This window comes from Pelodiscus sinensis, chromosome 6 (genome assembly GCF_049634645.1).
Source record: "Pelodiscus sinensis isolate JC-2024 chromosome 6, ASM4963464v1, whole genome shotgun sequence".
Lineage (NCBI taxonomy): Eukaryota > Metazoa > Chordata > Testudines > Trionychidae > Pelodiscus > Pelodiscus sinensis.
Window position 1 is genome coordinate 54,339,765 of NC_134716.1, and position 128,160 is coordinate 54,467,924.

The 128,160-nt window shown below is 40.0% G+C and overlaps 1 protein-coding gene across 2 annotated transcripts; it reads right to left on the reverse strand.

Moving 5' to 3' along the window:
- Nucleotides 1–1,887: 1,887 nt before the first annotated feature.
- On the reverse strand, nt 1,888–97,942 carry PRDM6 (PR/SET domain 6). Of its 2 annotated transcripts, XM_075931937.1 has the most exons (8): nt 97,704–97,942; nt 96,416–96,941; nt 82,788–83,095; nt 33,845–33,972; nt 30,307–30,431; nt 26,596–26,938; nt 16,961–17,137; nt 1,888–6,883 (listed from the first exon to the last, which is right to left on the reverse strand). In XM_075931937.1, exons 2-8 carry the CDS (start codon nt 96,930–96,932, stop codon nt 6,769–6,771), a joined length of 1,713 nt encoding a protein of 570 aa, XP_075788052.1. In that variant the 5' UTR covers nt 96,933–96,941; nt 97,704–97,942; the 3' UTR covers nt 1,888–6,768. The 2 variants fall into 2 exon arrangements, with proteins under 2 accessions (XP_075788052.1, XP_075788054.1); XM_075931939.1 differs by lacking the exons at nt 1,888–6,883; nt 16,961–17,137 and adding an exon at nt 22,950–23,824.
- Nucleotides 97,943–128,160: the final 30,218 nt, after the last annotated feature.

The window sequence follows — 128,160 nt, forward strand, 5'->3', positions numbered from 1 at the left end:
CTTACCTAGAAGGGTAAAAGGCCTAGTTCCCAATTAACTAGAAGTGGATTACTGCAGGTCAGTCAGGATCAGCTAAAAAGTGTTCTCTCAGGCAGATTAAGATCAGTTGAGACAGGGCTACCATGGATCAGCTGATTCCATTTCAGGTTTGCCTGACACCTTTTAAAACCCTCCCCTGTTTTAAGCTAAGGAGAAGGCTGACTGCCCAGACACAACAGATGGGGGTGCTTTATCTGAGGCCCATCTCACCATGGGGGAGAGGTGCAGAGGCAGGCAAGGGAAAGAAGGGGCCTTACCACAATTCATAGAACCAGACAATGAGCAGGTTTATTTTGACTAACATAAGCCTTAAATAGGATTCAGTGGTCATTGATTCCAAATTATGAATTGTGCTACAGAGAATCTGTTTACACAGTTTAACACCTTGCCAATTCACTATAGTTCTTGTTATACACAGTGGAGAATGCAATCTACCTAATTGTACATCATTCATAAAGCCTAGCAATTTTTTTCAGTAGTCCCTAATGAACTGGTTACAGTGGGTAAGGCATAATTCCCCTAAGTGGTGCAACTAAAGTCTCAATGTTGTTACCTTTTTATTATTTGTTGCAATTATTCTGTTAATTCTGGTTCCTTTACTATTGGCCCTAGAGTTGATTTTTCAGTACACAGCTAAGCCATGTTGGGAGTGGAGTGTGTGTGTCAAAGTTACTCCTCGGTTAAACTTCACTATCTGAAGCTCTCAGATTAACACCAAAAACAAATTCACCAAAGGACTTTTTTTTTTAAATTGAGAGCTGGCCATTAAGAGACTTGAGACTCACCACCATTAAATAACTCACAACAAAGAGAATGAGGTGGACCCAGGAATCAACCTTAAATGTCTTACCAAGCTATCATTAGATCACCAGCCCAAAGGACTCCCTCCCAACTTCCCTTTCAAACATTTGTGTCTCATTAGCTCCTGACAGATTACAGTGTTTGGGGGGATAGAATCTCATGCAGCATGACTCAATATAATTTCTTGTTTTAAAGAAGTTTCCTGGCATATATAGAAGTTTGTATTGGAAGATTGACTATCCATGCTACTTGCAAATCAGCAGGCAGCCTGCTGGCCAATTACCTGAATATTTTCTCAAGTACAGTAGTTTTGCACAATTATTCTACCGTGGTGACTCTGGTGCTTACATAAAAGGTCATATAACATGAAAAATAACAAAAAGTGACATTTTTCTCATACTCAAGTGGTATTTTTTCAAGTGGAACAAAGGGGACTTAGTGAAATAATCATTACTCTTTGACATATATGACTTCAGTGAAATCATGTTACAAAAGGCAGAAAAGGTCCATTGCATCAGAACATGGTTAGTACCTTAGAAATATTTTAGAAGACATATCACACATATCAGATAAATGTGGAGGACTGAAATTCTGTTTCAGGCCACTAGATGGTGATCCTTGTAAGTCGGGGCTCAGGTAAATACACAGTGAAGGTTAAAGCTCTGAGAGATTTAAAAAATCATGCAATTTGAATAAGAAAAGTAGATTAAAATGCAAAATTATTTGTATTACAAAATAGGAAAACAGCTACACAATATTGTAGGGAAGCAGTTCTCACTTTTTCATACTTGGACCTCAGGTTACAACATAAAATCAGTTTGAGGATCCCTTTCCTTTCACACCTAGCTATAATAAAAGGGAAGAAAAAGAGGCCATTACAGCTCAGTCCAGTTTGCAGTATCCAGTAGGAGAACCCATGCAGTAGTATCATAAAAATGATTGCACAAAGAATATTGCAAAGCATAATTATGAACAAAAAGGAAGATATAGGCCTTAATAATAGAAATGTTTTATTAATCAAATATATTTACATTTCTTTGTCTTGTCTTTAAATGTGTGCCTTTTTCATTTAAACACAATGGTAATCTTTACAGTTTATATCACAAGAATACAGCTACATGCATGACTTAATTGGTCCTTTGCAGTAAAAAAAAAAAAAAAAAAAGACGCAATTTTATGAAGTTTAAAAAATGCAAGCAAGCTGTTTACCATTCTAAGTACAGTGTCATTATTATTCTTATTACAACAGAGAACCCTTCCAGCATACTGTACACTTACTGCATGACTATTTGCCCTTTTGTAGATTGGATTGATGATGTCTAACTTTTAAAAAATGAGACAAATCAGAGGAAAAAGACAGCACAATCTCAAAATGTTTTATTTTATGGCAACATACACACGGTATTTGGATGCAACAAAAAAGAGCACTAATGATAAATTTAAAGTAAGTCATAGCAATAAATAACTTGTAAAAGTAGTGAGGACTCACTGCTTTTTTATTTTCAAATAGTTATTGTTTAGAAACCACATCTGTTTGGCACACCATACATCCTAATGGCACCATACAATGGATATATAACAATTTAAAATAAGAGAGAAGTATACCAAACATCAGAGCCTTTTAGGTTTCAGTATCTAATGTGCTGTAATTGTTACATGGTTCAAAGCTCTGTTTTTTCCCTCCGAAAAGGAAATTATGCATTTTGATATCTAAAAAGTTCATGTTATTTGTCAACTGCGATTTCTTAAGAGTGCCTGAAGATTTTCTGAGAGGTGTGTGTGTGTGTGTGTGTGTGTGTGTGTGTGTGTGTGTGTGTGTAGATGTGAGAGAGAGAGAGAGAGAGAGACTTCACTCTGTGTATGTGAACATTAGAAATACATACAATTTTAAATGAATCATAAAAGATTTTGGATTCGGCAGTATTCAAAGAGTACTTGTCCATATTTATCAAACTTCAAATTGGAAATCTCAACAATTTCAGAAATCCAGAAATGATAGGCACAGAATTACTATTGTTTGAGGTAATCATACCTTACTAACTGTTTTAATTCACTGCATTCGAGCATGTAAGAATATATTCTTAATGGACCCAAAAGCGTAATTACTCCATCAATACCCGAAAAGAAACTCACTCAAGATTCAGTAAGAGTAGAAAGCAACTAGATTGTATTTCGTTCAATTCAGGATGCGTTTTGCTTGTCAATACTCTCAAGGGTGATTTTACATTTACTATATTGTAATAGAATACACTCTATTTGCACAGAGAGCAAAACATTCACTCTGAAAACACATGAAATCAAATTTTTTTGCACTGAATTGCATTTGTATGCTGCCAATTATATTATGAAAGTGTCTTTAGTAAAGCGACAATGCAACAATTAAAAATGTGCTTGCAAATCAGCCACAACATAGTGAATACAGTAAGCAAATTTTAAAAAATGTCCTTTGGAATTACAAAATTATTCCTGCAAAAATATGCTTTTCACTGGTATGTTTAAAAACAAATCCCAGCAAATGCCTAAATGAAAGAAGTTAGTCTTCAAATCTTTTGGGCCATATTCAGGAAAAGCACTTTAGCACAATTTTAAACTCATGGTTAAGGCCATCACTTTATAGCAATGGAGTTATGCACATCTTTAAGCTGTTTAAGTGCTTTTCTGCACAGGCCCTTATAACTACTGCAAAGCATGTCCTGATCCTATGTGGTACTGAGTGGTCTGAACTAGAACTTATTTCAAATTGTAGAAAAATGAGTGAATACTTCGATAACACAAAGACATAGTTTGCTGATACAACACATAGCTCCCATTTGCCTGTCAATTTAGCAGATCTCATTTCTTACCTAACTTTGATGAAAAAACTACTAATCTCTGCATTCATAATTTACAAAAGCCAGGAGAATTTTACTCTGAAGATTTAATAGGACTGTTGCATTATATTGGGATTGTATCATATGATTTACTAAGCTAGAGTAATGTGTGCACATCGTGGTATCACAGAGCTGAGCTAAAAGGTTTAGAAATTATCCTGATCTCCATCTCTCTTACATAGAGATGATGGGCCCAATCCAAACACTCCCAAATGTTAAGATAATACAGATTTGGTTCTGTACTTTGCTGCTTAAGCCAATCACTCATTTGAATAAAACCTAATTTCTGAAATGCCTAATTTCTGACCTCTAAATTGTAATATTTGATACCTACTTATCTGTGTTACTTTGCTTTTATCCCATAGAAAAATCAAATGAATACTATATTAGAACTGCAAAAAAGGTAAAGGATAAATCCGAATAAGCATCCATAAAGTTGGAATTTTACTCACGTTTATCCAAATATCTTTGGTATAGAAACAGGACTGGAAAACTCATGTGGAACATGCCTTTTTACTAAATTTCTGCTACTTTCTGATTTTATAATTGAGTACCTACAAACAACTTGGGAAATAGGACCAGACAAACAGAATGAATCTATTTTTCTTCATAAAATTTCACACAACAAAATTGCAATTTTGCATTCATGACATCTCTCTTCCCTGTACCCCCAGCTCTCCTCTCAATCATTTTCTTAAAATTGCAGTGTTCACAATGAAATGGAGAACATTTAAAATTAAATGTGAAAATTGAGCTTTTATTAAAATTCTGAAATTAAAACATGTCAAGGTTGACCCTTCAAAAAGGACTATTTTTAGTGAAAATTTGCCCAGAAAATTTAGACTTTTTTGTTAAATTGAACACATCTAAAGAATTGTTGAGGTTTTCAAATGACGCTGTGAATATTTTAGACAACCCTTACTGCAAGGCCGCACCAATATGGCTGAAATGGTAAAAAATAATATAAAAGCTAACACACACACAGTACACAGTATCTTGTCTGTGAACTTTTATGGTGTGTATACTATTGCCAGCAATAAGACAGGAAGAACACATGGCTACAAATGACCAGTCATCTCTTAAAATACAATCATAATTGCAAGAGTTTTAACAAAAACAAAATGTTAGCACCAAAAGATAGGTCAGACCTAGGAGTGGGCTGTGTTTCTATCAACTTATTGCCCGTCATTTGCCAATACCACCTCCTTTTTTTCCTAAATTCTCCTTCCTTCAGCACTGGAATCCTGCATTCCTATGTGTACAAGCACTGAAGTACCATTTTCCTAGTGGTATTCCAATGTGCAGCTAGCTGCTAAAGAAAGCTTGTGTACTGTAAAATCATGGACTTAGCAGGTATATTGACATTGACATCAGTGAGACCAGGATTCACCCTTTGTATTTATAAATAATGGTAGGAAGTTACTCTGCGCTCATCTTTTTTACCGTCTTAGAATAACACATAGAAACATCAACAGAGCCGTGTGGAAAGAAAGGTGAGAAGTCCTGCTTGGTGGTATTTGATTTAAAAAGGCAATGTTTTGCTCAATCTGTTTTTTGAATAGAAGCCCTTAAACTGATGAAGATGCGCTGCCTAATATTTGAGGAGACGATATGACGGTTGCACCAGTGCCTACCAGCTCAGGAGACTGGCCCTTTCTTTGAAGGTGAATAAGATGCAACAAATACCCCCCCATCCACAAAGGACTTAATCACACAAGCATTTACTTTAAAAAAATATGAACTGGGTTCAAAAGGGATATAGTTTTAATCCCAAGTGCTTTAAGGATTAATGATAAAAGCCTGGACTTACTGAATTGACGGCAAAATTTTCATTGCCTCCAATGGGGCGAGATTTCACCTAATGTGTGCAACTGCCAATAAAAGCACATCGCATTAGCAGTGGCAGTTCAGAAAGTACATAGCCTAAAGGAGTTTAGCCTTTTCCATGTTCATATACATTCAGTACTTGATATTATTGCCTATATATATCTTTATGATGACATCTTTTCTTCAGCATTAATGGGAATTAAGCTCTTGGCTTAAATGAAAATTAGGTAGAGCTCTCTAAAGTAACTGCAGTGACACTTGAATACATGCAGGACACCTGAATTCAGGTTTTGTTACAATTTTGAAACTGGTTGAATTGAAAGTTTCAAGTGACCTGGGATTGCTTTCAAACGAACCTGAGCTGATAAGGTACAAATATCTGTGCATTCAAATAAAACCTAATATCTTTTGGTTTGCTTCTCACTGTACGACTTTCAAACAGAGAGTTTATTAACATTAGAGTTTGAGTGAAAACACTTTCTCCTTCTAAACAGTGATATTGTGTTTCAAAGCTCTAGTGTCACATTATTTTCCGTAGTGGTAGTCTTACACAACTGTATATCTATAGATATGCAAAATATTTCTGGTTTGTTTTTTCCTGGAACTTTTGTGACAGGACAAAACTGTCTAACTGTACATGGAAAAGTATGCAAAAAATGTAAGGTCTGGAACCATGAAAATAAAATGACCTTTGGTCTGAGAAATGGGGCACTGATTCAGATATGGTTCTAGATCACTTTCCATTGCACCATTCAGACACAAGAATTTCTGTTATAGCCATGTCAAAACCCACCCACCCCACCAAATATAAGGACTATTTCTGGGTCCTTTGAGTCATGCTCCAAAAAAAGGTGCAACAATAAAGTCCATGTGCATTCGCAGTCATAACTATAGGCAGAAGAACCCGTGAGATTCCTTGCTTTGGTATTAAATAACAATTATAAAGGCTTTTAGAAATAAAGCAATACATGGTGGGACTTGAAATGTTAGCCATCCCAGGTTATTTGTCCATTGAAATAAGTCTCATCCCTAGTCATAAATAAATAATCTCCTTCCTGGTCTTACTTCCATGCCAGGATCAATATCTCTTAACATCTTACTTATTTTATTACTGCTTTTGGTTTTCTGGGACTGATTGAAAGTTGTTCAGAGGAAATCTTTGGTTTTGCTTAAGTGTCCGTGACATTTAATCATGACTTTCCTTGCAGTTTAATTCCAACCAGTCAATCAGTTAATCCACTTCAATTGATTCTGTGCTCTCTGTTATTGGCTTGCACTCATTGGGCATCCTCTGGTGTCGACTCAGCTGGGTGGCTTGTGTGAAGCTCCTCTCACACCTCTCGCACCTGGTGAAGGCAAGAGAGAAAATTGAGACCGGGGAGCTGCTCTTCAGGGGAGGTGGGGAGTGATGGGCTTTGTCGCATTCTGCCTAATCAGAACAGACACTCAAAAGTGGCTTCAGATTTTACCGGCTCAAGAGGTTTAATTGGTGGCTACTTCCAAGGCCTTGATGCCTATGATCGGACAAGGCCTGTCTGATTCAGAACAGAGGAATCTGTCAATAGACAGGGGGAAGGTGATTTCTCCAGAGAGGCCTGTCCTGCTGTAGCTCTGATCACTGTCAGTTCAAATAGATAAAGAACAAAAAGAGATTTTTAGGAGTGAGCCATCAAAGCAGCAGCTTGGCTGCAGTTTTCTGCTCTGTAGCCCCTGAGGAGAAATTGATGACAAATAGAATTTCACCTTCTGCTAATTTAAAAATCAGAAATTCACCTATTGGAAGAAGAGAAGCTGTAGGGCAGTAATTGCTTAGTGTAATAACAAGAGAAAAATGCCGTATTTATCTTTTACTATATAGTTGGCTTTACTTTAAACAGTCTGGTAGGGTTAGTACTTGTTAATCAATTGTCTGAAAACATCCACAGCATTTGCTACAGTGGTGGTGGAGGGGGGGAGGGGGGAGAGGAAGAACTCCTAAAATCAGAAGAATGTGTTTCTTTATCTTTTAAGTCTTTTCCCTAGCCTCTCTCCCTCTTTGGCAAAATAGTGAGAGAATTAAGATATGAAAGGAAAAGGTTCAGATTTCTCGTTCAGAATAAATCATCTGGCCCTCTACTAAAAGAGAATCCACTCTGTATCTAATATCAACTTCTTCACAGATTGTGTCCTCTTAATGAGCATTCTGAATGCGAGATAAGATTGCACAGTGAGCTAAGAATACATCAGATTTTTGATTGTAAGGCTCTCACTCAGAAAGCCACCGTTAGTGTAATGGAGTTGTGTGACGTTTTATCTTCATTACTATAATGAATTAATTCCCCTTCTTCAAAAAGTGAGGAAAACAATGATCTGTTACCTTGTATCCATCTTTCTCTCCTCAGTAACATAAATCAGTGGTTCTCAACCAGAGGTACACATACCCCTGGGGCTAAGCAGAGGTCTTCATTGGGTACATAAACTTATCTAGCAATTTGCCTAGTTTTACAACACCCAACATAGAAAGCACTAGCAAAGTAAAATTTCATTCAGGGAATTACACGTTTATACTGCTTTAAATACTATATGCTGAAATGTGCACACAATAGTTATATTCCAGTTCATTTATTTTATAATTATATGGTAAAAATGAGAACATAATCCATTTTCAGTAATAGTGCGCTATGACACTTTTGTATTTTTATGTCTGAATTTGTAAGTGAGCAATTTTTAAGTGAGGTGAAACTTGGAGGTAGACAAGACAAATCAGACTCCTGAAAGCAGTACAGTAGTCTGGAAAGAACCAATATAAATTACTGAAGATGATTTATCACAGGATTTGCCACTTACAAAATGAGTAAGAAGGTACACACATGCATAATTATGGTATGTTCTATGTGCAAGTAATTTTTAGAAAAAAAATTGTTTAGAAATCCAGGACACAGATATTACTCATTCATTCATCTGAGCTACTGTACCAGCCTACAACATCAACAGTCATACATTGTGTTTCTTTGATTGTCTTTCTGGGAATATTTTTAGCAGCCTGTTCTACTGTTAAAAACTGCACTGTGATCTTGACAAATGTAAAATGTCAGCGTTAATGTATCAGACCTATCAGCTCAATGAAAATAACTCAGAAGTATTGATTGTCTAATGATTTTTGGTGTATTCATTAACGTCTATGTGCAGATCATCCTCTCTCCAGAGCTTCTGAAATGCTGATGACACATTAGTGTATTGCTGATTGTTTATTAGAAAACTGATTAGTTACTGGATTAGTATGTCAAAATATACTATCTTTCATTGCTTGACAAACTTGCAAATTATATTCTTATATATAAAAATCATGAAGGAAGTGCACTCACTTTTGGTGCATGCATCTGATGAAATGGATTTTAGCCCACAAAAGCTTATGCCCGCATACATTTGTTAATCTTTAAGGTGCCACACAGGGGAGCTGAGAGCCTCCACGGGCCCCAGGGCAAGGTGTGTGGAGAAGCCAGCTGTGCACTTCCAGAAGAGGTGGGGCCTCAGTTGTAGGGGCGGGACCAGGGGAAGCCAGCCCTTAGAGAACCATCTAGAGCACACAGCGCAGCACTCTGGTGGCAATTCTACTATTTGGTGTCAAGAGGACACCAAATGAAATTAATGGGTAGCAGGTTTAAAACTAATAAAAGAAAGTTCTTTTTCACACAGCGTGTAGTCAACCTGTGGAACTCCTTGCTAGAGGAGTCTGTGAAGGCTAGGATTATAGCAGAGTTTAAAGAGAAGCTAGATAACTTTCTGGAGGTTAGGTCCATAAAAGGCTATTAGCCAGGCGATAGAAGTGGTGTCCCTGGCCTCTGTTGTCAGAGGCTGGAGAGGGACGGCAGAAGACAAATTGCTTGATCATTGTCTTCGGTCCACCCTCTCTGGGGCGCCTGGTGCTGGCCACTGTCAGCAGACAGGATACTGGGCTAGATGGACCTTTGGTCTAACCTAGTATGGCCGTTCTTATGTAATTTAAAGAACCTGGAGCTCTGTCTGCTGCCACTGCTGCTGCAGCAGTAGCTGAGAGCCCTGGGCTCCTTTAAATCACTGGGCCCCAGGGCAACTTCCCTCTTTTCCTCATTGGTGGGCCTGATGCCACAGGACTCATTATTTTTGCTGAAACAGACTGAAATGTATTCAAGTGCTTTGCTGGTTTGAGGCTAGATAACTCAGCATACTGGAGGCAAGGGTGCCATTTACCAGGAGGTAGGGATCAGTACCACCCCGCTAAAATCTGAACCCCTGGATTTCATACTTAAGGTCTTCTTAAAGCACATGCCTTAGCTCTAGAGGCAGCTCCTAACTGCAACAGAGTTTGTGCTGCCCCCAGTTTTGCTTTTGGGGCAGGGAGTTTGTTTAAAGACAGAGGGAGGCAGGGTGATTAAGATAGCAAAAGGCTTGTCATTCAAATAGTTGAAGGATCATTAGATCATCATGAAAACATTGCTGGGTACTCCACTTAAAAGATGGGGGGGGGGGGGGGGAGAGAGAGATCTGCATTTGAACCACTGCTGTTATCCTTTTTTTTGAGAACATTTATGAGAAGTTTAAAGAGTGAGGTGGCAATTTTGCAGATGATACAAAATTACTCAAAATTGTTAAGTCCAAAGCTGACTGCAAAGAGTTACCAAAGGGATCTCACAAAACTGGGTGTCTGAGCAACACAAGGTGGAATTCAGTGCTGATAAATGGAAAGTAATGCACATGGAATAAAATCATCCCAACTATACATACAAAAATGATGGGGTCTAAAATAGCTGTTACCATTCAAGAAAGAGATTTTGGAATCATTTGTGGATAGTTCCCTGAAAACATCTGCTCAATGTACAGTGGCAGTCTTAAAAGCCAACAGAATATTGGGAATCATTAGGAAAGGAATAGGTAATAAGACAAAATATCATATTGCCTCTATATAAAATCATGGTATGCCCACATCTTGAATACTGCATGAAGATCTGTAAAAAGATATATTAGATTTGGAAAAGGGTAGAGAAAGGGCAACAGAAATGATTAGGGGTAAGCTTCCATATAAGGAGAAATTAACAAGGCTAGGACTTTTCAGCTTGGAAAAGAAATGACTAAAGGGTGAGGGGATATGTTAGAGGTCTAGAAAATCATGAATGGTGTAAAAAAATAGAATAAGGAAATATTATTTATTCCTTCAGTAACATAACACAGGAAGCTCACCCAATGAAATTTTTAGGCAGCAAATTTAAAATAAACAAAACAATTTTTTTTTTATGGTCAACTTATAGAACTCTTTGCCAGGCGATGGTGGAAAGGACCACACTATAACAGGGTTCCAATAAGAACAAAATAAGTTCAAGGAGGATAGATCCATCATTGGCTCCTTGATAGAATGGGTTGGGATGGTGTCCTTAACTTCTGTTTGCCAGGAGCATGCTCAGTAAGGGATCATCTAGACTATGCCAAAGTGCCAAAAGAGGATATGCAAATTCCGTGGGAATTTGCATATCTTCTTCCGATCTCACTTTCGAAAGCGGAACTTTCAAAAGTTAAAGTAGTTTGGACACGGCTTTTTCAGCGAAACCCTCCTCCCCTTTTCCGTAAAGACGCGTAAACCTCATTTTATTTCCACTTTTGAAAGTAAGATCAGAGGGAGATATGCAAATATCCTCTTTTGGCACTTCGGCGTAGTCTAGATGAGTCTTAACACTGCAGAATCCACTGCCCTCAGTTTGCCACCTCATGCTCTCACTCTCCCCCATCACGACATGCACAGATCTGAAATGGCACTCCTGGCTGGAGGCTCAAGCTGTAAGTAAATATCCAGATACGAACAGATTTATTACATAATTGTGGCTGTAACTATGAGTACAAGTTGAACCTCTCTAGTCTGGCACACACTACTGTGGCAACATCCGTGGTGCAGCATGATTTTAGTTAGCCGGATGTCCACTTATCATGAGTGTGGCCAAGTTTCCCGCAGTTCCATAAAGTTTGTTTACAGCCACCAGACCTGGCTCTCACTGTTCTGTGCTGTTATTTAGTTCTAATTTAACCCTAAATGTCTTTTAAGAGCACAGTAAGCAGTGCAAGTGTTGGTAATGCTGCTAGACAACACTGACTTCCAATGGCCTGGCAAATTCTCTGGTTCGGCACCATTCAGGTCCCCAGAGTGCCAGACTAGAGAAGTTCAACCTATAATTAGTTTCCTGCTATAAAAGCGGATGCAGTAGCAATAGATATCCTGTACAACTACTAATAATTATTTATAAAATGCATTTCATTTACCCCTGACCAGAAGGCCAACAAAACAGCTGTGTTATAAAGTTCCACATAAGCTCTTTGAGAACCTTTATGGGACTTAAATGGTCCTTAGGCCCTATAGGTATGTCTACACTTGCACCCTAGTTCGGACTAGGGATGCAAATGGAGCATACCAAAATTGCTAAGAAGCGGGGTTTTAAATATCCCGTGCTTAATTAGCATATTTGCGGCTGGCCGCCATTTTGGATTCTGGGTATTGCGAAATAAATTGCCCCTTGTAGATGCGTTATTCCGAGAGAAAATCCTTCTCTCGGAATAACTGTTAATCCTCATTGCACGAGAAATAACAGTTATTCCGAGAGAAGGGTTTTCTCTCGGAATAACGCGTCTACACGGGGCAACTGATTTCGCAATATCCCGAATCCAAAATGGCAGCCAGCCGCAAATATGCTAATTAAGCACAGGATGTTTAAATCCCATGCTTCATTAGCAATTTTGGTATGCTCTATTTGCATCCCTAGTCTGAATTAGGGAGCAAGTATAGACATATTCCTATCCAGGGGACTGACTTAGGGTGATTGAAAACTGTGCCCCCAAGTTGGAAGCCATTACTGAAAACTGGATCCCCATTTTTTTCGTAACTTGGAGGGATCATTGTTTTGAATAAAATTAGACAGTTGGTATTCTATAATCAATGCCATATGATGGCATAAGTATGAAACTTTTGCTTTCTCCACAGCACATCTCTCTCTTTTACTACTTTGATTAAGGAGGAAGAAAGAAAGAAATGGGGAAGTGTACATACTTTCACCTTGCTCAGTAGTTGGGTAGTTTTTTTAAGGGTCTCAAACAGCACTGAAATTATGGTGTTTTTTCAGGAAATACTGTTTGGCCACTGTTCTCCTAGTTTGCTGCACAGTACCCTGCTAGTCACAGTTACTGTTTGTCACAGATGCATCATCATGTTCCTTTAATTTAGCTTTAGCTAATGACTGAATTGGAAGAGACTGTGGGAATATGAACATAAAATACTGACTTGGAAAATCATTTTTTGTTTTTTTCCTACCTTTTGATTTGATTGAGAATTTTGTTCCAAATTAAGAGCCATTGTGGAGACTTTACTGAGATGAAAATATATAAAACATTGCAATGAGGAGGCTAAATCATAGCTTGTGATGATATGAAAAAACGTCCCTTCCAACTGGACCTGATGTCCAGACAACATAGAGAGGGCTTTGATTACACATAACCTCACTTATTTTTTTTTTTTTACTCAATAGGGAAATTGAAATAGAAATTGCTCTTTCCATCTCCACACACAAACACACTTAGACCTTGCAGCAAATGAACCTTCTCCCACTCTGAACCACTCACAGACTACCTCTTTAATAACACATTAAAATCCCTTCAAAATTTTGTTTACAATTATTTGTGTTTTTCCACATGCAGAAAAAGTGCTTTAAGTTGTGTGTCTACTCTGTGTGCACCTATCCTGAGCACAGTAGGTCAATATTGCATAAATGGCCAGTTAAATGTTAATTGGTCCTTTATATGAGCAATTAGCATGCATGTTACTTGTGTGCCTATTTCAGCAGAGAAATGGCACGTTATTTTTAAAATCACACACATGATATTTTTAAACGGTTTAGTTCAATTTTGAATCAAAAATGTTTTGTAACTTGGTCCTAAAAGTTAAATAAAAATCTGGGACACCAGCAACTTTCTGAACACACTTCAGTTATCTCTTTTGTTAATTGCAAGAATATTTCCAAAGCCTATTTAGCTGGAACATGTTAGATTCTGTTTACACTGCCATGATTGCTTGTTTTTTAAGGGTATGGTGAGTTTATACCCACAGACTCTTTAGTTTTGCACTTGTTAAGTCAGCATACATTTAAATCCCCTTTATAACCATACATTTTTAAAAGTACTTTGCAAAGCAAAACCTGAAAAAATTGTCTTTGAACCATTTACTGCTCCGTGATATTTTAAAATGGCTCCAGTGTTTAGAGTATTTTTGAAGATTCTTCTGCCCCCTCCTTTTTTTTTTGTTTGTTTTTATTTTAGTATCAATCCCTCAATTCCTTCTTCTGTTATAAAATTTGACAGCAACTTGGGAGGATGTGAATGATGGATATACCCAAAAGCAATAATAAAAATCTTGAAGTATTTATGTGTATTGTTTAATTAATATTCATGCTTGAATTTTAATTATTTTGTAATGTATGCAATTTTTATGTAAAATCATTGGGGCTTTCCTTTATCAACTGTCATACACAAATAGTTACTTTATAATATATAGTAGCTATAGAACTGTAACAAAGTATAAGGGGAAAACCTAACTGTAAAGTATAAGGGGAAAACTGTAACAAAGTATAAGGGGAAAACCTAACAAACCCTGTAGATCTGAATTTTTAATGCCAGAATCCTCAATGCCTATAAAAAAAATGAAGTCTATGTGGTTTTGTAGAGCTAATGTCTCAGATTCTCACATTTGTAAATCTGTTCCTGGCTGGAAGGTTCTCTTAGCCCTTTTAATCAGTAGATCACAAAACGCTTGATAATCTTTTTCATTTATTTATCCCCATAACGCCTGTATGAGGTAGATGACTTGCAGCTCTGCCTTGCCCGTCAGTGGAGGAGGGGAAAACTGATTTCTAAATAATTTAATGCCTACCCTCTTGCATGCTGGCCCGCATGAGTGTGGGGCTCTGCCCTTGTGGAGAAACTTGTAGGATCAGTGCATAAGAATATGGATCCCTTCCTGTGACATCTGCAGACAGGGAGAGTTGGAGCTCCAGTTTGGCTCCATATGAAACCACTATCCAGGGTCTTCCAAAGCTCTTGTAAAGACCATCAGCAAATCCCCTCTTCCCCCAAAGCAATTAGAACTGAAGTTTCTTACGTTAAGCTTGTGAAAAAACCTAAAAACACTTATACAATGTTGTCCTTATCCATTGTAAGGAAGCAGTAAAGGATGCGTGCACGTGTGCATGTACACATAACATTTATTTATTTAGCTGTTCTGCAGTCCACCTTTACGAAATGGCAGATCCATGTTGTCAAGTACATGTCTATCTTAACATGAGCCGCAAAAGAAACAAAAAACCAAAACAACACCCCAGAATATTTGTTAATTACATAGTACCTTCTTTCAAGAACGAGATTTTGTTGGGGTCACAAAGAACATTACGAAAAGTAAAAAAAATCACCAGATCAAAGGGGGAAAATTAATGATTTTAAATGGGACAAAACAGCAGCTCTATTGGAAACATGCCAAAAACAGGATGTTAAGAAAAAAAATTAAGTGGAGTCAACAAGGTTACACATAAGTAACACCTTAACATTAAAAGAAATCTATTTTCCACTTTGACCTGGAAACCTCTTCAATTAATTACTAAAATCTATTTACACAGCAACTAGATAAAAATCAATCTGAATGCTAGCACTATATTTTGGGCTTTCTTTCTATGGGCTCTGTTCACACAAAAATACTATCTCTATGGGTGTCATTGTCAAGGCTACAGGATTCCATGACTTGACATTTACTTGCTATTCCTGGTTTCCAAAATCTACTGTATACTATGTGTCCAGAATTCTAGTTCTGTCCTCCCATTCCCCAGCACAAACATGCATACTTCTCTTGTGGCCCTATATGAGACTGGGCAATTCTGATGGGATCTTGCTATGAGGGATTCAGTGACAGTAGCTCTTTTACATTAGACAGGCATAAAATAGAAGGGGGAAATAATGTTGAGTGAGGGCACATAGTGAACTGGGAAAGACACATTCTCCCTTCAACTACTTATTTCCACAGAAGACCAGGTATTTTACAGAAAAGAATGTCGTCGTCCCCCCCCCCCCCCCCCCCCCGGGGTATTGGTTTCAGGCAGAAAATTACATGAATCCACCTTTCTCAATTCAGCCAAGCTAGAAGGCTCTCACAAAAGAAAATGTGCATTAGTAAAAAGTAAGTAGTTGGTCAGAGCAGAGTCCTTTATTGGAATGAAGTAGAACCTGCCTTCATCAGCTGTGCACCAGCCTCTCAAACAGTGACAAAAAACTTTTCTGTGGTTTCTCTGATTGTTTTGTTTTATTTGAAGTGAATAACTAGGTGAGGTAGAGAAGTGACTTCTGTACTACCTCTAAAGTGCAGAAGCCTGAGGATCTTGTTAAATTCCCTCTTTTTTCTGAATTTATGCCTTATAAAGCAGAAGTCCATGAAATGTCGATAATAACAGTCTCACTGCAAACATCTACACTGAAACCTGCACTACGGGTATTACTACATGTATAACTCCACAGCTGCAGAACTGCAGTGACACTTCTGACCGATAACCACTTGTCCTAAGAATGAACTTGCAAGTAAATATGGGCCCAAGTCACAAAAATTCAAATTTAGATTTCCAACCCTACCAAGTTTGATGTATTTGAATTTCAGATTTTGGGATGGCTCATTATAGAGACCATGATATTCAAAAAAAGTGAAACAAGGTTTGTTTCCAAACACTCAAGGAATGTTTGAATTCAAAATATTTGTATCAAGGATTTTGTTGAAACATACTCAAAGTTTCCAGCACAGTTTTAACTAAAAATTTAAAACTGCCTTGACCAACAGCTGATTTTGTCTGATCACTTGGATGGCTTGGATTTGCAAATTATTTTTCCATGAGTTTACTAGAGTCATGTCATGGAAGACACGTATCATTTTCCCCAGTCCAATGATTCTAAATCTAAAAATACATGTTTCTCTGTATGTGATTAATAATTACAAGGTAAGAGATATATGAGCTTCTTCAGTGCATTGACAAAACAGTGATGAACCATATTATGCCTGTTATAGCACAGCCTTGACCCATCCTCTTCAGTTCAACAGACATTTTCAACTAACGTTCTCTAAGTGAGACACAATTGTTAAACTTCTATTTAAATTAAAACAATCAAGTTCTAATTGGATAACAGGCATTTGCTTTGAACCACAGATGCACTAGATTATCTATATACATGCTTGGTTTGATTCTGATTTCAGTCACATTGCTAATGAGTCTGTCTGGAATCTTGCCCTTGGCTTTCAAAAGAACCTCTCCCATGGGTGGGCATAGAGTGGCTGTTGTGGCCGGACAGCTGCTATGCCTTCCCTCTCTGCTTGTTGTTGATCAACATTGGTAGCTTCAGTTACTTACTTAAAGGGTTTTTCCCCTGTATGCGTTCGGATATGATTGTTGAGTGTTGTAGCACCAGCAAAGGCACGACCGCAATAGCCGCACTTGAAAGGTCTGTCACTGGAATGGGTAACTACGTGGTTCCTTAATTCTGAAGGTTGGGAGAAGGATTGAGAGCAGTGGCCACACTGATAGGGTCTGCAAAAAAACAGAAATACCACATGATCACTACTTTCTGCATCAGTGAGTAGAACACAACTTGGGTGGCTCAAGCAAACTTTTTAAAATTAATTTCTTAGTTTGCAAAGAGGAGTCTGGGTGTGAGTCTTTGGATCCATAGTAGGAGACATTCAATCTCCTCACTGGCCTGTGAACCACTATGCAAATTTGGATGTCAGAGTCCATGTACCAGAGATACTACAAGGCCACTCTAAAGCCTCCAATATAGCCATAAAGTATCCTTCAGGTATACACAGAATTGGATTAGATTGTATGTCTGACTTTTTAGTTTCCTCAAACTAAGGGTGCAATACTGGATTCCCTATGCAATAACTCCCTCTGACTTGGGATTTGAGCCCTATCTTAGCTTACTCAGAAAAGTCCTATTCTTCTCTAGCATTAGTGCAGTTTTAGCTAAACATTTTACCTGTACTTGCACTGGTAAAGCCCAGATTGGTTTCTATGGCCATTTGAAAATAAATTATTTCTAATCTCTTGCACTCCAAAAAACCCAGCTCTTTAAAGAGGAACTTTTACAATGCGACAAATTTGGAAAACAGTAACAAGAAGCTTTTGCATTTTCTATTCTCTTTATGTATTCTTGCTACTATTGAAGACATTTCCATTTAATTAATTGGTTTCTCCATCCTTGCATGGATTTTCTTTTTTTGTGATCCCAAAAAGAAATCATAATTCTGTTTTTGTGACATCTTAATTTATTGCAGTGACACTGATTGTGATGCCACAAGTAAAGAATTATAACAAGATTATTACAAAATCAAGTAGAAAGAAGCATCTGGAGACGGAAGGATGAGACAGAACAGTAGTTTGAGTACAAATACCATTACTAACTTGTTAAATGGCAAAAACTGCTGTGAGAAATCAATTTCTGTTTTGGCAAAATAGATTTAATTTCCTTCCCTGCACAAATCCCTCTTTAAATAAAAATGATTTCATAAAATACTTCAATATTTAGAATGTTTTTCATCAGTTATGACATTTAAAGTAAATCAGTGATGGGGTCATGTTCCATTTATCAATTTTTTTTTAAGAAAATTAAGAATATCTTGAGGGATATTAATGATTTTTAGAGAGAGCAGCAATTCAGGGCACAACTCTTGCTGTCTGAATTTTTAGAGCCAATGGCCAACACAATCTTAATTGCTCTCTTTTTAACAAATGTATATGTTCAAATGACCAGGAACCAAAACTAAAGGGAAGGAGACAGTGGCGACCAAGCATGTACAACAATTCAATTAAGTGCAAAATAAAGTGTACCCTCTCATTTGTCAAGTGAGCTGCTTAATTGTGGCTGCTTGCATCACTGATCACAGATACTATTATTGTATAGTGCTTCAGAGTATTGAGCACTGATTGTAGAATTTTTTTGCTTGATTAATAGTCTGGTATTGGTCAATAACTCAATACTATACAATTTTAATTATTTACGTTTGAAAATCTATCTAACTGCTTTCAAACAAGTTTGAAATACACACACACACACACACACACACACACACACACACACACACACACACACACACAAGTTGTGGAAAGGTTACCTGGTCTGGATGATTATACTAACATTGTTCCCCCTATTCCATTTACAAATTATGTAAGTGCACGTGGAACAATATATTTTAAATAAAACACTGATAACCACTTTATATCTATTACCACTGCTGGAAGACAAGAGAAATATGTTCTTCAGCTTTATTGCTTCTTTAAATGCATTGTTAACAGATAAGGAAATTATCTATCAAACAGACATGAAAATTCAGGCTTTTTTAAAAGCTTATACATTTTAAGCAAAAAGAAAATATTAAGATATGTTATATCCGTGAACAATTGATTTTCTAAAAGTGAAAGGACCATTAACATTTATTAGCCTCTGGTCATCTATTTTAACAGCTCCCACAATAAACAATAAGCCATGAAATAAAACCAATTAATCTTTTATTTTTTAACAACAATCATTATGATTCATTTCACATTGTGAAAATCACACCTTTTTTGTATTTAAATAATTAACATTTTTTGTATGTAAAAAATAGTAAATCAGTAATGAGCAAACACTAAGAAGCCAAATAAAATGTTTGCATTAGCCTCCACATTGGTTCAAACTAGATTTTTTGTCCATTATGACAATTTACATTTTATATTATTCATATATCATTACACTGCATGAAACATAACGTGATGAACTTTGTCTTTCATTTTGTTACCTTTCACTCACATTTTTCAGGAAAAGCTACAAAAGATGTTATTTCCCAAAATGAATTGACCCCTGTTTTCTGCATAAATGATGCATATTTCCAGTCAGTTTAACCAAGAAAAGGATTAATTAAGAGCTAAATATATGCATCATAAGTTAAGAAAAGCCTATTTTATAAAGAAGACAAATTTATGCACACATAAATGAACGATCTGACAATTTGTAAATATCTACTTTATTTGAATTTGAAGCCATTCCCAATATGCAGAAACGTATGACTTTTTGAGTACTGTTATAATATTTTATGGTATTTTCCAAGAAGAGAGTATAAAAACCATTTTTACTCTACTTAACAGAAAAAAAATCAATATATTGCTTTTAAAAAAAGAAAGCAGGGCAAAAGTAGTGAAAGTGAGGGACAATTGGTTTGGTGACTACATGGACACCTCCAGAGCAGGGTTGTCCTTGATGTAATGGTTATCCTCGTTTCATCATTTGCTCCATCCTGAAAAGAGTATTAAGATGGTGGCTCCCTTATTCTCAGGATCATGGAGATAATAATAGGACTAATGAAATGAAAACAAAACTGTTGACTTCATAGACTCCATTTTCAAAAAGAGGCATCTAGGTTGAAGCTGAAACATGGCTCCAACCCCATTCACAATCCCTCATTCAAAAACACAATTCTGCATATTGGGGACTGCTTACAGTAAGTGGATACTTACAAAGTTCTTTCATTAATGTATAAATGTAAGCATGTAATAGTGCCACTGACTTCAAATAAACTGCCCATGAGCTTTAAGTTACCCTTATGGGTAAGAGATTAACTGACCTGGGGTGGATGCTCCAGCAAGCAAATATGCAGACAAATTTGAATTTTTCTGCACTTTTACTTTTATGCATGAATGGGAACATATGAAGAATACCTTCCTCCACATAGATATATGTTTGCATGTATATAAATTGTAATATGCATGTTTTATAGGTGAAATGTATCCACCTGCATATGAAAATATAGTCCCAAGAAACTTTTTTCTTGTAAAAATCTTTCCTAGAATTTTCTTCCCACCACTGTGTGCTAGAAGTACTAACATAGTAACAGTAATTATTTTACATCTCTATATTGTAGCACTTCAGAAAGGCTCTCATAGTGCTTTAGAAACATTAATTAAGCCTAACAAATACATCCAAGAGTTAGGTATTATTATGCCAATTTTAAGGAAGGTTAAACTTAAAACACAGAAATGAACATAGGGTGGCACAGGGTATCCCTGAGAATCAACAAAAAGAACACAGCAGTCCTATCTCCCAGTCCTCTCTCTTTACACATTAGGCCATGTGCCTTCCTGCTTTTCCATTTTCTTTTCCCCAAAACTCAAAGAAGGCACATCACCTTACCTAAGAGGCAAATTATGCCAACAGACAAAATTATATGGCTCTCATTGGCCTCATGTATTAGACATCCATTTAGTAACCTAGCTTTGATAACATTACACCTCTAGAGGTAGATTCTACAGAGTTACATCATCAGCTTTTAGGGACCCTTGATGTCTCTCCTTTAGAAACCAATCTGATAACCCTTACTCATCTAACTGTCCGGGTGGTCAAACACTGGAATAAATTGCCCAGGGAGGTTGTGGAATCCCCATCTCTGGAGAAATTTAAGAGTAGGTTAGATAAATGTCTATCAGGGATGGTCTAGACAGTATTTGGTCCTGCCATGAGGGCAAGGGACTGGACTCGACCTCTCGAGGTCCCTTCCAGTCCTAGTATTCTATGATTCTATGATCTGAGGGTCTCCCCTGGGTACATGAATGTTAAAACTATGGACTTGGACATTTAAAATATAATACTGAAAGTAATTTCTTTAAGTATGGATAAATCTCTGGCATCTAAGGTTTTACAAAATTCTCAAACTACATTTTCCAAGGTCACAGACATAGTTAAGAACGTTGGTTTTTTAAATGTAATTTAAACCTGTCTCTTGTGTAAATTCTGTTGAAACCACTATTGATTGCTGTTTTCTTTTCTAATCACTAAAATTTGCTTCTCTTTGGTAGTCCATTCTCTATGGATGATCAGCACAAAGTCATATGCCACCTGCACATAACTGAATTTTATTCAAAGTATGTATGTTTATCCAAATAATTGTGTAACATTTTGGGGAGTTTGCACTAGAATATGACCATTTATTTACTGTTTTCTCATTTGAAGAAATCCCCAAACAAAAAAATACATAGGTTTGAAACATTTTTTAGTCTTGTTTTAGAAAAAGATTTCTCTCTCTTGTGCCCACAAATTCCGTATTGCAACATGCCATCTGGATCCAAAAGGGCAGAACTCCTGGACTAATTCAACTCATATGAACACGTGTTCTATTTTTTTACACCGTCTCCGTCATAAATTGGAGGAAATATTTGAATGACAGAGTGTCTGATCAGAGTCCTGAAAAAAAATCTCAATTATTTTCTACTGAAATTCTCAATTTTTTTCTCTTTTATGATGAGCTGGTCTTTGATGGGCTTTTTCACACAGTTTCATTGACTATCTTCATGTATTTCCCAGCGCTCCAGTGTAATCTTTTGAGGAGGAGTTGCTTGTAACAGTGAGTATCTGAATACCAGTAAACCTTTCATTGAAATACTGTCAAATCAGCCAAGCCAAATGGTGAATCAGTGTCATTGCTTCCTCAGCTAGAGAAGTGCTATCCAATGGGAGAATACCTGACACACAGCTGCAGATGCATTTCTCACTGTCAGAAGGCTAAGTGTAGGGCCTTGATGCTAGTGAAAAAAACAAAAGATATATTGCATGATGTCAGAATGCCAGGGAGAGGGACACTGCAGCTTTCCCCATTAAACAAGCAGTTTGGCGCCAAAGTTTTATGAGAAGATGGAAGACTCCGATTCAGGCATCACTGGTGCTTTTATGTTACCTGAGTCAATGAAAGTAAGGCATGTTGTTCTGACACACACATCAGTGGTTTTGAAGCAGAACTGCAGTCGTGGGCTGTAGTCTTAGTACCCTCCTCATAACTGAATGGCTATGGCATTTGAATGGAATCTGCTGTTTTGTATGGTTAATGAGGGGGGAAATGCGTACCAAGGAGTCTGGGATGCACTCCAGCTGCCATTCTGAGTAGCCCAAAATGACTGTTTGAGAGAAGTGAAGAAGATGTTGTCATAGTCCCTGCACAGGGGCAGAATGAGTGAGGGAATGCCCAATCGTGGCTGCTTTGTTTTAACTCATCAGTTGCCTTGGGCCCTATCACATGGAATTTGTGAAGTTACCATGAGTATTTATAAAGCACTGAGTGTGGTACACAGACTCCTAACTGAACTGAACTGAGAGGACATGATTGTGCAAAGTGACATTTAAGATCTAACCTGCATATTGAAGTACTCTCAGGGCTCGGATGCATTTTGTTATATTTATTAACTATAGGTCCACTCCTGAAACATTTACTCACAGAGTCGCCCTCTTGCCATCAACAAGACTACAAACATGAGTAAGAATGGCTTGGTACAAGTAAGGATCAAAGAATCAAGCATTTTGTGGCTTTTGGGGCTATCATTTCATAAATATTTGGGGAGAGATTAAAGAACAAAATAGCTCACGTATTTCTAAACTTCTGAAGCAATATGGAAGTGGTACCACATTGTGCATCTTTTGCTACTAACAACTGTAAGTGCTGGAAGCCTGCAGATCTTTTTGAAAGGAGTATGCAAGAACAAATGTTCAATTCAGCATGATATTTGCTTTAATTGCACAATATTCCATAGTCACTCTATAAACAGAAACAGACATTGTTCACAGTATTCATTTTTTGTTTGGTTGCTATAGATTTTTTTAAAAACTAATTAATTGATTAGGGCAACAGTACCAACAGCCAAAGAGACACATCCTACAAAGAAAAATGTACTGCAAGAAAAATACCAATTCTGGTAGCGCCATGGTGCCTAGAGAAAAGCATCAATTAAATTGACAACTTAACCTTAAAAAAATAATCCAGACATTCATTGTTGAAATTTAACAGCAAAACTAAGGGTACATTAATATTCTTCAAGGAAACAAAGAGCATGAGGGCCAGATAACATCAGAATCCATCCACTAAGGGCACACTTGCACGTATCATGTCTACCCTCCAATCATCAGCTTAAATACCTGACAATCAACAAGAGTAAATATCACACATACACATTGAATATGAAAGTGGGCCACAAGAAACACCTGGGAAGTGCAGGCATCCTCCCTCCATTAACACTATTACATACTGTACATGACAATCAAAGAGAGAAAAAAGAAAGATGTAAATAAAAACTGGTCATTCTGAGAACTGTTGCTGACTTTTAAAAAATAAATGAAAATATTAGTCTGAAAATGATTCACTGTGATTGAAGGCTTTCGCTTACCCCTTTCTGGAGCCCCCCAAATGGGATTGTTGGGAGTTTCTGCAGCAGAAAAACAGAAGAGAAAAGGGATTTCTGACTTCTGGTTCAAGGAATACTGGGTCAAATTGCCTCTGTCTGGGCAAGAGTTTAAGGAAAACTTCAGAGGCTTGGATGGTCCCTGGGTCCAATCTGGATGGATTGAGATCTTACCTCCCCACCCCATCAAGTGACTCCAGAGAAACTCTACATTATTTAACAAACAGAAAAAAAATACCAGTAGGAAAGGAAAGGAAAGGAAATAAAAGGGGCAAATAAGCTTTCATTAAAATCTTAATTAATTTCAACTTCAAAGAAAATTCAGGGAGAACTTGGGATTCTCCTCATCTTGGGTTCACTTGTATCCAGTATATATTCATTCATTTAAGTTTTGCCTCCTGAACAGTGTTCTGTTCACAGAGGCTGATTGAAAAACATTTTATTTTCTGTCCTTTGTCACTCTTATCTTATCCGCCACTCTCATTCAGATATCTTCTGAGATAAAGAGATTTTAAGTCATTTCCTTCTTTGAATTTCTCAAATCCCAAATAGTTTGCATTTCTTAAATTTCACACTAATGAAGTGGGGATCATATCTACATTCAAGGATCCTTTCCCAGTTTTGACCACCTATAGTTGATCATTTGCTTGAAAAACAAACACAATGCCAGACTAGATAGTCTCATGGCCTCTGCTAGAGAAGGCAGCCAGCTACTTCCCTCACATCAAAGATGCAGAGGCTGGTGTGTTTACAAATGTCTGACAACAAACATGTAGCTGTTTATCAGAGAGAGTGGTGGGATAGATAGGGGAAAGAAAATCCAAACCTTAAGAGCTGCATACAGTTATCAAAGACTGACAGGAAAACAAGCCTTTGCAATTTACACCTTGATTTCTTGTTGCCAGGAAATCCTGTACATTACTTTAAGAAATAAGAGGTGTTCCTAGAAATCAGCAAAGATGCCTCTTTTCCAGTTCTTATGTTGCTAGCTTTATACTTGTCTAATACCATTTATATTGGGAGTAAAAGGCTGGATATGACATAAGTTTAAATACTAGTATTTTCTAGTTAAGGATATGAAAACCCAGAAAAAACTGGAATCAAGATCTCTGACTCACAGTACTAACTCCTATATTTTCAAAATATTGCCAACAAATACAGTTGGGAATTATGTAGTTAAAATCCCAAACAATATTTTATGAAACTATGGGAAAATATTTTTCTCTGGCAGTTTTGGTTACGGCACATGTTGTGGGAACTCAGGAGGCATTTGAAAGTTGGCTGCTAACAGAAAATTACATAATGTATAGTATGAAAAAATAGCAATAAAAGCTATTTGTCAATACAATTATATATTTTTAACACAACAGTACTTTGTTTTTACTGGAGCCAGCATGCATTTTAGAAATCGCTAAAGGGCACAGAAACTTGAAAATATTTTGCTGCATCCAAAATTTTAGCAACTCTCAAAATTCAATTCCAGATTAAGTTCTGGACTCTAGTACTACAATACACACTTTAAAATTAATCTATTTTCATCCTGCAGCAGTGGATATATGCGTATTACCGGGGCAGATGACTGTTTTGCGGGGCCCCGGACAGCGTAACTCCGCGGGGCCCCCCCTTTGGCACGATGCATGCACCGTGACGCCATGCGCATGCACGGTGGCGCCACGGCACATGCGCGGGGCTTTTTTAAGCACGGGGCCCAGGGCGGCCGCCCCATTCGCCCTGCCCTATATCCACCCCTGCTTATTACACAAACATACACATTACATATATGTGTCTATACACATACATTAATGTTATGACTAGCTACCTACTTCTATTGGATTTTGGTCAAATGTAACTTGCTTTTGAGTGCTGTATTTAAAATAATTTTCCAGGAGATTCAACTGTTTTACTCAAGCAAGCTTTACAGCTGAAGGAGACACAAAATACAGGCAGTCTTTTTTTGTTGAATTAATTTGATTTTTGTCTTTTGTGCTGCCAGCTATCAAGATTGTCAAATAAACCAGCTTTGATTCATAAATAATAGTTCCATTATATCTACTATGCCACTGGTCAGAGTACCTGAAATTTTAATTCACTTGTTCAGCTAAATTTCATCCTCAGTTCATGGCCATAAAATTCTCTATTGACAAACTTTCAAACCAACTTTGACTCTGAGGTATCTAGTCAACATTTTTCTTCTGTGTGGATATTAGTTTATTGAATAAGTGGCATCTGTTTTCCTCCACATCACTAGTGGAGTAGGTATTTCCTTTTGACAGCTTTCCACGATTTATGGGTTTGCATGCTCCGAAGAAAAATAGTACTAAGCAAAAAATTCCAATTCATTACCTCTTAGTACTTAATTAAGTTCATACACATTGCACACTATAGGTGAACCCTGAAATGACTATGACAGCTACTGAACAGCAAGTTATATTATCTTTGGAAGACAAAGAGACTTTTGATTATCTTGACCTCATTTTTTCCATTCATAATATTAATAAAATTTCCTTCTGTTTTGTTCACTCTAACTGTCTAACAGATGTACCAAGGCAGTCTGAAACCAAGAGCATATTCTTGGCTATTTCCTTTTATCTGTGCATTTAGGTACCAAATGTTTTTTACAAATTGTGAAGTCAAGCAATGGCCTCTATCAGCTTACTTCACACAGCTTCAGGTGAATTATGTGGTACAGGCTCCTCCTAATAACGGATACGTTTTGGAAATTATAACAGTCTGACAAAAGCAAAGCAGTGTATCTGGCTACCAAAAGATACAGAAATAAAGAGCCTGTGTTTTACCTGTCAGGGTTCTGCGTACACACATGCATCTGTAAGAGGATCCGCTGGGTGAAAGTCTTAAAGCATTGCCCACATTTCCAAAGATGCCAGTCACTGAACTCAGAATTTAGTTGGCTCGTTGAAGTTGGGCTTGCAAGAACTCGTTGGTTTTTGACACTGATTTGGTTAAATCCTGACTCGATGGGCCCAGACTTATCCAGAAGAGAAAAATTTCTGCTACATGGAGTCTGTGGAAATACTATGGATCGCTGTGGAGTGGCAGGGGGTAGTTTGCTACTTTTGTTAAATGGCTGTAGGGTGTCTTGTCTGGACATGGCCTCCATTACAGTCGATGGGACATTCACTGGGAGAAAACAAAAAGAAGTAAATAAGATCTGCTTTACTGTTTCTTAAAACTAATACAATTTGGGTAGAAAACCCAAAATATTCAAAATCAATTTTCTGCTAACTCCATTCAAACACGTTAACGTTATTATACATATTAAAAGGGCTGGAATGAGAATGCACTCTGAATGGGGAAGCTGGTTCTGACATGAAGGAAGGCATTTGAGGAAAAAGCTGAGAATTTGAAAAGGTCCAGAGAAGAGTGACAAGAGTGTTTAGAAGTGTGATACAATAGGATTCACAACTAAGAGAAAATTCTGCTGGTCTTTCACTATATCAAATCCCTCTGTGTTGCAAAAACCAGACAATTACTAGATAAATTACACACACAGACAGAGCTGGTTCAAAACCCTTCCTCTTCAATCCCCAAAACACAGACCCCTGACACTTGAGTTAAAGCAGAATCCTAGTTGTTACAACTATAGTTCCTTTATCCTATAAATGGGTAGTCACTAAAGGGCAATATTACACCCTCATTTATACATATAATATAAAGCCAGAGTCTTCGTTGTGTCTGCTTGCATGATTAAGGCTGGTAGGATTTAGTGTATCATGAGACATTGCAAAATATATACCTAAATATCTTTGTATTTCAGTTCCCCTCTGATAAAATTGGATTACTAATACATCCCTACCTCACAAAGGTGTTGAAAAGCTAGATTAATTATGGATTGTGAGACGCACACATATTTTGATGAAGAACACAATTTAATACACAAGAAAATAAAATTCTGCATTCAGTGCAACATTTGGATGTAAATGAGTAAATGAGACATAGGGAATCACATATGATCAGTGCATCTACACTGCACCCTTATCTCAAAATAAGCTACGCAATTTGCAAAATTGCTTATTTCTAAATTTGGCACTGTCTACACAGCACCAAATTTCAAAATAAAGTGCTATTCCAAAATGCCTCTTATCCCTCATGGAACGAGCATTACAGGGATGCTGGAATAGCGCACCCATTACTTTGAAATCTATTTTGAAATAACGGGTATGCTCAAAAGATAAGGAATAGCTATTTCAGGATATTTTTGGTAACCCAAAATAGGTCTGCAGCTTAGACATAGCCACAGAAGAAATATTTGAAATCTGCCTCATTTCTTGAGCACTGTCCATCTTGTGCATTGAATGAGGCAAGAGTTCTGTGAAAAAAATAGTATGTGATTAAGTACTGAAAAACTGTACTATAATTCACAGTGTCACATGGATGTCTTAAATTCTGGTGTTTCATAGCTTTTGAATGCTTGGATTTGCAACCATACTATTCTTTCAAGGTTGCACTTGAGAATCTCCCTCTCTCTCACACATACATACACACATATAGATTTACTTTTTGAATACGAGTATATCTTGTTGAGACACAGTACCAGTTTCAAATGATCTGTACAATGAATGACTGTGACTAATGTCTGAATAGTTACTAAAACTAAAACTACTGAAATAAAAAATTCAGTGCAAACCCATGTTATTATGGTACTATAAATAATAAAGTTCCTTTACTCATAAAATAGGCTCTCAGATTGTACAGTGAATAGCATCATAGATAGGCCTAGACACAAATAAGCTAAATTACATGGATTATTATATTTGTTTTGATTGATGAAACATTGATGATTTTGTAGAGTTCCACCCCAGAAGGATGTGCACTGCAGTACATGTTTTAACACATATACACTAAGGTGTATGTACACATACGCTCTTAGGTGTATGGCACAACATATGCAGAAGAGCCTGTCAAATATAAACTTTTCTTTTCATAACACTCCTCCAAGTTTCTGGCACACAAGGAAGATTTAGTTTTTTTATTTGTAAGCTTAAAACCTCCATCAAGAGATTCAAATAATGAAATTAAATAGCGAAGTTAAATTGTCACAGTTTATAGGGGATGAAATTCATCATTGTGCAGAGGACCAGCACAAAGTCTATTATGGTGTTTAGGTTATACATAGGGTTGGGGCTATCCTACTAACAGAGATGATTATTTTCCCCTCTTGTTAGTCTCCCTAACTTATGGGTGAAAGTCCTTGGTTTCCCTTGTAGTGATAATATTTAAAGTTTTAACTGTGATGGGGTTTTGTTCTCTGTATCATTTTTTAATTGTTTTGTAATGTACAACTCATAAAAATGCAAATTATATTTCTGTATTATCCACTGGAGATGATGATTTTTTTAGTGCTAAACATTATGGCCAGTAATGTAATGTCTTTAAAACGCCTCTCAAGTGTAACAGATTTGAAAACTCCAAATGAATAAGGATGTTTATTTTTGATAGTTTAATCCCTGGTATCTTGCTGTTTTATTGCTGCCTGGTTCAGATGCTAAGAGACACAACTTCATCTCAGTTTAGCTCTTACAATATCCAAGTATTTGTGAAGCATAGAGTTGATTATGTGCTGGCAACGACGGGGTCATTTTAACCCAATCAAGGTCATTCAGACTTTTATTACTGGCTTCTTCCACCACACAGACACTTGTGACTATCAAAATGGAAGAGTCCCCTGATTCAAGCTGAAAGAAGGGAGTCCTACACACACACACACGTGTACACACACACACACACACACACACACACACACACACACACACACCAACCCTATGAGATGCTGAGCACAGAAGACAAGTACACATAGCACCTTGCATAATTGTGTCTGTGATATAAATTATAGGCTTTACACAAAAATTCATAATGGGCCAAAATGGCACTGGAGAGGAATGACTAGAGATGGGAATAGCTGTGACAGGAGGGGGGGTTTCATCATCATATCAGGTGATTTGCAATTAGCCTTTATATAAAGGAATTAGCATTTTCTCTCACCACAAGGACTCCAACTCTGTAAACAGCCAGTTTAGGCCGCCATCAATACACCCCACAATAATATAATGAAGCAGCATTGAGAGTGGCAGGAAAGATCACATTATGTTATCTTTTTGGCAAGAAATAAAATTCTATGATAGAACTGTCAACTAGAGAGAGGGTTGGGGAAATAAATTAAGAATAAACTGGCAATAAATCCCTAATAAGAAGTGATTTCAACGTTGCTATGCCATGGCGGATGCCTTGAAATTTAGGTCTTATCCTGCCCACTTGTCAGTACGTAAGCTTTATTCATATAAGTTGTTCCACTGAAGTTGTATATTTTAAGGGTTTTCAGAATCATTTAAGAGTTTTCAGACTCCAGGCCTTTTTCTGTAATCATCAAGCTTTCCTTAAATAAATATCCAAGGGTCACTTCATACTTCTTAAGAAACACAAGGAACAAAACTGAGATATTAACTGTGAAATATGAATTGTGGACATAGAGTTAGAAATACAATACTTACAGTTTTCATCCTGTGCAATACACTGTAAAGGGATTCCGAAGAAAGATGTGTAGCTGTCATTGTACCACACCAGCAGTTCAGTGCCTCTGGGGATATCTATACAGGCCCTGTAGAATATATTTGACCTATTCATAACAAACAGAAAAATAGCCCAGTTTAGAAACATGTAGTACTCCTTTTACCATATGCTCTATTCTGATGGAATTTCATGGTTTTGGAAGAATTTCTGCAAGTTATCCCAAAAGAATAGCTCATTGATTAAGTAACCCTGAATCCATCTCGTCAATGTAGAACTCCAATAAGTGCTTGTAACACAGGATAACAAACAGCTTAAAGCTACTTTGTAATGATAGTAGGAGTACAGGATCTTCCGAAAAAGGGTTTTATTTTCGATAGATCCCTGTTTAAATGGCCTTTTTTCTTTCTTTTCGGGAAAAAACCCTGCGGCTGCCATTATGGAAATGAAGCACGGGAAATTTAAATCCCGGCTTCATTTGCAATTTTGAAGTGTCTAATTTACATCCCTTTTTTGAGAAAAGGGATGTAGTTTAGACATACCTTTGGTGAAAATGACTCGAGTAATTCCAATGAAGTTAGAGTTACACAAATGTAAAAAACTGTGAGATCAGAATACAGCATCTAGAAGAGGAGCTAAAAATCCCTTGGGTTTGTTGAAGCTTTTCGCTTAAGCCTAGAACAGTAAAATACCCTTATATTAAATCGATTGAAATTCAATACATACAAGAAGAGCATTCCACTCTGCCTGAACAATTACACACCAAAATGATATAGGCAAGGTACCAAGAAATGACCATTTTAAAAACAGCTTGCGTAAGACAGAAAAATATCTAGAGACTTTTTTAAAAAGTTAGACCTTAACTGGTTTTCTCAGAGAAGAACTGCTAGAAATATTAGCCTGAAGTTCAAGATAAAAGTGTTTAGACTTGGTAGGCCTTAAATTTAGCCTTTCTGTAAAGAATTTGCCATAGCTGTGCAATTTATTCCTTGTATAACACTGCAGACATAACGAGAATCCTTCGCCACATTTTTCATGGCAGTGAGATATGCACTTGTCAACATATTTTGTCACCGCAAAGTGGCTCTTGGCAACAGGATCATAAAGATCAATAAAAAAGTGCAGATTCTCAATATTTTACTAGCAGCTGCAAAAATTTCATTTATCTTGTTATTTTCCTCGCTTACTGCCACCCTGTCTCAGGAGGGCACTGCTAGCTAAGCAGAATGTTTTTCCCAACATTCTATGAATATCTGACAAAAACTCTTGCCTTCGTGTCTCTGTCTTGCTCTCTTACTCTGCTCCTCTCTCTCTTCCTCCCAAAATTGTACATGTTATTAATTCTTTCCACTGTTACATAAAAATCAAAATTGGAGCCATGCTATAAATCACCAGCATCTCCTAACTTGAGAAAAATCGAGTGTACTTTGTACTTCACCCTTGTAACATTTCATCTCTCAGTTTGGCTTCCCTTAACATAAACACAGCAGCCCAGCAAATGAACGTGCTAAAACCAAATGACACACTCTGCCGCTGAAAGAGCTGAACTGTTTTTGAGCAATGGGTGGTCTGTGAAGCTAGGAATATGCCGAAAAAAAATGTGTAAGTGTACACCGTTCCTTACAAGCATACGGAGCTTCCAAAACTCGCAGAAATCTCTGCATGCTGAAGTACATCAAAGGGATTTTTCCCTTTTCGGATAATATTTCCTTTGCTGACATGTATTTAGTATTGTGGTTGGATGACTCATAAAGATAGCTTCATGGCGTCCCAACGCAGTTGAAGCAGAACACATGCCAACAAACATTATTGTCAGCCTCAAAATAAAAACAAAACGTTCAGCTAAGGGTCAATCAATCAAGAGCGCTTTGAAGAAAATTCCATTTAGATATTACAAATCATAACAGAACGAATTTAAACCAGCTGACTTTCTGTGAGGAGGACGTCCATGTACAATAAAAATTAGACCAGTTTTTCAGTGTCCAACTTTTCTATTTTCTTACACTTGGATTCAGTCACTAGTGATGGATGCCAGTTTTTTAAATTGTGTTTTTGTAGTTCATTTTACAAAGATCTGAAGTAATCAAAAACAGATCAACAGAGGGAACTCTAAGTAAAAGCTCCATCATGAAAGTAGAGTTGTAAAATATACTTAATATTGACAGATGTGTAACGACTTTCTCATGCCCATATTTCATTTAAGTTTTTCATCTATATGTATACCCACACACACACACACACACACACACACACACACACACACACACACACACACACACACACACACACATACTCTACACCTACTTTCCATACACAAACAGTTGTCACAGTGGTTCAGAATGTGTATGGACTACCAACCAAAAGTCCTCTTTGCAAACACAATCATAGTTTAAACAGACAATGAACCACCAGAATTATAACAAAAATATAAATATTTAATACTATAATAAAAGTTTGCAATATGATAAAGCATTGTCATATAGACTTCTTTGAACTGTTACTTCATTTTGACAAGGAGCCAGAAACAAAGTTGAAAAATGCTATTGGGCCATTTGATCATTGTTAAAATGGCTCCCTAGAAGAAAATAATCAAACTGGGTGTATTTTTCATTTTTGTTTGCATTCACATTTATTAAAATATTTAAAATATTAAAAATAAGTTTAAGAATGGTCATTAAAAAACCCAAAATAAATAGCCAACAGCAGGAGTGTTCAGCTTAGTTCCCAAACATTCTTTGATGTACTTGCTAGCATTTAATAAAGCCAAACAGTTCTTTCTGATTCTGAAGGGGAAAGATTTGTTATGGCTGAATTAATATATTCATATATAATTCATGTAATCATACATGTACATTTCTAGGGGTTTTTTGGGGAGGGCAGTGCGGAGGTTGTAGAGGAAGAAATGGAAGCCATTTCTTTACATATTCTTTTTCACATTCTCTCTCTTTTTTTTTTTAACCTCCACTAGCTATTAACATCTTTGGCACAGGCCAGGAGACCATCTTGGCTGCCAGGTGCATTTAGAAGAGGCATATTTGGGTCATAAATGGCCCCAAACAGTCGTCATTGTTCAAAATTCTGCTGTTTTCTATTTAAATGAGGCCCTCTCCTTGTCCTTCTCCCCTATCATAATGATCTATTATTAGGGGTACAGGACAAAGCCACCAAGCAAACTACTCTTTCCAGAGCAGTCTACTAAGACTACTCAAAGGATGTGCAGATTGCTTTGTGCAATGTGATCTGCATGCATGTTCCTCGTTTAATGTAACAAGAGTTTAAATCTTCAGGAACATCAGTGAGATCAGAATCAACCATGCAGCATGTGCTCTAAATGACGTTCCCTTCCCCCAGTTTTTGACAACCAAACATAAGAGCCTTTAAATACATACACTAGTTTGTACTGCACAAAATGAAGCCATTCAAGAAGGCTCAATAATTGTTTGTGACCTGGTGATAATTACACTTCTGACTTTTCATTTCAAGTATTTTTTCTTGTGGCAAATAAATCAAGGCATACTATACCTGTACTGAACTACTGTTAGGTTCTGCTCCCCACAGTGCCTTGCACATCGGATATACCTCATCCAACTTGACTTACTGGGTTCCCCACCATCAATAAAGTGCTGTAGTGTCCCATCTTGGTCATATATCTGAAGAAGAGGTCAGAAGGCCAAGTAGTTAGAAAGAATCATCAGCAATCATTTTCACTGCTTTGCCAGTGTCTCTGTGTGCCTGTTCCAGAAATTTATTGCCAGGAGATGTGTCACTGCTTATTGATGTCCTTAGAAATACCAATGGAATAGCAGAGAAATATTTTTGGTGATGCAAGTTTATCATGTTTTTCTTATCAAGCCAATCTTTTTTATATTAAACATATTTGTGGTGTCTCAAAGATGTGACCATATTTCCCAAAGAATATTTAACCTATTTTGACAGGCCAGCCTTAAATAATGAACTGCCAGATAAACAAGAAAATCTGGATGCAAAGGCTTCTTTGAAATGGCTGGAACAGCTGAGCAAGGGTGAGTAATCCCTAAACAAGGATCACTTCTTTCACATTTCAGATAGAGCAAAAGCTTGTACTTCAGGATAGATGGGCACAGAGGATAATACAGAATATACTGAATAATTGGGGAGTTCTAAGATTCAAAATATTAAAATTAATAGAAGTGGAAACTGAAAGAGTAATTTAAAAAAAATCCCCCTGAAGAGTCCTTTAAAAATGCAACTTGTGAGGTAGCAAATAAGTAACCAGTCTTGAAGGATTTATGTTTTTTTAAATGTGACATTGCTGCAAAGGACAGGAAAACCAATCTGAGGTTTAGAAAAAAAAGTCTCTCTTCCCCCTTCTTACTGGGTCCTTCTAGAACCAAACATCAAAACTCTTGGGAGGCTTGATAATTTTAGGTTTGCTTTTAGTTTGCTGTTATTTTTCATATACAGCTGCACTCATGAGTTCTGACTGGGATTGGAACCAAAAGACCTAAACTAAAGTGATGCACCCAGTTTGCACGGCCTTTCTAATCAAATTTTGCATATCACGTGGATAGTTTCATTAAGTTTCAGATCAACACTCAAAAAGTTGGGTGCTTATCCAAACCAAAGCTGAGCTCCGGACCTGTCAAGATTGCCCACTTACTAATTCTTGTCCCTCTAAGAACACTTTGTTTCATGACATCATTGCAGAAAAACATCTAAGCCTACTAAAAATAGCCTGCCCTTTTAAAAACTAGTTCAGCTAATAAAACAGGAGAAACACATATATTAAACTGAATTGAAGATTTTAAAAGAAAGCACATTATCAATTCCATAAACTCAATTTTATGTTGGGAGGATTGATCCAGAAATGATATTAAATAAATCCAAGTAAATATGTCTCAATCATCATTAAAAAAAACCTTTAACTCATACACATATTAAATGCACCAAACAGGGCCAGCCTAGCAGTATCAAAGTACCCTACCATGTGGGAGACATGGCCTTGTTTCTTTGCTTCTGGTTGGGAAAGGCTGGGAGTTCCTCAGAGGCGATGTAATCACGGGGGCTAGGTATACACTAGAGGACAAAGTTGAACTAAGATATGAAACTCTAGCTATGTGAATAGTGTAGCGGGAGTCAATATACCTTAGTTTGAATTTCCATGGCATCCCTACTGCGGGACTTCTCTTATTCTTCATGACCCAGTGGAGTACCAGCATCAACAGGGGCATGACCAGTAGTTGATTTAGAGGGTCTAGTAAGAATTGAACACCGGGAGATCAATCTCTGCAGTGTTGCTCTCCTGGTAAGTGGAAACAAAGCTTAGGAGATGATGAAGGGGAAAGTGAGTCTTCTATAGTAACCCCTGTAAGTTAGTCATGAGTGGCTTTAACCTCCTGAAGATGGAACTATGCCGGATGTTTCTTGACTGGATGGTCAGCTAACCCAAGAGCTAAGAATTACTGGAATAATTAGGTGAACATAGCAGGGATCCTTGGGGTTTTAAGGGTGTCTTATTGGAAAAAAGACCTATGTCTAAAAAGGACAAGTAAACGTTCATGATGGTTTTCATTTGTTGTTTTTTCCAAGTATGGTACCTAGTTATTAATTAACATAAACATGAACTGACATCCCTTTTCATATAAATTCATGCTAATTTATTGTGCAAATATAGGCAAATACGCTACAATGAATAAAACGTATGTAATGGAGAGGAAAATTTGTACAGGAAATATGCCCACAAAGAGAGTGAGAGAAGGAAAAGTTAATGACTAACAGTATTTGGCTGGAACCATCTTGGCAAAATCTGCCTAAACATTTTTTTACACAATGTTTATTATTTATTTACTAAAAGCATTTATATGGTACCTGGCATAGCAACAGGGCTTACAATGAGGCAAAAAATCTCATTCATAGGCTAATATCCTCCTCTATGCCATGAATTCTAAAAGATAGAGATGAAAGGATGAGACCAGCAGACCAGGTGAGAGGGGAAATGGACCCATCATTTATAGATAAATTGTAATAAATAGCATTTCCTGCATACCTCTGACTGTTTTATCTGTTCACTTATCCATACCTTCTGGGATTACTTTTAATAGAGTCCAGAAGAAGCTGCCATGGTGAAAATATTCTGTCCTTAAGTCTTAAGTATTCTTTCCTTAATTCCATCTAGAGAACCCAACTGCCTCTCTCAGGAGTGGAATCCAATCAATTCATTGTCTCCTTTCTCCTTTGTTAGTTTTACATTAACATTTCCTCTCTTTAGTTAGTTATAATTTATTATAAGTAGTACACTGATACAATTCAGATACAGACAAGAGGTTACTGTATGTGAGTTATTTATATGGTATGACTTTTGTTCCTTTTTTATTTATCTCTATGCAATAGGATATTGCTATTTTACAGATACTGAGATTATATACTCACATTTGAGTGCAAAACTGTATGATGATTTTGCAATTATATTCCCTTAGTTTCAGAATATTAATGTCCCAGCTTTCTTGTCCAGAGCCCAGATATAGGTCAAAGTGAGTACCAGAAAACAATGGAGATATATGAAAGGCAGATGACCAACCTCTATCCAGTAACGCCATCAATACTGCCACATAAACTAGATGTGTTCAGAGCAGGATATAATAGAGACCACAGCTTGGTAGTTGGTACGCTGAGACTGGTGCTTCTCATCCCTCATATAATTGTTTCATCCACCCTGTTCATTTTTCCTCCATTTTTTTTTATCAAATGCTAATGTTGTCAACTTTTTCAGGGCAGGTTTTGTCTTTTAATTGCATGTATATACACCCTATGTAAGGGGGTCCTGATCTTTGATTGCAGCCTTTGAGGCCTATCATAATACAATAATCAATAACGATTAAAATAATAAAATAATAGTCTTTGCAAACCAGATAATATAGCATATAAGTGATCCTTGACAAAGCAATGAAAAACTGTTACTAAACAAAACAAAAAGCTACAGTATCCAAGCAGTTGAATAAGTTTCAGAATATGTATGGGCATGTGCATGAATTTAAATGTAATTGCTTTTGGGGAGCATGTTAAACACACACATATTATACACATTAAACCATATTAGCCGACACGTATGTTATATGCATAGAAATAAAAAAGCATTAGACTCACCATTTCAACAATAATACATGCATCATGGAGCCATCTGAAAAAAAAGGTTACCGATCTTTTGTAACTGTTATTCTTTGAGTAGAAACGTAAAATCCCAGTTAATCAGTTAACAGTTAAACCTTAGGTTTAACCAGTTAACTGATTAAGTAGTATCCTGTTTTTGGCCCTCCCCCCCCGCCCCCACTTGGGGCTCCCAGCACTTTTTGCCGGCCCCAGCAGTCCCAAGTGAGGGGGGGAAGGGGGTTCTGCTCCCAGCTCCCCTGTGCAGGGTCCAGCTCCTGACATCTACAGGGCTACTCCTGGTTCCAGTTAACCAGGTACCTGTTCACATCCCTATCTTCAAGATGTACTGCTCTTGTCCTCTCTATTCTAGGGGTGCAAATGCCCATGTGCATGGTCATCGGTGATTTTGGCCTTAGCAATAGGCAAGCTAGCCCTAATGAGTAGACGTCCATCATAGCGGGCTACAAGATTATCATAATCAAGACCATCTCCCAGGACAAGGTAGCTCTGCGGGGTGTGCTGACTGAACCATGCCCTTGCTTTGCATGCATGTCAGTTTAGGAATGCCAGGAGGGAAAAAACTACCAGGATGGAAATGGGCAGAATCTCGCAACCCTGTGCATGGGCAATGGTAAACAAAATGTCTCATGGCCCACACATAGAACTCCAATGGTCCGCATACTGTTCATGGGCTGCAGGCTGCCCACCACTGCCCTATGCCCTGTCAGTTCCTTCTTGACAGCTACTGTCAAAGTGCTCTGGTAGAGAACAGGAGAGCAGATAATGGATTGGACATGAGCTACACATCTCAAAGAGTAACAGTTATGAAAGGCAGGTAACCGTTTTTCCTTCTTTCAGTGCTTGCTCATGTCTATTCCATTCTAGTTGACTCTCAAACAGAATCCCTAGAAGCGGGTTCAGCATTCACAGACTTGCAGAATGGAGCACTGCTCTGCTGAAGCCAGCATCATTTTTAGCTTACCGGGCAGTGCACACTGTGAAGGGAATGTGTGGATGGTTGACCAGGTTGTGGCCTGACAGATTTCTTGGATCAGCTCTTGGGCAATGAAGGCTGCCAAGGATGCCTGCACCCTAGTCAAGAGAGCCATCACTATGGGCAATGGGGGTACTTTCGCTAACTCATAACTGGAACAGATGCAGGCCATGATCCATGATGATATTCTTTGGGCAAACCCTGGGCAACCTTTCATCCTGTCTGCAATTACAATGAACAACTGCATCAACTTACAGAATGGCTTTACTCTAGCTATGTAGACGGCCAGTGCCTGTCTGATGTCCAGGGTATGCGATCTGCATTCTTCATCCACTACGTGAGACTTTGGACAAAGGACTGGCAAGTATAACATCTTGACCTGTGTGGAACTGGGAGATGACCTTGAGAAGAATGGCCAGCTTAGCTCCAATGCATCCAAGACCAGGGTATAGCCCTGAGCCACTAAGTCTATGACCCCGTGATCTGATCTAACCCCGACCAGGCCAAACAGTAAGGGAAAAGACAGTCAAGGAAAGAGTGGAAAGGATCTGGCAAAATGGGTGCTTCTAGCCCCCTTGGTGCTTTGCTCAGCCAGGCTGCACAGGAGAATGGGATGACAAAGGTCAGCAGCAGCTAAATCCATTGTCCCATTTCCTCTCAGGGCCTTGGACAAGGCTGCCAGTGTCATAGTGGTGGAGGAGTCTGGAATGACTACCTGGGCACCCGAGGAGTGTGCATCCTCAGAGAGCAAAGAGTCATCCACATCTCCTTGAGGCCTGTGTCTCATCTGGTTGGATAAAAGGCCAACACCATCAAGTGGGAGATCCTGACTAGATGCCTGCATTTCCTGGGAGAGGTCTGCAATCTGGAGGAACTGTGCCTCATAACCATTACTGACATAACCACTCAGGCAGCCAAATCAGCCACATCCAAGATATTTGGAGGGAATACTGTGCCACCATGGTACCCTCCTCTACAAGGATTGCAAATGGCCTGGGCCACGGAGTCCTTGAGCTTGTGAAGGACAAGTTAAAATTATAGAGGCCCAAGAGGCCCTGGTGGGTTGCCACCCAAAACTTAAGCCTGAATATGCAATACAATTTGTGACCAAAAAAGTCCAGCCTCTTAGCCTTTATTTTTAGGATGGAACTGATGGGGCTTTTTCATTGTCTGCAGACATGACCAACTTTCCCAGATGAGGGTGTCTATATAAATACTCAAACCCTTTTGCAGGTATAAAGTACTTTCTCTCTGCCCTCTGGAACATGGGTGGGGTAGAGGATGGGGTTTGTCAGATGGACATGGTAATGTTCAGGATCCCCTTGTGCACTGGCAGTGCAACATGGACTGGGGTGGATGCCCAAGAGTATACTAAACAATGTGTCCATCTACTCCTCCATCTCCTCTGCCTTGAGGCCCATGTTCAAAGCCACCCTGCTGGGACCCTAACTCACTGAACACCGATCTACTAACTAACAGACACAGAACTATTTACAACTGGGAGCACAAGGCTGAGACAAGAGAAGAAACTGCTCGCTGCTTATGAAGAAAGGGTCAGAGATGTTCCGACTGACCACCATGGATGGTAAGAAGGAACGAAGAGCATAGGGCCAGTGGCTCCTGATATACTGTGGCATAAGCAGGGCAGCCCAGGGGGCATCACAGTCAGTCCTCTGGATACCACTAAGACAAAAATCTCCAACGACCGGACACGTGGTTGCTTGCTCACCTAGAATGGAATCGGCATGAGCAAGCAGTCAAAGAAGAATAAATGTATCCACAAACACTTGGTACCTGGGATCGCAGAGCTCCTTCAACCCTGGAACCACAGCAGGGAGAGAAGAGAACCCCTCCAGCCAGAGGAGTTGTGTTCCCCCCCACACACACCGCAGCCCCCGGATCTGGAGGAACTCTTGATCTTTCCCTGATGCAGCCCCAAGACCAAAGGATCTCTCTCCCCGGTTGGGGCTGAAGGAGCTCTGTGTCCTTGCTTGGCCCACTTTGTGCATGCCACAAAGAATGTGTGTCACCTATTAAATTTAAATGAGACCTGGCACCTCCCACTTGGATCAGAGCCACCAGCCCCAAAACAAGCTGATGTCCTAGGCACTGCCACAAAAATAACAACAATTAATAGTAATAAAATGAATAACAATATGCCATACAAGACATGGCTAAAGCATTCAGAAAAATTGGAATCATTTGCACCCTGATGCTACTAGCTGTGCCATAACATGGCAAGTATTGGCAAAATATACCTCCTGTGCTGTTGGATGTACAAGGTCCTGAACAGCCACCATAAGTGTAATGGCAGGTTAGAATTTCAATGGAGCATTTCTGCACACAGAGAAGAGAGCAGCAGAAGAGCAGTTAAATACAACTTCACATGAGAGACAGTGAAGGGAAAAAATGGTTAGTTCAGTCAAGTTCTTTCCTCTCTATCTGTTGCTTAGCTTTGTTCTCTTTCCATGGCTTAATGAAAGTTTGTGTCTTTTGAAAGTCTGCCTGCATTTTATTTTTCCACTTAGCCCAATAAAAAGTATTAGTGTACCACTTAATTGACCTCTTGTTTTCCTTGCTTGCAAAAAGAGGAAAGACTGGCCCTCACAGTGGAATTTTTTTAAGAGAAAGCTTATATGGTTTTGCATTCGCATTCTAAAAGTGACTATTAAAATTACAGTATACTTTTATGTTGGAAGACATCACAGAGATGATAAAAACACCAAACTGCAAATTAATTCTTAAATTGGTAGGGGATTTTTTACTTACTGCAGTTCAATACTGTCTATACTGCTATGACCAGGCCATAGTGCTGCTCAGAGTGCATGTCCCCGCACTTTGGGACAGTGCTCCAGCAGTGATTTAAAGGGCTGTGGGCTCCATGCGCTGCTCACTGGGTCCTATGGTAATTACTCCCTTTACACCTCTCCCCTTTCCTCCCCCCCCCCCCCCGCCCCCACTGGCAGGCCTACATATGACACATACAGTAAACTTCCAATAATCCAGCACCTTTAGGGGCCTGGGGTGGAGTGGGGGGGATGCGACCCTTGGCGCTGCAGGACAAACTTGGCAGCACCCCATCTGCTCTGCCCCAGACTTCCTCAAGTCAGCCACTGCTGAAACTGACCAGCAGCTGACTCCGGGAAGCCCGGGGCACAGCACGCTCTGCCTCAGGCTTCCCTGAGTCATCCACTGGTCAGTTTTAGCAGCGGCTGAATTGGTGAAGCTGGGGGCAGAGCAGCTCCAATTGTCCGGCTGCCCGGAGCACTTCCAGGTTCCAGATGGTGCTGGACCATCAGGAGTGCCAGACCATTGGATGCCAGACCACTGGAGTTTTACTGTACAAGGTCATGGGATTTATAATATTTAGAAAGGATGAGATTTTCAAAAGATTGCTCTCAATATTAGATACAGGATGCTGCCTGTAGGAGTTTCTTTGGTAAGGAACCTTCCAATTATGGAATTCTGAGCCCTCCCAAAGGAGCTAAAATACCCTGGTCTTCAGGACATATTGTAATGCTCATATTTTTATTTAGATTTTTGGAGAAGAGAACTGTGTGTAAGAAGGGCTGAGATTTGTGGTACTCGGACATGATATCACAGATCAGTTATTTGTTTTGGGAAAGTCGCTGTTTGTGTCACTGTATTTTTTAAATTATGGTAACTAGAGTGCTGGATGGGCATTTTTATGCCCTCTCGTGTTAAAACCTTAATCAGTAGATAATAACTAAATAATGATGCTTCAAATGGCAAACATATTGAGAGAAAAATACAAACCAAAACCCAAGGACACTAGGACAAATATGGAACAAAAAACGTTTAGAACAGCTCTAGACGCTTCTCAACATTTTAATATTTTTAGAATTTTAAATATTCACTATTTATACAATAATTAGCAATGATCCTAGACATAAGGATCATGCTAGCATTCCCAATGGTTTGATCTCTTTGATAACTCAAGCACACTCTTTATTTGAAGAGAATAGGCTATAATTAAGTAAAGTAACTAACAATTTGTATGGCAGAGAGTTTTGGAGCCCCATATTGATCCTATTGATTTCAAGGGAGTTGACTTCTAATGTAGTTAAAGTTAAGCACATGCTAAAATGCTTTGATAGATCAGGATTACAGCATCTGGTCTCTACAATGCAAATTACTTGAAATCTCTGGACTTACTTAGGCTGCACATAACATGTGAATAATAATGATTATTCATTTTTGTTAAGTACTTGAGATATATAAATGGAAATGTTCTATGTGTATTAGTGTATTAGCATATTAGTTACATCCGTCAGGGGCTGTAACTAAGCAATGTGGTTCAGTGTCTTGTGGTACAGTAGCTTAGCTAGTGCTACAGAATAAAATGCCTTGTGTCTGACACTTAATATGTTATTAGTTATTTAGCACTTCTGATCCGTATCCAGAACAAAAATAAGGTACACCGTGTGTGAGTAGCTAACTCAGTTGCTTAGTAAATATGAATATTTTGACATGAACTTACTGAATGAGGAAGCATCAGTAAAATAATTATAAAATTTAGCCAGTGTTGCTCTCTCCTTTGATTTATTAACCTGGTAACCCATTTATCCTATTTAGTGAACATTTGAAAGTCATATCCTTATTCATCTATGCAAAACAAAACATGAAAAAGACCAATGCCAAATCACAAATATGGGAAATTCCCCAAGCAAAAAACTTCATTTAAAAATTGTTTAAATTTGCTAGGTGCTACCAAAACCCAGCATTTAAAAGCAAAGCAATACTTAGATAAAGACATAATTTATAAACCACTAGTAGCTACATAATAAACAAGCAAGCACAAAATTATGATTACATCACAGTACAATAACCTTAAATTTGATGCAGAATAAGTATTATTACATCAGTAATATCAAAATACAAACATAAAACTATTTTGAAAAATAATTTAAAATTGTCATGTATAGATGAATTACATCCAGAACTAATTTTACCAAACACTGATAATGTTACTCAAGGTTTCTCTTCAGCTATATAAACATTCTTTCCAAGAAATGTCTGTTATAAGTGCTTTTCCAAAATTCAACTCCCCGTTGATAAACAGATTAACCTGATATTTTGCATTTTAAAGTATGCCTTTAAAAGTCTATCTAAGGACAGATATATCAAGATAACAAATATATCTTTTTAAAAAAACAAAGATCCTTGATTTTGTGTTAAAGTGATTGGATTGTGATGAAATATTCATTCATTAATAGGTGATGATAAAAATAAACATATCACACCTATTTGGATGGTAAGATACTATAGGTGATGTGATTGTCATTGTTGTCACTTAAAGTCAAGTTTTCTTTTAAAACATCTTTTGTTTTGCAAATTTTTATATTATACACACTTTTCTGCTGTAGTCAATGGTTTCAAAAAAAAATTTAGATGCACTTAAAATATCCTTAATTACTATTAGCAGAAAAAGAACCTCCAACTACGTGAGCAGTGAGGAAACAGACGGAGGCCTCTTTGGGGAAAAAAATTAAAATGAAACATTCTTGAACGTTTGTTGGAGATCCTCCCCAGCAGCCTCTGCACATCTTTGAAAATGTAGAGAAATCAATCTTGATATTCAATGATCTATAACTGCCCAGGCTATCCTAAACACTTCTCTATAGTTAGTCATCTCTGGGATGGACTGTACATCATGCAATATCTGCTTAATGTTTCTTCTCTTTTATCTAGCAGGCATCCTCTAGCCATTTTTAAAAAAGAAAACACTTGCCAACTAATATTAAAAGCTATTTGGACTTAATGTATCTCAAAGGATTATAGCACATGAAAATATAAATATGGTTTGGAACTGTCTATGTTAGGTGAAAGGCTTCATCTCTCACTTAGACCCCAATCCAGCAAATGCACACATGTAGTCTCATTGGCCTCAGTGGGACTACTTGTGTAAAGGGAAGCATCTGTGTGAGGGCCTGCAGAACAGAGGTCTAATTCTGGAAAGCTGATGAGTTCATAAAACTATTGATTTTAAATAAAAGTCTCAACATTCGATTTTGACACTGAAACCTGGAAGTCCCCATTGTAAAAGAGACTTCCACATAACAATTAGGTCTAGTATTACTCAACAATATGGTCCTACATGGTGAAGTTACAGACTTAAAACCAAATCTATGTTTTATTGGTACTCTATAAACTAGAAGTTCTCCAGCACAGAGATAAGGGCATGAAGGCAAAGTAACTTTTATGGCTGTAATACACAATGTACATCAGTTCACAAAGGCAAATCTCATGAAATGCGCTCTCTCACACACACATGCACACATACGCACACGTGCACATGTAAATTAAAGCTGATGGAGTTCCTACAAAACATTTTATGGCCTCCTCATTGTATGCTTTTGTATCTGCTTAATGGCTCCAGTGATACAATAAAGTAAATGTTGGTGTTTAGTGCACCAGTGGTTCCAATGCAGAGGATTTTGCTTGGTTTCAGTATTTGAAGATTCATCTTGTGCCCCATTCCTCATTCCTGTGGATGCAGTCACAAGGGCATGTTGAGAGCAGCTACAGTTCAGTGTGCTGAAGAAACATCACCACAGACTATGCTGAGGCAGTTTTCCTACCTCTTCTCCACTATCTCATTTACCTGGGACACGGCGTGCAATAATCGACCATTTTGCCAGACTGGGCTCAGTGTGTAAAGACATTAGCCTCATGAACAGCAATGAGCAAAAAAGAAGAATGTTCCAAGAAGGAAGAGATAATGGGGGGGAAAAGAGGGAAACAAATAATCAAAGATGTGAGAGAATCCTAAGAGAAGAACCTGACACGAAGCCCAGCTGGGTGCAGCAGAGACTCCAGCAGGTGTGCTCAAGGAGGGGTTCCATATGTGAACTCCTTAATGAAGAAGGCACAGGCTCTCAGTCCCATTAAGTGCCTGAAATTGCAAACCATTCCTCATGTGAATAGTCCCACTGAAATTATTGGCATATTCATATGGGAAGAAACTGCAATTCCTAAAATGGTACCCTACGGTACCTAGCTGACCTTTGTTATCTCATTGCTTATGAACACATGGCCATGTCCTTTGGTATGTAACAGTAGATTTTGTCATCCATGACATTTAATGTCTGTATTCACTTTACCAAATAATCCCAGCATCATCTGTCATTAAAAAAGAAGTCAGCTAATTCTGTAACGCCATGTTTTTGCTCATTTGTTTGACATTCTTTTAGTTCATGTTCACACAGAGAATCCCATTGGGCAAAAAAGTTAAAGTAGTAAAGATAGTTGAGCACAAGTAACATTTCAGATTAGTGCTTTAGACTAGTGTTTCCCAATCGTTTTGAAACCAGGGACTGCCTTGCTGATTTCCTAATCTGTGGGAGCTCAAAGCCACCCACACCCATCCCTTGCCCAGAGGCCTGGCAATTCTTCAGTATAGCTTGTGGTCTTACTCATACTCAATATGAAGGTTTAGCCATGGGGACTCCCAGCTAAGGTCTTCAAGTTCCTGCATATAATGCTTTATCTTGATCTGAGCAGCTAGGGGCATGCAGGACTGTAATCTTGATGGCCAACACCTCCATATTCAAGATGAGAGGGCTCACAAGACACAACATACACCTCCTTGGACTGCACTTTGGCAGTTTAATGCTTTAAAAATATTCCAAGAAAAAATGAAATTAAAAATAAATAAAAGTAACAATTTTTGAAAGCTTATTCTGTAAAAAATAGTGATTCTTAAATAAAAGCCCATACTGGAAACAACTTATTTTTTAAGCAACGGTAGGTAGGGATATAGGGTATCATGTTCCACTGAGATCATCATTCCTGATGATCCAGCAGAGAATAAGGAAAGTCCGAAAAGGAAAAACAGTCTTGTGTTCAAAGCCCTGCACAAAGACTCAAAAGGTTGGGGTTCAGTTCCTCAATATATGCCACAGAGTTACTCTGTGACCTTGAGGAAGTTACTTAAATTCTCGGTCTTGAATTCCCAACTGTTTAAAATAAAAAGGATAGTATTTTCTTCCATCCTTTGTCTTCTCTTTGTAGATAAGTTCATAAAAGGCAGGGACTACCTCTTACTACTGTACATGTTAGTAAAGCACCAATTTCAATGAAGCCATAATCAGAGTTGCTTGCAGGCTCTGCTACAACAACAACTGTTTAAATGCTTTTTGAAGTCCACCTTTCTGAAAGAGCTGTTCCTGGTTGTCATGAGCAAAGGAGTTAATTTTTAAAAAAATACTTAACTTCTTTGTGCAAGTTTTAAATAATGAAGTACATTGTTATTTTTAGTTTTGAATATTTTGGAATGCCTGGAATGCCAAGTTCCCAAGATGATGATTAAAAGGTCAAGTAATAAAATATGTGATAAACTATGCCTGAGATTCCTCATAAAACAAATGAGTAATGGCTGTAAAAACTGTGTTGCTGTACTTTAATACTGAAACATATATGTGTTGTATCAGTTCTTTACTGTCATTATAGAAAGTAAATCAGCATGATGATGTTTAATTTGCAGCTAATCTTATGTCAAAGCTGAAGTCAGAATCAGAAAAAAACAATTGAAAAGAGTCTATAAGGGTGTTTGTAGTGGACACTTTTTGGACAATGTGAAATGGATTTTTTTTCTTATTATGGTGCAGCGCAGATATCGGTAAGTATCATATTAGGTTTCTTTAGAAGATAACTGGGGTTTCTGTGAGGATTATAAAGTAGATTAGAACATGTTCAAATCACAGTCACAGGAGCACTCCAGAGCTGTTAAGCATTTGGCATATCTCACTTATCTCTAAGGGTGGCAGAGGCCATCAATACAAAGAGGACCATCAATCAATCTGGGGTCTTCTTCAGACATCTCCTGTCAGCTGATCAGAGGAAGACTTTGGGGAATCAACTTTCCATTATCAGGATTTGGTCTGTGATCAGAACAAGCCACTGAACCTTTTACTTTTCACTTGGCAAAAACATATACACTGGAAAAAAGTCTTGACAGTTCATTCATTTTGCTCCATACTGGAGCCAGATGATGTTTGACTGGTGGGACCCACCCTCTTTGATGTTGTACTCTTTTGAGAGTGGCCTGCTGTGAAAAAAATTTTATCCTTCCAAATTAAAGAGAAATATTTCTGTGTCCAGCTGTTCACTGTGACATGTTTGCCATTTTTCAGCGTATTGGCTTTGTGCCATTTTGCAGGCTGTGTTTCAAACCTATCTTTTTTCTTCGCCTTCTCTCAGCAACAATATCCACAATGTATTAGTGTCTCCAACATCTCTATAACATCAATACCGAAAAGGAAAATACAAGTAATACTTCATTGCTATGAACTACAATAACAATATTTACATGTTTCCTTTGAAATAAAATTTTAAATTAAAACTAGTATCATGTTCTTACATGAAATGAAGTATAAAACTCTCAAATATAATTTAGTTATGAAAAATTAACTTCAGTTTATATCTAATTATAGTAACCAAACCATGAAGTAAAGCCTCTGTAGAATACATTTACAAACTAAATAAGTTTGTATGTTATTAAGACTCGTTTCATCTGTACTGAATCCACATTAAAAAAATGGCATCTGTTCAGCAGGCCTTAGCTCTGTTTAAATTAAGACAAACTTCTCATGAAAGCTTGAATAAACATTTAAGTTTAAGTAATCAAGAAAACCTGTATCTTCTCATATTTATTAAGTGCAACTTTTAGTTATAAAAGCTGCTGTCATGAGTTGTGTATACTCTAAATAAAGGGTGGGCCACATCATCACAATTTTTCCCTCCCCCCTCGGCTCTTGAGGTGGGTGAAACACAACAGGTTCCAATTTCTCTTCAGGCCAGGCTTTCCTTTTCCCTTTCATTTCCATATTTGCTGACATGAAAAGAGATCAAGGTTTAATAGATTCTGGCATGCTCACCACTGCATAAGCCCATGTCCTGTAATTTATCTCAGAATATGACTAGCAAATTTGAATAACTGCTCATGTACTCATCACATAAATGTGATGTGAAAATTAAAAACAGAATCAGAGAGGCACTGGTAGGTGAAGAAGGAAGTATCTATTTTGGAAAACTACCCACAGGGCAATATAAATTAACTGTTTCCTTTTTCAGGTACACAAATCCAAGTGTCCTGCCCTCCTCCTCCCCCCCTCTTTCCTCCCTGGCCAAAAAAAAAGAGCAGGATCAGTGCTGTCCTAAAAGATCTGAATAATATGTAATAATATGGCCTGTTCTTTATTTCCAGTATCCATAATTCATTAAAGCAGTGTTTATAACTTTGCAATGGCACAGATATATGAATAAGTGGAAATTGATGGTGCATCTCAATGTATAACATCACTGCATATCCCATGCTATGACCTGCAGTCAGACTCTGTTTTTTGTGATTCACTCCCTCTTGTAAACTAAGTAGGTTTAGGCCAAATCAGCATTTGAATGGGAGAAATCCTCAGAATAAGAGATGCTGTAGAAAACAGTGCTGGTGTGTCTCTAGGTGGCACTCTTCCCTTATCCTGTAGATACTTGGGGTGCCAATTTATACACACTATATATATATATATAAAATCTACAAATGGATACATTTGGATTTCTATGTCATAACATTGCATTATGATGATTCAATATCACACTGTAAAGGTACCATGCATGTCATCATGGCTCCTCACCTTTCCTAGCCCTATTTTCCTAGATAAATTTGGACTCTTCCTCCCCATAAAAGCCTCTGATTTCCCCTTCCATATCCAACCAAGATTTCCAGCCTCTTATTTTGCCTTCTGACTTTCCATTTTCTACACCCATCACAAAGTCTTAGCATTTTTCTCCTTTCCTGCCCTCCTCCACTTCATAACAGTTACATCAAAAAACACCTAAAAATATTGTGGTGGGGCAGGGAGCGAGGATGGCTAGCCATAAAGGTTTGTGTTGTCCTGCTTTTTCTTTTAGCTCTTCTGCTGTTCGCTTCTTGCCTTTCTTTCTATCAGTTTTCCTCTTGTTCATATAACTTTTCCTCACTCCCATTTCCTTCATCAATTTCTACATTTTTCCTTTCCATTACATCCTTCTTCTCTGCTCTTTACTCAACTTCCCACTTTTCTCACCCTCCCACCTCTTTCTTTGGATCCCTTGCTTCAGCTTAATTCCCCTGTACTCCGTAGAGTTACTCCTAATTTACACATATGTACGTGAGAACAGAATTGCATCTCTTTTTTGTTCAACACAATCCTCTTTCTCTGGGTCCTTTTGGCACCAAGGGCCACATCTATCTTTCCTTTCTATTCATCTCTCCTTCCCTAAATATCTTAAGATCTTCCCAGTTCTTTCTCTCACCCCAGAACCTTTCCCATTTCACATCACTTCTACCCTCAATCTCTGACACACCCACACTCAACAATAAGTGAGTGGCTAGAAATGGCCCCAAAATCTATTTATAATTACCCTCCCTACCTGTCTTTACTGTGCAACACAATGGGCTAAATCAATGGTCTCCAACCTTTTTAACCGCAAGATCAATTTTTCAATGTAAGTGCAATATAAGATCTATCTCAAATCCAACTATCCTTGCCCCACTTCCTTCCTGCCCCTTCTTTGAGGCCCCATCTGTGCTCTCCCTCTTCTCCAAGGTCTCACCCAGCTCATTCCATCCCCCTTCCTCCCAAACCTCATTCACTTTCCCCAGGCTGGGGGAGGGGGTTGAGGTGCAGGCTCTGGTCTTAGGCCAAAGGTTTCAGAGTGTGGGGCTCCAGGCTTATCCCAGGGTGGGGAGTTGGGAGTGCAAGCTCTGGAAGGAGGTTGGGTGCAAGGGAACTCACATCTGGGGCAGGAGATTGGGGGCAAGAGGGGATTCAGGACTGGGGCGAGGATCCAGGCTCTGGCTGGGCACCACTTAACTGAGACGGCTCCCTGGTGGTGGAGCAGTGGGGTTAAGGCAGGCTTACTTCTGCCCTGGCCCTGCACCACTCCTGAAAGCAGTTGGCATGTACAGGAATGGCTCCATGGGGCCATATGTTGCCCCTCATCTACCGGTCCTGAGCCTACAGCTCAGGGCCAGCTCTACAGAGCACGGGGCCCGATTCCAGGGACGGGGCCCCGCATGTGCAGGGCCCCGGGCGCATGCGTTGCATGCCAGAGGCACGACGCATACCCCACACATCCTGGATGTCACGATGCATGCGCTGTGTGCCCACACATGCGCAGTGCCCCAGGAGTACAACGCATGCGTGGCTCCCAAAAAGTTATGACGCATGCGTTGTGCGCCCGGGGACCCCGCACAAGTGTCGTGCTTCTGGTGCACTACGCATGCGCTGCTTCCCTGGGCGCGGAGCCCCACGCCTGGGAATCGGTGAATCAGCCTAAGGCCGGCCCTGCTATAGCTTCTACTGTCCACGGTTCTCTGTTAGGGTATGTCTACACTACCACCCTAGTTCGAACTAGAGTGGTAATTTAGGCAACCGGAGTTGCAAATGAAGCCCGGGATTTGAATTTCCCGGGCTTCATTTGCATAAAGCCGGGTGCCACCATTTTTAAATGTCCGCTAGTGCGGACTCCGTGCCGCGCGGCTACATGCGGCACGGACTAGGTAGTTCGGACTAGGCTTCCTATTCCGAACTACCGTTACTCCTCGTTTCACGGAAGCCTAGTCCGAACTACCTAGTCCGTGCCGCGTGTAGCCGCGGGCACGGAGTCCGCACTAGCGGACATTTAAAAATGGCGGCACCCGGCTTTATGCAAATGAAGCCCGGGAAATTCAAATCCCGGGCTTCATTTGCAACTCCGGTTGCCTACATTACCACCCTAGTTCGAACTAGGGTGGTAGTGTAGACATACCCTTATTGACCAAGGGGAGCTACAGGAGCAGTGTTTGCAGGCAAGTACAGCATGTGGAGAACCCCTGCTCCACCTTTCCCGGGGGCTGCAGGGACATGCCAGCTACTTCCAGGAGCAGCAATTATCACAGGGATAATTACTCCAGCCGGGACAGGTTAGGCATTTTAGAACTCACTGCTTAAAGAATTAAATATACACGTAAGAGAGAAATTAAAATTATCAAATGCACAGACCAGTCTGAAACCCAAAAATAACCCAGTTCAGCAGTAAAAGTAGTAACAACCACCCCCACATATGTATTGGGCTGGGGGAGAAAAGTGAAGGGCAGTGTGTGTTTGTGAGAATGACAGAGAGACACACAGTGTGTGAGAGTGACAGAGATTTGCATTGCCAAGCTCCCTCCATCCCCTTCTCTCTGTGTGTGGAGATAGGGTACAGAAGTGGGGGGAAGAGGGAAACCCCTGACATCAGCGCCCCCCCTTCTCCCTCCCACACTCTGCACAGCAAGCAGTGGGGCAGCTCCAAGGCAGAGGACAGGAGCAGCAGGACAGTGGGTGGAAGGGCAACCGAAATGCCAGCCTTGATAGCTTCCTGGCCAAACCAGTCAGGATCACCTGTCAGAGGCTCTAAGATCTACTGGTAGATCTCGATCTACTGGTTGGTGACCACTAGGCTAAATTAAGACCTACCCTAATTCAACAGGAACAAAAGAGTCAATATAATTATCATTATTAATTAGCTAGTGATTGCCAGTGATGTTCTATAATAGGAATACATAAAAACAGTCCCAATACATAAGTGCTTGCCATCTAAATGGCTAAATGCACTGGGAGATCCAGACAGCATAGTAGTTGAAAATGCAAACTCTCCCCCAACTTTGACACTTTCCCCTTAAATATAGATGATATCTGAAGTGCAGTTTATTAATGTTGATAGTCATCTTCCTAATCCTGACAGGAATACCCAGTTTCCCCACTCCCAAGAAAGAAGGGTGCAGCATTCCCAGATAGGCAGAGACAACCCTTCACATCCTCAACTCTGTAGAGAAAGAATGAAGAAACCCTGGAACTTGAATGAGGATTGAAGATAAGAAGCTGAGCATAGCCCCAGACAGCTGGTTTTCTCTGAGACCAGTTCACAAAGAGGCAGATGAACAGCTATGGAAAGAATATGAGTATGCATGTGCATGATGCACTAAAACATGAGTGGGAGGGGGGGCCGTGAGGGAATGGATATTCTCAGGAAAGGGGCTTAGCAAGAGAGGTAAACTGGAGAAGCGGAGAAAAACTTATATAACCTCGGGGGCTCATTTACATATTTTGCTTGGGAGACCAAACATGAATACATATGATCCAGCTAACAAGATGCAATGCAGTTTCTCTTTTACTCCTTTTTATATGCCTCATAAATCAGATACTAGCTCTGAATTTGTGGGTGAAACCTTCCCAATCAAATTCATCACCACATTTGGAAAAGGAGCAGGTATTAAGGCATCTATTTGCAAGCAAATGGTTAGCCAGCTACTCGGATTAACTACTTCCAAAAAGTTAGAGTTCCAGCAGAAATCGGCGTATCTGTAATAAGAAGCACCTTCTGGTTCTTACAGGACAGATTTATGATCTCACACAAACATGAATGTCCTAGAACTAACCCTTTTTAATACAGAGTCTTTAAAAAACATTAAATGTTTGTCCTAATGAAGTAATGGTTTCCTAAAGTTTTTCTTCTTTTCTGTACTCCCTACAGTTTTATTTCTTTGTTGAAATATGTCACTTCTTAAATTATTATGTTTTCCTAAGTCTACTACATTCTTTTTCTGACCCATGTTCAGAAAGCACAATTGTCAAGCATTCTGTTTTGAGGGCAAACTGACCTTCATCATATTAAGAATAACATATATTTCATATTTTACAGTTATTCAAAAAACATTCCTAAGCTAAAATCCTGTTTGCATGTTAGTATCTTCAACTCACCCCATCCAACAAGAATAAACCAAAAAGCCTAATAATACCAAGAAAAATCAAGGACAAGATGAGAGGAGAAGATGAAGAAGTATTTCAGTATGAAGGAGATGCTAATATTACAGGAGTCACAGCCAACTTAGATAAGACACTGTTGTGAGACAGCACACAGCAGCTGTTGCAGTCCCCAAACCTTCATTTTTTAGTGTTAAAAAGTGTCTACTGTCTAAGAAACTGGGAGGACAGGAAGGCTGTGTCTAGACATGCCTCTGTCGTCAGAGACATGTAGATTAGACACATAGGCAAAGGCAAATGAAGCCGCGATTTAAATGATCGCGGCTTCATTTACATTTACATGGCTGCCGTGCTGAGCCGACAAACAGCTGATCAGCTGTTTGTCCACTCAGCACGCTAGTCTGGACACTCCCCTGCCGACATCAAAGCCCTTTGTCGGCAGCCCCGTTATTTCTCATGGGATGAAGTTTACCGGGGCTGCCGACAAAGGGCTTTGATGTCGGCAGGGGAGCATCCAGACTAGCGCGCTGAGTGGACAAACAGCTGATCAGCTGTTTGTCGGCTCAGCACGGCAGCCATGTAAATGAAGCCGCGATCATTTAAATCGCGGCTTCATTTGCCTTTGCCAAAAAAACAAATCTACATGCCTCTGCCGACAGAGGCATGTAGTTTAGACGTACCCGAAGAGAAAAGAAAGATGTCAATGTGCTATGACTTTTGCCTTCACTGACCCATTTTGTCAACAAAATGCTACAGAATGCCCAGTTGCACAGCACAGTATTTCATGGGCACATTTTGCTCCTTTTCTTCTCAAAGGTCTGTCATTCCCTAGCAGACTTTATAGAAGGACATGCTCTACTCCGGGCTTCCTGAGGGAGAGATTGACTTTGTCCAGATTAGTAAATTATCTAATAAGACCAAGCAGTATCTGGGTAGGTAATTTATTGCACTTACTATAAAACCCTCAGATTCAAAGTGAGTAAAAATGTTAAAAGGGCAGGACAACCTATCAGCATTAATAATGAGGCAAATTCAGAGGCATGCCATAATCTAACACTTAACAGTTGTAGTCTCTTCCATAAAGCCACGTGGCTCAGAGAAAATGACAATATGCCATATTCAAGGGAATTCTCTTCTCCAGTCTCTAATGCCAAACTCTATTTTTCATGTATTCCAAGCACAGAATTGGCATTGATGTCAATGGGAGTTCAGCACAGAAGTACAGAATGTGCAGTAGAGATGTAAGAAGAATTTTCCCTGCACATCTGATCCTGTGATGACCTAAAGTGCAGTTATATAAATAAAGGCGCACAACATTTCATCAAAGCAATAATTTTTGTTTAAAAGTTAAAAATATTAACCCATAGATCAGAGTGGCATTTGCTAACCAGTCAAAGGAATACTTAGGAACACACATCTCTATCTTTCTCTCTCTCATCCACAGTATCCCAAAAGTTTTTGTGAAATCATGAAATGAAAATTAAAGTGTCTAAAAGAATTACATTCTTGTTGACATTTATTTCACTCCCATACACAGATTCCTTAAGATGTACTCATTCACTAAATTCCTGCTAAAGTAAATGAGTTGGTGAAAAATTTAGAGAACTTTACTGTTTTTATGAAAAAAACCCGATAATTTTAATTAAATCAAATCAAATCCAATGGTTGCAAATAAAGTATTAGAAGTAATTTAAGTATGAATTATATGTAAACCTTCTAATAGAAAAATTTAACAACTCATATGATTTTTTAAACATTAAGACCAGTTCTTTGGAAAGACATTTTCAATACAAAAAGTCATTTCTCCAAAAATGTTTAGAATCAGCACCCTATTATCTATTCACAACAGGCATGATCCTGACCTCATTAAAAAGCAATATGAATTGTAACACTGCCTTTAGCAGGCTCTGAAAGAGGCTCAAGGCCATTATGAATTCAGCAAATATCAGTATGTGAAAATTCATAATGGTTACCAGAGGTGGTAGTCTCTTTAAGTTATGCCAGTTGTATGCTTAGTCCCAAAAACCGTGCTGTAAATCTTGTGTGTATCTCGAGAATAAACTCCAAGTCTAAACATTTTGAAACATTTCATTATCTTAGCAGTGTGGCCTTAGGAATCAGTTTCAATTCTTAGGGAGTGTTTCAATTCTTAAAACATAAGAGGTTATTATAAAATAATAATAGTATTTAGCATTTACTATTAGAACTTTTCCTTTATCGATCTCAAAGCCCTTTACAAAAATTCTCATTTTACAAAGATGAAAACTGAGACTTGGAGAAGTTAAACGGTGAATTAGTGGATGAGTGGAGAGTAGTTCTTGGGCCCCAGGATTCCCAATTCAGTGCCCTGTCCACTGGAACTTTGTACATTTAATTGCTAAAATGAATAGTAGATAGTCACATAACTTGCTCATAACTTTGCATAGAGATGAGCCTAATATCCTATCCTCATCATGTGCATCATTCATTTACTGCCTATGCTCAGTTCTGAGATTTGTATTGATTTAATAATAAATCTGAGAGCAAAAATGTATAGTATGCCAAAGATACTCCAGGGATCTGTCATGATGTAATTATCCACAGGGCTTCTCTTTTTAAAAATTGTCTATTTTCTTCATGCAACAATTATTTCAGTTGTAAGTTTGCAAATTTCTAAAGGAAAACATGGCAAATATTTGAGTTGCCGTCAGAACTTTAATATTGCATAAATACTTTTAAAATATGGTATTAATATAAAATTATATATATATAAAAAAACGAAAAGAATTTAATATAGGTTTGCTATGGCAATGAGCAGATCACTTTTCCAAACAAAAGATATACTTCAGAATGTCATTTTGAACTTCTTCTGACCTTGTTAAAGAAAGAAGACTACAATTGAGAACAAATGTTTTACAAGAAAAAATATTGGTGACTCTATAGTTGCAAAACAGAGAATGTTTAAAATATACAGCATTTATTTTAGTAGACATATCAGATGCATTGCACAGAAGAAAGCCATTGAGCCAAATTCTACTCTTGCATAGATCTGCCTAAATCCAGACTTGGAGTCCTTGTTGATTTAAAGGCTAATCTAATTTTACACTAGAGTAAAATGATAACAATATTTGTCCCATAGTTGATGATTTCAGACTGTGTAAAATGCAATTTGTTAGTCATTTAGTGGTGAGTCATAGGTAAGGTACAAATATTAATTGATATGATTCCATCCTAAATTTCACCAGTAACAACTCTCAAAGTAATGAGTAACCAGTTAGCTGTCATATCCACAGATATTTTGGAAGAATGTGTTTGATACAAATATTTATTATCATGTTAAAGTTAGATTGTGGCTACTTCAGTGCCTTTTGGATTAAGCAACATATGAAAGACCCATTTTAACAGCATTAGGCAAATATGTTCAAACAGAATTCAGCTGTTTGAGGTGTGGGTGGGTGGGTGTGTGTGTGTGTAAATATCTTTTATCTTCCAAAATATACTTCTTGCTTCTCTTTACTTTCTCTACTAGCTACAACAGTAGTAGTTCTGATAAATCTAAACTGCTGAAAGTTACTTCCCTAAAATGATCTTTCCTATCCAATAATTACTTCGGTGTTGTAAGCTTGAGCGCTAGGAAACGTTTTTTCTCATATCACTCACAAGGATTGTTGTGCTGGGAAAGCTTTCCACACATAGATGAACATTTCAAAATAACCAAAACCTAAAAATATGTCACTCCCACTCTATTTTAATTCAAATCTTGACTGTCCAGGATGCCTCAATCATTCTTTGAAAGCCTTGAGATAATGCGTGAGTGACAAAAATATGAGTATGCCTGGAGACTGACAATAACTGCATACCAGTACGTGTATTACTTAGAATCCTGAGGTTACAAAAGAGAGACCAGAGTAATATATCTTTAAAGTGTAACTATTTCAAGGTTATCAGATGAAGGAAATGTGAATCCTTATCTAAGATAACCAGATATGTTTGAAGAGGCCATGCATGAGATTTTCAAAAGCCTCTTAGTGACCTGCGAGCACAAGTCCCAGAGACTTTCAGTGGGACTTGATTTCCTAAGTTAGACATTTTGAAAATTCTAAGCTTTATTTACAAAACCTACAAGGAGTACTGGGTTTTCTACATACTAACATAGATATGGATCACAATAAGCACCCTTAAGCAGGGGAAGGCATAGGAAGAAATGGAGTAGAAGAGTGGCACCAAACAGAATTATTTAATTGTTCACTTAAGTTAAATATTCCAAAAAGTATATTTACCAAAAATTGATATTGGCACCCTTCTCCCAAGCAGCTTTGCACCAGCACACTTGTCTGGAGCCTTCCCTGTGCTCCCATTGGCCAGAATCCAGCTAATGGGAGGAGCAAGAGGCTGAGCCAGGGAGCAACACGGGGCCCAAAGACCAGGAAGTACCCCACCTTCATTCCCAGACCCTATACCCCTAGCTCCCCCACTTACCCTCCCCGTCTCCCCGCCCCCACTGAGACCCTGCAATCCTAGCCCACTCCTGCCCCCTTCCACCAGCCAGACACTATGCCCCCAGCCCGCTCCTGCACCCTATCTTCCACCCAGACCTCGGACCCTCAGCCCCACCTGTACCCCACCTCCTGACCAGATCTTACACCCCTATTCTTATCTCACTCACTGGCAGCCCTGTCCCACACTGAAACCCTCATTTTTGGCCCCACCCCAGAGCCTAGGGTGCCCACAAATCCACTAACCCTGGAATCCTGGAAGAATAAATCTGGCCTGAGGTCTTGAACCCTGAACCTCAGTCCTGACCCCTGCCCGCCCCCTTCCGCCTTCCCATGGAGCTAGAGCACCAGGGGAGTGAGGTGTTTCAGTTGGGGTCCACATCAGTGAGGGTTGGGGGTTTGGAGGGGCTTTTTTTCCTTCTCACTTGTGAAGTCCCTGACTGATTTTTCTGTAGGTCCGTGGCACTGACCCAAAAAAGGATCCCCACCCCTGTCATAAATAAAGACAATGTTGAAACCTTTTGTGTTGGACATAATATTTTACTTTATTTAAAATGAAGCCTGGCCAGCAAATCGGGGCCCATCCTTCAGCTGGCCACAGCATCCTGTCCCCAGCCCTGATCCTGGGGGAGGCCCCTCAGTCCAGCCCCCATCTGGCCACTGAAAAGGCTGGTGGCAGCCCTCCCTCCTGCTGTGGCACAGTTGCAGGAGAGGCCACGATCTGGATGCGGTGGACAGAGACTGGGTTGGCAAGCACACAAAAAGATTTTCAAACAAATATTAGACGTGCACACTAGATTTGGAAATACTACATGTACATAAACCCTTTGAATACAAATGTCTTCAAATTGAAGGATACTTAGCAATAGATCTATTATTTCTCACACACTGAATCTTTTGATTTCTAAACACACTCTCTGAAGAGTTCAGCAGCTATTTTGTACTTGTGCTCAGTAGACTTCCAGAGTCAATTTTCTGCTCTCTCAAAGAAACTTTACTTTTGTTCTTTTTGTTTGTTTTAGACGGAAAGTCTGCTCTTTGTGTAGAAACCAACATGACAAAGACATTAACATAAATGAAAAGCTTAACTAATAAAACTGTATTTTTATCTTTTTTTAGAGCAATGAAATTCTATATAAAGCATGATATATACCAAAGAATGCATACAGAGATGAGCTCAAGGTGTCATGCTCCCATAATTTATACTTTAACAACAAGAAACAATGTGCAAAAAATATTCAAAATCTGACAAACTCAGAAAAACTAGAAAACATAATAAAAGGTGATATTAGGCCTATAGGTCATCCCCTCATTTACAGCTATTTAAGCACCACCGAAACCATTCCTGGCCATTTCATTGAACAGAGATATTTTGCAAAACTTTCATTTTTCATTCACACGATTCACCACAAAATTTTGTTTTACATTTTGAGTTCTTTAAGGGTTGATGTAAGTTTGCATAAAACTCAGCATGTTCCATAACAGGTTTGTCCCAGAACTTGTGTGATTCTGGCCTGAGTTTTGGGTTTGGAATGAAATTTAAAATCTCATGAATGTCATCTAATTTCACATTTCATTTTGTTTACCTAAATAATGTGCAATCTAGTTCACCCACTCACTGTACACCCTTGTAACTGATACCCAGGCACATGGATCAGCATATAGATGAGTATTCTATTAAACTTTTCATCTCTGGGTCAGATGCTTGAATTCAGTCCATGCTATTTGGGCCTTTTCCTGTTCAGATTTGAATAAATAGGAATTTTGCCATTGACTATACAGGATTCAGGATTAGACCTTAAGTAACCAAATGTGTTATCTGATGGCTGTACCTTAGGCCATGTCTAGACTACAGAGAAGATCAATGCTGTGGAGGTCGATCATCTGGCATTCAATTTAGATGATCTAGTAAAGACCCACTAAATTGAACGCTGACGGTGCCCTTGTTGATGCTGGAACGCCTATTCTTCATGACCTCCCTTACTCCTTGTGAACTGTAGCAGTTCTGACATTGAAAGAAGTGCCTTCAGTGATCGATTTGGCAGGTCTTTATTAGACCCACTAAATCAAACACCAGAATATTGACTGCCGCAGTGTCTAGATGTCTTAGACTAGATGTGGCCTAAGAGTGAACGACAAGATGTAGCCACTATCTTCTGAAGCAGTGCTTCCAGATCAAGGTGCTGTGGCAACCTGGAGAGGCAACGTAAAATGGGGACATACTGGGGGCCGGTGAAAGAAGATCTCATCTTTCATTTAAAACAAATAAATTAGCCCTTGTCCTTGCTAAAATGGGATTGGAAAGGGAAGACATTAAAATACATCTTTTAAATTGATTTTAAAACTTGCTAAAGCTATCTTTCTGTAATATAAATAAAAGACTTCTGTCCTCTCTCCTTTATAGCAGTTCCATAAGTAGTTAGCTCTGGGAGATTGGAACCTAGTGGTACTCCATTATTACTATACAGCCACCACCACCGGGCCTTCTGAAAGTAGATTTCCAGAGCTCACAGTTCTCTTGCAGCATCACCATTACTATCTCTTTGGTCCAGATCTACAAAGGGACTATTTGTTGTGATGTTGAGCATTGTAATGCTGAACTTATATACATTAGAAACAATACAGTGCTCCACAAATTTTGAGTTCGGTGCCTAGTTTCTCTATACAATGAATGGAGTGAGACAGGCACATAGAAAGGTAATCCATACCCATCAATATACTAGACAGCTCTCCACCTACCTAATAAGAGATGCCAATGAATGTGTGCTCTAAGCCTTGCCCCTCTCACAGAAATAGACATAGGCTGCAGGGAAGCAACTATCTCTGCTAATAATACAAAACCAGGAACCCCCCTCTGGGAGTCAAATAGCTTTAGCACTTGAGTTGCTTTTTGTGAGAATGAGTTAGACACCTGCTTCATTCTACACAAAACTGTGTGTGTGTGTGTGTGTGTGTGTTGCACACACGCGTACGTACACACAGCCATCTTATTGCTTTTAGTCCCCTCTTTACAGCACTCATTGGGAAGACAATTCAATTCAAGAGAGGGAGAAAAGATTTGAGCAGTAGTCTTCCACCTCACAGGAAACTGCTCTAACCACTGAGCCTGGTTCACATCCTCTCTGCTCCCCATACAGAGGAGGAATTACACTTGAATCACCCACGGTCCAGGGGAGTACTTTAGCCATTGGTATTTTGTTTGTGGGTCTCCTTCAATATTTTTTGTTGAAACTGTTCCCTTGCGTATAAATAATTAAAAGCTATTGAGCCAAAAAGAGAGAGAGTAGAGACCAGTGGTTAGGGCACCCAGCTGATGTAGTCAGCAAGAGTAAGTCTCAGGTCTAAGACTGGGCTCTCAAAGTACAAAGAACTCTACACAGGTGTCTGTCAAACACAAGTAGTTTATTTCCTGACAGCTAACAGCTGTGCCCCATAACTGGAAGAACAATATAACAAATAAGCGGCATATCTTATGTCCCTTCCTGCTAGCTTGGAACCCCGGGTAGGCTGTGGATGAAGTGGGAGTTTGTCTCAGCTTCCGAGGCACTGGTACCCAAAGCCCATCAGTGAGGTCCAAATTGTTGTGCTTTGGTGCAGCCTTAAATACAGTTTTCTTGCCTTGTTTTGCAGTTTGGAAATTTCCAGAGGTTACTCATTACATACTGATGTAGGGCTGAGCTGTTAGGGTATGTCTACACTACCCTCCTAGTTCGAACTAGGAGGGTAATGTAGGCATACCGCACTTGCAAATGAAGCCCGGGATTTGAATTTCCCGGGCTTCATTTGCATAAGCGGGGAGCCGCCATTTTTAAAACCCCGCTGGTTCGAACCCCGTGCAGCGTGGCTACACGGGGCTCGAACTAGGTAGTTCGGACTAGGATTCCTATTCCGAACTACCGGTACACCTCGTGGAATTCTAGTCCGAACTACCTAGTTCGAGCCCCGTGTAGCCGCGCTGCACGGGGTTCGAACCAGCGGGGTTTTAAAAATGGCAGCTCCCCGCTTATGCAAATGAAGCCCGGGAAATTCAAATCCCGGGCTTCATTTGCAAGTGCGGTATGCCTACATTACCCCGCTAGTTCGAACTAGCGGGGTAGTGTAGACATACCCTCAGTTATTGATCTGGTCCTGATCTAGTTCTACTTGTTCTTTGGCCTTGTTTACATGATCAGTACTTTAGGGTAAACAAGATTGTTATGTTCCCACCCTTATTTACAATTCGTTCTTGATATAATGGCGTATGTTCCCAAAGACTTGCTTCTGGCTCATCAGATGTAGGGAATAGGGAAAGAGGAGAAAGAATGCAGGCCTCGCCACCCCTAAACTGGCACGTACAAAGTTCTTCCGCAATTGACCCCTACAGCTGGGAGACTGGAAACCCAGGGTCCAGTTCCCCTGTTCCAATGACTATTTATATACAGTAGAACAGCCTTAAGAGGTAGAAAGTCCCAGATCGAAAAAGCCTAGAGATCAGTGGTTAGAGCACTCATCTGAGAGAAGGGGGTCCCTTCTTCCTATCCTTTCTTTTCTTTAGGCAGAGGAAAAATTGAATCCCTTAACTTAGGTGAGTGCTACAATCACTGGGCTAAAAGTTAAGAGTGTTACCACCATCTCCTCTGTTCAAACCTTGAACAAGATGAGGTCTGGAAGGTGATCTCCAAGCTGGATCAAGCCCTGCGCATGGAGATGCACAGGTGAACACCTGGTTCACAGATTTCTCGGGGGCTTCAGCAGAAAATCAATGTCCAGATACTTTGAGTGTGACAGCAGTGTGCATGCCTAGAGGCAGAAACTTAGGTTCTAGGGAACTTTTACAATTAAAATTTAGGCATCTAGTAAATTTAGATGCCTACAGATTTAGATGGGCATTTTGTGGATTACAGAGGAGCCTGAAACAAGGACTTAGGCACCTGCATGCCAGAAGTAGACACCTAAGTCTGGTGTTTAGGTTTCTAAGTACCTTTTGTCCCAGTGATATCAGGACCTGTGCTATTTCATCTCCAACAGAACAGCAGATGTCCAAGGACTCAAGGCACAACAGTCAAGTATTTTATATCTGACTCCACCCATCCTCCTTGCCTCCCATGTTCTTCAACACTAAATTACTGATCCTTAAACTCTCCCTTCATTCTCACTTCTCCTGGACCTTCCTTCCTCTGCTATTTGCACATGCTCTTTTCCTTCCTCATGTCTGTGACCCCATCTCCAAGTTCTCTTCCAAATAAATAAACTCATATATAAAACTGAATTTCACTGGAGTTGGAAGAAAGAAAAGCTTAGATATCTCTATAATTTTACATACATGACACACCTGAGTAGCTATACAATGTAGTTGTTCCCTTTGCACTCCCTTACCTTATCTCACCTGTTTAAAATTCTTTATATTTAGATTGAGGCAGAGAACAGATGTTTCTTATTTCTTTCAAAGGCACTTGACATATTAGGTGCTGAAATAAAAAATCATAAATAATTACAGTATGGAATGGGAACATATTCCTCCCTGTTATCCATCTGCTGAGCTCTCAACCCAGTAATTTATACTGGGTACTTCCATAAGTATTTGGCAGAAAAGAGAATGTTGGGAAAATACTCTGGATCCTCCAGAATGTGTATTTGGGTCCAATCCTGCCAGTAACACTATCAATTGATACTAATCTGATTTTAGAGATGAATTTACAAATCTCATTGTTTGCAATAGAATTTACACAGGTGTATATATAAGCAGAATTGGGCCCATGGAAGTTAAATTTATAATTCCGTCTATTACACATTATTTTTGCTCCATTTTTGTAACAATGTTCAAAGAAACACTTGTTTTTGAGTTGGAATATTTACAATAAAGTAAATAACCCTAAAGTTTTGTGTGTTGCATCAACTTATTTATTAAAAGGGGGTTGTTAATAAGTGACAAGGCAGAATGTAAAATTCTTTGTGGCACAGGATAAACCACACAAGTAGTTAAATCAATGCCTTTCTGTTTAATTTTGCTATCTGTTTTTCTGTCGGAGCTGCCAATTCTCTAACATATTAGAGAAGAAGTGGGAAAGTCTTTCTGATTGATAACAATCACAGATTGTAGTGTCAGATCAGTAGAATATTTCTAAATAAGAATTTGTATGTTGCTGTTGCTCTCTTAGTTGAATAATTATTCCACAAAAATATTTAAATGTTCCTTTTTTAACTGCTTTGACAAGAACACCATAACAGTTCACATCACCCTTGACCTGCAGAGTGTACATCATCTTGTCAACATATAAACAAACACATGATGGGTTGTATTTTAATAGATTCTATAAATATCACAATCCAATTTATCAAGAGGTTCACCTAAGTGACAACTATAGGGTTGCTGGATACTAGCTGTAATGTTCATTCACATTGTTGTAGCAATGGGGTTGTTGCTTTGAAATGTAACAAGCTACTGTTGCTCCAAATGTCTTATTCCCTTGGAGTTCTGACTCAATTTCAAGTGCAAAAGATCATAGGTTGCAAGCTGTATATGCCATAAAATCATGAAGATCACAGACTTCTGAATGGAAACTACATAGCTGACTTTTATAATAAATCCCTCTTCCCCAACCCTTCATTATCAACCAATCCTGTTGTGATGGGGTGAGGTCACAGAAGACCCCTTGGGGGTGCCTCCCGGAGTGCTGACACGGCCACTGCCACTCACCTTCCCATTCTCTGGGGCTGTGTCTAGACTGCATCCCTTTGCTGAGAGAGGGATACAAATCAAGCACTTTGGAAGTGCAAATGAGCCTGGGATTTAAATATGAGGAATACAGGAGTACATGGAGGAGGAGTACAGAAGCTGCATTTAAAAATGGCGCCTGCCCGGGAACATGCAAATGAAGCCCGGATATTTAAATCCCGGGCTTCATTTGCAAGTTCGAATGCCAACATTAGCCACCCTAGTTCGAACTAGGGTGGCAGTGTAGACATACCCAAAGTAACCTCGAAGGGCAGGGACAGAACTGAATCAACCTTTAATATCTCATTGGGTCATCTGTGGGGGCTGAATCCAGAAGTTCAGAATACAGACCTCTATTACTTAAAGCAAAGACTTGCTCCATCAGCTTACCAGCACAAGGCTAATATCCTCTACTTGGACTAGCCACTAGAGGGAGACACACTTGTCACTGTTGTAGCACTAGTCATTTACACATAGATTTGTCCAGGCTCTTAAACATGCTGGGGAAAGAAGTAGGAAAAGACAATTGCAAAAAATCACAAACTCAACTGGAAGATCCCACTTTAAAATACAAAGCTTCCTAAAGATTGGGAGCAAATATAAAGTAATATGATGAGAAATCCTTAAACTGCAAGCTACATACTTTCAAATGGCTATATTAAAAAGAACTGTCTGCAATTTTTCAAACAAAATAATCAGAAACAAGTTATTGGTAAATGAAAGATGTTGATAATTGTTTCAGCAATTATTTCAATACAAATGTATCTTTTTAGGAAAATAAAACATGAAAAATGCCTCCACTTTGAATCTAATAAAATGGAAAGACTCTAGAATTTTCATTTTTTTCATGATTTTTTAAACTTTTTTTTCCAACTAGGTCTATAAATAAATAATACTTTAAACAACTTATCATTAGAATGTGAATTACTTTATAAAGATAGGTACCATTATCCCCATTTTACAGATGGAGAAACTGAAATATGGCTCACATAAAAAGTGGCAAAGCTAGAAACACAACTCAGGTGTGTGGATGTTTTGTCTGGTGCCCTATTCCCTGGATCTGAAATGAGAAATTAGTAATAAACTGATAGATCATATTTTTAAATTAAAGAACTCTAAAATGTCAATTTTATTTTCTTGGAATTGGAAGGAATATGTATCCATTTTAGCAAAGGAGGACACAGTACAATATTGAATAATGTAGTCTAACAACTGTTAACAGTCAGCTCAACATATTTGAGATCATACAACAAAAGATTCTGTGGGCCTGATTCTGATCAGACAAATATGGTGAAACATCATCACGTAGCCTGAGAAATAAAGAATGACGCTGGCATATATAGAGGCCAATTTTTTCCAAATACAGGTCTGAGGTGATTCCAAGCTTGTGTTCTAAGCCAGGTTTAGGCTGGGCAAACCTGATCCTGTTAGCTGCTAAGCACTTCATGGGAGCTTCTCAGCACCTTTCCCTCCCACTGACATCAAAGGGCATAACTATGAGGGCTCAGAACCATGCAAGGTGAAGCATCTTGTAAGATCAGGACCTATCTTTGTACTATTTATATCTTTCCTATACACCAGATATGATCCAACTGATCGTAAGTTGGCACCACAATTGATTTTTTTAACAGCAGTGTAGTTACTAGGACTTTTGAAATCAATAATTTGAAACTGTATCCAATTTTCAACATTTTAATTTGTCACGAGTTTAGCAAACTGTAAGGGTGACTTGGTTAAAATACTGGCTTGCGTAGGACTGCCCTTTTCTAGACAAAATATAAAGACTGCTCAAGAGATTGCAATTATGTCATTTGTTTGTGGTTGGCCTGGCACAAGCTACAAAATCTAACACAGTTACAAATAATGGTGATATTCAAGTGGCTGTGGCCTGTTTTCCACTTTTATCTGCTGATGCTACTTGGAGACCAATTTTAGTCTTTGCAAAACCCAGTAAGGCATCACTAACATGGCCATAAAACTTTCTCTAGCAGTTTTAGTATTTTTATGTTTTCAAGTTCTCCCCCAATCCTAGAGGGATACTAGCACCCGGTGGTGCCATCCCACATCCCCCTCTCTAGGTGGGCTTGGGGAAAAATGCAGAGAGGAGCCAGTCAAAGACTCTACTAGCTGGTAGGGTCAGAAGCAGTCAACGCAAAGACTGCCGCAGGAGGTAAAATGCAGCCCAACCGGGACCAGTCCTCTACCCTGAACTCCCTACACCTTACTCTTAGGCTGTGTCTAGACTGCAGGTTTTTTTTGAAAAAAGTAGCCTTTTTCGAAAAAACTTCACCTGCGTCTAGACTACAGCCACGTTCTTTTGAAATTAAATTGAAAGAACACAGCTTTTCTTTCGATGGCGGTAATCCTCATTTCACAAGGAATAACGCCTTTTTTTGAAAGTGTTCTTTCGAAAAAAGGCGTTCTTGAATGCAAACAGGGCTTTTTCGAAACAGAGCATCCAGACTGCCTGGGTGCTCTCTTTCGAAAAAGCAGCTCACTTTTTCGAAAGAAGAGGTTGCAGTCTAGACGCTCTCTTTCAAAAGAGGCTTGCAGTCTAGACGTAGCCTTAGAGTACTAGGACACAGGTGGTTTTGGACAAAACTACAGAGAGAAGCCAACCAGAGACTCTAGGATTGCAGATAGGAGCAAAAGCAGTGACCAATGGACAGGGAGCTTCCTATAGTTTTGCCTGCACTTTCTCTGCTCTATGCTACTTGGCTGTTTTCTCCAGCCCTTGCTCTCCCTCATAATCTCTTCACTTAAATTTCACTCCACACCCACTCTTCTTATCCTCTTCTCTACCCCCCTCTACTTCCCTTCCTATTGAGCTTATCTCCTTAACTTACTCTAAAATCCCCCCAAAACCATTTGCAGCCACCACACTGTTCACTCTGCCTGTATGTTATTTCTCTTTCCCTGCCGTACGTCTTTCTTGACTATTTAAACTGTAAACTCTTTGGTTCAGCCAGAGAACATCTCTGTGCAGTGCCTAGCACACTGGAGCTCTGCTCTTAGCTGACCTTTAGGAACTACCATAATGAACATGTCAAATGATTTTTTTTTCAAAGTTCAGCTTCCCAACCATGAGAACACTCACAAAATTACTTTTGTAAAACTTTCCAGACTTGAAAATCTAGGTTAAAAGCTTCATTGAAGCTTAACTAAAATATCAGAATTTGAAAAATCTAGAGTAGAAAGAGAAGGGAAGTAATCTAGAAATTGGAGTATAAATGGTGATACGTTAATAACAATTGTCACTGCTATTGAGTTTCTAGAGGCACACCCTCACAACCCAGCACTCAAAAGTGCACAGATGATGAATGATTGGCAATGCAATGCCCACAATTCAACTCTTGTTTGGGACAAAGAGGCGAAATCATGAGTAGAACAGAGTGAGAACAGCACTAATCTTCTACACAAGACTGGAATCTCACTCCCCACGTTCCTTGCCTCTGCTCAGAATCAATATCCAATTTGCCACTGTTTCCTTCAAGTGGATGGCTCTAGCAGACCACTTCTTTTCTTTTTGCTCTAATTTTCCATATTTCATTTTGCCAGTGACTTCAAGGCCCACTTATTCAGGAAGCCTCTACAAATGCACATGCACAAAATCCCATTTGTTCACACAGAACTGGAAGGCAGGCATCTGTCAGGTTTTCATGGTGAGCCTATCAAAGAGCTTGCAGGAATGGAAGGTTGTCAGCCAGACTTCTAGTCTCTAACAACCTATTCCTTATAAATGTAATTACAAGGTCCTTTTTACATCATGTAAATAAACTGAGCTATGCAGCATGATACACGGCCACTTCTCATAAAGAAATGATGGCATTCAAAGTAAATTCCCATTCACAATAGTTAACTCTGATAATCTTGAGTTTTACTACAAGACTGATTGTAAATTTCCATTAATTATTGTCTTTATCATTTAAATGAGGCAAGACAACAACAAAGAGCATAGCATCAAGATATTAATAGCACAATCAGTCCAGCTGGTTTAGGGATCAAGTGACAGCAGCTCTTTATCTGCAAAGGGGAAACAATTCTGGAGAGCTCATCCTGGACTTTGCTTCCTTTTAGGCATGAAGACTTTAGGCCTAGACCTATTCCAATGGTTGTCACCAAAAGCAGGGTGCAACCTATACAATATATAATAAAGCATGTCCCCTTTCAAGTAAAAACATATCCCAGGGTGAGCCCCCTCATTTTAGGATCACCATTTTAGGACTGTACCTTGTTTTAGAGGCCTCAAAACACAGTATTAATGGAAGACAACTAAAACAATTATTGGACAGAATAGTAGTTTGTGACTTCTCCAGTTAAGTTGGCTCTAAATTACAAATTATCATGGCAGGGACCTGCCCTAACTTGACTGCTACTCCCCTAAGACAGGTCATTTGAAAGCTAAAAGCAGCAAAGGGGCTGTTTTCCTGAACACGTTTCTTTGGCTGGATGCACTATGGAAACAATGTGCTGTACCTTAGAAAGTGGAAGAACACCTCTTGTTGCTCCTTAGCAACTATTCTTGTCATTTCAAAATTGTGATCAATGGACTCCTATGAGAGAGACAGCCAACTATTCCTGGCCAGAAAGACAGCTGATAGAATATAGGGGCCTGGAATTCAGATGAGTAAACTGAAAAAAGTAGGGAGTGGATGTATGAGATTCAAGAGGGAAGAAGTAAGAAGTTAACATATAGAAGAAACATTAGTCCTGAATAAAGGAGCATAGAAGTTATTAAACTAATTCACCATAAATAGCTGCTATATCCTAAAAAGGATGCAATTTAATTATGGGTGGTTTAACAAAAAGTGATTGTGGGACATTGTCATCTCTTCCTGTGGTTTTGGGAAACAAGGAAGTCCGCACAAAGGAGGCAAAAATCTTCAAGACACCATTGCCCAAGGGTTACCTGACAAGCGAAGGTAATTTGTGGCATGAAGGACAACACTGTATCACATAAACAAATGGAAAAGAAAAAAGAAAAAACAATGTAGTCTTTGCAGCAAAGGGTGGCTGTAGCTGCTTAGCCTGATTATGAACTACTCTTTGTTGTGATTGGCAGACCCCAAGGTCAAATAGCTACTCTGCCAGAAGTACTGTCAGGCCCACCCAGACCAGGGCACATGGCTTGCAGCAAGCCATGCTCCACCTTTGTACAGGGTTAGAGCAACCAGAGAGCCAGACAACCACAGGCAGTCCATGTTCATTAATCTCTCAGTCCCATATACACACTAAATCCTACAATTCTGGGAGTGACGTACCCTTCCTTACTTATTGTTTGCCCACACAGCTGAACAAATTCACACCCCCTGCAAATACTACGCCTGCTTCCCCGAGTTGTTCCAATATGTCATCTTGTGTGTGGAAACCTCAATGTGATTCTGGCTTCAACCAAACAGAAGAATGCAGTAGCTCGTCATCTAAAAGCAACAACAATATACATTAAGTAATTAAGCACCAATATATCCTGATGGCAAGGACAAACTACTTGCCCTTAGCCTACCCCAGCATGTAGTTGTAGGGGTAGGAACACCTTGCTGCAGCAGGTGGAGAGCCCAAATGGACCTTTGCTCCTCCCCCAGGTTAGCCTAAAAAAGGGAGAGGGAGAAGGCAGGGCAACTCCATCATGGCTAATAAGAGGAATCCTTCGTGCATGAGAAGCAATTGAGGCCACAGGCTGACACCGTTCCAAGCCACAATTGCTCAGAAAGGGACAAGAACCCATAGTGTCCATTCACAGAAGCCTTAGCCAGACCCCACTGTGGAGCAGGTAGGGTGCCTGTGGATGGGCCAAAGCTTTAAAGGCTGCTGAATGTTTAAATCACTGTTTATAGATGCGTATGTTTCTGACCAGCACATTTCTAATGCCCTCACCCCAGTGCCCTTTAGTGTATCCCTTTCTGAATATGGCTACAATGTAGTGGCTCTCAACCACTTGTACATACACTACAGTGTAACTAGGCTACTTCAAGAATTGTCCAATAATAAGTATCTGGCAACCCTTTACACACCTCTGCAACAGCCTCCCTTCCCTGAACACGTTGGTGATAAAGTTAAGACCCAGGCTCAATGCTGAGTATTAGCGTTCACCTCCAATTCAATGATGTTTGCCCTAAAACTGCAGTGGAAACTGAGCAGGCTCCACCCCCTTTTCAAAGCATTCTGAAATACCCAGGGATCTGGAACATACCACACCCTCATGTGTTCGACCAGCAACCAGGAAATGGAAGGCAGCAGCAAAAATACGTTGGGAGCCAACACAGAAACGAAAGCTCAATTTTATCATCTAGGATTCTATCCTACAAGGTGCTGAGCACCCCACTGTGGTACTCAGTAATGTGTAGGGTTGGAATTTAAGGGAAGGGAGAGAGGAATAGCTTGCTGTCTGAAGGGATAAGGATGGTGGGGAGTCATGGCTGAGGCCTTTGTTTGGTGTACTGATATAGCTTCCCAAAAAGGTTAATACAGCACTAAATAATAAATAGTGGAACATTTTGACCCTGTTTTGACATAACTATTGAATTGTGTATGCATATTCACTCAAAAGTCAACACTCTTTGTCATCTCAAAAGTCAGTACTGCCTGCTACCATTACCTGTCTTGGCAAATGATTTGAGAAGCTGCTTCAATGTTATCTGCTAATTCTGAATTTGGCTTGCAGCAGATGTGGTCATGATATAAAACAACTATCCCTGTTATGAAAACAGTTCAACACTATCAAAACCATGTTTAGAGCATTAGCTCTCATTCCCCATACTTTAGAACATGATGGAGATAATAAGTACATGAGTCATTCAGATGGAGGTGACATAATTCAAATTAAATTAACTTCAAATAATAAGTACTTTGAAAAAAATTAAGGCCTTATGTTTGGTACTCACACTACATTTGTTAATGATTTCACCACAGTGTGGAAGAAGTTAGACCCAAGCTCAAATATGGATAAAGAGATGGTCTCCTCTGAATTACAGCATTCACTAGAGCCAGCTATATCCAGAATTCTATGGGTCTTATTATCTGCCCTCCTCCAGCGCATCATCAATATCAGAGATATAATACTGCATCACTGACTTGCTGACGGTCTCCTAATTTCCATTTTTCTGAGGATATGGGTGTGGAAAGGAGTAGTTCCACTGAACAGGTTTTCACAGCTTTAATAGCTAAGTTGCATAGTAGTAACTTCTCTTCCTTAACAAGTGCCAGACTGAGTCGTACAAACACAGACATTCACTATGGCACAATGAACTGTCCTCCAAATCTGCCACTGATAATCCAATTTTTCTCATCTATTGCTTTGTCACAGGTTGCCCTAAAAACCATAATAATCTGTGAGGATAACTCAGAAGGAGAATATATGTAGCTGACATATAGTGTCTATACTTGTGGACAACAGATGGTTAAAAATGTTCACATACAGCTCCAGTATGAGCATAAGGTATTCATCTCACCTAGAGATTATGATCTTGCCATAACAAAAGTTGTAATTTAAATCAATCCCTTATTTATATCATCATCCCGAAAGTCAGAACCAGTGTGCCAACTGGTGTGATTTGAGTCATAACCACCCAGGATATCCAATGCTTACCAGAGAAACTACACATTCAAGAATCCAAATTCACCACTGGTGTAAACAGTCACAGCTCCTTTGGCTTCAGTAGAGCTGCAACACTGAGGTCAACGCTATATTTTGTCTATTATCCTCATGGACAGTGAAGTTACCTAAAAGTCTAGGGGACTCCAATTTCACTCCCAACTCAGAACTAATCAAAGGAAGTTTGGCAAGTAGCAGGTGACCAGAATTTCTAAATCTTGAAACTCATATATAACATATACTGGGTATTTCCTAACCTGGCAACAAAGAGGAACAAGCTGTCATCTTGTTTACCTTCCCCTCATGCTGATTACAAGACGACATAGACAGGTATACTGTAGAACCAACAGGAGACCAGCAAGTCATCCAAACAGATCTTTGTGATGTAAACAAGACTGGGTATCTCCCAGTGGGGAGACAACTTCATCAGCAACCAACCATGCAAGCAAGAAATGTACCTAAGCCCCAATCATTTACTCCTAAATAATCAAATCTGTATATAATCAAATCTGTACATACCACCTTCTCCCACTGGAGTAATAGAAGGATAGAATCCTGTGGACATAACTGAAGCCAATCTAAAAACAACAGAAATCTCAGGCATATTTAAAAAAAGATGTTTTTGAAAAATAGCAAACTAAAAGACCCCACTTTTAAGATTGCCAGATATAATGGTGATCTAAAAAAGAATATTTGCTACCAAACCATACTGGTCTAAAATTCTTTGTGGCAAAAACAACAAACATTAATATCCTAATCTCCCCCAAATGATCTTCTTACATGACTGCAATACATTAGATTGGCTGAAAATATTTAACCCTATTTTTATTTATTTTACATAAAATACATTTCAGTACTTTCATTAGTTTGCCTTAAGGTTATATGAAAAGAGAGAAAATATTCTTAATTTGAATAATTAGCATTATTTTATTTCCAATTTCACTACTTTATAATAAATGTACAGTAAATAGTAGTCTCAAATTTCTTCTATTGATAATAAAGTTTCCATGATAATTAAGGCCTGATAGACCAACTTAGCTCGGCTTCACAGTACATACCATAACTGAAATTGACTGTTAAGAGACACCCATATATATGCACATATGCCTGCTATGTGACCATTTTGCCAAATCTATGTGATAAATATGCAATGTAATATGCATCAGAAACATAAGTGTTATTGGTTTTTACAAAATACCAAAAAGAGGAAAATGTATTTTTATGCAGATGTTTACCTAACTAAACACAATATATTGTTGTGCAATCACTGAAAATACTGTCTTTTCAAAATAAAATGTTAGCCTTGTGTCAAGCCATAGCATAACCATAATCAGAGTGCTTTTAAGGTAATTTTGTCCTAATCTTATCAAATTAGTGCTGGGTGTACACTGAGGTACAACCTAGAGGTTCTGCAGTGCTTCTCAGAGAAAATGCCATCTCCTTATCTTGAAAAACGCTGATTAAAAACAGTGAATAAAGCACTGCTGTATGGTATTCACTCTGTCCTGAAATTCTGACTAAGGCACCAAAGGGAGTTTTGCTAAAGCAAGAACTGACTAAGGACCGCAGGATTTGACCCTATATGACCACAATCAGCATGCGGTCTGACACAGACTGGTGTGTTGCCAACCAGATTTGAACATAATCTACATTTTTTCTAAAGTAACATTCAATAATGTTCTGCATATTAAGGTAACAGTGTCCCGATATTTTTATCAGACATATTTCTGATTTTTTTTACACATTCAGAATATGTTATGGGTTTTGTGCTTAATGGTTAAATGCTTAGTGGATTTATTGTATTTGTTCTGCCAAAGGAAAATTTACTTCAAGAGTGTATTCTCATTGAGACATGATGTCTTTATTATGTCTTCTAGAAATAATTGACCCAAATCAAGTTACTATACAGTATATCTATTGGTTAATTAGAACTTTAAGAAGTAACAAATAAAACACACTATTGACTTTTATATCTTCAATCAAATAAATATTTACAGCTACAATTTGCAAAAATTATTTACCTTTCAATAATGGATCACACAGAGAATATGCACTATAGACTCCAATGAATGTTTAGATCAGCAGCAAACAAATTACGGGTGAAAGGGGAAAAAGCTTTCCTGCTATCATTGCAGCCTATAAATAGCATGCCATCTCATGTGTGTTGCCTTTAAAAATGTGTGATCTTTTAGGTTAGTAGACTTATTTCAATGCATAATTGACCTTGAGATGGAAAACAACCTCATAGTAGAGAGGCATCTTATTTTAGTGAACAATGACTATAGGTATTAGAGGACATGTCTGTTGTCAATGCTCATTGCTGCAACCTGCCTATACCACACTGGGACAATCAATTTTGTAAATGATTGCAATAATCAAGGAAATTGCCTAATTTATAAATCCTTGCATACAGCATTTTAATGGATTCCTACATTTTAATGCTGATGCCTTCAGAGCTAAATGAATTGTTGTCCAAGCTGTCATTACACAAAATGATAAAAACATCCAGTCTTGTAGGTAACCACATCTCATGGATATTCAGATCATCAGGATACAATCACTCATTTGTGACTCCTACAATAGTTTTGCATTACAAAACCACAAGAACAGTGAAAAAGCCACAGTTTCCTTGTGAATGAGTCTTTACTGAAATTGCTGATGAAAGTTTTGGAATTCTTATATGTAAAGCCGATAGGGCAGGAGGGATTGAATCTGCCACTTTAGGGGCTTCCACAGCATGAGCTAAAAGCCAACTAACTGGCTCTCAGCTAAGGCTGTAGAGCAGACTTCACTCTCCCTTGTCAGTGGTCTCAGTGCCTATGGGTTACATATGAATCACTTAACGCTGAAAATGTTTAAACTTTAATTAATCGCATCCTCAAAATGTCCATAGTTTTCCTTGCAGTGACATTTTGCTCTTCTTTTTTTCCCCCCTCTGTAGAGTAACATGCTACCTCATTTCAGTAACTAAGAGCCAGATCTAATGCACAAACTTTCTGATCATGAATCATATAAACACAAGCAATGTTAATACCAAGACTGCACAAATGCAAAGGCCAGTACTAGGTGCTATTATTAACAGGCAATTCTATGAAATCCACCTGAAACTTGTACTGCATACTTAACCTGGTTTCACAAATGTACTTATACCTAGATGGCTATTTTCAGTTAAACCTTGAGCAATTGATTTCAGCCAATAGTGTGCTGTCAGTACTTTACTTACTGCTCAATCTCACTAACCTGACATTTATGGTGTACTGATTGGCCTCTGTCAGTGGTGGAGGTTGTAAATTCACTTTGAAAAGCTTTGTGTTAACAGCCTTCAGCCAGGCACTGAGAAGAGTACGAGCAGGCAGGCTGACAATTGCTCGACCTCCTGCCCTTATTACAGTGAGTAAATCAGGCTTTGAGCCATTAGGCTGGAGCCTAAGGCCTACACAAAAAGGATTGACATGACTAAAGGTCAACCTCTGTCACACATGTGTAACAATTTGGATAATGGAATTCTGTAACTTATCTGAAAAGGGTGGCAAATGCGTAGATGGAAAGTATATGTTATATTAGATTTTTCAGCTTTTATGTTAAGTAGTTTTTCAAGAGTTAGTATTTTTTGTCAATATATATTTGATGTCATGAAATAAGAGGATAAAAAGTATAAAGAAGTGATCAGGATAATTATGTGAAATACTGAACATCTTTTCCATACTGAAAAATTTGTTCTGGATTTAAGTACAATAGATTTTTTAATGGTAACTATCACCAGTATATTATTGGAATCAAATATACTGTATATTTTGAGTATCCATACACATTATTAAAGTGCTGCCTTTATTCCTGTTTAATAAAAAGTCAATACAAATAATTCACAGTTAATGGCATCATAAATTAGGAGTGATTTTATGCCTTAGAAACTAGATTTTTCCAGCAATGAAAATTGCTTTTTCTAATAAGTGAAAATTATAAAGTACATGTTCAAATTATTCCAGAGTTTCTTTTAATCCATGTTACTGTGATGCAATCTCATTTGATCCACATGGAAAACTACTGGGTCAAATGAGGACATGCATTAACTAATATATATTTCATTGTCATATTTTGAGTTCCCAAGACACCATGAAAAAAATCAAGTTATTGCAAGGCCTGTGAATTTATAAACAATATTTTTTCTGACACAATTGAGTGAGATTGTGAATCTCCTTCTCACTTACTCTCTTTGTGAAGTAGTTAAACCTTTATTTTTAATAACTGTTGACACTGGACATATGCATAACTGATATGTGCATGACTGTTACCCCAGGGTTTTGCAAAGCTCACATTGTCTTCAATGGGAACAGGTTTGATCCTAAGTTAAATTACTGTTTTACTATATGGCTATGTCTACACTCGCGGCTTCTTCCACGAGTAATATGCAAATGAGGCTAAGCATGGAATATCGCTGAGCCTCATTTGCATACCTGATGAGCCACCATTTTTTTCAGAAGAGGCTCTTGCCCAAGAAGGAGCGTCTACACTGCCCTTTCTTACACAAGAAAACCCTCTTGTGCAAAGCCATTACACCTATTACTTTTCAGGAAGAACGGCATTGTGCAAGAGGGTTTCTCTTGCACAAGAAGGGGCAGTGTAGATGCTCCTTCTTGTGCAAGAACCTCTTCTGGAAAAAATGGTGGCTCATTAGGTATGCAAATGAGGCTTGGCGATATTCCACGCTTAGCCTAATTTGCATATTACTCGCGCAAGAGCCACGAGTGTAGACATAGCCTATGTGTTTTTAGATTTGTGTGCCTAGAGGTATGATAGGTGTATCAATCAAATAAATGCATTGCACGCAGACGTATGAATGACTCTTAAACAGAAAAGGTGTTCCTAATGAGAAACATCAAATGGGCTAAATGTAATTGTTTGAAGGAAACTATGTTAACATACCTTTTATATTTGAAATTAAAGTAATTTCAGATATAGTTTTGTATTTAAACACTTCAGTAAGGAATCTATAAATTAGTAAAGATACTAGAAGAAACATGATAGTAAATGATCATGAAAAACTGTTTGGATCAAGCTGCTTTATAGCAGCTTAGTGCAATTACCTCCTAAGGTGCATAAATTAAATACGCTGTGACCCTGAAAGTGATCTTACTGAACTTCTAGCTTGCTGATTTTCTGAACACAATACTAGCAATATTTCCAATACACACAATTTTAATTTATGTATGATAAAAACAGAGTTTGCCCCAAAAAGACGATATCTTATGAGGCAAAACAAAAACAGCAACACCAACTGCTACTCTGCATAATTTAAGACATAACAGGTTTATTTTGAGAGCAAAATTATTTGAATTTCATGAACATGACATATTTGAAACAGAGCTGACAAGCCCTCTAGATTATCAGATGATGGATTGCTAGGAAACATAATTTTCACTTTAATAGAACTATGGCATGTACATAATTCTATCCCCTAGTGCTTTTTCTGTAACAGGCAAATTTGGGCCAAAACTATAGCTTAGTATGAATGCATATGTATCATTATAACTGCTATAAGTTATTAATTTAAAGATAATGATTCTTTCTATAAATGAAAACATACAAATGTGTTCAGTACACAGTCTATGGGGCTTCATTATAATGAGATATAACGTGTATCTCATTATAGTTTCTTATCTTGTTCCCACTGACATACATCCATGGAAAAATTCTCATTGACTTCAATGAGAACATCGAAACACATGATACCATACAGAAAGGGCAGGAGAACTTGTCCTTATACTAATACCAATTAATGTTGCCCATCTTGAGGACAAAACAGAACTGCTGTATTTTCATTTTGAAATTATTAATAAATCTCATTTTATGTGTATTTGTATTCACTTCTTTAAATAAAACTAACGGATAACAATAAAAGATAAGATCCACACATAAAAGCAAAACTTTCAACTACATCTAACATTATGACATAAAAATCAAATCACAATAAAATATAATAATTTAGTTGATATACTCTTGAATATGTCAAGAACAATTATTTAACTGATTTCCAGAATAAAGCAGTAATGAGGGCAAAATGTTACTAGTATAAAGAGGAAAAGGCAAGTATAAGATTCAATCCTTCAATAACGCTATCTCTGAAATTATAGTAAAACTTTGCTTCATCTAAGTGATCAAAATGGTTCTGCTTTAAGTATTTTTGAGGAAAAAATCCATTTATCATTCAATTCTTTCTAGGATTTATGAAGTCTGAAAAACTTCATCTACTAAAACTTCTGTATTTTATTCCAACAGAATTTTAAGTGTATCCCTTATGCATTCCTTAAGTCTAGTCCTATTAAATTCTGATGTTAAGCAGAAAGGGGAAACCATGTGCAACTAGATTAATTTATCTCTAGGGAATAAGGACACATTAATAATTGAGATAATGTTTTCATATATGTTAGAATCAAGTGTGCCTTTTCACTTCTTTATTAGAAAACACATTAAGGGAAAATTATCTCATTCTCATCAATAAGACCTAATTGCTGAGAAAGTCTCTGTTTTCTTTGCAATAACATTAGAAAAGGATTGTTCCCATTACTTCAAAATAGAAAAAAAAAGGATCAGAAAAGTTATCAAGCACTGTTGGAGTAAATGCCTGTATTACCCAAGAGAATGTTTACTTAATACACCCAGTACTGTTTTCCTTTTAAACAAATCAGAGTTTATTGTATCTAGATTAAAGTGGGCCAAAGGGCGGGAGGAGGGGGGGGGGGCGGCGCGGGTGTGGAGAAGGAAGAGAAACAACCACAACTAAAATGAGTAATATTTTTGGCTATCTGAAGATCTGATCTTACTATAGATTATTAAAAAAAATGCCTTAGGTAATTGCTAAAGAACTCTATAATTTCCCATGAACACCCATAGGTGTCAAGATGTGAAGTAATGGAATGGTGTTTAATTTATTCTAAAATGCTGTCCATTGAGATATATGGGTTACATGTAAAGCAAACACTGACTACATTGTGGGAGAACTCATGCAGACAAACCAAAGAATATTTCCATGGTTTTGTACCTTATATCAAATGCAATAATTCTGATGTTTGCCACAACAAACAAAATTAAAAAGCACCAAATCTGTACCTATGTATAATTGTTTTTGGAATAGTTCTTCAGTTTACTTAGCACACACTGAAAACAATGAAAAGCTGTAAATTGAAACAAAAATCCATCAACATAATTATGCAATACCACAAGAAAAAATATTAGAAAACTATTTAGAGTACTGAAGAAAACAAACGTTACCTCGCTAAGATCCATTAGGACTTTAATATTGAATTATAAATCTGTAGTCACTTTTACATTTGAATCTGATTTTAAAAGGGAAATGGAAGGGAATTAATTACAGTTACTAATTTATAAAAGGACAAAGGTGATCCTTTAATTTTGACTATCTACTTTTTATTCTATGAGATATACTAAAAGTATATAGATTTTTCAACCACAAGTATTTTTTCATTTATTCACAGAAATCACTCTGTAAAACTGCAATTTCCTCCTGATCTCTTTCCTTTGCTATATTAGTTATTTAGTAAATATCTATATTTAAAAAATAAAAAGTAACATTTTGAGGGTCAAAATAAACAAAAATTGTCCAAAACTTGAGGGTTTTCTGATGGCTATTTTTTTTTCTTCTTGTATTAATAATATGCCTAAATGTACTCCCACTGAAGTCAATAGGAGTTTTATAATTAACTTCAACTGGAACAGGATCTGGCCCAATATATAAAATAGGTGAAATTCTGACCCCAATGAAATTATTGGCAAAACTCCCACTGACTTCAATAGAGCCACAATTTCACCCAATGCATTTTGACACATGATGGAGCTAATCTTTCAGTCTTGATGTAAAACTCTTACTGGCCTCAATGCTAGGTTTCGTAAGGACTGCAGAAAAGGGCCTTGAGAATATATATAGGTATTGTGGCAGTGCCAAGGAACCAAAGTTATCTATGAAGGGCCGAATAATGCTAGTTGCTGTACAGACGTGTACCAAAATAATAGCCTTGACCCAAAGAACTTACAGGTCTGCAGTGAATGAATACAGTCAATATTTGCATGTTTTGAATCCATAATACTAAACATCTAGTAAAAATCCTTATGACAGTTCTAAATAAAATTGGGCTGCGTCTACACAACAGAGCTTAACTCGAAATAAGCTATGCAAATTCAGCTACATCTACACAGCAATTATTTTGAAATAGCTTGTTTTGAAATAGCTAGTGTCTACACAGCACTTATTTCGAAATAGAGCACTCTTCCTCTGACTTCCCTTACTGCTCATACAATGAGAGTTACAGGAGTCAGAGTAAGAAGTCCTCCAGCTTGACAGTATTTCAACATTATGTCAAAATAACTGCCTGCTGTGTAATGCAGACTAAGTTATTTCAAAATAATGCTAGTTATTTTGACATAATGTTGCTGTGTAGGTGTACCCTTGGAGACTAATGACATCAATATTCTCATTCTCTTCAATGAGCTTTGGATCAGGTCCTGAAGCAGCAAACACTTTCCGAACTTCTCTAGCTCAGCAAGTTAACAATGATGATATTGCTTGTTTAGGTGCAGGGTTGGAACCACTAATTTCACAAATGCTTCCTCCTCTTCTGGACGAAAGGCACAATCCTACCAACACTCTGCAGATATCTCTCCCCTTGATTTCAGTGGGAGTTCTTTCCACAAAGGATAGGGTTGCCAGGTCACAAAGGGACCCTGGCAGTTCTGGTCAGTGCCACCAGCTGGACAGTTAAAAGTCTGGTCAGCATTGCAGCATGGCTAAGACCAACTCCCTGCCTGCCTGGCTCCGTGCAGCTCTTGGAAGCAGCATCATGTTTCCCCTCTGGCTCCTATGCACAAGAACAGATAGGGGGGTTCCACATGCTGCCCCTGCCACAAGTGCTGGCTCTGCAGCTCCCATTGGCCGGGAGTTGCAGAATTGCCTGGGCTCACCTTCACATAGGAACTGGGAGGGAGGGGGGAAGAGAGGGGAAGCAGGAGGGAGAGACATGCTGCTGCTTCCAGTAGCTGCTTGAGGTAAATGCCTCCTATAGCCCACACCCCTGAGTCCCCCCTGCATCCCAACTCCCTGTCCCAGCCCCAATCCCCTTCTCACTCTCTGAACCCTTTGATCCCAGCCCTCTGAAACCGTCAGCTATACGTCCCATCCCTGAGCTTCCTCCAGCACTCCTAGATCCCATCACAGAGCCCACACCCTCAGCCAGAATCCTCACCCCCTCTCACATCCCAACCCACTGCCTCAGTCCAGAGCCCCCTTCTACACCATGAATTCTTCATTTCTGGTCACACCCCCAGAGTCCGTACCCCAGGCCAGAGCCTTCATCCACCCATACCTCAGTCTCCTGAGCCAGCCCAGTGAAAATAAGCGAGTAAGTGAGAGTGGGGAGAGAAAGCGACAGAGGGAGGAGGGTTAGCGTGAGCGTGGTAGGGCCTCAGAGGAGCAGTGGGACAAGATTCAGTTTTGTGTAAATAGAAAGTTAGCAACCCTAACAGAGGATATACAGAATCAGGCCTGAAATCTTCAAGCACAAAACATAAATTTCAAGGGACAAAAATACTACAGAAATTATGTTACGAATTAAGGAGAAATGAGTGGGAAAAAGATAAAGAGCTCAGGATGCCATTCCTCTTTTTATAATAAACATGCAATTGAATAAATACTAGGACATGATGAGGGATGGAGAGGACACTTTTGTTAGATTTCTATTGTTAAAGCTCTGCCTAAAATCAGCACACTTTTCTTCTTGTTTTAAAACTAACTTACTGAAATGCAAAACTACTCAACACAATTGTTTATCATCTCTGTAAAAAAATAGAGCTTTCTGGCCAGCACAACACAGGGGCTAGCTTGCAACTTGAGGATCATTAATACAGCTGAATTTTAAATTTCTAAAAGCAGGGATTTCTCAAATGGTGCTGCACTGGCAAACCGTGAGTTATAGTGGAATAGTGACTGGGGAAGCCCCTGTAAAGCCAAGTACAATGTAGATTTTATGATTTCTTAAACTGGCCTGGAATCTACAAACAATGTCCATTTGAACTACACCTCAATTCTACGGCTGAAATGCCTTTACACTGGGTGTCAGCATCTACTGCCAAACAGCACTGCACTTCTCCTTTCAAGAGGACAGCTACTAAGAAGGAATTGTCAAACAAAAATCTAACCCTGGATTCTGAGCAAGTTTATTTACAATACCACAGGAGATGGCCAAAACTAAGGACAGTAGCTTTACTAGTGGTGACTGACCTCATCCTCAACATGGGAGTGTAACACACAGGAACATTTCCAGGCTACAAAGATGACTGGTCTGAGCACATAATGTGCCATCTCAAACTGAGTTCCCTCCATTCAAACGAAAATGGAGTGACACGTATTGGGACCACTCATCTCCCTGGGCTGCTGTCACTTGGATAAAGATGAAAGAAGCTTTGTATGTTTGGAATATGGCCACCTCAGACCATATCTCCATATTAAAGATAAGAGAATGTGCAACAATCTGCCTCTTTTTCATGCAAAGAAGCTGCAGTTTTAAGGTCTCCACTAGTTTGCCAATAGTATCCTCAGTTGGAGAAAGTGTAGGCAAATATACCAGGCATATATTACTGATTTCATACTTGAATCCATTGTGGGTGCTTTGGGATAAGATAAATCTATTCATTATGTACAGAGGAACTAAACTATATGTCCTACATACAATGATATCTGATATAGACTTTGAGAAAAATCAAACTTTTATAAGGAATAGAAAGAAGATGACTTACTTCCCAGAGGTGCTGTGTGTTCCTGATGGCTCCCGTTTGAACCTTCTCTGGCAGAAGCACAACTCCCTGGAAAGGTCCAATCCAGGTGCCCTGCTGGATCCTCTGAGCAGCGCAGATGCCATAGGCCAGACCAGGCACAGTGCTCGTACACAGACACACTTCCCGAGGCAGGTCCCTGAGCCATTCAGGAATCTCAGGTGGAGGTGCTGCAGCTGCAGCACTACTAGTGCCCACTAGGCGGCGCAGAGAGTGAAGTGGCCCGTGCATGGGGCACTCACCATTGCGGTTATCAGCACACATGTCACATCCTAGGAGACAAACAGAAAAGAGAGAAATTAACCCTGTGTCATTGAGACTCTACTGTCATCTCCATCACAGACAAGGATACAGAGATTCCTTCACCTTTTTATCCTTTTAAAGAGATCCTTGTAAACACACACACACTTTTGCACATTGTTTTACTCCCTTCTCATTACCTTACCAAAGCCCTTAAAAGAGGAATGTAAGAGCTTCAACAGAAGCTCAGCAGACAGTCTGCAAGAACAGTGCATTCATAGACCTGCCAAGTCTCACTCATTGGAACAGAGTAAGATTAGATTTTTTGATTAACATAAAGACTGTTTTAAACCATCTGCCTCTTATAATGGGGATTTAGGAATATGCTTTAGTGAGTCATTTTATACCTTATTCATGATTTTTTAATCCTTTCCCACATTCATCTTACTACAACTCAATTCAGGGGTGTTATTGGAAAGGAAGTTAATTTGATCCTTATTTCTTACAAAAAAATTAGCTCTAGCTCCACAGTGCCATGTACATGCATGTATGCTTATTTAATACAAAGTAGAAAAGGAAAACTCTCAATGGTGAATTAGATCTATGAAATTTTATTCATTTGCTTTCTTACAGCCTCATCTGACCTTCCCCAGGCACCACAAGACAGCTTTAAGAACATTGTTTTATTGCACAATAATACATGTTTAATGTCTCTTATAGCAGATGAGGATGATGATAACACCATATTTGGTGTTGTGACCAGCTCCTAACAAAAAGGCCACTGTTAAAATACTGATTACACCAACTACCGCTATTAATGATGGTTCTATATTTTGGGCAAATGTGACTGGTATTTTCTTTTATAAGCAAAGAAATTTTGGAAAAGTGTTTCCATTACACATTTCTACATATGCCACGAGTGCTAGACTTCCAGGAAAATGTTTCATGCTCAGGAAATCCATTTCTCTGGAGATACATTGAGTTAATGTAATAATAAATCTATTGAACTATGTTACTGTCCTCGGCACATTTTACATCTTGTAGCATAATTAAAGTTTTTATATGAACCTAGTCCAGAAATACAAACAAAAAGCAATAATTGCACAGTATTCACATAGCAATTCGTGGTTCCCCCCCCCCCCCCCCCTAATAATTTTACATTAGCCACATGCATTCTTATAAAAATAATGCAAACTATTCACCAGAGGGGCTGGGGTTTAGTGGTCTAACTTACAGATGTGGAATAACTAGACTCCCTGGAACCACAGGTTCAAATCCCAGCAGGACTGATTCAATCCTTCTTCCTTCGAAGGTAGATGAATTGAGTAATTCCATGCCATTTATTATGTTGGAGTCTTTCAGATGAAGCCTTAAGAAAACCCTTCTGTCTCTACTCTGCATGGACATTAAGGGATACATTTTCAAAACACTGCCTCTATTTGTGCATTCACAAATTCTTGCACATGCTTTTTATTGCCCTTTTTTTTTAGTATTATCACCTACTGTCTATATGTATACCTATCACATGTAAGTAATGAGAAACTTACAAGGGTTAGTAAATGGTAAATGTAATTTAGTATGAAATGCCCTTGAACATTTGTTGCTAAAATATCCCAGGGCTCTTCTCTTTAAGCAGATTTCCATATCCCTTACAAATATAGCCTGTGCCCGTTCACTGCTATCCTCCACTAGAGAAGTGACTTCAGTTAAGTGATTCTATAGAGAGAGATGTCTGTATCACATAACTCTTGTGGAAGAAGCTCATAGAAGAGATGGGATTGCACAGGAAACTCTTTGTTTCATCTCATGAAATTTTTAATTCATCTTGCAATCTGAAAGCAAGGTTTGTAGGACCATAAATGGGAGCAAAGGGAATGGTTTTCAAAATATACAAATATTCCAAAATCTATGTGGAAATCTTGATGTATACTGCTATGTCTTCCCCAACTATGTTAAGGCCACTCCTTTACCCAAGAAAGTTTGCCAATATGAAGCAGGAACCCACAGGAGTTAGTTCAGACAGTCAGCATTAAAGGGGCAAATTGTTCTCCACATATTTAGCAGGAGATGAAGCAACCTAGACATGTGTCCCTGAAATACAGTACTCCCTTCCCTACCCAGCACATTCTTCAGAGTATGTGGTTTGTGCTACTGACGTTTATCTCCTCCTTCTATGTTGACTACTTCTATGGGTCTATTTGCATACCTTTAATTTCCTCTCAGCCAAAATGTGGCCCAGGATTTCTAAAGAACTTTGAGATTCTCTGATGTGAAATGTGCTTTATAAATATAAAAATAGTATGAAGGGCGGATTATTAGAACATATTTTATTTGAACATATTTTACTTTAAAATATGAATTAGAACATATTTTATTTCAATCTATTTACTTCAATCTATTTGTTTATGAAACCTCATTTAAAACTCATATCAAATCTGTATGTAAGATGAAATATGTATACCTGATTTTGTCAATTAATTTTTAAAATATTTATATTTTAAAAAGGTCCAAGTTAACAAGAAAACATATATTATACAAGAAAATGTTCCAGACATAATTCATTGTCTCCCTTTCTCATACAAAATTGAGAATTTGATACTTACTAGTCTTGAGAGAGAATAACTATATAGCAAACACTAGCAATAGCAATTCCCAAAATCATATTTAGGTGATAAAGTATAGCAAATCTAGGTTTATATTTTCAAAGCTTATTTGGAAAGTAGAGAAAAATATCACAACACCCTACCTTTCCCAACAGAAGCCTAAGGGTCAAGAATGATTATTATGGCCTCAATCCTGCAACTCTTACATATCAAAACTTCAGTTGCAGGCAATGCGTGTTTGACACATGCAAATATATTAGACAAGGTCCCAAATGGCAAAAAAGACAACTGTCAAATAAGTATTCTTTTAAAAAAAATCTGATTCTCATCATGCAATCTAAAAAGAAAGCATTCTATAGGAAAACCCCAGGATTTAGGAAAAAGATGGCTAATCAAAATCTCAGCATCTTGAACCAGGAATAATTCGAACCCTGTTTGGTGAACTTTTAGATGTGTAATCTTCTTCTAATGTCCTTGTTACTAATAGTGATAGAAATGTAGCCGTGTTAGTCTGGTGTAGCTGAAACAAAATACAGGAGTATGTAGCACTTTAAAGACTAACAAGATGGTTTATTAGATGATGAGCTTTCGTGGGCCAGACCCACTTCCTGGGTCTGGCCCACGAAAGCTCATCATCTAATAAACCATCTTGTTAGTCTTTAAAGTGCTACATAGTCCTGTATCTTGTTACTAATGGTTCTCTTGGAAACACATCATCTGCGGAACAACTTCAGTAAATGAAGCCAAAGTTAGCATCTTCTTAACTCTGTTCAGGAAACTCCAGTATCATCTCCCTGTTCCCTACTACTAGGTATACAACATACATTTATTTATTTTTAATGTACATATAGCCTCCTCCCCACACACACTTTTTAGAAGCTCCCTTGATTTATCCATTGTATTCTGTATTTGATTATAAATGTGGATTCGTGGTATGAAAACAACTTTTTAGCTCTATCTCCAAGAGACGGAGGCTGGGAATTTCACAGAATCATAGAACTGGAAGGAACCTCAAGAAGTCATCCAGTCCCCTGCACTCATAGCTGGACCAAGCACCACCGAGAGCATCCCTGACACGTGTTTGTCTAACCTGCTCTTAAAAATCTCCGTAGGCCATTTATTCCAGTAGTTAACCACCCTAATGTCATTTTTCCTAATGTCTGAGCTAAACCTCCCTTGCTGCAGTTTAAGCTCATTGCTTCTTGTCCTATCATTAGAGGTTAAGGAGAATACTTTTTCTCTTTCCTCCTTGTAACGACTTTTTAAGGACTTGAAACTGTTATCCCCCTCTCAGTCTTCTCTTTTCTAGACTAAACAAATCCAATTCTTTCAATCTTTCTTCATAGGTTATTTAATCATTTTTGTTGCTTTTCTCTAGATTTTTTTCCAATTTGTCCACATCTTTTCTGAAATGTGGCTTCCAGAACTGAACACAAGATTCCAGCTAAGGCCTAATCATTGAGGAGTAAAGGGAAATAATTACTTCTTGTGTGTGGCTTACAACACTCCTGCAAATATATCCCAAAATTATGTTTGGGGTTTTTTTTACAACAGTGTCACGTTGTTGATTCATATTTATCTTGTGGTCCACTATGACTCCTAGAACCCTTTCCAGAGTACTTCTTCCTAAGTAGTCATTTCCCATTTTCTTTGTGTGCAACTGATTGTTCATACCTAAGTGGAAATGCATTTGTCCTTATTTAATTTAATCCTATTTACCTCAGACCATTTCCTCAGTTTGTCCAGATAATTCTGAATCATAATCCTGTCCTCCAAAGCACTTATAACCCCTCCCAGATGGATATCATCTGCAGACTTTTATAAGCTTAATCTCTATGCCATTATCTAAATCATTGATGAAGATACTGAACAGAACAGTCCCCAAACTGATCCTTGCAGAACCCCACTCATTATGGCCTTCCAACATAACTCTGATCCACTGATAACTACTTCCCGGGAACAGATATCCAACCAATTATGCACCTACCTTAAAGTAGCCCCATCTATGTTGTATTTCCCTAATGTATTAATAGGAAGAAATATAAATGGACACCATGTCACTGTCACTTGGCCCCAAAAGAAGGTTCTCTTTCACCAGCGAGCAAAAGGTGCTGCTGCTCCCTTTTCACTAACTACCTCCAGGAAACAATAATAGGTGATGTTTGGCATCTGCATGATTTTGATTTCCTGATGTGCTTTTCCTCTTTCATTCCTATTAAGGCTGAAGACTCAAAAGCTGGATATTTCCTGAAACCAGGCTAGCTAGAGAGCTTGGTGTAAAAGAAAAGGGTGTTGACATTGCATTGTTAGTCTGTCATAAATGCGAAGGAAGACCTTAATCATTCATGCTCTTAATCAAATGATTAAAAATATGTAATTACATTCAATTACATTCCAAGCAAATTTCCTAGATTAAAAAAAGTAAAAACTCTTGAATACATATTTTACCTTGCTTAGGGAACATTGTTATTGTTCTTGCCCTTTCCCTTTTTATGAATTTTTTTTCATCTGATCATTCTCAGGATGATTCTTAAGCAACATATTTAAGCCTTTCCTGCTCACTTCATCCATCCAGCCAAAGACAGCCCTAACGAATGAGTCCTTTATCTCAAAGGAGGAAAAAATCTTCAATCTCAAGTAATGGGGAAGGGGAGGAGGGGAAAGGAGGAAGTTTAATTTCTAGAACATGGGAATTGCTGATCTGGAGCAGCCTAATGGCCCAGCTAAGCCAGAATTGTGGCTCACACAGTAGCCACTTACTGGATATATCAGAACAATGTGTAAGATAGTCGACATAACTGGAAATTTTCTTCTATCCCCCACTTGTAATTGACTTACACCCAGAAGTATGAGGATTCTATTGTACTACTGGAGTTTCCAAACAAAAAAACTCTATGTGCAATATGAAGGCAGAAGGGCCTTGCTGGGCTTTCTGTAAATGGAAGGGCAGTCAGTCCAAGAGGTACACAGGGGCTGCCACCCAGAACAATAAGTAGGATACTATTGGGTCAGACTCACTTTTTGGCTCTAATGGATCCAAAGGAGCTCTGGTAATGAACACTACATACTTCATCTAAAGCTCACTGAAGTCAATGAGAATACTTCCACAGATTTATATCAATTATGGATCAGCCCCTAATTCAGGAATAGTAGCCTGAAGAAGTGGCAATAAAAAATAGATTGAATGGGAACGGCTGAAGCATGAGAGACTACAGTTAAAACGGGATGTCTCCTCCTAAAATTCAGCATTACCTCCCTGGAAATGCTGGAGCTAACAAATGAGCATGGAGCCAGACTTTTCAGAGAGAGTTCACAATCACTATCCCCACACTCCGTTGAAGTATAGGAAGAAGGAGTAAGAAGAAGCAAGGAGCAAGAGAAAAAATGTAAATGAACTATTTGTAGAGTTGCTTTCTATGGCTCGTTCTAGGGAGGACTGCAATATTTTTATCATTTATTTTGCCCCATACAAAAACTTCCATTAAAAGAATACACCATAAAGTCTGAAGTATAACTCCATGCATATACAGGAACAACTCTCAGACTCAAGCAAACAAAAGCACTCACAGTTGCACCAAAAAGATACACACACACAACTTCGAAGTGCATTAATTCGAATAACAGCAGCACTGTTCATTTTAAAAGAAAGCTGAATGGATGAGGAAAGTTCTTGACAGTGCCTGTAGAAACCAGCAATAGTATAAACCAACTAACCAGCTGTAACAATAAATGAAAGAAAATACATTTCATCTCAGCAATAATGTGTTTCAAAGGTGCAGTTATGCTGGATACCTGCAGTTTGTTGGTATTGAAGAAGTTTGGCTTTTGACCTTGTGCTTCATGATTCACTATGAGTCTGCAGGCATCCAATATAATTGCCCATTATTTCAAATGTTATTGCTAGCATATAAATATAAATCATATATACTAAACCTTATCTCTTTGTATAGGCACATAATATACACACCTGGGAGGAAGGATGGTCTTGGTGCTTAAGGACCTAAACTGGGATTTAGGAGAACTGCACTTTGGCTTCCTGACTGCTATAGACCTTTTATGTGACCTTAGGTAAGCCACTTAATCTCCCCGGCTGTGCCTAGACTGGCAAGTTTTATACTAGCTGTCTACACTGGCCACTTGAATTTCCGCAAGAACACTGACTTCCTACTGTCTGAAATCAGTGCTTCTTGCGGAAATACTACACTGCTTCCGTTCGGGCAAAAGTCCTTTTGCACAAAGCTTTTGCGCAAAAGGGCCAGTGTAGATAGCTCAGATTTGTTTTGTGCAAAAAAGCCCTGATCGCGAAAAGTGCTTTTGCGGAAAAGCGTCCGTGCCAATCTAGACGCTCTTTTCCGCAAATGCTTTTAACGGAAAACTTTTCCGTTAAAAGCATTTGCGGAAAATCATGCCAGTCCAGACATAGCCCCCATGTCTCAGTTTCTTCACTGGTAAACTGGAACTAGTATGTCACTACTTCCTATGGGTATTATCAAGAAGACAACTTCATCACAATGGCTACGTCTAGACTGGCATGATTTTCCGCAAATGCTTTTAACGGAAAAGTTTTCTGTTAAAAGCGTGTGTGGAAAAGAGCATCTAAATTGGCACAGACACTTTTCCGCAAAAGCACTTTTTGCAGAAAAACGTCCGTGCCAATCTAGATGCGCTTTTGCGCAAAAAAGCCCCGATCGCCATTTTTGTGATCAGGGCTTTTTTGCGCAAAACAAATCTGAGCTGTCTACATTGGCCCTTTTGCGCAAAAGCTTTGCGCAAAAGGACTTTTGCCCGAACGGGAGCAGCATAGTATTTCCGCAAGAAGCACTGATTTCTGACAGTAGAAAGTCAGTGTTCTTGTGGAAATTCAGGTGGCCAGTGTAGACAGCTGGCAGGTTTTTCTGCAAAAGTAACTGCTTTTGCAGAAAAACTTGCCAGTCTAGACACAGCCAATGAGTAAGGCTCTTAGAGAGCCTCTCATGAAAAAAAAAAAAAAACACCTCCTCATCCCACAGAATTTTTTGCCTCCTGTCTGATGCGAGGGCATCAGCTCTTTTCTTTAATTTATTTTCCTGTTGGCAGATTGGCTAATTCTCTATGGGTGTGTCTACACAGCAGAGCTTAACTCAAAATATGCTACCCATGCTTTGAGCTATGTAAATTTAATATCTTATTTCAAAATTGGGAGCATCTACACCGCACTTATTTCGAAATAGAGCACTCGTTCTCTGACTCCTCATACAATGAGGTTTACAGGATTCAGTGAGAAGTCCTCCTGTTTGATGGTATTTCAATATTATTTCAAAATAACTGCGGGCTGTGTAGAAGCAGATTAAGTTATTTCGAAATAATATTGCTGTGTAGAAGTACCCAGGTGGGATTGTGTGTCAAATTATCTTATTCGTGATTATTAGTATTTGTGTTAAACCAAGTCACTCATCACTATTTATATATGCCCATGAATAGAACCATATGCAAAAAATGAGACAGCATGAAGACAGGTAAAGTACATTTTTCATACATTTACAAAGCTAGAATATTTTAAACATTATTTTGACTTTCCTGCTTTATTACAGGTTACTTTAGCTCAGCCACTAATAGGGAGAAAGGGGACTTGATTGGTCACTGGTTGGGAAACGAGAGCATTTTTTACCTTCTCCAGGATCTTCTAAGAGGTCTGATTTTGCCCAGGTGGAAATTCTCCCCTTTGAAGCATGTTGGGGGAGGGGGAATTGAAGCCTAGTGAGCTTGGATTCACACTGTGGACTGAATGGATTCACACCGCTCCTCACTCTGGAACAGAAAGCACCTGGGGGCAGCTACAGGTCCGTCCCGCCCCCAGCGTCCCAGAGCGCCCGCACAGGCAATAGTAGCGAAGGCAGCAGCAAAGCAGAGACCCGCCTCTGGCTCTCGAGGCTTTGCGCGTGGACTCGGGCTTGGCTTCAGCAGAGGTCTCCGCACTCGGGCTAAGTTTAATGCGGGAAAGGGGGCGCCGCGCTCTCGCGCCCACTTCCCAGGGCTCCTCTCCCCAGGTCTTTGGGGTTGTCTTCTCCGCAGCAGCGCCACCGCTTTTTACAACGCGGGTTGAAAGCAAGCCCCGCCCTCCCCGGGGACCTTTCTCCTCAGCGCCGCCCTCTCTCGGGCAGGCGGGCTCGGCAGCAGGTGCCGGCCGGCAGACAGAGGCCATGTGCGGATGGTACCATCTCCCCCGGGCTCCCCGGAGAGTGCACGCCAGCTATGGCTGCCCCCTTTTCAATGGGATCATGGGGAAACACGCCCCACGGGGGCCATCAAGGCAGGAGAGGAAGGTGCCCTCCGCTGCTAGAGGAGAACTCGCTGGATGCTCTTTAAAAGCACGTGCGCCGGGTTTTTCTCTTTGCACAAGCCCCAAGCCCAGCCCCCTCCCCTTCGCTCAAACCAGCAAGAATAAGACCCTCCCTCACTCGCTCTCCCTCTCCCCCAGAGCTTAGGAAGAGCTTTGTCCCTACAAGTCTCAGACACAGATCGGGGGGTGGTTTCCACTGGGTCGATTCTGGGGGTGAAGCGCTTCCCTATAGGACCGGGAGTGAGATCAGGAGGTCACCCCCTCTCCCGCCTCCTAGAGAGCCGGATGGGCAGGTGACTTCTGTATGCAGAACAGAGCGGGGTGATGTGGGGTTTGCTGGAAACCCCTCCCTGCTGGAAACAGAATAAACAGGGTGTTCGGGGCGATGGGGTTTGTGTGTCTGTGTGTGATGGTTTCCGTCTTCCACTGAGTGTACGAAGGAATTAAATCTCCGTGTCAGGTATCAGAAGGCCAGGAGAATATTGTGTGTAGATAAACCTTGCCACCCCCTGCCCCTGAGAGACCCCCATATACAATGTAGAAATGATGAATGGGCTCTGGGAAAGGAGATCGAAGCTCGCTCTGCGCTGGCTCCACTCTCTTCAACAAAACTATAGGGCAATTAATTGTGGCTTGTCCCCTCATCCTTCATCTCCTTGTGGCACATATCGATGGAGATTACTGCTGATGGACCATTTTATCACCTTAAATAAACAGTCGCCACCTTCTCTAACCTCAATCTAATATATGGCCGCTATGTGTAAGGGTGCTGGGTAACTAATGATGTAAAATAGCTAACCCATACGTGTTCCCAGTAATCTGCACAAATGCAAATCTTGCCCACGCTGATGCACTTCCCTGAATGTGAAATACACACACTAGGTACCAGCTCCCTGGAAATTGAAGAGCACTAGGCGTACAGACTGCTGGTTCATGTGACCCCTGAGTTTTACACAGCCTATTTATTACCGCGGCAGGCTAGCGCTTCACAGTGAAGGTGGAGGACTCAGCCTTTCCATTAGAAAAGCTGTTATCCAAGACCAAGGGACCGTTTGGGTGCATTTCAGCTTTCCCCCACACTGAAACTTTGTATTCAAATACCCAGCCCTCATGCCCTCCTGTATGTATTCCCTCCCATACACAACCCTCTCATAATTCTGCTCTTTTGAAATGAAGAGCGGCTCCGAAAATTGCCCCAGACGCGTATTTTTACACCTGCAGCATTACCATTGATTTTAACAGAAATCCTGCCTACTCCAATGGGAGCAAAGACTGCTGGTTTGGCTCTAATTAGTTTGATTATTGTGATTGTCTAACTGAAAGCAACTGTTTGAGACAACACCTCCACCCCCCACCCGCAGCTACTTAGCTCACAATCCCTGGGAATTTATTTAAAAATACAACACTTTCCAATTGATGTTTGAAAATCGTGCCGTGTGTTTGCGGACTAACTTTTTCATATCTATCTTTAATGTCTTAACAGTGACAGGATATTGAAGACAACAAATAAGCACGATAATATATAGGATAAAGTGGATGGTTGTATGAGAGTAATTTTTTACTATTAGTGGGTAAATAATACGCATTTCGAAAAGATGTGTTAACTTTACAAACCAACCTGATCAATACTATTATCGCCTTTTTGATCATCCATATTGTATAATTCTCCATCAAATATTTTAAATCAAAGAAATTAGATGTGCACCTCACATTGCAAGAGCGCTAAAATGGTGACACAGCCCAAGACGTGTAAAATTAATGATGACAATTTGCAACTCTTAATGTTTATGTATGTATTTATTAGCCACAATATGCGAGTTATTGAGCTAGTGATGCGTGTCAAATTGGAATTCATCATCCCTATAGATATTTTGTAGATTTGTGCCACAACATTATTAAAGGTGTGGAGGAGATTTTATTTGTGAAGTATATACTCAAGAAAAAAAAGTTTGAACCTGTCTCTTGTCTGCAGCGCAATAGAGAGACCGTGTTTTCCTAAAGATGTTAATCCAAGCTGTGATTCCTCTAAGGCGAGGAAGGGGTTTATGCTTTACTGTTGGGGGAAAGAATGTATAAAGTACCTTGGGAGAAGAACTAATGACTACACGGTGTTATACTTTCACAATATGATTAAGAAGATGCCAAACAAAACTAAATCAATAAATATTAGTTGGTAAGGTTCCTCCAACACCTATCCCCGAAAATGTGTACTTCGAAACCTTCGTATTCATTAAAGCCCGACCCTGCACTTCCTACTCTTTTATCCTAGGCAGATTGGGCCCTCAATCTGTTGCTATCTTTCGGGCACAGAACTCTAAAAAATCTCTGAAAGTTTTGTGCTTTCGAGTGACTCTTTGCTAGGCTTGGAACTTCGGTAGGTTTATTTGGAGCTAGAACTCAAATTAAAGTCAATCACCTCTCACCTCATCCACAAGCCACTTTCCTTCCCCTCAGAGAGCCACCTACAGTATGCGGAATTAAGTGGTGAAGCCAGTTGAAAATCAGTTCTACCACAGATCAAACAGTGCTATGATTCTGTACATTTTCTTTCACATCGTATGTGCTGATCAGTTTTCTTTCTGAATGTGCATTAAAGAGTGAAGAATATATTAACACATATGTATATTACAATATCTCAATTTTGTTAACATATTGCCTATCACAAATCAAACATATCTACGTCTTCAATTTCTTATAAAAAATGAAAAATTCTATTCCAATGCAAGGGAAAGTTGCCTATCAAACAAGTTAAATGACAATGCGCTTAGTGAAGACCTGAAAAAATGTAATAATCCTGGCACCATTTCTCCTTTGCTTTCACACGGTGAAAACTATTCAAGAAGTAGGCAGAACACGACGAACATTTACAAATGTCCTTTGTGATCGATGTATTCTTTATCAAATCCACCTTTAATGCTGTGATTGGGAAGAAACTCTGCAGACTTCACCAGCTACTCTGCAGCGTGCTATTTATTCCACTCCTTAAAAATGTTCCTTCCAAATCACTTTATCTTTCTTTCTCTTTTTAAAACCTTTATCTTGTAGATTTACAGAGCTGCCCTGAGAAGTAAAACATGTATTGTCTGAGTAGTTTGGTTGGCGATTAAAAGTGCATTTCAAATTCCATTAAGTGCATGTAATTTATGAGATAGGTTTTTCTGCACTGGAGAGTAGAACATTCGCTAAAACTCTTTTGGCTACAGATTAAAACTAAAGCACAAAAGTCGTTGAAAACTAAACTGTTACCCAAAACAAACATTTGCAAGGCAAAGAAGGAACTAAACTTGTACCAACATCCCCAGTATTAATGTAATTTAATTAATTAATTTACACAGTGCCATTTAATGGTAACTTTCGTAGCAAGTCAATCTTTGAAATCATGTAAACAAACCCACATTCTACTTTTGGAAGTGTTTATGGGTTGTTGTGGAGTTTCTGAGTATTTTAACAGCCTATCTAAAAAACCAAAAATTATAAAGAACCTACTTTGAGAAGCAGTGTTTTGGGAACGATGCAGAAAACATTCAGATAAAGATATTAAAGCCTTCTACTTTACAGACACTAAATCTATGTTATTGTTAATACATATGATATGCTAATCTATTCAAGCTAATTATTTGCACTTCGAAAAAGTATTAGCACGTTTTCATTAGTATTATCTATTGACGCCATTGAAGGTATATTTAATATTTATGAATGTTGCAAATAGAAAGAGTAATCAACTTCTAAAATGAACAAAGATTGTTCACTAATTTGGGTTTCCCTTCGAAAATTAAAAAAAAAACCCGGTTACAACAGGATTAAGTGCCTATCAAATCCCATGTACAAAATCCAGTACAGGACATTTGTACTTTTGAAAACAAACGTGTCATATTAGATTACTATGTCACACTTTTCAATAGAAATAAAAATAAATTATCCAGGTGTGATTGATGTTAACAATGTTTAAAAGGTAAATAATATTCCAAGGTGAGGTGGGGAGGGCCGGGGGGAGTTCTCCGCTGCCCTTCAAATGAAAACTGAAACTTTTCGCCTGCCAAGCTCAATTGAGTAATTGATTTATTGCAAAAGAACTAAGAATAACGCCCTGCAAACTTTGGCTTTTCATATAGGAACCAAATAAGAGAAACAAAAGGAACCAAGAATTGCTGTGTTGGTATGGGCATTCTGAATTCATTTCCCCAAGTGCTTTCTCAAAAACTTGCTCCCAGAAAACCTTGTTTTGTAAGGGGCGCCTCCCAGAGAAGGGTCCTTGACAGAAAAAGACCCTGCCTCTACCAAGCAATGCGACTAATTGGAATCGGCGGGGAAGAGCAGGGCGTTTGACTCTTGTCACTGGGAGCCAGCAGGGTGCAGAGCGAGAGGGTGCAGGGTCAGTGATTTCAGGCTGCTCAGGTGTGAGGGAGGGTAGCTGTAGGAAGGGTACATACGGTTGTTGGGGTCACTGGTGTGCTGGTTCAGGGGGATGATCTCCATGCGTTGCTGTCCGTACAGGTAATAGTCCAGCTCCTCCGCTGTACAGCGAAACCTGGGCGCCGCTCGCTCGCTGCACTTGGTGCCCCCGCCGCACAAGTCTTTGCTCTGCAGGGAGGCCGGGACTCCGGAGGGGGGCTCGGAGCTCGGAAGCTGCCCAAAGGCAGGAATCTGGGCCACAGAGATCGAGGTCAGCCCGGCGAGGGAAGCGGCGGCGGCGGCGGCGGCGGCGCAAGAGGAGGTGGAAGAGGCTGGGGTGGACGAGGAGGAGGAAGAGGAGGCGGAGGAGAGCGAGGCTGGGCGCTGGCGGAGGCTGTCAGCAGAGGGGTCCGCTCGCTCGGGCGGCGGGAGCTGGGTGAGGGCCGCGCTGCCCTTCAGCTGGCTGCTCTGCGGGAACAGCTGCTGCCAGTGCTGGAGATACGCGGGATCCACCTTCAGGAAAGCAGATCCGCCGGGGTCGCCGGGCTTCAACATCTCTGCCGCCTAGAGAGCAGGGGAGACGCGAGAGGCGGCGTGAGCTCCTGCCCCAAGCCGAGCCCGCACGCAGGCGGCGAGGGGGGGTGGGGGGGACGGTTTGAAAGACGAGGCCGAATGAAGTGTCCCGCTTTGACTCCTGCGGCGTCCCAGCCTTAGCGAGAGAAATCCCAGCCTAGGCTCGCAGGAGTCCCAGCCTGACACACAACCGGCTCTTCCTACCGCAGGCAGAGAAGGGAACTTTTCCACTGCTACACCAGCCACTAAGTGCTTCTCTGCCCCAATACATTATAGGACAGACCTCTTGGGCCGGGGGGGGGGGGGTCCTTGCATTTACAGCCCCTCACGCCAAGTACCTGCAAGGAGAAGGGGTATCCCACGGGGGGCACCCCAACGTCAGAGAGACGAGCCAGCCAGCTCGCCAGACCTCTACAAAGCTCCGGGGCGAACTGTGCCCTAACAGAGATCTTTCTCCAGCCTTCTCCCCCTCCAGCCCCACACACACCCCCGTGCGCTTTTACCACCGACAAACAACCCCAAAGTTCACTTTACGCAGCGGGTGGGAGGCAAACGAGCCCGTGTTTCCAGGGGTGGGTGCACGAGAAAAACAATCGCTCCGCGGCATCCCTGAGCGAACTTGGCACAGTCAGACACAATTGCAGGTCGCGGCATCGGACGAAGGAGAAACCCCAAACAAACAGCGACACAGCCTCCCACCGCCCCCCTTGCTATAGCCGCCCCAGAGCTGGGAATGGCATGGCACCCCCTTACCTGAGCACTTCTACCGGCCTCGCGCGAGTGTCTGTGCTGGGTGCCCCGGCAGGTCACAGGTCGCACGAGAGGCTTCAAAAGGGGACGATTTTGTTATCCCTGCACAACACGAGCTTCTAGGTAACGGCTGGAAGGGCCAAACCTGGCGAGAGCCGAGCAGCCGGGCTCCCTCTGCTGTGGCTGTGTATTTCAGGCGCGTCCGGGCTCCTCTCTGGCAGACTCTGCGCTGGACACGTGGGCTTTACGACAGCACAAAATACAAGTGTGTCTGCTGTGTGTGAGAGAGGGAGGGAGAGAGGGAGCGGGAGGTTAACCCTAGATCTAAACACATAGCCCCGTTTTTGGCAGCCTTCCCCACTTTGTTCCTGATTTCATTCTTAAAAGTATCCCCTTTCATTACCTGGGAGAGTTAGGTTCTTAAAACAGTCTATTGCTATTATTCCATAGATAAGGGAGAGATGGCTAAGAGGGGATTCTGGGGTGTTCAGACTTGCCCTGCTTAGTTTCTAAGGCAGGACTACGGAGTACAAAGTTGCACGTGTTTGCAATGGGTTTGTGAGACAACATCTTGAGCGAGAAAGCGGGACAGCTGGAAGGAACCTGTACAGGAAGCGGTGTTCCTTTCAGTGCAGGTTTACACTAAAACAGCTTCAGATAGAAAAACTTTAGACAGATTTAAACTCTCCCCTTGTAGTTCAGTGTGCTCAGGTTGGACTCTCGTAGGCCAGTTTTCTATAAGAGGACATTTTTCATTTGATAGTCTGCAAATGTCTGACCTTTTCACACATTATCCTGAAGACGCTATGGTGTGTTTTGATTCACTTCCTTGTTCCTTTCCTTATTAACTGGTCCCCCTTTTCTGCTTTCCTGATACACCTCTGGTCGCATACGCCTCTTTTTTACATTTCTCACTATCATTTACCTTCTCTTCTCCAGGGCTACTTTAATAAGATCCATTTCAGGTGCTCCCAAGATAGGTGGAGAAACATGCTGCTTACAGTCTCCTCTCCTTCTGCCTTATTATTCTCCGGATTCCAGAGTTTAGCACGTTCATACTCCCAGAAAATCTATACATACGATAGGGTACGACGCAAACCAATGTTTAGGTAATCAAGATGTAGCCTGGTGTGCTAAACGTCTACACTTTAACTACACTTTTTTCCTTCCTCAAAATTCAGGATCACAAGACTGGCTAATTTCCGTGTAATTACTGAGAAATTTCACGCATCAGTATTTCAGATCAAGTATTTTTCTGACTCTTTTCCACATCGCACGAAAGGAGAGAAAAGAGATATCATTTGTTCCGTAACTTATCCAAAATCTACATTTAATATAAAATGATCCAATCAGAATTCCTATAAAGTGTAACAATGTAATCCATGTTCTATTTCACACTGGCTTATATACACACCATGTTCTGTCTCAGTATTTAAACAATTAATGACATTTCTTGTCAACTTTCTACTTATTTCTTTCCCACCCGTTCATTCTTGCAGAGCCTGGGAAAGCTGCTGTTTAGGTTTTGTCTGTGTCTGTGGCAGGACATTTTAACACAAATTTGAACAGAGCTGGGACAAAAAAATGTTTTGACTGGCGTCATTTTGACAAGGTCATTCGTCATGTGCTGTATAGATTGATAACACCTAAGTTAAGGCAAACACAACTAGGGAAAAAACCTGATTTTATGGCATATTAAGCTAGCCATAAAAACTCCCACTGTCTTTGATCAATTCTATTTGTGCCAGTTATAATGAATTCTCAGTCTCTTTTCTCTATTCATTTACTTTTAAAAGTTCTGAAATGTTGCTACTTAGTTCACGGGGGAGAAGTGTGGCTAGGGAGAAATCCCTTTTATCACTTTCTTATTATTGTGTATACAAAATGTTGGTAGATATATACAGAAATGCGTAGAGCTACAAGTTTTATTTGTTCTCATTTTAATACTATATTTTATGCTTCATCAGTTCTTTCCTGGTAACATTTTTCTTTCTTAATTAACTTTTTATATTTATTTTATCAATTCACATCTTTGAATGATGGTTGTTTTTATTACGAAATGTCTTTAGAAATATTAAATTAGTTTTAATGGCAGCAATCTTTAAAAGTTCGTTTCACACTCCGTGATGAAATAGTAGGCAAATGCTCAGAGCTAATGTGGTTTAAGTGCATTGTCAATATCGCCATTTGCCTTGGATTGTTACAGAAATAATGCCTGAAGTTTCACATTAGTAGACTTTTTATCTGCTATTTCAAAACTAGTTTAATCTCATACTTGTAACGAGGAAAGTCTCCCTTTGAGCGATCAAGGTGGCAGAAGTGGGTTTATTAGGGCACCGAGTAGGTGTTTTGTCTCCTACAGAACATCAGGTTCGCCCTGACAAATGCGGGTAGAAAGATCAAATCTGATATAAAGCAGGGTTTAAAAAGTTGCCCTTTCCCTCCACTCCCTCAGGGCCGGCAGTAGAACCTGGAAGTTGGACGCTTAATTCAGTAGGGTTCAGTGGTAGCAGGCACATGCTGTATCTAAACCAAACTGTGGGCCCGATTCTTCTTACATTGAAATCAATGGGAGGGGGCAGGATCGGGCTCCGTGTCGCTGTCTGGGATTGGAAGGGCTCCTCCGGGAAATATTGCCCGGCTGTCCCTGTCACTCACGCAGAGTCCAGAGATGACCAAGAGACCAATGAGCCTTGTCGATTGGATTTTTTTCCAAATGGAAAATAATCCAGTCGGTCTAATTAACTCGATTCACTCTGGAAGACTGGGCAGGCAATTGCTGTTAAACTAAATAACCAGAGGGATCCCAGTGGTACTAAGTCACAGCAGGGTGATAGTTGCTCCCTGTCTCTTCGGAGATGGGGCTCAAGGAGCTGGCTTTGTAAGGAGCGCACTTCTTGCATGTCTCAGTCCTAACAGATAACACTGGGGCACGAGCTGAGCATTTAAAACAACAGCTGCGGGGGCTGAATGAGAAGAAACAAACGAAAAAGCGTTAGCTTTTCTCGCCGCTTTGCTTAACCACGTCGAACGTCTGGCTTGTCTTTCTTGGGGTCTCTGTGTGCGTCTGTGTCTTTTATTATTTTGTCCCCCCACGTTGGTCTCGGGGGAGTTGTTATTTCTTCTGCTTTTCTGGATGTGGCTTCTGTGTTTATAGAGGCGGGGGGAGACAAAGAGTTTTTAACCTCCTCCCCCTCTCTCTGGGTTTTTTATTACTTAGAGAACGAGCGCTGAAACAAATCACATTGACCGTTTAGAAAGCGATCAAACCTCTATAAAAATCCATTGCTAACGAATCGATTGGTGAATATTTGCTAGGAATTTGTTCAAAAGAAATAAATGAGGGTAAGTGTATTAAATGCAAAAGGGGAACACGATGGTGTTTTTCTTCATTGATTAATGACCTCTAAAATAAAACAAGTTGGAAGAGGAACCAGGATCGATAAATTAACTACCCAAATTCATCATTTTCCCAGGGAATTACAAAAATAATCCTTATCCAGTCTCTGTCTTTGGGGGCTGGGTATTTGGGGGGAGGGGAACTAACCCCTTTAGCAGGGAGGAATTGTATCGGGGAGTCCCTATCTGATATCGTTTGACGCACAATTACAAAGTTTGCTTTTCATATTAATTAATTCTCCTGATCGGGGGAAGACAAATGGTCGGTTGCCTCTGACAGGAGTCCGATAAAGGATTCAGCAGCTCTCCTTCTTGCCCTAGGCGTCTCCTCATTTCAGTTTTAAGGTCACTCGCGGCTGAGTTAATAATTCATTAATATAGACATTTATTCAGATGGGATTCACGGACATTCACGCTCCCCCTTGCATGGCAGCGGTTAGATTTCGTTTCCCTCGAAGAAGAGACGGGGATGGGGGAAGGAGACTTTTAAATAATAAAAGTGGACCTGTTCCTACTGCCTATTCCAGCCAAAGTGAGGTGGCATCCAAACCTTCACCGATCGGGGCAGGAGAGGACGGCGACTCACTCTGTCGCCCCCCCGCAGGAGGCGGCTCAGACCTTACGCTTTGCCTCCCCGGACGTTTGCTGTGGATGGCACCGCTCCCCTTGACACTCCGTGCCGCGCTCACTGCACTCGCCACCTCCCGAAGGTTTCCTTTAAAGCCAAGAACTAAGGCTCTGAGGGGGGGGGGGGGGGGGAGTTGCGCATCCTTCACCCGCCCCCCCCCCCCCCGCCCCGCAACCCTATCCGGGGGCGGAGAACAGCAGTAAAGGGCGCTCATTAGAACGGCCCCAGGCAGGCACCAGCCGCACTCGCTGCTGTCCCAGCTCCGGGGAGCAGGCAGGGCTCACCCTTGTTACAAATAACCATACATGGCAAACCACCAGCAGCCACGGCTCCATTCAAGCCCCTAACGCTCCTCGCAAACGACAGGGGGAGGCTGCTGGCCAAGGAGACCTTGGCTGTGGCGGGCACGGGGAGCGAATCCCACGTGCTCAATCCCCCTCAGCCCGGCCTGGGGCTGCGAATAGCTCGCCCCGCTGCCGCCGGGCTCCGCGCACTGGTACACCGGCGTGCCTGGCCGCAAATGCAGCAAACCCTACGGCCCCTGCGAACGGGGAAAGCCCAGGCAGGGCGCAAGTCCCAAGGCCGGGGCCGGAGAGGCAGCCAGGGGGCGGTGTCCATTCCAGATGGTTCGGCAGCCCTGCCCTTCCCGGCCGCGCTCTGACTCCAGCCTGTCCCAGCCAATGCTTCAGGCAGAGGACAGCTGGAGGCTGCGCGGGCCGAGAGGGACTCACAGATCTGCCCGCAGTGGGCTGGACGCTTTCGTGAGATGCCGCTGCTGCTGCTGCTGAGGGATCAGAAGACCCGGAGGGCGCCCGTCCTCCCCCATGGGCAGCACTGAGCTAGGCGGCTCCTTGGGCTTCCTAACACAGCCCATGAAACCCCTCAGCCTGGCAGCTGCCAACCCCTCTACCCCAAGCTATATAAGAATGGCAGTTCTTGGGGGTGGGCAGAGGAGCCAACAAGGTCGCTTTAAGACAGGGAAGGGGGATTTTTTGGGGGGTCAGAAGCCACAGACCCACAGAAAAATCAGTTCAGGTTCCCACACAAGACACAAAACAACAAAAACCAAAACAAAACCCTCACTGACATGGCCCTTCAGCTGAGGAAAAAAACACTCCCCCCCCTCCCATCCCCAGCCTAGAAGGGGCCAGATTAGTAGATTCTACATGCTCCAGCCCTGTGGTGGTGATGGGGGGGGGGGGGAGGTTGGAGCACCAGCCAGAGTTCCTTAATGCTGGGGGTGCCCTGAGTGTTGGGGGCCTGATCTATGCAAGAGAGGAGCTGCATCCAGCCACCAGGCCTGGTGTTCCTCACCCCTGCTTTAAGAGATCAGGAGAGGCAGGGGCACTAGCTCTTTCTGGGCAGGGCACACAAAATATGTCTTTTGGGCCCTCCTCTCTCTCCCCCCCCCCCCCCCAGGGCTCACCTCTTCAGCATTACTGTTTAGATAACATTATTTTACCTTATCTTCTCAGTGTATTAAAGAGCAATTAAATAAGTTTGTATAGTTTCAATTGTGCCTAGTGTTTCATTTAAAGAACAACAAAAACAGTTATGTTATACAAGTAAAAAAAATAGCATTTCCCAAGTTAATAAAATCAAATGTCCCATGATTTAAATTTGAGAGCAATCACCTGCATTGCTTGATATGACATGGAATAACCCACTAATTTATTCAACAAGGGGATATATTGAGACATACATTATGCTGCAAACAGCAGCGATAGAATACTTACCGTTACAGTCCCCTCCATCTTGCTTCCATACCAGACTAGGTGTCCAAGACTTCTGCAAAAAGCAGTGGATTGTGCAAGCTTGCGCTCAATTTAAATGACCACCAGGTTCCTTAAATACTCTTGGTCCATTGGCAGGGTATGTGCGTGTGTGCACTGCCCTCTCCTCAGTTCAGGGGCTGCCTCAGCACCTAGACACAGCCCCATACCCTCCTGCACCCTTTAGAGAGGGTAGCAGGAAGAGGGGGCTGCAGCCAGTCTGTTGCTCTTCCCCTATCAGGGAGCAATTGGAAAGTGGGAAGCTTGTGCACCTTCCTTTCACTCCCAGCTGCCCAGTGGTGGAGCAGAGGAGACTTCACACAAACTGTGCACTTCCCCTCACTCCCTGATTGTCAGGAGAAGAACAGCAGCAATCTGGTATATACATCTGAAGTCCCCCTCCACCCTCCTGAAATGGAACCCTTGCCACCCATGCACTCACTTGGATATCCCCAGCACTTTGTCCTAACACCCCAGCCCCCTGAACTGATTTCTGCAGCTCCCACATCTCCTCTGTCCTGAGCTTCCCATCCCCAAACCTCTGCCTGGTTGCCTCTTCTTAGCAAGGCAGCCCGAAGGAGAGCCCCAGGAACCCTGCTGGGAGCAACTGCAGCAAAGTGCCTCAGCTTGATTCTGGCCATTCTTGTGCAACAGCACAGAAACTCCAGGTAGGCAATGAAATTCAGGCCAACTTGGTACTGGAACGGTTACTTCAAGAGGATGTGAGGATAGTGTAGTTCTGTACTCACACCCATTAGGTTGAGTACAGACTGTCAAAACATGTCAATTTTAAGCCATTCATTTTGGTGTCTTAGGCAGGCTCTGTCCTCAGAAAGGGACTGAGACTATGAAATAATTTGACAACAGCCACCAAACAGATGCCAGACAAATAATGACTATTCACCACTATTGACCTGATACTGATGTGAACCAGTGACCTTAAAGGTGGAAGGTTACAGAGCCTATTATTAATTCCGTGAGACACCCAGTTCCAATAAAAGCCAGATTAAAATATTTGTCCATCACCAAAACAAAATTTACTCTGAGTAAATGCCTCACATTAGTCCCAAAAGTCACACTAGAAAGTGAACTGTTCAGTGTAAAAAAAGATAAAAAGAGCAGAAGAGTTTGCATTTAACCCAGACAAATTAAGGCTAATTTGATCCCTCTTCCAGGCCATAATCCTCATATGAGAGCTCTGAACTGTGGAAAACAGAACAAATTATCCTTTGAAATATCAGAAAGCTACTTAGGAAAGAGCGAGCCTTGGGAATTTACAGCTAGTGTTCTTTTCGAATTTTGTTTTGTTGCCAAGAAGCAGATTCTAATAGTTTCATAAACTCTCAGGAAACTTAAGAAACAAGAAAACCAATGAAAAGGTTGTAAATAAGGATTACATTATTCACACAAAATGTGTTCCATATTTCATACCACACTATCTGAATATGAATTGTTTAATAAAAATAAGTTTATTTAGTGACCCAACTTTTCAAAAGTGATTAGGGATTTGGAGCACCTTGATTTTTGGGTGTGTTATAAATTCCTCTTATAGAGTGTGTCTCAATTCTGTTTCCTAAAACTGAGGTTTCCAAAATTGCTAGCCACTTCTGTAAAAGTAGATCCACTGTGTACTTTAAATAGCACTAGAAACAGGTGAGGTTTTACCTATATTTTAGCTAAAAATGTTTTCATAAATAGGGCATCTATGAAGTGATTGTCTGCATGTGATATTAACATGACAATGTCACTGTTTGAAACCATCAAGTGAATACTCTGGTTTCTCCATTACAATTGGACCTATACACAATAATAAAAATGGTCTTTTTCTTTTTTAGCTTGAAATCATACTCACCCGAGGATGGTCTTTAATAAAAATCTCACATTCCGTATTTCTCACTTTACAACCGTTTGTTTTTTTACAATAGCATCACACACTTGAGTCAAATCTCCACTTACCGTGATGGAGATCGATCGTCTGGCATTTGATTCAGTGGGTCTAGTAAGGACCTGCTAAATTGAACAGTAAGGGTTCCCCTGGTCCGTATTGTCATGAGGAGTAAGGGAAGTTGATAGGAGAGTTTCTCCCATCGATCTCCTGTTGTGGAGATGGTGTCAAAGTTGGCTTAAGGTATGTTGACTCCATCTATGTTATTTATATAGCTGGAATTGCATACCCTAAGTTGGCCTTCTGGGTCTAGTATAGACCTGGCCTTGCTTACTCGCCAACTTATTAATGGGTCTATAGTAAGAATATTTTTAAAAATAATTAAAAATGCATTACTGGTGAAAGGAAAAAGATTGACCACTATGGAGACCAAAGTCTCTCTTACTCTTTAAGCCAGGGACCCCATCTCCTTGGCTGCATCTAGACTGGCAAGTTTTTCTGCAAAAGCACTTGCCAGCCGTCTACACTGGCCGCTTGAATTTCTGCAAGAACACTGACGATCTCATGTAAGATTGTCAGTGTTCTTGCGGAAATGCTATGCTGCTCCCGTTCAGGCAAAAGCCCTCTTGCACAAATGCTTTTGCGCAAGAGGGCCAGTGTAGACAACGCGTTATTGTTTTGCGCAAAAAAGCCCCAACTGTGAAAATGGCGATTGGGGCTTTCTTGCACAAAACTGCGTCTAGATTGGCACAGACGCTTTTCCGCAAAAAGTGCTTTTGCGGAAAAGCATCTGTGCCAATTTAGACGCTCTTTTCCGCAAATGCTTTTAACGGGAAAACTTTTCCATTAAAAGCATTTGCGGAAAATCATTCCAGTCTAGACGTAGCCCTTGTGTTTGTACAGTCTTTGAATAGGCTGGAAATGTATGTTTGATACATCTCACCCGGCTAATAGGTTTAGATTCTGCTGGAAACAGGCTAAATGAGTTCTGCTGACCACCTACTCAGGCAGGTGATTCATTTCTACCTCTGGGATGTATGGGGTTCTCAACACCTGTACATTTAGTGATACTATCCATATAAGAATTATACCAACTAAGCCAAATTCTAGCATAAGAGAATCCATAAAGGAAGTTATGATTTCAAGGGGACTAGTTCACCCTTCATGGCAAGTTCTTCAATCTACTGTATATTTGAGCTAGTTTGTCTGTCTTGTGTCTGTCTGTTCAAGAACTCCTCCTAAACAGTAAGAGCTAGGTCCACCACATTTGGTAGACAGCTTCCTCTTATAACTTAAAGCAAAGTAAAGATTTGGTTGTGCCAGGAAAATGGGATGTGTCTGGAATGGAACTGCTTCTCCTAAAACCATACAGGTGCTCCTCCTCCCAGGCTAGGACTGCCCCACCTTGAAGCCCCTCAGATTCCCTTTATGGAGGGCAGTGAGGGCTGAAGCTCTCTCTTTCCCTTCCCCAGTTAGTATGGGGCCATTGCAGGACGTTTCCCTTTATCAGAGAGTGAGGGGAAAGTGCACAGTTTGCCGCATCCCTCATTCTGGCTGGAGAGAGCAGAATGCAGACAAACAGACCTGCCCCAGTCTGGGGACATGCCCCGGCTGTGCCCGCTGGAGCTGCAGTCACCATGGAGAGGCACGTCTCACCTGGCTTCCAGCTGCTGTAGTGAGAGAAGGCTGGGGTAATCCCCTCTCCCTCAGGCAGCCTGCATACTGAAACCCTCATCCACAGCCCCAAATGCTGTATGTATATTTTCATTTTATTTTCCAAAAAACAAAACTGAGGTAATAACAACCTGAGCAATGCCAGGTAAATCTTCTAGTAATTTTCAATTTTTAAGATCCATTCTTGCAGCGCTTAGCATGTATAATTCCTGCTGAAATCAATACTTCCTATGGTGTATATAATTATATAACTTATCCCTGCCCCCTCTCCACATGCCACATCTTCTAAATTTTGTAGATTTCTCCACTTTTGTAGTGTTTGGCAATCATTTTGTTTGCAGAATTGCTGTACTGTGGAACAGATGATCCTTACGTTATTTCACGTAGAGACTTTACTTTTGTTCCTCTTGGTTTGCTAAATCAAAACAAAAACCATTTTAGACTTAAGTGCAAATGTATTTTGTGCATAGAACACAGCAGTCCTTCTGCCTTTGGCTGCAACAGCACCTTCAAAATATCACTCCAGCCACTCGGCAGCCTAGAGAGAGTCAGGCTCCCTGTGCTTCCGACTAGGTACACAGCTTGGTTGTACAGAGAATTACAGCATTTGCACCCTACTGCATAATACTTGAAAGCTAACTATAATGGGGCTAAGAAAATGTTATGATATATCATTTTAATGAAAAGTCCAAGTAAGGTTAAAGACTTCAATTGAAGTCAGAAAGAAACTAGATAAAAGTCAACATGTTTCTTAGATTTATTTAACTGCATCATAATGAAATATGCACATGCACACACACACAGCTTTATACACCTCATCTTGTTCCATTGACATAAAGCACCTGTGTAAAGTTAAATATGCCCAGAAGTGTTTGCAAGATTAGGGCCTATGTTTAGGGGAGCAGAGGAAAGTATTTCCAGACTACCATTGGGAAATGTTGCCTGTTAAAATGATTGTTCACTTCACAGTGGAAATAAAATAAAGAGTTAATCCTACACATCTCACTACATCTAAAAGTAGTGCTAATTATGTATCTCAATTCAAGTGGATTATAAAGTATATATCTCTGTTGTACCCAAACATCTCTTTATCTCTGTTTCTTCCTGCTCAGTGGATCACAACACCCACATTCCTGCCTCTATTTAATTTCTTCCTTCCCCAGTCCACGAATTCTACCTCAAACTGACACACACCCCTCTGCACCTGTTTGTTAAGATTGAGTGATCGGATTTTCTGCCTCTCTGAGCAATGTACATTAGATGGGTTCATTTGAGGCCAAAATAATCAAATACACACCCACCAACCATACTACAGAAGGCATAAGATAGGACATCTTGGAGATAAACAATCCTATAGAGATCTATTAAATGAGAAAATCAAACATTAGAAATTAGAAGATAATTTTTTGCTACTTCACTATAATAATTTTGGATTTTGGCCAACTACTGTGTATGTAGTGGGTTCCTGCAACTTTGTCAAGATAAGTAATATTTTCCTCTAAATTTTTTTAAACCAAACATTTGCTACAGTTTTTTACATTGCCAAGTATTTTCTAGAAAGTGAAGCTGAACCATTGGGTAATGGGAAAAAATTAAACCTAGTGCAAGGGGTGCAATTCCATTGTTCACTACATTCCAGTTCCATGGGTGTACATCAGATACAGTAGTTAGATGTGCAAGTGCTAAGTACACACTTGCAACCAGAGGAGTCAGGTCTAAAATCTGTCAAGGGATTTTTTAAATTATAAACTCTTCCTCATTATGAATTGAGTCCAGAAGTTATTGAGGCAAAATTTCCATTGCATCACTTGGCCTCAAACTAATTACTCCTCAAAAAATGAGGATGTCAGGCTCTTTCGAAAAAGGGTTTTTTTCCCCCTCAAAAGAACCACATCTAGACAGCAGTTTCACTTTTGAAATATCCATTTTCGAAAGAATGCATGGCTGCCATCATGCAAATGAAGTGTGGGAAATTCAAATCTCAGCTTCATTTGCAATTTCAATTTGTCTAATTTACACCCCTCTTTCAAAAGAGGGATGTAGTTTAGACATGCCTGGAAAGAAAAGTTAAGGTACCAAGTCAGGCCCACGGATGCAATTGCTCAAAGTATGGGTAGTGTGAGTGGTTGGACTGGATCAGTTAGCTGTTCAATTAATAAGTTTTTCAGCAACTTTCCTCCTCAGGGTTTTATTCTTGATGCATTCTGAATGTACATAACCTACTATCAAACAGATCTATCCAGCATGGGCTAGAAGCCACCCTGCAAAAACTGGCTGTAGCCAAGATACTATTTTTTAGTTTGTTTCCTATCTGACAGCCAGACTGGTCTTATTACTTCACTTTGTGTAGCTGTGCAAAATCTATACAGTGAGTTAACTCCTGTTTGGAGAAAACAAGTAACGCCTCTGTACTTTATCCCAGGCAGTTACCCTCCATCTACCCAAGCAGACAATATACAAAAGAACTAACCTGCCACTCAGAACATTCATGTGGACTAATATTTTGTGAACTATTCTGCATTTTGGCTGAAAGGGGCTAGTTCTTCAGCTACACATTCAAAGTAAGTGGTGTCCTGTGGAGGAATGGAAGTGGGACAGATAGGTTGGTTAAAGAAAGAGAGAGGTCTTCCCAGGCAAACACTCTACAACAGCGTTTCTTAAAGTGTGTTCTGTGGCCCACAGGTGTGCCACGAGGCAGTCAGAGGTGTGCCGTGGAGAGAACAGAATTCAAAATGGCCACCCTTAAAGGGGCAAGCTGCTTTTTTTTGGCTCAACTATTCCCTGGGGCACTGTTTCCTAAATGGTGCTAAGGCTCTGCTAAGTGGAACTCAGTGTTCCCTGAAAAAATTCTACTCCCCCATCCCCTGCAGAGCCCGTAGGCAGCTCCTGCTGCAGTTTCTCCCCACCCCAGTTTGCAGAACAGCCCCTGTCCCACGGGGCCTCCGGTGCTGCGCAGCCTCCTCCACATGTGCAGGTGGCTGCTTTTACAGCAGCCGCTGCTGCTGGGAGGGGGAGGCATGGCCAGAACTGAGGAGCCATTCCTGGACCTCAGCATTTTAAAATTGCCTCCCCCAACCTGGGGCACATTCAGGCTCTGCTGTCCCCTCCCCCCCCTTGGGACATGCTCAGGCTCTGCTGCCGCTCATGTGCTGCTGCTCTCTCCCCCCTGCACCCCTTCCCAGCCTGCTGGGAAAGTGGTAGAGCTTAATCTGGCAGGGATTCTACTACCCGCCCCCCCCCCCGCCAGTGGGAAGCCTGGCCTGGTGCAGCAGCTGCGCTGGGTTCCCCGCTGCATGGGGTGAGGGGAGGGGAGAGAACTGAGTTCTCCACCTCCAAGGAACAAGAACATGCTCCCTGGAGGCTTTCCCAGCTGCAGCAGGGTGCCAAGCCAGGTAAGTGTCCTCCTTCATGCCCAGACCCCGCACCCAACTCCCCCACCAAGACCCCACATTCCCAGCTTGCTCTGACACCCTGCCTCAAGTCACCTCCTGCATCCTCCCTCCTAGCCAGATACCTTGCCCCAATACCTGCTCCTGGCCAGACATTCTGCCCCAAGACGCCTCCTCTACCCTCCCTTCTGAAGAAGCCACATTACCTTATTTAGCATTTGTTTATTATCCTTACTTTTTGTGGGCTACAGTTTCAGCTCCATGTACCAGACTATTATTAGGGCAGTCTTCAGGGGGAGGGGAGTGTTGTGGCACATTTTGACCCTACCCCACCCCCCATCTCCCAGGGTGGGTAGTTCCCCCTCCATTTGCCAAGAAACCTTGGCCGCAAGGAATCTCAATGGTCAGGCCCGTCCCCACTCCCGCATCTTTCATCGGGTTGTTAATAGCTTACTCTAAAGGTAAGAAGACAGACCAAGAGTAGTAAACTAAAGGGATTTTATTAACAGGAAAAGGGAGATAATACTTACCTGTCATATCTTGTTTAACTATACAACTGAGACATACAGATCTATAAGGACCTCACTGTTACAAAGGAATATAGGAAACCGAATACATTGAACTGAACTGACACACAAAATAGACCTAAAAAAAAAAAGACAGGTAGATGGCTAGATAAAGAGCCACCAACACTGTACCATGTTTTGCAGCTTTCTCCCTCATGACACAGCTCCGGATGGTCAGGAAGGATCAGAACCAGCAACCAGGAACAGGAGCAGCTAGAACGGTGGCAGTGTCTAACCACCACAGGCAATGACAAGCCTTGATTTATCCTACCCCTCCCCTGTGTCATCATGGCTGCAAGTATGTGGATAAGGAGCAGTGGCTAGCCACTCAATCCTCACAAGCAAGTGAGCCTATTCCACCCAGCTACCCTAGACGTGAGACCGGCGTACCCACTCTAAGAGACAGCAGCAACACTCTGCCACTCAGGTGGGCAGCCCCAGGCTACACCTGAAGCAGCCCTATAAAATCTGCAGTTGTTGGGCAGATTTTGATGTAACCTGTGTAGCCCCTGCCCAGGTGATTTCAGTTACTGGGCAGATTATACCCATATGACTGCCAGGGTTTCCCACCACTATGTGGAAAGTGTGGGAAAGGAGAGGGCAGAAGATAACAACAAGGAATCCATCTTGGTGTTGTTTCATGATCCAAAATGGAGCCTGTGACCAAAATGGCATCTGCTAACTTACCTCAACAAATTTTCACTGGGGGCTATTTTTTTTTTTTTTTTTTTTGCTTAACCCAAAACACCCTTGGTGTTCTCCATTAAAAAAAAAATAATTGTTCGGTGTTCCTTAGTCTTAAAAAGTTTAAGAAACACTGCTCTACAACGTAGGGGTGTGCACTGAATTGAGTCACAGGAGACCATGACTTTAAGTCTCAACTCTTCATATTTTTATGCACTTAGTACCCTTTATTTAATAAAGCCTCCTATCTGATCCTAGAAAGGAATCAGATAAATTAGTTAGCAACAGAATCCAAACCTTTAATAGGGCAGATGAAAAGCTTTTCCATTTAGCCACATGATCTTTCAGAGGAAATGTGTACCAAATCTGTGTGCTTTGCTATAACCATTGCTGTAGCCTCCCAAAAACAAGAATAGAAACCAGTTCCCTTACATAGCTATTTGCTAGGCAGTAGTAAAAGTAACACCACTGGCAACGTGTATCATTCCACCTTCCAGTTGCTGGTCCACAAATAAGATTACAGTTAATCTTTTAGCTTAAGTGGTGGAAACCTCTTCTGCAGAACCAGAATTCAAACTTGATGATCACTCTAGCAGATGGCAGGGGCAATGTGCTTGACTAATATAAAACATTTTGCAAGTTGTCACTTTACATTTGTTCAATTCAAAATTTGAGAAGATATCCTCTAAAGAGTTTCACAGTTAAAAATGTCATTTCTGCGTTAACACCACAAAACACAGGTGTTCCATATTCTCATCAGTTGCTGTACATTTTGCTTTGTTGTGTCACACTGGAAAAATTGAAGGCTGAGATGTAAGTTGCAATCTGTCCAACTTAAAAAAAATGAGATGGATAAAAGGAATGATTCACTAAAATACTTCCCCCCTCCTCTCCCCCCCCCCCCCCCCCATGCTCAGCAGGAAATATATTAAACTTAAGTAAGAGAGAATTCTTATAAAGACGGTGTCTTTGGCGACTCTTAAAATACAACTATTGCTATATCCTATAATTTAAGATAGTGATAGAAATGTAGCTGTGGGTCTGGCCCACGAAAGCTTATCACCTAATAAGCCATCTTGTTAGTCTTTAAGTGCTACATAGTCCTGTTTTTTGTTTCAGCTATAATTTAAGTCAGTCATTCTAAAATATATTCCCATTCTTTTATTTGCTTGTAAAAACTGCTGATTCCATTAGAGTTAAGAGTTGCCTTTTCAAAAAGACAACATTATGCTATTCCTTAGGGTTTCCTTTCCACAAATATCAAATTATGTTAATTACATGAAATATAATGGTGACCAGTGCAGATAAGTAGGGTTTTTTCAAATTTGGATTAACACAAACAATCATATGTTTCTATATTAAAATGTTTTAACTCTTTCATGATTTATATTGGTTTCTTTTGCAAACTTTAATTTAAATCTTAATTTTTTAAATGTGAGTGGGTTAGTGGATAAATAAACCTGAAATGGATTCATCACCATCTATCTGTAAAAGTTATTATTTTTTGGTAGTAAAGTCATTTCTCTTTCTATAAGAGTGGAACTTTTAAAATGTGTCAGCCATGTTAATTACAAAGTCTAATTTTGTCTAATAAACCTCATTTAGCTTTAGGGCTATTTATTAAACCTGTTCTGCTCCTGGATTTCACATCTAAAATTGGGCTCCTACCTCTAAAGTAACATTTATTCATAATAAGATGCTAAGTAAACATTAAAAATGTGTAAACATTAACACAGATTAACACTGCACTATGTAAAACTATGGCAAAAAAATTCCCATTAAACTCATGTTTCAAGTGCAATTCTGTAGAAACAGTGAACTGCTTCATAAAAATAAACATCTGAACTAACCTAAACCTTGACCATTCCCAGATTTCTGAATTAAATCTGTAATACTTTTAAAAGTCAGACTGATTCCAATGAATAAACTAAACCCTCTTCAAATTATGGTTTCCCCTTCACTCCACCCCTGCTGCCCTTCCCAGGCCTTCACGACAGATCCTAATTACATCTTGATGAAGGGATTCTTCTCTTCCTAATTAACCTCCTTTTCTCCAGTACTCTTGACAACTATCTTTCAAAATGTCTCCTTTTACTTTTACTACTGTTAACTTGAATTGCAAGGAACCGAGCCAGTAAGTTTCCTTCAAAGAGTAGGATAAAAATGGATTAAAACAATATAATTTGACTTTATCTTTCATGCAAACAATATTCTACCATAAATATTTTACAATAGTTAGATAATATATTTTCAACATTAAATAAAAAGGAAAGATTGAAAGAGATAAATGGGGAAAAAAATCTTAAAATATTACTTTTACAAGGTAAGCAAACAGTTTCCAAGCCCCACATAAAGGGTTGTAATTATCAGGCAAACATCAGGAAGCTTCCTTTCCATGCTAACTTTTTTCCCCCTTGTACAATAAATATTTGATAAGCTGACCAATTCTGCTGTTCTTAACACACAATACAACCCCATTGATTTCAGTGGGGTTGCAAGTGTGTAACTGAAAGCAAAAGGAAGCCAACAATCAAGTAACATACACCTTCATTTTTTTAAATGAAGCATTTATTCCTACTATTATCATTGCTAGGATGCACGGGAGAGTTGCATGGTTGGATAAGGTGCACTAGACAGAATAAAACAGTAAGAAATAAACCTGTGAAATCATTTAAATATAGATTCTCATAATGGCTAAAGCCTGGTAGTTCTAAAGAACAGCCATTTCATAGAAGGGAAATGAGTCCTTAGGTAGCAGTGACCTAGATAAAATGACAGAATCACCGTTACTTTATATCTTTGTCTACTCATGTAAAAAAATGGACTCATGTTCTGAATCGACAGTTCTCATATTTGCTTCTAGGCACCATGGGAGAATTCAGCTTGTTCCTTAGGGTTGATCTGCACTGGGAATTTACACTGGCATAGCTATGTCGCTCAGGGCATGAAAAATCCATACACTTGAGATACACAGCTATGTTGACTTAATCCAGTGTAGATGCTGCTGTCCTCACAGAAGAGGGACATGGATTACCTACACCAGTGGGAGAACCCATCCCATGGGTGTAGCTAGTATCTCAGTTGAAACACTGCAGTGTGGCAGCTGTTGTATCCTCTGGAGGCAGCGATCAATATCTAAGTAATTGCTTTCAGGCTCTTATTCAACAAAGCATGTGAGCACATGCTTACCTCTTAATGTGTGAGTAGTCCCACTGATTATTTTCAACATTTGCTTTCTTTAATGTTCTACAGAAAATACTTTTTCAGGAAAGGAGATTGGCATATCTTTGAGACACTGAAACCTCTTTGACCTGGATTTTCAAGCTGAGGAACAATATTTTCTCATTCACTTCAACATACACTCATGCCCCATCAGAGAGGGGACTAGGAGGGCTATTTGGCCCAGGCCTCAGGAGCCACAGGGGCCTCAAATTGACATTTTTCTACCAAGTCTTTTCCTTGCAATATACACCTTGCAGTTATAAAATAAAAGCAGCTCTCTCTCTCTATATACACACACACACACACACACACACACACACACACACCCGCCTCTGCAAAAAATTGATTTAAATCATTGTGGGACTTCCGGCCTTTGCCAATTTCAGTCACAGCCAAGTTTTCATCTGTGTGACTGGAAAACTTTCTGTGATTAGTGATTTTATGTTATGAAATGCTGTTTACAGTCTTCGCCTAGTTTAGATGTTTTGAAAGTCGTAATTAATTCTGTTACAGTAAAGTGATTTTGCAAAGTGATTTTGCTTGGTCTGAGGGGGAGATTAACCTTTAATTTAGATGTGTGTCTCAATAGGAGACTTTTGGTATTCCTGTTTTTTCCTATGTGTCTTCATCTACAATAACTACAACAGGCTCCTCTTTGTCTAGTTTTAGATTCACCTTTAAAGACTGTGATGATAAACTTATTTCTAGTTGTTTAATAAACTTTGTATCTAATCTGGCAATTGCCTGTGTTCATATTCATAACACCATCAGTTATTTGGGAAATTAAGTAATAGGAACACTTTAGATGAAATTTCAGGATATAAGGGCCATAGTAAAGAACACCCAAGTCACTGTTATATAATATTCATCATGAAGTATATACATAATTCAAATTTTTTTATAACCAATAGCCTTTAGCGAATTAATTTACTGTGTGTTAGTGTTTTATAAGAACCCCTTTATAAAATGAAGTGAAGACTTGAAAGTGGTACAAATAAAAGACAAGTATCAGAGGGGTAGCCGTGTTAGTCTGAATCTGCAAAAGCGGCGAGGAGTCCTGTGGTACCTTATGACTAACTGAAGTGTAGGAGCATAAGCTTTTGTGGGCAAAGACCCACTTCATCAGATGCATGTAGTGGAAATTTCTAGAGGCAGGTATAAATATGCAGGCCAGGATCAGGCTGGAGATGATGAGGTGGATCCAATCAAGGAGGATGAGGCCCACTTCTAGCAGCTGATCTGGAGGTGTGAATTCCAAGAGAGCAGAAGCTGCTTTTGTAGTTAGCAAGCCATTCACAGTCTGTTTAATCCAGAGTTGATTGTGTCAAACTTAAAGATGAACTGTAGCTCAGCAGTTTCTCTTTGAAGTCTGGTCCTGAAGTTTTTTTGCTGCAGGATGGCTACTTTTAGATCTGCAATTGTGTGTCCAGGAAGATTGAAGTGTTCCCCTACAGGTTTTTGTTTGTTGCCATTCCTAATATCAGATTTGTGTCCATTGATTCTTTTACGTAGGGACTGTCCAGTTTGGCTGATGTATATAGCAGTGGGGCATTGTTGGCACATGATGGCATATATTACATTGGTAGATGTGCAGGAGAATGTACCACTGACATTATGGCTGATCTGGTTAGGTCCTGTGATGGTGTATATATGTGGGCAGAGTTGGCACCAAGGTTTGTTGCAAGGATTGGTTCCTGAGTTCGAGTTATTATGGTGCGGTGTGTAGTTGCTGGTGAGAATATGCTTCAGGTTGGCGGGTTGTCTGTGGGCAAGGACCGGCCTACCTCCCTAGACCTGTGAAAGTGAGGGATCATTGTCCAGGATGGGTTGTAGATCACTAATGATGCGTTGGAGAGGTTTTAGTTGGGGACAACCTACCGACCGCTATACTTACCTGCATGCCTCCAGCTTCCATCCCGGACACACCACACGATCCATTGTTTACAGCCAAGCACTGAGGTACAACCGCATATGCTCCAAACCCTCGGACAGAGACCTACACCTACAAGATCTTCAACAAGCATTCTGTAAACTGCGATACCCACACGAGGAAGTGAGGAGACAGATTGACAGAGCCAGACGTGTACCCAGAAGCCTCCTGCTACGGGACAAGCCCAAGAAAGAAAGCAACAGAACACCACTGGCCATCACCTACAGTCCCCAGCTAAAACCTCTCCAATGCATCATTAGTGATCTACAACCCATCCTGGACAATGATCCCTCACCTGAGTCATCTCCAGCCTGAGTCAGGCCTGCATATTTATACCTGTCTCTGGAAATTTCCACTACATGCATCTGACGAAGTGAGTCTTTGCCCACGAAAGCTTATGCTCCTACACTTCAGTTAGTCTATAAGGTGCCACAGGACTCCTCGCCGCTTAAATAAAAGACAGTGAAAGCAAGAGTGAAGCAGCAGTTAAAGAGTTAAAGTCAACATCATATCTCGTAGAAAAGACGCCTTAGCCATTAGACAGTGATAATGCTGACACTTCATTCTGATGAAAACTTTGTACCCACAAATAACATTTCAATGCCACTGTTTCAAAATGTGACATTAATCAAGACACCAACAGTAGTCATAAATGCAGAATCTATGCTCAATTTAGAGACTGTGCAGGCAGAAAATGATGACCTAGGAGATGCTGCACAGCAAGAGCCAGAAGTTATGACTAGCACAGGACACAGTGTAACATCAGTGGTATCAGAACCTGATATTGGACTTCTTGATAAGACCAATGTTGCTCGAATGCAATCATTTCTCAAAGTTAGCTGTTTTCGGATTCCAAGTAATATACCAAAAGATGCTGAAAATGATGCTTTTCCCACTTGTCTGCTGACAAAAACCTCTTCTAAGTGGAGAGATCTTCACAAGAGACTGGCTCTTCTGGAACATGGAAAAGGAGACCCTGTATGTACTATGAGGGTAATACTTCAAATGTATCAGCACTATCTGATTCATCAGTTTGAGCATCAGTAGAGGTTGGAGGAAGTTGAAAGACCAAATACCCGCACATGAAACTTCAGTATCACATAAAGGTAACTATATGTTACATTGAAATCAGTTAGAAGAACAGCACTAGCTGACAGTTCAATTGAAAAAAAGCTTACTCCTGAGTGAAACAAACACAGAAACTGGTAACTGGGAAAAACTCCTTAAGTGCATATTGAACATAAATCTTTCTCTTTCTGAACTGGGATTGGCTGTGTTTGCAATCAATGGATCGGTGACCCTACAAATGTAAGCTTTCTTGGTATACTCGAGTTTTAGCAAGTATGACCCACTTTTATTGGGTCATGTTAAGCATGTTCATGAATCACAAGAGAGTGAAAAACACATGCATACAAAATAAGTTTGAGTTGTGGGGGGGGGGGGCATTTGTAGTGCAAACAAAAATTCTTGAAGAGGTATGACATGCTAAATACTTTTAAATTATTTTTGGTGCAACTCCAGACTGTTTTCATAAAGTATGGATGACCTTGGTTGTTTGATATGTTAAAATTTCAGGAAGCTCAAAGTTTTCAGTTGAATAATGGTTTATTTTGTTCAATAATTTCATGAAAAAACTGGAAAAGAAATTGCTGCTTGTGTATTAGAAATTCTGGAAGGCTTCAAATTAAATTTTCAAGTCTGCATTGGCCAAGTCTATGACAATGGATCCAATATGGCTGGGATGTACAACAGCATACAAGCACGAGAGGGGCAGCCGTGTTAGTCTGTAAAGTATAAACAACAAATGGTCTGGTAGCACTTTGAAGACTAAGGGTATGTCTACACTTGCAGCCCAATTTGAACTAGGGCTACAAATGTAGGCATTCGGAATTGCAAATCAAGCCCAGGATTTAAATATCCTGTGCTTGATTTGCATCTTCCTGGCCAGGCGCCTTTTTTTTTTTAATTTACAAGCCCAAAGTAACTGCCAGTGTCTACATGCAGCAGTGAAATGGGCGTTCGAACTAAAGCCCTAGTTCGAACTACCTGTTATTCCTCCTGCAATGAGGTTTAACAGGTTTGTGGATGACATTAAGCTAAGGGGAGAAGTAGATATGCTGGAGGGCAGGGATAGGGTCCAGAGTGACATGGACAGATTAGAGGATTGGGCCAAAAGAAATATGACGAGGTTCAACAAGGACAAGTGTAGAATCCTGCACTAGGGACGGAAGAATCTCAAGCATTGTTACAAGCTGGGGACCGAATGGCTAAGCAAAAATTCTGCAGAAAAGGACCTGGGGATTACAGTGGATGAGAAGCTGGATATGAGTCAGTGTGTCCTTGTAGCCAAGAAGGCAAGTGGCATATTAGGTTGCATTAGGAGGAGCATTGCCAGAAGATCTAGAGAAGTGATTATTCCCCTTTATTCAGCTCTGGTGAGGCCCCATATGGAGTATTGTGTCCAGTTCTGGGCCTCCCACTACAAAAAGGATGCGGACGCATTGGAGAGTGTCCAGCGAAGGGCAACCAAAATGATTAGGGGGCTGGAGCACATGACCTATGAGGAGAGGCTGAGGGATTTGGGTTTGTTTAGTCTAGAGAAGAGTTAGGGGAGATTTGATAGCAGCCTTAAGTTTCCTGGAGGGAGTTTCCAAAGAGGATGGAGAGAGGCTGTTCACAGTAGTGATGGCTGGCAGAACAAGGAGCAAAGGGCTCAAACTACAGTGGGGGAGGTCTAGGTTGGATATTAGGAAAAACTATTTCACTACGAGGGTGGTGAAGTACTAGAATGAGTTACCTAGGGAGGTGGTGGAATCTCCATCCCTAGAGATTTAAATCTTGGCTTGACAAAGCCCTGGCTGGGTTGATTTAGTTAGGATTGGTCCTGCCTTGGGGACCTCCTGAGGTCCTGCCATGACCTCCTGAGGTCTCTTCCAGCTCTATGATTCTAAAGCCAGAAAAGCATTCCTAAAATGAAGAGTTATGCTTGCAGTGAAAACTCACAAGTTACATTTTTAATATACATGCTATTGGTATAATTACTTAATTGTTAATAAATATCTCAAGTGCTCATTTTAATATTCTTTTGATTTTAGTTTGACCTTGTGGATGAGAAGTTAGCAATACTGGGTGTCTGGATGGGGCCTCTAAACTCAAAGTGGGCCATGCTGGTGTCATTCTGAGAGGGCCAGCAGACACTTTACAGATCCATACATATAAACAGATACTGGCTGACGTGATCTGAACACTAGGACATATGCCGCAGAGTGCTGAATATGAGTTGGTCATTGTACTACAAAAACTACATTATAAGCATGGTGGGAGCATGTCAGAGAGCAATAATTTCTGCATGTAATATGTGGCGCTGTACTTAAGTTCTTGAATATGTTCCTAGGAACTTTGGAATCTATTTCTGCTTAATAGAACAACTGATATGTTTGATAGTGATAGAAATGTAGCCGTGTTAGTCTGGGGTAGTTGAAGCAAAATGCAGGACAATGTAGCACTTTAAAGACTAACAAGATGGTTTATTAGATGATGAGCTTTCGTGGGCCAGACCCACTTCCTCAGATCAAATAGTGGAAGAAAGTAGTCACAACCATATATACCAAAGGATACAATTAAAAAAATGAACAAATATGAAAAGGACAAATCACATTGCAGAACAGGAGGAGGATGCGGGGGAGGGGGGGGGGGGCGGGAAGGAAGGAAGGTAAGTGTCTGTGAATTGATGATATTAGAGGTAGGGAGAGTGGGATGTTTGTGAGTTAATGGTATTAGAGGTGATAATTGGGGAAACTGTCTTGGTAATGGGTGAGATAGTTCAAATGTTTGTTAAGTCCTTGTTGGCAAGTGTCGAATTTTAACATGAATGACAGTTCAGAGGATTCCCTTTCAAGTGCAGATGTAAAAGGTCTTTGTAGCAGAATGCAGGTGGTCAAGTCATTGAGAGAGTGTCCTTTCTGGTTAAAATGGCAAGAAACTGTTTTCTCTTTGTGATCTTGTCTGATATCTGTTTTGTGGGCATTAATCCTTTGGCGAAGTGTCTGAGATGTTTGTCCAATGTACATAGCAGACGGACACTTTCGGCACATGATAGCATAGATTATATTTCTGGATGCGCAGGAATATGTGTTCTTGATCTTATAACTCACTTGGTTAGGTCCAATAATGATATCAGCAGAATGAATATGTGGACAAAGCTGGCAACGGGGTTTGTTGCAAGGGAAGGTACCAGGGTTGGTATTAGTGTGGTATGTCCTGTGGTGGTTGGTAAGAATCATCTTGAGGTTAGGTGGTTGTCTATAGGAGACTATGGGTCTGTCTCCCAGAGCCTCTTTGAGTATGGTATCCTGTTCCAATATAGGCTGTAGTTTATTGATAATGTGTTGGACAGGTTTAAGTTGGGGGTTGTAGGTGATGACAAGTGGTGTTCTACCAGACAAGAAATCTACTATACACACTTCTATTCCCTACAACAAAGAAAAGACAATAAATTTTCTAACCTGCTCCGTACCACTGGCTACAACAGCAACTGCCTCAACCCACCGGATAATATTGTTAACCTCTCCAGCTACAAACTCAATCCAGCAGAAGAGTCTGTCTTGTCCCAGGGTCTCTCTTTCTGCCCCACGTCCCCCACAAACTGGATACAATTTTGTGGTGACCTTGAGGCTTTTTTTCGCCGCCTCAGTCTCCGAGAATATTTCCAAACCACCACTGAACATCAATCTGACCTACCAGATCCCCCCTATCAACACCAAAGGAAAAATAATTCTATATGGACTCCCGCTGACGGTCGGAATTACAATCTGGATTTCTATATACACAGCTTCCGCAACAACACACAGACTGACATTATTCGCAAACGACAACAAGCGACACACAATCTTAGCCGCGCTGAACACCATGCCATCCAGAGTCTCAAAAACAACCTGGACATTGTAATCAAACCAGCTGACAAAGGGGGTGTTGTGGTCATTATGAATAAGGCCGACTATAACCAGGAGGCAACCAGACAACTCTCGAACACCACATTTTACAAACCTCTCCCCTCTGATCCCACCTTGGACTACCAAAAGAAATTACATTGTCTCCTTAAAAGCCTCCCCACAGCTACTCGGGAACAAATCCTCACAGAATCACCTTCTGACCCCCGACCAGGATTGTTCTATCTACTTCCCAAGATCCATAAACCTGGGCACCCCGGACGTCCCATCATCTCTGGTATTGGCACGCTCACTACTGGTCTATCCAGCTATGTAGACACTCTTCTCAAACCCTTTGTAACCAATACCCCCAGCTATCTCCGAGACACTACTGACTTCCTAAGGAAACTACAAAACATCGATAACCTCCCCAATAATACCATCCTTGCCACCATGGATGTAGAAGCTCTATATACCAACATCCCACATGAAGACGGATTACAAGCAATTAGAAACACTATCCCAGAGGACACTACTGCCAACGTGATAGCAGACCTATGTAACTTTGTTCTCACCCACAATTATTTCCAGTTTGAGAACAACTTATACCTCCAGATCAGCGGCACAGCCATGGGTACACGCATGGCCCCACAGTATGCTAACATCTTTATGGCTGACCTAGAACAACGTTTCCTCAACTCCCGTCCCCTTTCACCCCTCCTCTACCTACGGTACATCGATGACATGTTTATGATCTGGACGCATGGCCAAGAAACACTGGAGACATTCCACAGAGATTTCAACAACCTACACCCCACCATCAACCTCAGCCTGGACCATTCTACACGAGAGATCCACTTCCTGGACACCACCGTATAAATCAACAATGGAAAATTAGACACCAGTCTCTACAGAAAACCCACCGACTCATACAGTTACCTACATGCATCCAGCTCCCATCCAGAACACACCACGCGATCCATCGTCTATAGCCAAGCCCTTCGATACAACCGCATCTGCTCTAATCCCACTGACAAAGACCAGAAGCTTCAGGATCTCTACCAAGCATTTATAAATCTCAACTACCCACCCAGAGAAATAAAAAAGCAAATTGAAAGAGCCAGACGAATACCTAGAAACCATCTACTTCAAGACAGACCCAAGAAAACCAACAATAGAACACCACTTGTCATCACCTACAACCCCCAACTTAAACCTGTCCAACACATTATCAATAAACTACAGCCTATATTGGAACAGGATACCATACTCAAAGAGGCTCTGGGAGACAGACCCATAGTCTCCTATAGACAGCCACCTAACCTCAAGATGATTCTTACCAACCACCACAGGACATACCACACTAATACCAACCCTGGTACCTTCCCTTGCAACAAACCCCGTTGCCAGCTTTGTCCACATATTCATTCTGCTGATATCATTATTGGACCTAACCAAGTGAGTTATAAGATCAAGAACACATATTCCTGCGCATCCAGAAATATAATCTATGCTATCATGTGCCGAAAGTGTCCGTCTGCTATGTACATTGGACAAACATCTCAGACACTTCGCCAAAGGATTAATGCCCACAAAACAGATATCAGACAAGATCACAAAGAGAAAACAGTTTCTTGCCATTTTAACCAGAAAGGACACTCTCTCAATGACTTGACCACCTGCATTCTGCTACAAAGACCTTTTACATCTGCACTTGAAAGGGAATCCTCTGAACTGTCATTCATGTTAAAATTCGACACTTGCCAACAAGGACTTAACAAACATTTGAACTATCTCACCCATTACCAAGACAGTTTCCCCAATTATCACCTCTAATACCATTAACTCACAAACATCCCACTCTCCCTACCTCTAATATCATCAATTCACAGACACTTACCTTCCTTCCTTCCCGCCCCCCCCCCCCTCCCCCGCATCCTCCTCCTGTTCTGCAATGTGATTTGTCCTTTTCATATTTGTTCATTTTTTTAATTGTATCCTTTGGTATATATGGTTGTGACTACTTTCTTCCACTATTTGATCTGAGGAAGTGGATCTGGCCCACGAAAGCTCATCATCTAATAAACCATCTTGTTAGTCTTTAAAGTGCTACATTGTCCTGCATTTTGATATGTTTGAGAACTGTGAAAGTGTGGTCAGAACTAACCGTTCTAGAAAGTATATGCTTTAATGGTGGGGGATGTTCCTTACACTCAAGCTTACTTAGTATCACCCCACTTGATGGAAAACTTCACACTACATTAACAATGTTCCTAAGCAATTTTGCACTATATTAGTACAATTGTATCTGATTAACAACAAGAGTTATTAAAGTAGGGTTGGAAAAATAACCATGAAAATGGCAGCATCAGCAGCTTTTCCTTATTTTTAAATCTCCCTTAACTATCTACCCCGTGCCGCGTGTAGCCACGGGCACGGAGTTCGGACTAAGGAGGAATTTAAAAATGGTGGCACCCAAGAACATGCAAATGAAGCCCAGGATATTTAAATCCCGGGCTTCATTTGCAGCTCTGGTTGCCCTCATTTGCCTACCTAGCTTGAACTAACGAGCTAGTGTAGATACCCTAAGAGAACTATTCAACTTTAGAAGCCTCAGGGGCCACATTGGTACTTGCAGCACATGCCAAGGGCTGTAACTTAAGTATGGTTGCATAAACATGCAAATATGTATGTAAAAAGCTTTTCATTCTGACAGCACAAATACAAAGCACTTCCCACAATGCCCCAGCACCTCACTGGAGGATAGAAATGCTGACATCCTGTACTCATCTGTTTCAGCCAGCCCTCCCACTTGTGTCTGTGCTCATCCCACCTGAGAGATGCCCCACCATTGTGGAGCATATTCCCATTAGAGGCCATATTCAAAGGATCCCACCTGCTATTTGCATGTTGAGCCTTGTGTAAACCCAAAACACACCATAGGCTGCAAACAAACGGACCATGGGCTGCATGTGGCCTGTGCGTTGAGTAGCCCTGCTCAGAAAGAAATGAAACAGAAGGGAACATGAAACCATAATTATGGTATTTTTACAGTTTAAGAAAAGTCACATTAAGCATTCCCCCCCCCCTTAAAAAAAAAATCTATTTCTCCAGCTAGTGCAGAATGTTAAATTAGTGCACTCAGCACAAGTATCTATTCAGTTAATTACACAACTATTGTATGTATTCAGCCTAGTTGCATGGCTTGTATATAAAACAATGACACAATTAGGTTGGAATTATGACTTCATTTAAGGAAATGTCTCCACTTTGGTGATTTAATTTTCAGCTTGATAAGTCAGGTCATTTATTGCAATATCCCACAATTTCAGAATATTCTGGCAAACTGATGTGGACATAAAGAGGAGTTGACTATATAAGACATTTAAATTAATCTAATCTTCAAAGAGGAATGAATCAGTATTTTGGCAGAGCTTTGCTTTTTGGAAGAGACTAAGTCCTAAAGTAACCAAAAAGAGATCTAATATCACCTATGCAAAGTCTACAGCATAATAAATGTTTTAAAATGGCACTTAATGGGATAGGAATACCTAGGTCAGCCTAAAATAATCTACAAACAATGGAAATAGGAAATTAGCTACACTTTGTCTCTAGGACTAACAATTAAGCTTTTCATGTCTGTGAGGATAGCTGAATGAAGAGCCAAAAACCAAAATAAAATAACTCAAACCCTCAATGCTAACAGAAACAGCCTGGGAAGAGGGACAGTTTTGCTATCTACGCACCAAAGCAGAAGTGACACTATGTAGCATCAGAGTGCATCATGAGGCAAACACAAGCCAGTAAGATCCAAACTTCAAATACAATAGAACTTTAAAGAACATGTATTGAGGTAGACACAAATGAGCCTATGAAAAGTTATATTGTATTGACAGCCCAGAGAAAAACCATTGCAGTATGTATGAGACTGTTGATGAGGGTGATTCAATGGACAGAGTATGAGAGCCAGGAATCTGGATTGTGTGCCAGCTCTGCAATTGATTCAATGAATGGCTTTCAGTAAGTTTTGTGAATCAGCTTCCCCATTTCTAACATGGTGAAAGTGGTACTTAACATGCTTTCATATCCAGGGATTTCAAAAGATCTCATGCTTGGTATTAGTTACTATTATGATTAGCTTTATTTTGCACTGTGGTGAATTAATCTATGTATTTTCCTGCAAGAGAGGACTATTAATCTTCAGACAATTATGGAGACTCCTGTAATGTTTGTTTAATTGTTCTTTATAATATTGTCCTCTATCCTACATTAGGGCTAAGTCTACACTACTGAGTTCTCTGAAAACAGCTGTTTCTCAAAAAAAAAAAAAAAAAAAAAAAAAAAAAACGTGACTTACGTCCACACTGCAATCATGTTTCTTTTGGAAAAAACCCCCACCTAAAAAACAGAGGTATTTTGCCAACAATGGTAAGCCTCTTTCTACAAAAGAGCTCTTTCAGAAAAAGGTGTGTGGATGGGGAAGAGGGAGCTCTTTTGAAAGAGAAAAGAGGGAAAAAGCACAAGTGCCCTGGTAGTCATTCAATCCAGAGTAATTACAGCTTAAATGAGAGATACGTCCACACTGAATGGACACTATGAAAAGTGGATCACTTTTTCAACTCTTTGGAAAAAGTTTTTGGAAGATCTCTTCCAGAAAAGCTTCTTCCAAAAGAAGCCTGCAGTCTAGATGTAGCCTGGGTGCAGATTCTCTCAGAGAATATATGTATACTAGATCAAGAAAAAAAAAAATCAAATCAATCTTGGTTTCTAAGGCTACATTCTAGACTGTATCCCTCTGTTGACAGAGGGATGCAAATCAAGCAAACGGAAACCGCTAATGAAGCAGGGATTTAAATATCACATGCTTCATTAGCACAAACATGGCCACCACTTTTTTCAAAACAGTGTTTTTTTTTTTTTAAACTGGCAGTCTAGATGCAGATCTGTTGAAAATAAACCCTTTCGACCGATCCTGTATTCCTCAAAAAACAAGGTTTACAGGATCTGTCGTAAAAGGGTTTATTTTTGACAGATCCATGTCTAGACTGCTGGTTTTTTGGGAAAAAAAGAGTGGTAACCATGCTTATGCTAATGAAGTGCAGGATATTTAAATCCCTGTTTCATTAGCAGTGTCGATGTGCTTGATTTGCATCCCTCTGTTGCCAGAGGGATGCAGTCTAGATGTAGCCTAAGAGACTCAAAATTATGGTCAAAATAATGTCAAAGGAAATAGACAGGTCAAGCAGCAGCAGCAAAAAAATTCATCAGCTAGCATCTGAAGATCAAAATCAAGTCTGACTCAGGATATTTCAAAGTATGGAAGGCAAAATTCAGACTGCAAAATAGCCAAGAAATCTTGATTTAAAAGATAATAAAATATTGCAACTGTCACTATCATTCAGAAAAAATGAAGTTTGATTATTGGATGGCCACTCATTAGGACTTTAGCCTTAAAGCTAGTTCAGTAATAGTTGTTTTATGACATTAAGCCCCCACCATCAAATTGAGATCAGTACAAGAACCCAGAAGGATTAGAGAATAAAGAAAAACCATAACTATTTACATCAGAGATTTGGCAAAACATAACAGTGCCCTGAGGTGTTAGAGCATAAAAAGCTGAAAATATCTGTGGTTTGAGAATAGTGACAAGATCTGTATTTGGGATTACAAAACTGTTAGTGTTGGCAGTGTCAATGGAGGGCAGCTGATTCCCAGTCACCTTAATTTTGTTCTCAATGCAGAAGTGAACAGTTCATAAAGTTCTGTTGATGGAGGAAGAGCCCGATTAGACAGCTTCCCTGCAATAAAAAGTTACAAGAGAGCAGGGCAGTCTGCCCGTTCTGCAATTAAGTTGGAATAGTAAAATGATCTGGCTTATTTCAAAGCATCACTGTATGCATTTATATAGTCCAAACTTGAGTATACATGAAGTCAAGAAGTCCTCAAACAGCTTTTAATTTATGGCCTGTAACCTTCACGTTTTAAAGGTCTCCACTGTACAAAGAAAAACATGAGAATAATGGCAAGGAGAATTACAGGTGTCATTAAGAAAATGAGGAATTTCACTTAGTATTGATTGATTACTAACCCACCATTATAAAAGGAGAGGTGTCCGCCACACCATCTGTAAGAGCACATTTGAGAAGATGAGAGAAGTTTCTTGGGAGAGAAAGGCCTCCAGTCCCACCTACGGACGCAAGCGCTTCACTGAAGCCCTGCCCCCACCATGGAGAGGAGAGGAGTGTGCGCGCATGCACCCCAGCATCTCCAAAGCAATGGGGAAGGAAGAGGATGCACAGCCCCAACCCTTCCCCCACCCCTGCTATGTGGCTTAAGCCTCCCCCACCTCTGGGAGCAGTGGGGAGGGAAGAGGCCACCTGTAT

Excerpts from the sequence above, each read along its gene's own strand:
- PRDM6 (XM_075931937.1), bottom strand. The coding sequence starts at position 96,932 with ATGTTGAAGCCCGGCGACCCCGGCGGATCTGCTTTCCTGAAGGTGGAT. Across the intron at positions 30,432-33,844 it reads CTAACAGTAGTTCAGTACAG|GTCAAATATATTCTACAGGG; the intron begins GTATAGTATGCC and ends TGTTATGAATAG. Across the intron at positions 17,138-26,595 it reads TGTACGCAGAACCCTGACAG|ACCCTATCAGTGTGGCCACT; the intron begins GTAAAACACAGG and ends GTTTTTTTGCAG.